The sequence below is a fragment of the Staurois parvus genome, unplaced genomic scaffold (assembly GCF_062004578.1).
Source record: "Staurois parvus isolate SC_StPar_1 unplaced genomic scaffold, SC_StPar_1.0 ptg001610l, whole genome shotgun sequence".
In the NCBI taxonomy this organism is placed as follows: Eukaryota; Metazoa; Chordata; class Amphibia; order Anura; family Ranidae; genus Staurois; species Staurois parvus.
Window position 1 is genome coordinate 277,937 of NW_028319406.1, and position 126,982 is coordinate 404,918.

Here is a 126,982-nt window from a genome sequence, read left to right on the forward strand (position 1 = left end):
TGACTCGGCCCCGGCTAGTATGGATGGGTATTGTCTGTAATAGTACATTAGAAAAAAAAAAAAAACAAAGAGGGCAATAAAACAAAAAATGAAAAAAAAAACAAAGAGGGCAATAAAACAAAAAATGAAAAAAAAAAACAAAGAGGGCAATAAAACAAAAATGAAAAAAAAAAACAGGGCAATAAAACAAAAAATGAAAAAAAAAAAAAACAAAGAGGGCAATAAAACAAAACATGAAAAAAAACCAAAAAAACAAAGAGGGCAATAAAACAAAAAATGAAAAAAAAAAACAGAGGGCACTAAAACAAAAAATTAAAAAAAAAAACAAAAACAAGGAGGGCAATAAAACAAAAAGAAAAAAACGAAAAGAAAAAAACGAAAAGAAAAAAAACAAAGAGGGCAATAAAACAAAAAATGAAAAAAAAACAGAGGGCAATAAAACAAAAAAAGAAAAAAAAAAACCAAAGAGGGCAATAAAACAAAAAATGAAAAAAACAAAAAAAAACAAATAGGGCAATAAAACAAAAAAATGAAGAAAAAAAAAACAAAGAGGGCAATAAAACAAAAAATGGAAAAAAAACCACAAAAAAACAAAGAGGGCAATAAAACAAAAAATGAAAAAAAAAACACAAAAAAACAAAGAGGGCAATAAAACAAAAAATGAAAAAAAAAACAGAGGGCACTAAAACAAAAAATAAAAAAAAAACAAAAAAAACAAGGAGGGCAATAAAACAAAAATGAAAAAAAAAAACAGGGCAATAAAACAAAAAATGAAAAAAAAAAAACAAAGAGGGCAATAAAACAAAACATGAAAAAAAACCAAAAAAAAAAGAGGGCAATAAAACAAAAAATGAAAAAAAAAAACAGAGGGCACTAAAACAAAAAATTAAAAAAAAAAACAAAAAACAAGGAGGGCAATAAAACAAAAAGAAAAAAACGAAAAGAAAAAAACGAAAAGAAAAAAAACAAAGAGGGCAATAAAACAAAAAATGAAAAAAAAACAGAGGGCAATAAAACAAAAAAAGAAAAAAAAAACCAAAGAGGGCAATAAAACAAAAAATGAAAAAAACAAAAAAAAACAAATAGGGCAATAAAACAAAAAAATGAAGAAAAAAAAAAACAAAGAGGGCAATAAAACAAAAAATGGAAAAAAAACCACAAAAAAACAAAGAGGGCAATAAAACAAAAAATGAAAAAAAAAACACAAAAAAACAAAGAGGGCAATAAAACAAAAAATGAAAAAAAAAACAGAGGGCACTAAAACAAAAAATAAAAAAAAAACAAAAAAAAACAAGGAGGGCAATAAAACAAAAAAAGAAAAAAAAAACAAAGAGAGCAATACAACAAAAATGGAAAAAAAACAAAGAGGGCAATAAAACACAACATGAAAAAAAACAAAGAGGGCAATAAAACAAAACATGAAAAAAAAGAGGTCCATAAAACAAAAAATGAAAAAAAAAACAAAAAGGGCAATAAAACAAAAAATGAAAAAAAAAACAAAAAGGGCAATAAAACAAAAAATGAAAAAAAAAACAAAAAGGGCAATAAAACAAAAAATGAAAACAAAAAAAGTTCCCTTCACTGGAACTAGGGGGCCAACCCAATCCCTGAAAAACAACCCCACACCATAATCCCCCCTCCATCAAACTTTACACTTGGCACAATGCAGTCAGGCAAGTACCGTTCTCCTGGCCACCACCAAACCCAGACATGTCCATCGGATTGCCAGACAGAGAAGCGTGATTGGTCACTCCAGAGAACACGTCTCCTCTGCTCTAGACTCCAGTGGCGGCGTGCTTTACACCACGGCATCCGACGCTTTGCATTGCACTTGGTGATGGAAGGCTTGGATGCAGCTGCTCGGCCATGGAAACCCATTCCATGAAGCTCTCTACGCACTGTTGTTGGGCTCATCTGAAGGCCACACCAAGTTTGGAGGTCTTTAGCTATTGACTCTGCAGACAGTTGGTGACGTCTGCGCACTGTGCGCTTCAGAATGCGCTGACCCCGCCCTGTCATGTGACGTGGCCTACCACTTGGTGGCTGAGTGGCTGTTGTTCCCAGTTGCTTCCACTTTGTTATAATCCCACTAACAGTTGAGCGTGGAATATTTAGTAGCCAGGAAATGTCACGGATGGACTTATTGCCCAGGTGGCCACCTATCACGGGACCACGCTTGGAGTCACTGAGCTCCTGAGAGCGACCCATTCTTTCACCAATGTTTGTAGAAGCAGAGAGAGCAGTATATGTGGAGATGACCCGTCTTTCCTGGTTGTAGTCACTATAGACCCCATCATGAGCATAATGCGGCACGTTCCACCATTTGTTTCTTCACGCGAAACCTGGAACTGACTGCGCTGGTGTACCGGGTCCATTTGAGCCTCTGGAAAACGCTTTGTGTGCATTTCTGATGATGAAAAAAGGCTCCTGACAGCATCTGGATAGGGAACAGGTAGCCTCCCTAGCGGTCTGATGATGTCACTATTTCTGTGCTCAAAGCGGTACATTTTTTTGCATGGAAATATGTCATTTTTTTATTGTAGGCCTGTAATTTGTAGGAATAACTCCCTGAAATCTGTCCGGACAAGAGTCTAGTACACATCCCGGGGAGGATAAAATTTGAAACACGAAATCGGAAATTATAATATAATAAATAATCATAAAAAATAATAATATAATAATAATAAATGTAATTCAATAATATAATTAACAAACCAAAAACACTGAAATGTGAAATAGAGCGCCAAGTTCGCACATCGCTGAGCTCAGTCGCAGAATCGTTTTCAGTGTCTGATGAGGAATTTCCCCCACCAATCATTATCACTCAATTCTGCAAGTGGTTCTGATTTACTATCGCTGTTCTCTAGCCGGTCTAAAACCGCGTCTGACCTAAAGGGACGCTTTTTGGACGCCATGGACGTTTCTCAGTTTCCAGGCAGAAAGGGCGGTAAAAAAAGGCGCCGGACAAAGCACTCGGGACAACATGTATGTGAAATGGTTTGATACAGGAATGTTATACTATCAGATTTTAGTGTATTTAGTGAATGTCACTTTTACAACTTTGAAATTTCCCAACAGTTCCATCCCCCGTACGTCCCGACGTCGCAGGAACCGGAACCCGGAAGACAGATGCCGGCATCGGCCGGAGGACATTACAGGGGACACTGCAGGGGGGACATCGCGGGAGTGCAGGACAAGGTAATCGCAGAAGAGATCCCGGAGCAACGCTGCAGTGTATTCCTGAGTGTAGCTCGGGGTAAAGTTTCAGCACCACAAGCGGTAACCCCCCCGAGCTACACTCAGGAATACACTGCAGCGTTGCTCCGGGATCCCTCGATCACTTACCTTGTCCTGCGCTCCTGCGATGTCCCCCCTGCAGTGTCCCCTGTAATGTCCTCCGGCCGATGCCGGCATCTGTCTTCCGGGTTCCGTTCCCTGCGACGTCGGGACGTACGGGGGCTGAACTGGCGGGAAATTTGAAAGTTCTAAAAGTGACATTCACTAAAATCACTAAAATCACATCGTATAACATTCCTGTATCCAACCATTTCACATACATTTTGTCCAGAGTGCTTTGTCCGGCGCCCTGCCTGCATTTTTACCGCCCTTTCTGCCTGGAAACTGAGAAACGTCCATGGCGTCCAAAAAGTGTCCAAAAAGCGTCCCTTTAGGTCAGACGCGGTTTTAGACCGGCTAGAGAACAGCGATAGTAAATCAGAACCACTTGCAGAATTGAGTGATAATGATTGGTGGGGGAAATTCCTCATCAGACACTGAAAACGATTCTGCGACTGAGCTCAGCGATGGGCCAACTTGGCGCTATATTTCACATTTCAGTGTTTTTGGTTTGATTATATTATTGAATTACATTTATTATTATTATATTATTATTTTTTATGATTATTTATTAAATTATAATTTATGATTTCGTGTTTCAAATTTTATCCTCCCCGGGATGTTCACTAGACTCTTGTTCACACAGATTTCAGGGAGTTATTCCTAAAAAAATACATATTTCCATGCAAAATAATGGTACCGCTTTGAGCACAGAAATACGGACATCATCAGACCGCAAGGGAGGTTAAAGATGCTTCTAAACGCAAACGCGCATAAATGCGGTTAGCTGCGTTTACACGCATTTGAAACGCTGATAAAATCTTCTCCTGAACGCAAGCTTGGTGCGTTCAGGGGTGGACTGACCATTTGGAAACTCGGGCACTGCCCGAGGGCCCGGGGTCAGTAGGGGGCCCCATGAGATGCCCCTGGTACCTTTTTCATAGGCTTTTTTGAGTTTGGGCAAGGACACAGGGGCCCCATGATCCCCTAATGCACAGTGACAGCTGCCCCCCAGCACGGCTCCCCATCCTTCCCCGCCTCCCCCTTCTCACTACAACTCCGCAACTGAGGCAGACTGACCATTTGGAAACTCGGGCACTGCCCGAGGGCCCGGGGTCAGTAGGGGGCCCCATGAGATGCCCCTGGTACCTTTTTCATAGGCTTTTTTGAGTTTGGGCAAGGACACAGGGGCCCCATGATCCCCTAATGCCCGGGGGCCCCATGAGTTGTCAGTCCGCCCCTGGGTGCGTTCAAAAATAACGACTGTAAACCCAACTGCCTGTAAAGGACGATGCGTACACGAACACATAGGACACCATTAGGGAGAGTTCAGGGACTGCTGAAGAAAAACCCAGAAAGGCTCCTGAACGTGCGTTTATCAGCTGCAGCGTACATGGGGCCAGGGGCGGACTGATCATTTGGGAACTCGGCCGCTGCCCGAGGGCCCGGGGTCGGTAGAGGGGCCCATGAGATGCCCCTGGTACATTTCATAGGCTTTTTTGGGTGTGGTTTAAGTGTGGGCGAGGACACAGGGGCCCCATGATCCCCTATTGCCCGGGGGGGCCCATGAGGTGTCAATCCGCCCCTGCATGGGGCCCTTACTGTCGTATTTTGGGACCGGTCCTCTTTAAGAATGAAGTAAACACTCGGCTCCTAGTCGGGAGATCACTAATGGGTAGGACGTCGCTGGCATAATGATGCGTTCTATCACCGAAACAAAAGTATCCAGAGATTTGATCAAATATCTTTTTTTTTTCCCCGGGAAGCCTATTATTACAGAACGGTGGCGGAGCAATAAAGAATGTCTTATTTGCAGATTACTTCCAATGGCTCACAAAGGGCACATTAAGGCTGCTGGTTTGTGGTTAAAAATACGAAACCCTAAGCCGCGGAGAGAGAGAGAGCGCGCTCACCCCGCGCACGCGCGCGCATTGTTAGGAAGCGCAAAGGATCATAAAGCAGAAAAAGCAGAGAGTGTGAAAGCGTTTGCACAATGCCGGTTGCCTGAGGCCAAGACTTAAAGGTATTCTCCAGTCAATCTCAAACATTTTGCATTTTCAATGACTCCGGGGGGAGGGGGAGGGGGGGCACAGAATAGCTGCTGAGTGGCTCTGATATTCATCCTAGGTGCGCATTAAACCGTCAAATTCCCATCACTCAGCCGGCGAAAGGGACCCAATTAAAACTTCAGTCTGACGTATGAAGAGAAGCAGAGGTCTCAGTTGCTTAGCTTAGCTAAAACCTACGTAGCGGCCGTACGCCATTGTCACGGAACGAACGTTGCGACAGAATCGGCTACATTGGTAACAAGCTTCCCTGCAGGCTTTATGGAAATGTCACTAAATACCGTCTGCCCGCGGCTTTACGCCCTTTCCTTTTTTTACTTTTCCATACCGTCCCGTCGGCAGCCCATGGAAGTGGATTCCGATGCAGAAATCGCGCAGATGTGGTTGCAGGTCAAAAAGTTGACATGTGGGCATCAGTGGTGCGTGGATCCAAAAAAAAAAAATGGCAGCCAATTCAACTCCTCTGGCCACCATGGCATCAGGATAGCTTCCCAAAAGAGATCCACCATGGATATTTAGAGGGTAGCCTTAAAACACACGTTTGTCATTTCCAACCCCTCTGGCCACCATTGCATCAGGATAGCTTCCCAAAAGAGATCCACCATGGATATTTAGAGGGTAGCATTAGAGACTACTGCCTGTACAAGTGACATCTTAAAAAGTTGACATGTGGGCATCAGTGGGTGCATGGATCCAAAAAAAAAAAATGGCAGCCAATTCAACCCCTCTGGCCACCATGGCATCAGGATAGCTTCCCAAAAGAGATCCACCATGGATATTTACAGGGTAGCATTAGAGAGTACTGCCTGTACAAGTGACATCTTAAAAAGTTGACATGTGGGCATCAGTGGGTGCATGGATCCAAAAAAAAAAAATGGCAGCCAATTCAACCCCTCTGGCCACCATGGCATCAGGATAGCTTCTTTAAAGAGATCCACCATGGATATTTAGAGGGTAGCGTTAGAGACTACTGCCTGTACAAGTGACATCTTAAAAAGTTGACATGTGGGCATCAGTGGGTGCGTAGATCCAAAAAAAAAAATGGCAGCCAATTCAACCCCTCTGGCCACCATGGCATCAGGATAGCTTCCCAAAAGAGATCCACCATGGATATTTACAGGGTAGCATTAGAGAGTACTGCCTGTACAAGTGACATCTTAAAAAGTTGACATGTGGGCATCAGTGGGTGCATGGATCCAAAAAAAAAAAATGGCAGCCAATTCAACCCCTCTGGCCACCATGGCATCAGGATAGCTTCTTTAAAGAGGTCCACCATGGATATTTAGAGGGTAGCGTTAGAGAGTACTGCCAGTACGACTTACATCTTAAAAAAGTTGACATGTGGGCATCAGTGGGTGCAAGGATCCAAAAAAAAAATGGCAGCCAATTCAACCCCTCTGGCCACCATTGCATCAGGATTGCTTCCCAAAAGAGATTCGCCATGGATATTTAGAGGGTAGCGTTAGAGAGTACTGCCTGTACAAGTGACATCTTAAAACGTTGACATGTGGGCATCAGTGGTGCGTGGATCCAAAAAAAAATGGCCACCAATTCAACCCCTCTGGCCACCATTGCATCAGGATCCTTCCCAAAAGAGATCCACCATGGCATCAGGACTGCTTCCCAAAAGAGGTCAACCATGGATATTTACAGGGTAGCATTAAAACACACGTTTCTCATTTCCAACCCCTCTGGCCACCATTGCATCAGGATAGCTTCCCAAAAGAGATCCACCATGGATAATTAGAGGGTAGCATTAGAGAGTACTGCCTGTAAAAGTGACATCTTAAAAAGTTGACATGTGGGCATCAGTGGGTGCGTGGATCCAAAAAAAAAAATGGTAGCCGATTCAACCCCTCTGGCCACCATGGCATCAGGATAGCTTCCCAAAAGAGATCCACCATGGATATTTACAGGGTAGCATTAAAACACACGTTTGTCATTTCCAACCCCTCTGGCCACCATTGCATCAGGATAGCTTCCCAAAAGAGATCCACCATGGATATTTAGAGGGCAGCATTAGAGAGTACTGCCCGTACGAATTACATCTTAAAAAAGTTGACATGTGGGCATCAGTGGGTGCGTGGATCCAAAAAAAAAAATGTCAGCCAATTCAACCCCTCTAGCTACCATGGCATCAGGATAGCTTCCCAAAAGAGATCCACCATGGATATTTAGAGGGTAGCGTTATAGAGTACTGCCCGTATGAATTACATCTTAAAAAAGTTGACATGTGGGCATCACTGGGTGCGTGGATCCAAAAAAGAAAAATGGCAGCTGATTCAACCCCTCTGGCCACCATGGCATCAGGATAGCTTCCCAAAAGAGATCCACCATGGATATTTAGAGGGTAGCGTTAAAACACACGTTTGTCATTTCCAACCCCTCTGGCCACCATGGCATCAGGATAGCTTCCCAAAAGAGATCCGCCATGGATATTTAGAGGGTAGCATTAGAGAGTACTGCCTGTACAAGTGACATCTTAAAAAGTTGACATGTGGGCATCAGTGGGTGCGTGGATCCAAAAAAAAAAATGGCAGCCAATTCAACCCCTCTGGCCACCATGGCATCAGGATAGCTTCCTTAAAGAGGTCCATCATGGATATTTAGAGGGTAGCGTTAGAGAGTTTTGCCCGTATGAATGATACCTTAATGATGTGTTTTGCATATAATTGTAGCTATATACTGTATATATATCTGGATCTGCGGGTCATTTCCCGTGTGTTTTAACGCTACCCTCTAAATATCCATGGTGGATCTCTTTTCAGAAACTATCCTGATGCAATGGTGGCCAGAGGGGTTGAAATGGAGACCATTTTTTTATTTGGATCCAGCTTCCATGTGGTTTCATGTCAAAAAGTTGACATGTGGGCATCAGTGGGTGCATGGATCCAAAAAAAAAATGGCAGTCAATTCAACCCCTCTGGCCACAATTGCATCAGCAAAGCTTCCCTAAAGAGATCCACCATGGATATGTAGAGGGTAGCATTAGAGAGTTCTGCCCATACGAATGATACCTTAACGATGTGTTTTGCATATAATTTGGTGGCCAGAGGTGTTGAAATGGGCGACCATTTTTTTTGGATCCATGCACCCATTGATGCCCACATGTCAACTTTTTGACATGAAATCACATGCAAGCTGGGCCCATGATGTTATCTTCAACGGGAAGTGACCCGCAGATCCAGATATATACAGTATATACCTACAATTATATGCAAAACACATCGTTAAGGTATCATTCATACGGAGGTGTTGAATTGGAGACCATTTTTTAATTTGGATCCAGCTTCCATGTGGTTTCATGTCAAAAAGCTGACACGTGGGCATCAGTGGGTACATGGATCCAAAAAAAATAAAAAAATGGCCGCCAATTCAACCGCTCTGGCCACCATGGCATCAGGATAGCTTCCCAAAAGAGATCCACCATGGATATTTAGAGGGTAGCATTAGAGAATACTGCCTGTACAAGTGACATCTTAAAAAGATGACATGTGGGCATCACTGGGTGCATGGATCCAGAAAAAAAAACGGCAGCCAATTCAACCCTTCTGGCCACCATGGCATCAGGATAGCTTCCTTAAAGAAGTCCACCATGGATATTTAGAGGGTAGCGTTAGAGAGTTTTGCCCGTACTAATGATACCTTAATGATGTGTTTTGCATATAATTGTAGCTATATACTGTATATATTTGGATCTGCGGGTCATTTCCCGTGTGTACCCTCTAAATATCCATGGTGGATCTCTTTTTTGAAGCTATACTGATGCAATAGTGGCCAGAGGGGTTGAATTGGAGACCATTTTTTATTTGGATCCAACTTCCATGTGGTTTCATGTCAAAAAGTTGACACGTGAGCAGCAGTGGGTGCATGGATCCAAAAAAGAAAATGGCAGCCAACTCAACTCCTCTGGCCACCATTGCATCAGGATAGCTTCCCTAAAGAGATCCACCATGGTGGCTCCTGCTCTTCCGTCTGTGCGCCACGTATATTAACCCCTTGGCGCCGGCGCTCCCAGCACATGTCCAATACTCACGGAAAGGTCCTGATCTCCTCTTTTGATCGGTACCTTTCCCAATCATGTGACCTCTGTGACGGCGAATCATGGCGGTCACATGACCTTAAAACCTCTCCCCGCCTCCTGGCCCTATAAGGGTTTCAGAAGCCGGGAGGCGGGGCGGGGTTTTAAAGTCATGTGACCGCCATGATTCGCCATCACAGCGGTCACATGATTGGGAAAGGTCCCGATCAAAAGAGGAGATCAGGACCTTTCCGTGAGTTCCAGACATGTGCTGGGAGCGCTCTCAGCACATATGTTTTTGTTAATCGCATGCAAATGTGCAGCCGCTTGCCGTCAAGGGCCAGACGCCGGGAGGCCGCACATTTGCGTGCGGCCGGCGTGAAGAGGTTAATAATGAGCAGGGGCGGACTGACAACTCATGGGCCCCCGGGCAATAAGGGATCATGGGGCCCCTGTTTCCTCGCCCACACTCAAACCACACCCAAAAAAGCCTATGAAAGGAACCGGGGGCTTCTCATGGGGCCCCCTACTGACCCCGGGACCTCGGGCAATGCCCGAGGTCCCGAATGGTCAGTCCGCCCCTGATAATGAGTTACAAAAGCCCCCCCCTTCCCCTCCCCCACACACAGCCTGCTGCTTTTTACATAAGTGTCAAACGAATGCGACTAAATACGAAAGAGCGGCATTTGAAATGGCGGCGTGAGCGCGGCGTCCGGGTAATATTTGGTATGTATCGCCGGGGCCCAGCGATGTTTCCGCATTAACTCCGAAGCGTGCCGGGCTTGTGATAACACGCTTGCTTCTTTTAATGTCGATATCGGTAACATCAGCAATTCCCCGGGAACATTTGTCTCTCCGAGTTCAGCGAGGAATACAAAGAGATTGGGGGACGGTGCCGCGATTATCTCCCTCTTGTTGGCGAACACCTGGGAGCAAACTTTTTTTTTTTTTAGTTCTTTTTTTTTACTAAAATCAGTTCTATTCCTGCTCTCGATTTGCTAAAGGCGTTCGGATCCGAGGGGGTGTGCGTGCTACCGGAAAGGGGCGGGCTCACCGAACTCTTGAGTGTCAGAACTAAGGGGGCGCTCCACACCAAGGATCGTGGCGCCGTTGTTCTCGCCGTAGGTTAGTGACCTGAAAAGAGAGTTCTAAAAGAAAGTCCCATCTAGAAGTCCCTGGACTGGAAATGTTCCATTGGAACTCTTCTCTATCCCATATCTGTATAATGGAGTCCAGGATAATCCCGGGGACACCAGTTATTAATGGTGTCCCATGAATGTGCTCAAAGGAGGGTAGGTGGTGGAGACAAGGACCAGTGCTCGGATGTGGGTAGGGGGCGGAGACAAGGAAAGGGGCTCGGAGGTGGGTAGGGGGCGGAGACAAGGACGGGTGCTTGGAGGTGGGTAGGGGGCAGAGACAAGGAAGGTTGCTTGGAGGAGGGTAGGGGGTGGAGACAAGGAAGGGTGCTTGGAGGTGGGTAGGGGGCGGAGACAAGGAACAGTGCTCGGAGGTGGATAGGAGGCAGAGACAAGGAAGGGTGCTCGGAGGTGGGTAGGAGGCGGAGACAAGGAAGGGTGCTCGGAGGTGGGTAGGGGGCAGAGACAAGGGGTGACTTGGAAAGGAAGAGTTCCTTCACCTAATGTCTGAGGAAAAAAAATCCCTGCTACAAAGGAATAAACAGTATTAAGCACAAGGCCTGGCGCCCCTCGGGACACGTTCAGGGCCCTCCTCGGGGGTGAACGTCCATTGGGACGCCACTTTTCTCTTTTTTACCATCAAGGTAATCTTTAACCACTTCCAGTCTGGACACTTTCACTCCCTTCCAGACCAGACACTTTCACCCCCTTCCAGACCAGACACTTTCACCCCCTTCCAGACCAGACACTTTCACCCCCTTCCACTCCGGACACTTTAACCCCCTTCCACTCCGGACACTTTAACCCCCTTCCAGTCCGGACACTTTAACCCCCTTCCAGTCCGGACACTTTCCCCCCCTTCCAGCCCGGACACTTTCACCCCCTTCCAGACCAGACGCTTTAACCCCCTTCCAGTCCGGACGCTTTCCCCCCTTTCCAGTCCGGACACTTCCCCCCCCCCTTCCAGTCTGGACACTTTCCCCCCCTTCCAGTCCAGACGCTTTCCTCCCCCCTTCCAGTCCGGACGCTTTCCTCCCCCCTTCCAGTCCGGACGCTTCCCCCCCCCCCTTCCAGTCCGGACGCTTTCCCCCCCTTCCAGTCCGGACACTTTCACCCCCTTCCAGTCCGGACACTTTCACCCCCTTCCAGTCCGGACGCATTCACCCCCTTTTAGCCCGGACACTTTAACCCCCTTCCAGTCCGGACACTTTCACCCCCTTCCAGTCCAGACGCTTTCACCCCCTTCCAGTCTGGACACTTTCCCCCCCTTTCCAGTCCGGACACTTCCCCCCCCCCTTCCAGTCTGGACACTTTCCCCCCCTTCAAGTCCAGACACTTTCCCCCGATTCCAGTCCGGACACTTTCACCCCCTTCCAGTCCAGACGCTTTCCTCCCCCCTTCCAGTCCAGACGCTTTCCTCCCCCCTTCCAGTCCAGACGCTTTCCCCCCCTTCCAGTTCGGACACTTTCCTCCCCCTTCCAGTCCGGACACTTTCACCCCCTTCCAGTCCGGACACTTTCCCCCCCTTCCAGTCCGGACACTTTCCCCCCCTTCCAGTCCAGATGCTTTCCCCCCCTTCCAATCCGGACGCTTCCCCCTTCTTCCAGTCCGGACACTTTCACCCCCTTCCAGTCTGGACAATTTCCCCCCCTTCCAGTCCGGACACTTTTCCCCCCCCTTCCAGTCCGGACACTTTCACCCCCTTCCAGTCTGGACACTTTCACCCTCTTCCAGTCCGGACACTTTCACCCCCTTCCAGTCCGGACACTTTCACCCCCCTTCCAATCCGGACACTTTCACCCCCCCCTTCCAGTCCGGACACTTTCACCCCCCCTTCCAGTCCGGACACTTTCACCCTCTTCCAGTCCGGACACTTTTCCCCCCTTCCATTCCGGACGCTTTCACTCCCCTTCCTGTCCGGACACTTTCCCCCCCTTCCAGTCCGGACACTTTTCCCCCCCCTTCCAGTCCGGACACTTTCACCCCCTTCCAGTCTGGACACTTTCACCCTCTTCCAGTCCGGACACTTTCACCCCCTTCCAGTCCGGACACTTTCACCCCCCTTCCAATCCGGACACTTTCACCCCCCCCTTCCAGTCCGGACACTTTCACCCCCCCTTCCAGTCCGGACACTTTCACCCCCCCTTCCAGTCCGGACACTTTCACCCTCTTCCAGTCCGGACACTTTTCCCCCCTTCCATTCCGGACGCTTTCACTCCCCTTCCTGTCCGGACACTTTCCCCCCCTTACAGTCCGGATACTTCCCCCTCTTCCTGTCCAGGCCAATTTTCAGCTTTCAGAGCTATCACACTTTGAATGACAATTGCGCGGTCATGCAACACTGTACCCATATGAATTTTGTGACATTTTTTCGAGACAGATAAAGCTTCATTCCTGCAGCCATTGAGAAATACTGTGTGAGCTGTGATTGGTCACAGCTTGTCACATGGTACAAGGCTGTTGTGAATAGCCCTGTACCAGGGGCGGACTGACAACTCATGGGGCCCCCGGGCAATAGGGGATCATGGGACCCCTGTGTCCTTGCCCACACTCAAAAAAGCCTATGAAAAAGGTACCAGGGGCATCTCATGGGGCCCCCTACTGACCCTGGGCCCTCAGACAGTGGCCGAGTTTCCACATGGTCAGTCCGCCCCTGCCTGTACCATGTGATCTCTGTGATTGTTCACACATTTCACACATAGTAAGCAATGATGTCTTGCTTACTACTCTTCATGTGATCTCTGATTGGCCAATCAGTGATCATATGATCGGGACCGAGCACAGAGGTCACGTATAGCGATCGGATTGCGGTGCTGCGTGTTCCCAGGGAGCGCGCACAGGCTAAAATGGCGTCCGCCGTTTATGAATGGCAACCCCCCCCTGCACTGTTTATATACATGGGCCGGACGGGAAGTGGTCAATAAAGAAAAACAAAGTCCATCCTTTTTTTTTTTTTTATTTCATACAAAAGACAAAAAAAATAAAAACAGAAAAACAGAAAAAACAAGTAAAGAGCAAATGGTGTGGATTACGGCGTGCGAGGAATAAAGGAAAGCGGCCTTCAATCCACTTGTTATAAAAGTAATTGCGATCGACTTCCGCCGCAACCTTGAGAGGCGGCCATGTATTGTACATTATTGTTACATTAAAGAGAAGCCAATGACAGTTCAGTTATACAAGAAACGTCCGTAGAATAAAGGATTGAGTCATAATGAAAGGTTAATGGCGGTCCGGGCGATCTTTATTGGATTAAACATTCACGGGGCGCATATCCGCCATCTATCCTAATGACCAGAAACTCCGGAGAGGGAGGGGGATGGGAAGGGGTGGGTGGGGGGGCCACTCAGCCACCCACCTCTCAAACTTCTGAGGGCTACATAAAGAGTAATGCAGGCCATAGATGGGTCGAAAATAGGCTGATTTTCACACCGTTAATGGGTTAATTTTTCTGGATTTTGGCACATTTTTTTAGTTGGTAAAGTTGGAAAAAAATCGGTTGATTTTGCCGATCGGCCAATTTTCGCGGCAATGATCGGCTGATCTTTTTACCGATAAAAAATCTGCGCATGAGCCGTGACCTGCAAGAAAAAGAAGAAAAGAAGAAAAAAAAAAAGAAGAAGAAAAAGAAAAAGAAGAAAAAGAAGAAGAAGAAGAAAAAGAAGAAGAAGAAGCAGAAGAATTCCAGTCCGCTATTATATTTGACATGAAAAAGTCTTGCGGTTGCAATATTGTATCTATTTGTATCCGAATAAAAACATCTGTATCCGAAATGGATACAAATAGATACATTGTTGCAACCGCTATACTTTTTCATGTCAAATATAATAGCGGAGCTCTCTGCAGGGACAGAAGTAATTAAATGCCGGCCGTAGACGAGCCGAAAATCGACCGATTTTTCTTTACCGTTGGTGGTAACGTCGGCCTATCGAACGACTGATTTTTCATTTTTTGTTTTAAAAAAAGGCCGGTTTTCGACCCATCTATGGCCTGCATAAAGCCAGCCATGCGCGGGTCAAATTCCAAAAGAATTTTCTTTCGAAAATCTTTTCTAAGAATTTTTCGTTCGAATTTTGCACAATTTGCGGGTCACAGAAGTGGACGATTTTCCTGCGACCATCAAATTTGAGTGTTTGGAAATTTTTCTTGAAAAACAAATGAATTTCGAATCGATGATGGGAGAATCGTGCCAGAAATATAAAGCTGTGACCTGGGAAGAAAAGAACATTCTTGGCCATGAAAAATTATTTTCTGTAGCAACAGGAGAAATTGAAGGCTCGGTTCAAAATCAATGGTGGCGCCATCAGGTTACCAAACGCATGGAATTTCCGATTTTCAAAAGAAAATTCAGTCAGAATTTGACCCGTGTAGGGCCTGCAAAACTCCACTTTTGTTGAGTAAAAAAAACACCCCTCCCCTCAGGGTGATCTACGCACATCGCAGGGATTCTAACAAACTTTGTAGCAGATTCCGACCTTTTGTGATTGTGTGATTGTGAAGAAATCGCTGTTTGTTTCTCTGTGTCCGTGTGCGGAGTGAATGTGAATGGGAGCGATTTTTTAATTATCAATCAGCTGGACTCTATTGAGGAAAGTGGCAGGGTCTGCATCCCTTTAGACGTGATTTCCCTTTGGGAGTAGCTCACCAAAAATGACAATATTGTTGCAGGCGATGCCCAAAATCTGACTTCTCTATTTTGATTTTTTTCTTTTTTTTTTAACCACCATTATGGTTCCCCATTAACCCCCATGTGCCATCAGCAGAGGCACGTCCCTTCCATACATACGATGACCAGTGGTGTCACTAGGGGGGTGCGGGCCGCACCGGGGGACACCAGGATGCCAGCAGAGCTTCTGGGCTCTGTGGAGGTTCTGGCCAGTTATTGGGGTGAACCCAGCACAGTGACAGCTGCCCCCTGGCACGGCTCCCCATCCCCGCCTCCCCCTCCTCACTACAACCCTGCAACAGGGGCGGACTGACCATTTGGAAACTCGGGCACTGCCCGAGGGCCCAGGGTCAGTAGGGGGCCCCATGAGATGCCCCTGGTACCTTTTTCATAGGCTTTTTTGAGTTTGGGCAAGGACACAGGGGCCCCATGATCCCCTATTGCCAGGGGGCCCCATGAGTTGTCAGTCCGCCCCTGCTCCGCAACTAACTTACATACTTCCAGCGCTGGGCGGACGGGGGGAGTGCTCAGCCAATCAGCGGCCGCGACGCAGCCAAGGCGCAGCCAATGGAAAGGCGTCTGTCTGTCTGAGTTGGAGCCACAGCAGTCCAGGCTGTAGAGCAGAGAGTGTGGGGGTCTGTATGGGGCTCCCAGCTCTGGACTACGGGCTACCGACACCCTTCCCTCCTTCCCGGCTACAGACTCAGCCCTCCCTCCGCCCGGGACTGTACAGACACCAACCTCCGGATCTCATCTCCTTCCAGGACCCCCTATACGGATCCCCTGGACCTCTGATCACCTCCTCGGGACCGGACCCTGGGAGGATCACACTTGAGGCTCCCAGCACCTCTCCTTCCTCTCTGGAGGGGTGATACCATGTGTTACTGCACCAGGTGACACCAACCCTAGTGACGCCTCTGACTTGGCGGACCATGGGAGGATCGCACTTGAGGCTCCCGGCACCGCTCCTTCCTCTCTGGAGGGGTGACACCACGTGTTACCGCACCGGGTGACACCAACCCTAGTGACGCCTCTGACCTGGCGGACCATGTATCTGGCACTTAGTTGCAGGTTAAGCCGGTGTCTCAGAAAGTGGATGGCCCACCCAGGACTGTACAGTCACCAACCTCCGGATCTCATCTCCTTCCTGGACCCCCTATACGGATCCCCTGGACCTCTGATAACCTCCCCGGGACCGGACCCTGGGAGGATCGTACTAGAGGCTCCCATCACCGCTCCTTCCTCTCTGGAGGGGTGACACCACGTGTTACCGCACCGGGTGACACCAACCCTTGTGACGCCTCTGACGATGACTTCATTGGAAGCACAGACATTAGTATGTGTGTCAGGTCTGAGGCCCGGGATGAAACTCCTCCGCTGAAGATGTTTTTGTGTCTTTCTTCATATCTGAATAAAAGGTCTTTCAATGAAATTAAACGCTGAACAACTCTAAAGGATCTGACCTTTTCTGGGAGCGCCGACGTCACCCCGTTTTGGTTTTATCGGTGACACTGATGTATCTGGCACTTAGTTGCAGGTCAAGCCGGTGTCTCAGGAAGCAGTTGGCCTGCCCGGGACTGTACAGACACCAGCCTCCGGTTCTCATCTCCTTCCAGGACCACCTATACGGATCCCCTGGACCTCTGATCTCCTTCTCTGGACTGGACCCTGGGAGGATCGTACTAGAGGCCCCCGGCATCGCTCCTTCCTCTCTGGAGGGGTGACACCACGTGTTACCGCACCGGGTGACACCAACCCTAGTGACGCCTCTGACCTGGCGGACCATGGGAGGATCGCACCAGAGGCTCCCGGCAGCGCTCCTTCCTCTCTGGAGAGGTGATACCACGTGTTACCGCACCGGGTGACACCAACCCTCGTGACACCTCTGACGATGACTTCATTGGAAGTGCTGACATGTGTGTCAGGTCTGAGGCCCGGGATGAAGCTCCTCCACTGAAGAAGATGTTTTTGTGTCTTTCTTCAAATCTGAACAAAAGGTCTTTCAATGCAATTAAATGCTGAACAACTCTAAAGGATCTGACCTTTCCGGGAGCGCCGACGTCACCCCGTTTTGGTTTTATCGGTGACACTGATTTATCTGGCACTTAGTTGCAGGTTAATCTGGTGTCTCAGGAAGCGGATGGCTCACCCGGGACTGTACAGACACCGACCTCCAGATCTCATCTCCTTCCAGGACCCCCTATATGGATCCCCTGGACCTCTGATCACCTTCTCGGGACTGGACCATGGGAGGATCGCACTAGAGGTTCCTGGCACCGCTCCTTGCTCTCTGGAGGAGTGACAACACTTGTTACCGCACCGGGTGACACCAACCCTAGTGACGCCCCTGACCTGGCGGACCATGGGAGGATTGCACTAGATGCTCCCGGCACCGCTTCTTCCTCTCTGGAGGGGTGACACTGCGTGTTACCGCATCGGGTGACACCAACCCTAGTGACGTCTCTGACCTGGCGGACCATGGGAGGATCACACTAGAGGCTCCCGGCACCGCTCCTTCCTCTCTGGAGGGGTGACACCACGTGCTACCGCATCGGGTGACACCAACTCTAGTGACGCCTCTGACTTGGCGGACCATGGGAGGATCATACTAGAGGCTCCCGGCACCGCTCCTTCCTCTCTGGAGGGGTGACACCATGTGTTACCACACCGGGTGACACCAACCCTAGTGATGCCTTTGACATGGCGGACCATGGGAGGATCGCACTAGAGGCTCCTGGCACCGCTCCTTCCTCTCTGGAGGGGTGACACCACGTGTTACCACACAGGGTGACACCAACCTTAGTGACGCCTCTGACCTGGCGGACCATGGGAGGATCACACTAGAGGCTCCCGGCACCGCTCCTTCCTCTCTGGAGGGGTGACACCATGTGTTACCACACCAAGTGACACCAACCCTAGTGACGCCTCTGACGATGACTTCATTGGAAGCGCAGACATGTGCGTCAGGTCCGAGGCCCGGGATGAAGCTCCTCCACTGAAGAAGATGTTTTTGTGTCTTTCTTCATATCTGAACAAAAGGTCTTTCAATGCAATTAAACGCTGAACAACTCTAAAGGATTTGACCTTTTCCGGGAGCGCCGACGTCACCCCGTTTTGGTTTTATCGGTGACACTGATGTATCTGGCACTTAGTTGCAGGTTAAGCCGGTGTCTCAGGAAGCGGATTGGCCGCCTTTTAGATGACATTTTGGCTGGTCCAATCTGAATTTCTCCACGTAAAGTGCATTTATAGAAGCAACGGCTAATTATCCTCCAGATCCGTGCGTGTTGATTATACAATCAGCTGTGGATTATTGCGGCCCGGTGCCAGAGGTTTGGCAACAGACGCTCCATCTGCTTCCTGTAACCCGCAGTCTATGTCTTCATTATGACACGGCAACGAGCGAACGCCGAGCACCACCAGAGACGACCTGTCGTTTGGCTTTAGTCACACAGGCAAATCACAATCTCTGCAGTTATTAAAAATGAATGTTGTGTAGATGCCACCAGCCGAAACTTCTGTTCACATGTGTCAGTGTACCGACGGGCGTCTTCCCAGCAAAGCCGCAAACAGCTGAAATCTGCCTGGTATGCACTGAACGCAGCTTAAAAATGAGACATGGCGGCCCACTTGGTCCACTATGAGCAATGCCAAGAGTACAACTGGCCCTAAGTGTGCAACATCAATGACTTCTCCTCAATGACTCTTGGACGTGTGCTAGAAGCACCTCGTACAGGGGCAGGGGCAGACTGACCATTTGGAAACTCGGGTACTGCCCGAGGGCCCGGGGTCAGTAGGGGGCCCCATGAGATGCCCCTGGTACCTTTTTCATAGGCTTTTTCGAGTTTGGGCAAGGACACAGGGGCCCCATGATCCCCTATTGCCCTGGGGCCCCAAGAGTTGTCAGTCTGCCTCCTGTACAGGGGTGTAAAACTGGCGGCCCTCCAGCTGTTGCCGAACTACAAATCCCGTCATGCCTCTACCTTTGGGAGTCATGCTTGCAACTGTTAATCTTGCAATGTCTCATGGGACTTGTAGTTTGGCAACAGCTGGAGGGCCACCAGTTTGACCGGCGACTGTTTCAAAAAGACCTCTAGGAGATATGATCGTTGTACCAGGTGTCAAACTGGTCAAACCGATGGGCGTCTTTCCGGCAAGGTTGCAAACAGCTGAAATGTTCCTGGCATGCACTGAACGCAGCTTAAAAATGAGACATGGCGGCCCACTTGGTGCCTACTAGTACATCACTATGAGCAATGCCAAGAGTACAACTGGCCCTAAGTGTGCAACATCAATGACTTCTCCTCAATGACTCTTGGACCTGTGCTAGGAGCACCTAGTACAGGGGTGTCAAACTGGCGGCCCTCCAGCTGTTGCCAAACTACAAGTTCCATCATGCCTCTACCTTTGGGAGTCATGCTTGTAGTTATCAATCTTGCCATGCCTCATGGGACTTGTAGTTTGGCAACAGCTGGAGGGCCGCCAGTTTGACATCCCTGTACTAGGTGCTCCTAGCACACGTCCAAGAGTCATTGAGGAGAAGTCATTGATGTTGCACGCTTAGGGCATTACATGTGGGGTCAGTGGGAAGAATGTCCCTTACATTGGGGGGTCAGTGGGAAGAATGTCCCTTACATTGGTGGTCAGTGGGAAGAATGTCCCTTACATTGGGGGTCAGTGGGAAGAATGTCCCTTACATTGGAGGTCAGTGGGAAGAATGTCCCTTACATTGGGGGTCAGTGGGAAGAATGTCCCTTACATTGGGGGTCAGTGGGAAGAATGTCCATTACATTTGGGGTCAGTAGGAACAATGCCCCTTACATTGGTGGTCAGTGGGAAGAATGCTCCTTACATTGGTGGTCAGTGAGAAGAATGTCCCTTACATTGGTGGTCAGTGGGAAGAATGTCCCTTACATTGGGGGTCAGTGGGAAGAATGTCCCTTACATTGGGGGTCAGTGGGAAGAATGCCCCTTACATTGGTGGTCAGTGGGAAGAATGTCCCTTACATTGGGGGTCAGTGGGAAGAATGTCCATTACATTTGGGGTCAGTAGGAACAATGCCCCTTACATTGGTGGTCAGTGGGAAGAATGCTCCTTACATTGGTGGTCAGTGAGAAGAATGTCCCTTACATTGGTGGTCAGTGGGAAGAATGTCCCTTACATTGGGGGTCAGTGGGAAGAATGTCCCTTACATTGGGGGTCAGTGGGAAGAATGCCCCTTACATTGGTGGTCAGTGAGAAGAATGCTCCTTACATTGGTGGTCAGAGGAAAGAATGTCCCTTACATTGGTGGTTATTGGGAAGAATGTCCCTTACATTGGTGGCCAGTGAGAAGAATGCTCCTTACATTGGTGGTCCGTGGGAAGAATGTCCCTTACATTGGGGGTCAGTGGGAAGATTGTCCTTTACATCGGGGGTCAGTGGGAAGAATGTCCCTTACATTGGTGGTCAGTGAGAAGAATGTCCCTTACATGGATGTCAGTGGGAAGAATGTCCCTTACATTGGGGGTCAGTGGGAAGAATGTCCCTTACATTGGTGATCAGTGGGAAGAATGTTCCTTAAATGGTGGTCAGTGGGAAGAATGTCCCTTACATTGGTGGTCAGTGGGAAGAATGTCCCTTACATTGGTGGCCATTGGGAAGAATGTCCCTTACATTGGTGGTCAGTGGGAAGAATGTCCCTTACATTGGTGATCAGTGGGAAGAATGTCCCTTACATTGGTGATCAGTGGGAAGAATGTCCCTTACATTGGTGGTCAGTGGGAAGAATGTCCCTTACATTGGTGGTCAGTGGGAAGAATGTCCCTTACATTGGTGGTCACTGGGAAGAATGCCCCTTACATTGGTGGTCACTGGGAAGAATGTCCCTTACATTGGTGGTCAGTGGGAAGAATGTCCCTTACATTGGTGGTCACTGGGAAGACTGCCCCCCTTTCAGTGGTTGCCAGAATGCCACTCCTGCAGTCAACTAAAAAGATGATGTCACTGGCTCTGCCAAGTAGCTTTGGACCTGGGACTATGCAGGCATCATCAGATGGGACCACCAATGTAAGGAGCATTATCCCAATATTCCCTGGACTAGAGAGAGAACCACGCTATAGAGATGGGCTTTGACCAGGTGGTGCAGTTTCCACATTTATTTGCAAATGTTGGACAACCAAAATCTCTGAAATTGTTAGATGATGTATTACTTTTTTTTTTTTTTTTGCTGGCGACTAGAGTTCTAGGAAAAATTTTGTTTTGTATGTTCAGTTGACCAGATCTTGCAAACTGCAAGAATGTACCTACTGGGGCCAAGTCATCAGAGTCATCGATGTCCTCAACATGATACATTGTACAGGAAGGCCCCAGGTTTATATTCCAGACTTCCAGGGTCCTCCTGACAATTTCGGGAGAGTTTTCCGCCTTTTTTGAACTGAGAGTTGCCAGCCGTTACACTTTGAGAATTTTCTACAGATGTTCCCGGGAGAGGCTCCATTCCCAACTGGGAAGAGCTACAGGATATCCTTGTGAGATTATCTCTTGGCTTGCCTGGTTATAGTCCAGTGGGAACATCCGAAACGTATTCCCAGTCAGAGGTAAGTCTGACGAATGTGCGCCGCCTGAATTCCCAACGACGAATATAGGAGAAGGCTGAGAAATATAGAAGTAGATGTTGGGAGACGCCGGAGTAGTCAAGGATTACCTCGCACAATGAGTGCCTAGACTGATCAATCAGTCTGGGTGGGGATCACCACCAGAGGTTTGCAAAGCTGAGATGCCTACAGACATTATGGACAGCAGCAAGCCCAGCATGCACTATGGCCCAGCGTGCACTACAGCCCAGCGTGCACTACGGCCCAGCGTGCACTACGGCCCAGCGTGCACTACGGCCCAGCGTGCACTACAGCCCAGCGTGCACTACAGCCCAGCGTGCACTACAGCCCAGCGTGCACTAAAGCCCAGCGTGCACTACAGCCCAGCAAGCACTACAGCCCAGCATGCACTACAGCCTAGAATGCACTACAGCCCAGCACGCACTACAGCCCGGCTTGCACTACAGCCCAGCGTGCACTACAGCCCAGCACGTACTACAGCCCAGCTTGCACTACAGCCCAGCGTGCACTACAGCCCAGCGTGCACTACAACCCAGCACGCACTACAGTCCAGCAAGCACTACAGCCCAGTGTGCACTACAGCCCAGTGTGCACTACAGCCCAGAGTGCACTACAACCCAGCGAGCACTACAGCCCAGCATGCACTACAGCACAGCATGCACTACACCCTAGAATGCACTACAGCCCGGCGTGCACTACAGCCAAGCACACACTACAGTCCAGCACACACTACAGCCCAGCGTGCACTACAGCTCAGCGTGCACTACAGCCCAGTACGCACTAGAGCGTGCACTACAGCCCAGCGTGGACTATAGCCCAGCGTGCACTACAGCCCAGTACGCACTACAGCCCAGCATGCACTATAGCCCAGCGTGCTAATAACAATTATAATAATAAAAAAAAATCCTAAATAATAATAATAATAAAAAAAAGAATCTTAAATAGTAATAATTCTAATAATAATGATAATAATAAATCTTAAATAATAATAATAATTCTACTACTAATAATAATAAATGATTATAATAATAAAATAAAAATAATACTAATAACAACAAAATAATAACAATAATAATAATAATAATAATACTAATATTAATAATATATACAATGATAATGACCTAAATTGTATTTCATCCTAACCATCTCCGACATTACCCTGGCTGTGTATAACATGGGCCGAGTAGTCGTCTTTCCACGGCGAGCAATCTATATCTGGAAATCTGTGCACAGGAGAGGCGAGAATAAGTACATTTAATGAAATATGGACATGGAAGCGAGTTATAGAAAGGCACAGCACACAGGTCAGCACCTTGATATACACAGGCCGGCCAGAGCCCGGTTTAACACATAAATGTCAATATTTACCCAGTGGACGTGTCGGAGATTTAACCACTGGCTGGGTTTTATGGCTCTGGGTGGTTAATTTCTGCTCAAAGTATAAAACGCTTGATGCTCCCACAGTTATTGCATCAAGAGCCGCTCATCAATTACCCCAGCGCCCCACATTTGTGCTCCTGCACTGCCATCTGCTGTCCAATTACCAGAACTGCCAGCAAATACACCAGCAGCACTGTAAACAACGTATTGTAGGTGTCGGTATATTCAGTCTACAGGGCCACTGTTAGATATCACAGGGCCCCGTACAGCCTACCTGGCAGGGACGTTTTTTGGCTCGAAAAAAAACCCAGACTAGCGGGTTTCTAGAGGAGTTTTTCAGCTGTAAAAGTGCTCTAACGCTGAAAAATGCTGTAAATCGCAGTGAACCAGCGTTTTTAGACTTTTTTTTACCAAAAATAAACTCCAAAAAATGCCAAAAAACACAAACACAAAAAAACGCGGCTAAACGCTTATTAACCCCTCCGCCAGTGTGCATGGAGACTAATGCTGGCCATACATGGGTCGAAATTTGACTGATTTTTCCATCCGAGGAATAATCAGCTGATTTTCTCTCTGTTAGTGGGGTCAATGGCACCGGACAATTTTCGTGGTTCCTCCCCTTTTTGGTGATCGGGCAAGTTGGAAAATTCGTTAAAAACAACCGATGGATGGAATCTGGTCCCAGACACATGCATGGGACACCATTAATAACCAGAGTCCCCGGGATTATCCTGGACTCCATTATACAGATATGGGATAGAGAAGAGTTCCAATGGATGGAATCCGGTCCCAGACACATGCATGGGACGCCATTAATAACTGGGATCCCTGGGATTGTCCTGGACTCCATTATACAGATATGGGATAGAGAAGAGTTCCAATGGATGGAATCTGGTCCCAGACACATGCATGGGACACCATTAATAACCAGAGTCCCCGGGATTATCCTGGACTCCATTATACAGATATGGGATAGAGAAGAGTTCCAATGGATGGAATCTGGTCCCAGACACATGCATGGGACGCCATTATTAACCAGAGTCCCCGGGATTATCCTGGACTCCATTATACAGATATGGGATAGAGAAGAGTTCCAATGGATGGAATCCAGTCCCAGACACATGCATGGGACACCATTAATAATCGGGGTCCCCGGGATTATCCTGGACTCCATTATACAGATATGGGATAGAGAAGAGTTCCAATGGATGGAATCCGGTCCCAGACACATGCATGGGACACCATTAATAACTGGGATCCCTGGGATTGTCCTGGACTCCATTATACAGATATGGGATAGAGAAGAGTTCCAATGGATGGAATCCGGTCCCAAGGTGCCCCAGTCAGCAATCAGTGACAGTCGGTAGCGCGCTCCTCTCCTCGGCCGGCCATTTATCAAGCCATGAATGTTATTTATGGAGAGAAGACATTGTGGCCCCTATGGGACATTTGGGGATACGTTGGAACTATTTCAGCCACAAAATGTTGTTTTGCAGAGAGGAAGAATTCCTCCGTCTATTACTCGGCACTCCGAAGGTTTGCTTTGAAGCGGCTGCCAGTAAAGCACAAAGAATAAGCCGAACACATAAATACTGGTGGACGTCAGCCGATGTCGGGGAGGGACGAGGGGAATAATGGATTGTCTTGGCACAGCTGGGATCTAGATGGGATGCGGGGATATGTGGACGCACATTTGGTGGCAGCAGGTGTCTCCGACTGGCTGGTTGCACCTGCGACTCTTGTACTGTACAGATGTGCGATGGAGCCGAGCTGCAAGAAAGGCCTCTTGCCATCCGAACGTATTCGCTGTTCCCGGGTCAAATGCTGGTTATCCTTCAAGATAAAGTACCGGACGTCACGGCACGACTATGAATAAATAACATTGATTATCTTGATATATTAGGCAGCAAGTGAACATGTTGTCCCTGAAGTTGAAGTGTTGAAAGCAATAAAAATGGTGTAAGAATCTGAGGCAACTCCAAACCTGCAGCTCTTTTGGGATGTTCTAGGACTACAGTGGTCAGGACCAACCAAATGTTCTCCATGGAAGGAAAACCGGCCAACCAGTGACAGGGTCATGGGCGGCCAAGGATCATTCATGGAGGTGGGGGTGGGAAAGACTCATTGATGGAGGTGGGGAGGGAACGCTCATTGATGGAGGTGGGGAGGGAACGCTCATTGATGGAGGTGGGGAGGAGGCTCATTGATGAAGGTGGGGAGGGAAGGCTCATTGATGGAGGTGGGGAGGGGAAGGTTCATTTATAGAGGTGGGGAGGGAAGACTCATTGATGAAGGTGGGGAAGAAAGGCTCATTGATGGAGGTGGGGAAGAAAGGCTCATTGATGGAGGTGGGGAGGGTAGGCTCATTTATGGAGGTGGGGAGGGAAGGCTCATCTATGGAGGTGGGGGGGGGGAAGGCTCATTGATGGAGGTGGGGGGAAGGCTCATTGATGGAGGTGGGGAGGAAAGGCTCATTGATGAAGGTGGAGAAGAAAGGCTCATTGATGGAGGTGGGGAGGGAAGGCTCATTGATGGAGGTGAGGAGAAAAAGGCTCATTGATGGAGGTGGAGAAAGGAAGGCTCATTGATGGAGGTGGGGAGGGAAGCTGGTCCAATAGAAGAGCTACTGGAGCTCAAATTGCTGAAAAGTGTTGTGTTATATATGGAGCTGCATAGGCCGGTCAGGGTGCTCTCGCTGACCCGTGTCCCTACAATGGGCATGTGAGCATCAGAACTGGACCACGGAGCGATGGAAGAAAGTGGTCTGGTCTGATGAATCACATGGCTGGGTGGATCACTTACCTGGGGAAGAGATGGCACCAGGATGCAGTATGGGAAGAAGCCGGTGGAGGCAGTGTGATGCTTTGGGCAATGTTCTGCTGGGAAACCATGGCTCCTCCCATTCATGTGGATGTTACATACCACCTATCTAAACATTGTTGGTGACCAAGTCCACCCCTTCATGGAAACGGTATTCCCTGATAGTAGTGGCCTCTTTCAGCAGGATAATGCACCCTGCTCCACTGCAAAAGGGGTTCAAAAATGGTTGGAGGAACACAGTGACCATGCTGCCCTGTGACCACAACCAGAAGTGACCACAGAGTCTAGTGGAGTCCATGCTTTGACGGGTCAGGATTGTTTTGGTGCCAGATACCACAGAGTCTAGTAGAGTCCATGCTTTGACGGGTCAGGATTGTATTGGTGCCAGATACCACAGAGTCTAGTGGAGTCCATGCCTTGACGGTTAAGGGTTGTTTTGGTGCCAGATACCACAGAGTCTAGTGGAGTCCATGCTTTGACGGGTCAGGGTTTTTTTGGTGCCAGATACCAGAGGGTCTAGTGGAGTCCATGCCTGGATGGGTCAGGGTTGTTTTGGTGCCAGATACCCCAGAGTCTAGTGGAGTCCATGCCTTAATGGGTCAGGGTTGTTTTGGTGCCAGATACCACAGAGTCTAGTGGAGTCCATGCCCTGGCGGGTCAGGGTTGTTTTGGTGCCAGATACCACAGAGTCTAGTGGAGTCCATGCCTTGATGGGTCAGGGTTGTTTTGGTGTCAGATACCACAGGGTCTAGTGGAGTCCATGCTTTGATGGGTCAGGGTTTTTTTGGTGCCAGATACCAGAGGGTCTAGTGGAGTCCATGCCTGGATGGGTCAGGGTTGTTTTGGTGCCAGATACCACAGAGTCTAGCGGAGTCCATGCATTCATGGGTCAGGGTTTTTTTGGTGCCAGATACCAGAGGGTCTAGTGGAGTCCATGCCTTGACGGGTCAGGGTTGTTTTGGTGTCAGATACCACAGGGTCTAGTGGAGTCCATGCTTTGATGGGTCAGGGTTTTTTTGGTGCCAGATACCAGAGGGTCTAGTGGAGTCCATGCCTGGATGGTTCAGGGTTGTTTTGGTGCCAAAAGGTGGACCCACTCAATATTAGGGTGGTCATAAAGGTATTTCTGGCTGGTTGCACCTGTGATCCTTGTACCGTACATGTGTACGATGGAACTGAGCCGCAGGAAAGGCCTCCTACCATCTGAATGTATTCGCTATTCCCAGGTCAGGCGCCAGTTCTCCTCCAAGATAAAGTTCCCGGAAGTCACGGCGCAATTCTACTTTTCGCACAGTCATCTGTGCTGGAGATGGAGGCATTTACGGAGCGAACAAAAACCAAATCAGAGGAGGAAATCAGAGAGCATCACACATAATGACATGATCCTCCAGGAGAATACATCATCCAATTCCACCACTTCACAGGAACACCGAGGGAGCCGATACTTATGTGATTTTCTCAGGAAATGGCCAAAGAACCATCATAGACAAATTCTTCTAAACAGCAACTTTGGGCGACAAGTAAACACTATAACAGGCCACTTATTGAATGCAGGAATGAAAACGACTTTACTGGAGGGTTCGGAGTGTAGGCTGTATTCCCATCTTAGCGATGTGTCAATGTACCTTTTTGTATGTGAAAGGGCAGCCCATTCGTTTCAATGGGCTGCCTTACGTGTGACACACACACCAAAGTAGCTCCTGCACCCTAGTTGGGCGTTGAGCCTCGCATGTTTTTTTAATACGTTTTGACACGTCCGCCGCTTGTTTTGCTGGGTCCGAAAAAAAGTGTGTGCTTGAAGTGCCATTAACATTGAATGGCGCTGTGGGTGCGACATGTGTTTTTCGCACATTGCGCACAACAGATCCTTGGGCTCAGAGGATGGTAATTGGACCTTCAAATACAAGGGTTGCAAATTTCCAGGGTGATCAGTAAGGCCCCATGCACAATAGCGTTTTATAGGCTCAAAGAATCTATTATGAGCATTTTTTTCTGCTTTTAGGGAGGGGGTCTACTAAAAGTGGTGCACCCAGAATCTGGTGCAGCTCTACATGGGAGCCAATCAGCTTCTAACTTCAGCTTGCTTAGTTAACCTCTTTCTACTACAAGGTGGCAGAAAAACACATTTTAGAGCTTCTAAAAACCGCTAATGTGCAAGGAGCCTAAAAGTTACTGGCAAGCAGAAGAATTTATTTGGCAGCACACCCGGTGAAGAAGATGGATTCTAGGTTTGAAATTCAAGAGGAACCTCAGGCCTATTAATCATGGCTCCATCCCCTCCACCAATGCAGCCATTTTTGATTGCCCAGCACATGAGTAGATGTGCTGCAGGGCTTTTCCCGGCCTTTTGGACCTGGCAGAGCCCTGTGCACAGTTTCTTGCATGTGCGCAGAAAATCTAAAGTACCAGGCCTCCTTGACAGTGCCTCCCTATCACATGCACAGATCTACTGAAGGTTCCGAAGCCAGGAGTTCAGCTTTAATTTGTTAGTCAACGTCGCTCTCAATTCTTCCGAGGTCCTGGTCCTAGGACCTCAGAACTTCAGGGAGAATATCCCTGTCTCTGCAGGATAGAGTTGGTCACTTTCAATGCCTTGGGGGTCCTAGTCCTAGGACCTCAGAACCTCAGGGAGAATATCCCTGTCTCTGCAGGATAGAGTTGGTTGCTTTCAATGCCTTGGGGGTCCTGGTCCTAGGACCTCAGAACTTCAGGGAGAATATCCTTGTCTCTACGCAGGATAGAGTTGGTCACTTTCAATGCCTTGGGGGTCCTAGTCCTAGGACCTCAGAACCTCAGGGAGAATATCCCTGTCTCTGCAGGATAGAGTTGGTTGCTTTCGATGCCTTGGGGATCCTGGTCCTAGGACCTCAGAACCTCAGAGAGAATATCCTTGTCTAAAGTTAGTCGCTCTTGATGCCTTGGGGATCCTGGTCCTAGGACCTCAGAAGGGACTCACCTGTGGTTCTAACTGCAGAGGTGCCTGTTGGAACTTGTATTTTGGTGTGGGCCACACAGACATCCTCTAGTGAAGTCTGTACATCCAAGAAGCGCAGAACATCTCTGTGTCAGCTTTAAACTGAGGAAATGACCAGTATGAGTGTCATAGCTGAAATAAAGTAACTTGATGTTCGTAAAATGCGATGAATTCGGTTCATCCTTGGACACACTTTAGTGCACATTCCAATGGGTGCCTCTGCTATTTGAACCTCAGATGAGTTTGTATACTTTTTGACACTCATTGAACCAGACACAGTTTTATTCTTTTTATCACTTCTGGGGCCTTTTGGCTCAGATGAAGTGTAGTATCTGTTTTTATCAGTGTCCAGTAGGGGCGCTCCGCTTTCATTCTGGCCTCATGGCTGGGATGTCTGCCTGTATAGTATCCTTACCGGTATTATGGGGATCCCGAGGAATCTTCCCCATGGGAAAGAAACCAAATTAAGTGCCCTCCACTTAAGGTGTAGGTCTGGGGTATTTCGCTGGTGTGGAGGGTTCCAAGGGGCCCAGTGCCTCCTATTATGAGCAATACTACATTATCTGGCCAGGAGTCATGGAGAAAGACAGCCTGTGGTGTTCATACCTCCTGGGAGTAGTATCATGATGGGTGTGGGAACCCCCTGCAAGAATGAGCACTTGGTCACAACACCTCTTTTTTTTCACATCTCCTTATGAATTAGGCCTTTTTTCCAAGGCCAGGGCAATTTTTGTTAAAGGGCTGCAAGGCCAACATTGCCACTTTCTCCTTTAATCATGGATAGTAGAGTGTGGACCTTCAGGCCTGCCCTGAAGTCTAGGGGGAGCATGGGTGGCCACAACACCTCTTGATTTTTTTTTTCTCACATCGCCTTATGAACTAGGCTTTTTTTACAAGGCCAGGGCAATTTTTGTCAAAGGGCTGCAAGGCCAGCATTGCCACTTTCTCCTTTAATCACGGATAGTAGAGTGTGGACCTTCAGGTCTGCACCAGGGGCGGACTGACAGCTCATGGGGCCCCCGGGCAATAGGAGTTCATGGGGCCCCTGTGTCCTTGCCCAAACTCAAAAAAGCCTATGAAAAAGGTACCAGGGGCATCTCATGGGGCCCCCTACTGACCCCGGGCCCTCGGGCAGTGCCCGAGTTTCCAAATGGTCAGTTCGTCCCTGGTCTGCACTGAACTCTAGGGGGAGCATGGGTGGCCACAACACCTCTTGATTTTTTTTCTCACACCGCCTTATGAACTAAACCTTTTTCACAAGGCCAGGGCAATTTTTGTCAAGGGGCTGCAAGGCCAACATTGCCGCTTTCTCCTTTAATCACGGATAGTAGAGTGTGGACCTTCAGGCCTGCCCTGAAGTCTAGGGGGAGCATGGGTGGCCATCAGGTTCCTTTCCCCTGCCTTGAAAGAGGTCTCTCTTCTGGACAATCCCCACCTGGTACTTGTTGGTTGCATCAGCTTCAGGAGCGGGGTCTGCTGGGCCTTTGGCCAGGCGGACCTAAGTATGCTTTGCCCACGTCAGGATTATTGCGCCCCAAGGGAGCAGAGAGGTCATTCCTCTGCGGGAGGGGACCATATCACACTTTTTTGGCTCACTTTATTGTTTTGTTTGGAAAAACAATAGTTTTATACTAGTTTGTCGAGTTTAAAAGAGATAACTGACCCAAGTGATCTGTGAACTCATTATTACAATGTAACTAAATATTGAGATTGTAAACCTGCATGTACAAATACATAAAAAATACTCGCTTATAACATATAATCGCTCCAAAATACGTTTGTTCCTAACCCCAGACACTACTAAACAACTCATTCACTCCCTTATTATCTCACGTCTGGACTACTGCAACTCCCTCCTCACCGGCCTCCCTCATCACATACTATCCCCGCTTCAGTCTATCCTGCACTCAGCGGCCAGACTCATCCACCTCACCAACCGCACCGTATCCGCCACCCCCCTCTGCCAATCCCTCCACTGGCCTCTACTCAGTGTCCTCCACCCCCCTCTGCCAATCCCTCCAGAAGCCTACACTCAGTGTCCTTCACCCCCCTTTGTCATTCCCTCTACTGGCCTCCACTCAGTGTCCTCCACCCCCCTCTGTCATTCCCTCCACTGGCCTCCACTCAGTGTCCTCCACCCCCCTCTGTCATTCCCTCCACTGGCCTCCACTCAGTGTCCTCCACCCCCCTCTGCCAATCCCTCCACTGACCTCCACTCAGTGTCCTCCATCCCTCTCTGCCAATCCCTCCACTGGCCTCCACTCAGTGTCCTCCACCCCCCTCTGTCATTCCCTCCACTGGCCTCCACTCAGTGTCCTCCACCCCCCTCTGCCAATCCCTCCACTGGCCTCCACTCAGTGTCCTCCACCCCCCTCTGTCATTCCCTCCACTGGCTCCCGATTGCCCAACGCATCAAATTCAAACTACTAACACTGATGTACAAAGCTATTCATAATGCTGCCCCAAACTACCTCACCGACCTGATATCCAAATACCACCCAACACGTACTCTTCGCTCCTCACAAGACCTCCTACTCTCTAACTCCCTGGTCTTCTCCTTCCATGGCCTACTCCAGGACTTCTCCAGGTCTTCCCCCATCCTCTGGAACTCACTACCCCAATCCTTCAGACTGTCACCTACCCTCCTCACCTTTAGGCGCACCCTGAAAACCCATCTCTTCAGGGAAGCCTACCCCGCCCTCACCTAACAGCTGATCTCCTCCACTCCTCCTACCACTCCATCCCCCACAGCCATTTCCTCCTGTACCACTATCCCCTCCCTCCTAGATTGTAAGCTCCAAGGAGCAGGGCCCTCAAACCCCTCGTGTATTGTTTTGTTACTGTATTGTCTCATGTTCTGTCCCCACTATAATGTACAGCGCTGTCAAACTTTTTGGCACTATATAAATACTGTATAATAATAATAAAAATAATAATAATAATAATAATAATAATAAAATCTATTGAATCAGTTCACCTCGTAATTAAATGAAAACTTAAATACAAAATAAAACCATTTGCTACATAGAAGCACTTGTTATTCATTGCTCTATATACTGTACATACAGTATATAGTCTTTGTGGTCAATGTTGAAGTGAAGGTGCACAGATTATCCGTAGCTGTGAGTCGTCAATTTCCCCTCTTAGAAGTCTTCGCTCTCCGCTCTGCATGAGATGGACCCCGCTGGGCGGTAATTGCGGGTTTGGATACGTCCACCCAAGATAGGTGACTTATAATGGAGGTTCTGCGTAGGAGCCCGAGCGCTCGATGACCCAATAAATAGCGGTCTGCCTTTCAACGTGCCGGGATTTCAGTGCCCTGACCCTGGAAATGTCAGGATACATTACAGACAGGTAGACGCGCTCAGCTGTGCCGAAACAGCAACCGAGCATTGGACTAAAATTAAAGATTTCGTGTCCTGCTGGAAGGAAGCCGTGAGAAGGTGAAATATTGAAGTTTTTATAGTTTACATCGACGTTTCTCAACCTTTTTTCTAGTTATGGCATCCTTTGAATGTCCAGGCCCCCCCCCAGTCTAAAATGCAGAAAATTTAAATGTTACTTATCAATGGGAAACCAGAGTCTGGGGCGATGGACACAACTATCTTAATAAAATGACTTTCAGATCGGAGCCCCCCATAACATCAGAGTCCCCCCTCTAATCAGAAGCCCTCCTTCACATGACTCCCCCCATCACACAAGAGTCTTAGAAAGGTTGAGCTGCAGGGTCTAAGCAGATGTCTGTTCTTCACCAGAGTTCCTGATGGTGGGGATCTAAGGTGGGACAAGTCTCTTGTAGCACAGGGGTCCTGGGAAGACAGGGCTCAAACAGGATGCATACATAAATGCACAGGTTTACTGGGACAGAGCATAAGCAGGAGCGCATGGTGTCACTGGGACAGATCACAGATAGGAGTGCACGGGGTCACTGGGACAGAGCACAGGTAGGAGTGCAAGGGGTCACTGGGACAGATCACAGACAGAAGTGCACGTGTCACTGGGATAGAGCACAGACAGGAGTGCATGGGTCACTGGGACAGAGCACAGACAGGAGTGCATGTGTCACTGGGATAGAGCCCAGGTAAGAGTGCATGTGTCACTGGGACAGAGCACAGACAGGAGTGCAAGGGGTCACTTGGACAGATCACAGCAGGAGCACATGGGGTCACTGGGGCAGATCACAGACAGGAGAGCACGGGTCACTGGGACAGAGCACAATAGGAGCACACAGGGTCACTGGGACAGAGCATAGACAGGAGCACACGGGGTCACTGGGACAGAGCATAGTCAGGAGTGCACAGGATCACTGGGACAGACCACAGATAGGAGAGCATGGGATCACTGGCACATAGCACAGACAGGAGTGCACGGGTCACTGGGACAGAGCACAGATAGGAGTGCACGGGCCACTGGGACAGAGCACAGGTAGGAGTGCATGTGTCGCTGGGACAGAGCACAGACAGGAAGGCAGGGGTCACTGGGACAGAGCACAGGCAGGAGTGCATGGGTCACTGAGACAGATCACAGACAGGAGTGAACAGGCCACTGGGACAGAGCACAGGTAGGAGTGCACGTGTCACTGGGATACAGCACAGACAGGAGTGCATGGGTCAGTTGGACAGATCACAGACAGGAGTGTATGGGCCATTGGGACAGAGCACAGACAGGAGTGCATGTGTCACTGGGATAGAGCCCAGGTAGGAGTGCATGTGTCACTGGGATAGAGTACAGACAGGAGTGCATGGGTCACTGGGACAGATCACATACAGGAGCTCACGGGTCACTGGGACAGAGCCCAGGCAGGAGTGCACGGGTCACTGGGACAGATCACAGACAGGAGTGCACGGGTCACTGGGACAGAGCCCAGGCAGGAGTGCACGGGTCACTGGGATAGAGCACAGACAGGAGTGCAAGGGTCACTGGGACAGAGCACAGACAGGAGTGCCGTGTCACCCTTTGTACCCAAGTGCACCGCAGAGCCGTGTGAATGATCTGTATTACCAATACTATGCCATATAAGTCAGTACACAGGCATATGATCCATTCACCTGGAGCAGTACATCTAAAGTCACCTGCTGTTTATAGGACCCCAGCACATACGGCATGCACATCATTTTCATTTGTTTCATTTTGTTCATTCAATGATAATCTTTATCTTCATTTGACGCGAGTCGCCTCGTCCACCGCTGTGTGTTTTAGCTCCTTCATAACATCACACGCAGACTATACATGGACAATCTATTTTAATCAGCTGAAAGGTTAATAGAAGAGTTCATGAACCCCGTCAGAAATACTTTCTTCTGGTTGCTGCGGTTCGATTGGTTAATGTGCCAGGCGCCGGGGTAATTTGTCACGGGTTGGGGGGGGAGGGGGGGTTGCATTAGTTACACACGTGCATTCCAGCAAACATGCCAAATTAAAATTAATGACATGATGAAAATTAAAATGTCCGTGCGTTCTGCGTAAAAGTGGAATAAGTGAGCGCACATAATGAGCCGGAGTAATAAATAAATGGCGGCTGCGCTGTCGGGCACTTACTCCGGGGTCATTTATAAAGCCGGATACTAATTGGCTTGAATCACTTAGAGAAGTGACGGCTTGAATATGTGAAGCATGCCAACAGCGTTACTGATAGAAGTCATGGGGCCCCAAGCAGCCTGTGTGACAAGAAGAGAGGTAAACCAGATCCAGGGGCCCCTCGTGTCACCTGGGGCCCTGCTATCCAGGAGGAGAAGAGAGGCTCCACCAGTGCTCAGACAGGAGAGGCCGACACACACATCGCAGGATTTTGTTGGTGGAAGTTGACTTTGTGCTTCCCGCCCCCAGTCTCCTCCTCCAATCGGTTACCAATGGGCAGGACGGGTCCCAGAGTTTCTTATTCTCCTCTCGAGTTTGGCAATGCCAATGGGTGGGACGGGTCCCAGAGTTTATGATTCTCCTCTAGAGTTTGGCAATGCCAATGGGGGGGACGGGTCCCAGAGTTTATGATTCTCCTCTAGAGTTTGGCAATGCCAATGGGTGGGACGGGTTCCAGAGTTTCTTATTCTCCTCTAGAGTTTGGCAATGCCAATGGGTGGGACGGGTGCCAGAGTTTATGATTCTCCTCTAGAGTTTGGCAATGCCAACGGGTGGGATGGATCACAGAGTTTCTTATTCTCCTCTAGAGTTTGGTGATGCCAATGTGTGGGACGGGTCCCAGAGTTTATGATTCTCCTCTAGAGTTTGGCAATGCCAATGGGGGGGACAGGTCCCAGAGTTTATGATTCTCCTCTAGAGTTTGGCAATGCCAATGGGTGGGACGGGTTCCAGAGTTTCTTATTCTCCTCTAGAGTTTGGCAATGCCAATGGGTGGGACGGGTGCCAGAGTTTATGATTCTCCTCTAGAGTTTGGCAATGCCAACGGGTGGGATGGATCACAGAGTTTCTTATTCTCCTCTAGAGTTTGGTGATGCCAATGGGTGGGATGGGTCCCAGAGTTTCTTATTCTCCTCTAGAGATTGGCAATGCCAATGGGTGGGGTGGGTCACAGAGTTTCTTATTCTCCTCTAGAGTTTGGCAATGCCAATGGGTGGGACGGGTCCCAGAGTTTATGATTCTCCTCTAGAGATTGGCAATGCCAATGGGTGGGACGGGTCCCAGAGTTTATGATTCTCCTCTAGAGTTTGGCAATGCCGATGGGTGGGATGGGTCACAGAGTTTCTTATTCTCCTCTAGAGTTTGGCATGCCGATGGGTGGGATGGGTCACAGAGTTTCTTATTCTCCTCTAGAGTTTGGCAATGCCAATGGGTGGGATGGGTCCCAGAGTTTCTTATTCTCCTCTAGAGTTTGGCAATGCAAATGGGTGGGATGGGTCCCAGAGTTTCTTATTCTCCTCTAGAGTTTGGCAATGCCGATGGGTGGGATGGGTCACAGAGTTTCTTATTCTCCTCTAGAGTTTGGCAATGCAAATGGGTGGGATGGGTCCCAGAGTTTCTTATTCTCCTCTAGAGTTTGGCAATGCCAATGGGTGGGGACGGGTCACAGAGTTTCTTATTCTCCTCTAGAGTTTGGCAATGCCAATGGGTGGGGACGGGTCACAGAGTTTCTTATTCTCCTCTAGAGTTTGGCAATGCAAATGGGTGGGATGGGTCCCAGAGTTTCTTATTCTCCTCTAGAATGTAGCAATGCCAATGGGTGGGATGGGTCACAGAGTTTCTTATTCTCCTCTAGAGTTTGGCAATGCCGATGGGTGGGACGGGTCACAGAGTTCCTTATTCTCTTCTAGAGTTTGGAAATGCCAATGGGTGGGGACGGGTCACAGAGTTTCTTATTCTCCTCTAGAGTTTGGCAATGCAAATGGGTGGGATGGGTCCCAGAGTTTCTTATTCTCCTCTAGAATGTAGCAATGCCAATGGGTGGGATGGGTCACAGAGTTTCTTATTCTCCTCTAGAGTTTGGGCCATTGTTAAAGATCATGGGCCATGTTTGAAGACCCCTGTTGACCCAATAGGGTCTGGGTCCAGTACGGGGGGACTACCTGTACATCAGCAGCCCTGCATGCCAATAGGTGCCAGTCGTACTAGTGAATCTTGTACAGAGATCTGGGTTCCACAGAAAAGTAATACGCTTTACTCATACATGCTGCTATGGCATATCTCTGCAATCTGCCGGAGTCTATTTTATGGTCCAGGATGGACAGTCCACGATCACCGTGGAAGAGTCATTTAGTCATTCTAAATTTTAACAGCCAGCTATGGTAATTATGCTTTATAACAAATCCCTTTCTTCACTCATGAAATGACTACTGCAGTCTGACTACCTGAAATGTATCATTACTGCTTACCAGCAAGATGAAGACCGTCCACACCTAGGCTGATGATAGATGACCCATCCATTGGAGCAAGCAACCATGCTCTGATCTTTACCTGACTCGACAAAGATTGGGTGGGATGAATAATAGAGACAATTACTGTTGAGTGGTTAGTCTCACTAGTCCTCACACCCATGTCTTCCTGACACTCTTGTGTTCCTGACACCCATACCCAATGCCGGGACAAGGTCATCTAGTGCCCAGGGCGAACATGCCAAACATTGCCCTCCCCCCAAGATGTATGAGCATTATGTGTCAGGAAAAATCCCCTCCTCCACCCAAAAAATTGAGCACTAATCTGCAAGCTTATCTCCAAAGCATAAATTTCCCCTCTTCCTAATACAGATAACCCCCTTGCTGAAATCCCCCCTCCAAGCCCACCCCATCCCCACTCCCATCAAATCGGAACTTTATAGGGTTTGCTTACCCCTCCCCCACATTCTTTGGTGGGAGAGGATCGGGGGCCAGTAACCAAGCCCTGCACACTCCTGATCTAACTGTCTGATCCAGGCGAAGTGCAGTAGCAGGAGGGAAGAGCTAAAGGGGAGATAGAGCACAGCCCGCACCTCCTCCCGGCTCCCTCCTCCTCTCCAGATTTAGCTTGTCTCTTCCAGCGCTAAGCTGACAGAAGTAGTGATTCGGCTGTCATTCCTTTCAGCTTGTAGTGGAAGGAACTCTCCTCACGCTGCCCCGCTCCCCCACCTCACATGACACCACAGTGCTCAGGGCAGCCACCCCTCCTGCTCCCTCTTGTCCCAGCCCTGCCCACACCTTCCTCCACCACCATACTTTTCGGACAGCTAAACCCTCGCCTTCTGGACACCCATGCCTTCGTGATCCATATTCCATCCTCACAGCCACACCTTCCTGCCACCAATGCCTTCCTGACCCCTATGCCTTCCCCACACCCACATCTGCTTTACATCCATGCCTTCCCCACACCAACGCCTTCCGCACACCCATGCCTTTGTGATCCATATGCCATCCTCACACCCATGCTTTCCTGCCCCCAACGCCTTCCTGACTCCTATGTTCTCCCCACACCTGTCTTACATCCACGCCCATGCCTTCCTGACCCCTATGCCTTCCTGACACCCATTCCTTCCTCATACCTACGCCATCCTGACACTCACGCAATCGCTACATCCATACCTTTGTCATCCATATGCCATCCTCACACCCACGCCTTCCTGACCCTATGCCTTCCCCACACCCACATCTGCCTTACATCCATGCCTTCCCCACACTCACAGCTTCTGGACACCCATGCCTTTGTGATCCATATGCCATCCTCACACCAATGCCTTCCTGACCCCTGTGCCCTCTATATACCTGCTTCACATCCACGCCTTCCTTACACCCATGCCTTCCTGACACCTATTCCTTTCTCAAACCTACACCATCCTGACACCCACACGTTCGCTACACCCATACCTTTGTGAGCCATATGCCATCCTCACACCCAGGCCTTCTTGTCACCAATGCCTTCCCGACCCCTGTGCCCTCTATACACCTGCTTCACATCCACGCCATCCTTACACCCATGCCTTCCTGACACCCATGCCTTCCTGACCTCTATGCCTTCATGACACCCATGCCTTCCTGACCTCTATGCCTTCCTGACACCCATTCCTTCCTCATACCTAAGCAATCCTGACATGCACACGTTCGCTATGCCATCCTCACACCCAAGCCTTCCTGCCACCAATGCCTTCCTGACCCCAATGCCTTCCCCACACCCATGCCTTCTGGACACCCATGTCTTCGTGATCCATATGCCATCCTCACACCCATACCTTCTTGCCACCAACAACTTACTGACACCCACACCTTCCAGACACCCATGACTTTGTGATCCATATGCCATCCTCACATCCATACCTTCCTCACACCCATGCCTTCCTGACCTCTATGTCTTCCTGACACCCATTCCTTCATCATACCTACGCCATCCTGACACCCACACGTTCGCTACACCCATATCTTTGAGAGCCATATGCCATCCTCACACCCAGGCCTTCCTGACCCCAATGCCTTCCCCACACCCATGCCTTTTGGACACCCATGTCTTCGTGGTCCATATACCATCCTCACACCCACACCTTCCTGCCACCAACACCTTACTGACCCCTATGCCTTCCTGACACTTACATCTTCACCACATCCACACCTTCCAGACACCCATGACTTTGTGATCCATATGCCATCCTCACATCCATATCTTCCTCACACCCATGCCTTCCTGACCCTTTTGCCTTCCTGACACCCGACACAGCTTGACTTCCACACAGCAGCCTTAGTACTTTAAAAAAAATGCAGATATATTGAAAACTGAAAGTTCAAAACTGATTAATACAAATAGCGACCAATCAGACACAAGCTTTTATCCCCTAATCTACGCAAGGATGAGCGAACAATATGGCAAGTCACTATGAACAAGAGTTCCGGTTGCGCTCCTGGGCTGCAGAGCATTAAACTACTTTTATTCTGAGTAATGCCTGGCAGCAGAACGGAGAAAAAGCTGTAGCCCGCTGTTGTCGGAGTGAAGCAGACTCCTCGTGGTGATTGAAAGGCTTAGTAAAATGTGAAATATTGCGGCTGCACAAGAACACAGAAACTAAAAGGCTTTGGAAATGACCACACAAGGGAGCCGTAATTGCCTGATGACATCCATCTATTTCACAGATTTGTACGGCCAGTAAAACAGCATCTGTCTGTCACCCAGAATTCTGCTGGAAACAAATGATTATCTGTTTATTGAAGGCTTTTATACATGCATATTGTAGAGTGCAGCCAAGGTCAGAACATACTGATTTATAGGCAGCGCTACCTATAGCCCCATATGTACGCCCCCTCCACATGGCCCCCAATATCAATCACATTCTCCCTTTTACTGGTAGTAATTATTCACCATAGAAGACAGGTCCGACACATAACACATCTAGAGACTTGGAACTTTTTTTATTTACAGCCCTTCATGTTCATATTAACTTTTGTATTTGGTAAAGTTTCAATCAATACATGGAAAACCGCAAGCTCAATGTTCCATAAGACTTCAGGAGTACACGAGATATCGATCCCACCATCTTCTCTCCATAACCAAAATATCTGTATTGGGTGGAAGCCAATCAGCAGGTAGCTTCTTTTTTAACTTTCTTTGTTACAACTGTTAACTCATCATTGGTTCAGCTGAACCAACTAACTGCTGACTGGCTGCCATTCCACCCAAGACTCCTATTTTAGGTATGGAGAGATGATGGTGGGTTCAATCACTCATGTACTTCTGAAGTCTGATGGAAAATTGAGATTGCGGTTTTAGAGACAACCAGGAAGGATATAGTAAAGGGCTATCACTATACAGCAGGAAATGCAGCCGTGCTAAAAAAAAAAAAAGTGTCTCAGAATGTTTATGCAACCTACTAGCACAGGCTTTCACAATCTTTTACCCCAAAGGAACCCTTGAAATAATTTTCAGGGGTTCAGGAACCCTTGCTAAGATTAGTCCATCAGGAGTCATAAGGAAAATGCCCCTTACATTGGTGAAAAGGAATGACCCCTTACGTACTGGTTAGAATACCCCCGTTAGCCACAGCCCTAGAAACCCAAAGCTGGAAAGATCATTGGTGTTAAATTACTAGCTCTACCAAGCGGTAATGGTCCTGGAACTATGAAAGCACCATCAGATGACCATCAGATGGTGCCACAGTTTAAGGAACCCCTAGCTGGAAAGATCTTTGCTGGAAAGATCATTGGTGTATTGCTACTGGTTTTGCCAATTGGCAATGGACCTGGATCTATGGAGGCACCATCAAATGGAAGGTCAACTATCCACAGCTAAAGGAACCCTTCCTAGCTGGACAGAGCACTGGAATCATGCTACAGGTTCTGCCAAGTGGCAATGGACCTTAAAGATGAAGGGTCAACTAGTCACAGCTTAAGGAACTCTTAGCTGAAAAGATCTTTGCTGGTAAGATCATTGGTGTCTTGCTACTGGTTTTGCCAAGTGGCAATGGACCTGGAACTATGAAGGCAGCATCAGATCGAAGGTCAAATATCCACTGCTCAAAGAAACCCTAGTAGTAAAGATTATTGGTGTCATGCTACTGGGTCTACCAAGTGGTTATGGACCTGAAACTATAAGGATACCATCAGATGAAAGATCCACAAGCTACAAATCGAGGAACTCCTAGCAGTAAAGATCATTGGTGTCATGCTACTGGGTCTACCAAGTGGTAATGGACTTGGATCTATATGGACACCATCAGATGGAAGGTCAACTAGCCACAGATCAAGAAACAACAATTATCCCAGATCTCCTAGCAAGCTGCAGGATCCCCCCATTTATCGAGATACTGTTTTCCCAGTGTCATTGGGTCTACAGAGGAATCACCTCCCATTAATCCTAAGTGACTGGACTGGACTTTGCAAGTGCACTTCAAGTGATTGTTGTGTGTGTGTTTTTTTAGCCACAGATCAAAGAACCCCTAGCAGTAAAGTTCACTGGTGTCATGCTACTGGGTCTACCAAGTGGTAATGAACCTGAAACTATGGAGGCAGCATCAGATGGAAGGTCGATTAGCCACAGCTCAGAGAACCCCTAGATGGAAAGATCATTGGTGTCATGCTTCTGGGTCTACCAAGTGGTAATGAACCTGGAACTATATGGACACCATCAGATGGATGGTCAACAATCCACAGATCAAGGAACCCCTGAGCAGAAAAATGATTGATGTCATGCTACTGGGTCTACCAAGTAGCAATGGACCTGAAACTATGGAGGCAGCATCAGATGGAAGGTCGACTAGCCACAGCTCAGAGAACCCCTAGATGGAAAGATCATTGGTGTCATGCTACTGGGTCTACCAAGTGGTAATGAACCTAGAACTATTGAGGTAGCATCAGATGGAAGGTCAACAATCCACAGATCAAGGAACCCCTAGGCAGATAAATAATTGATGTCATGCTACTGGGTCTACAAAGTAGCAATGGACCTGAAACTATGGAGGCAGCATCAGATGGAAGGTCGACTAGCCACAGCTCAGAGAACCCCTAGCTGGAAAGATCATTGGTGTCATGCTACTGGATCTACCAAGTGGTAATGAACCTGGAACTATGGAGGCAGCATCAGATGGAAGGTCGGCTAGCCACAGATCAAGGAACCCCTAGGCAGATAAATAATTTATGTCATGCTACTGGGTCTACCAAGTAGCAATGGACCTGAAACTATGGAGGCAGCATCAGATGGAAGGTCGACTAGCCACAGCTCAGAGAACCCCTAGCTGGAAAGATCATTGGTATCATGCTACTGGGTCTACCAAGTGGTAATGAACCTGGAACTATGGAGGCAGCATCAGATGGAAGGTCGGCTAGCCACAGATCAAGGAACCCCTAGGCAGATAAATAATTTATGTCATGCTACTGGGTCTACCAAGTAGCAATGGACCTGAAACTATGGAGGCAGCATCAGATGGAAGGTCGACTAGCCACAGCTCAGAGAACCCCTAGATGGAAAGATCATTGGTGTCATGCTACTGGGTCTACCAAGTGGTAATGAACCTAGAACTATTGAGGTAGCATCAGATGGAAGGTCAACAATCCACAGATCAAGGAACCCCTAGGCAGATAAATAATTGATGTCATGCTACTGGGTCTACAAAGTAGCAATGGACCTGAAACTATGGAGGCAGCATCAGATGGAAGGTCGACTAGCCACAGCTCAGAGAACCCCTAGCTGGAAAGATCATTGGTGTCATGCTACTGGATCTACCAAGTGGTAATGAACCTGGAACTATGGAGGCAGCATCAGATGGAAGGTCGGCTAGCCACAGATCAAGGAACCCCTAGGCAGATAAATAATTTATGTCATGCTACTGGGTCTACCAAGTAGCAATGGACCTGAAACTATGGAGGCAGCATCAGATGGAAGGTCGACTAGCCACAGCTCAGAGAACCCCTAGCTGGAAAGATCATTGGTATCATGCTACTGGGTCTACCAAGTGGTAATGAACCTGGAACTATGGAGGCAGCATCAGATGGAAGGTCGGCTAGCCACAGCTCAGAGAACCCCTAGTTGGAAAGATCATTGTTGTCATGCTACTGGCTTTGCCAAGTGTCAATGGACCTGAAGCTATGAGGGCATTATCCGATGGAAGGTCAACCAGTCACAGCTCAAGAAACCCCAAAGAAAACCTGGTTGAGAAAGCCTGCACTAGAGCCATGTTCTAGGAGCTGGTCACTTGAGTGGTGGGTGGATCTGCTTTCTGAATCCTGTACTTCTCCGCTTAATGGGTTGCAAATACCAGTCACACCTCCAATGCAGGTTTAAACAAGGTGGCATTACAATGGGGCCCCCACTCATTTGGCTTTGTTTGTATGGAGTTACCTTACGAAACCTTCCCAGTGTTGGATCATGTGACGTGGCAGCATTGAGCGGCCCCTTTATATTCTAGACTGGGTTGTCTTGAGATTTTGCATACTTTTAAAGCGTGCCACGACTGAAAAAAAGGTTGAGAAACGCTGCTCTCTACAATATTTTGATATCTAAAAATGTAAGTTTTTGGATTGATAATGGTTTATAGGCATAACGGTCACCCAAAACCGACTGCAAAGCCCATCAACATCATCATTGAGGAGACGTCTCTAAGTGACATTCCAGTGAGATTTTCTAAAGCAAAAGTCCAATTTGTAGCAGCGATTTTCTGACTATTTTGTGGCAGCACTTTGAGAGATTTTCACGTTCCCAGTAAAATGCCTGAAAGCGAGTCCATTTATAACCGTGCATCTAATGATCTGTGAAAGTGTTCAGATAAACGGCAATTCCGCATCTCAAAATTCCTTTTCTCCGAAGGATGACTGAGGAGCTTCCATCTATCTCCAGCTTACGTTTTCTACAGTAAAGTTTTACATGATCAGGTTGTAAAGATCTAAAAATCACTTTTTTTTTTTCCATAAAAACCAGAGAAAGAGCCCCCTACTGGAAATGTCACCTTACTGTAGGCATATAGGCAAAGCGCCAGTCTGTATGATGGCGTCATGGTGGCCTTACATCAAACGATTTCATATACGATCGCCAGGGCTTTTTTCCAGCAGGAACGTGGGAAACGCAGTTCCGGCACCTCCAGCACTGAAGGGGTGCTGGAGTGTGCTGGAGGGTCTGTTGATGCTGGCTGCTAGGGGATCTATTGTTGCTGGAGGGCATCTATTTTTGTGTGGCAGTATATTGTTGTTGGGGAGCTTTATTTTTGCTAGTGAGTGGGCGGGTTATTGTTGCTGGGGGGGATTGTGTTGTTGGGAGGTCAATTTTTGCTGAAAGGGATCTACCGTTGCATAAGGGGTCTATTGTTTCTGGCAGCTGGGAAATCTGTTGTTGCTGCCAGGGGATCTATTGTTGCTGGAGGGGATCTATTGTTGCATGGTGGTCTATTGTTGCCGGGAGTGCTGTTTCGTTGCTCGGGGGGTCAATTGTTGCTGATTGGGATCTCCTGTTGAGAGAGGTGAGATCTATTGCTGCTGGAGGGCATCTATTTTTGTGTGGCAGTCTATTGTTGCTGGGGAGCTTTATTGTTGCTAGTGTGTGGGGGGGTTATTGTTACTGGGGGGGATTGTGTTGTTGGGGGTCAATTGTTGCTGAAAGAGATCTACTGTTGAGTTAGGGGTCTATTGTTGCTGGCTGCTGGGAAATCTGTTGTTGCTGCCAGAGGATCTATTGTTGCTGACGGGGATCTATTATTGCATGGTGGTCTATTGTTGCCGGAAGGGCTGTTTTGTTGCTCGGGGGGTCAATTGTTGCTGATTGGGATCTCCTGTTGAGAGAGGTGAGATCTATTGCTGCTGGAGGGCATCTATTTTTGTGTGGCAGTCTATTGTTGCTGGGGAGCTTTATTGTTGCTAGTGTGTGGAGAGGGGTTATTGTTGCTGGGGGGATTGTGTTGTTGGGGGTCAATTGTTGCTGAAAGGGGTCTACCGTTGCATTAGGGGTCTATTTTTGCTGGCTGCTGGGAAATCTGTTGTTGCTGCCAGAGGATCTATTGTTGCTGGAGGGGATCTATTTTTGCATGTTGGTCTATTGTTGCCGGGAGGGCTGTTTTGTTGCTGGGGGGGTCAATTGTTGCTGATTGGGATCTCCTGTTGAGAGAGGGGTCTATTGTTGCTGACTGTTGTGAGATCTATTGTTGCTGGAGGGCATCTATTTTTGTGTGGCAGTCTATTGTTGCTGTGGAGATTTATTGTTACTAGTGTGTGGGGGGGCTTATTGTTGCTGGCGGGTATTGTTGCTGGGAGGTCAATTGTTGCTGAAAGGGATCTACTCTTGAGTTAGGGGTCTATTGTTGCTGGCTGCTGGAAAATATGTTGTCGCTGCCAGAGGATCTATTGTTGCTGATGGGGATCTATTGTTGCATGGTGGTCTATTGTTGCCAGGATGGCTGTTTTGTTGCTGGGGGGGGGTCAATTGTTGCTGATTGAGATCTCCTGTTGAGAGAGGGGTCTATTGTTGCTGGATGTTGTGAGATCTATTGCTGCTGGAGGGCATCTATTTTTGTGTGGCAGTCTATTGTTGCTATGGAGCTTTATTGTTGCTAGTGTGTGGGGGGGGTTATTTTTGCTGGGGGGATTGTGTTGTTGGGGGTCAATTGTTGCTGATGGGATCTCCTGTTGAGAGAGGGGTCTATTGTTGCTGGCTGCTGGGAAATCTGTTGTTGCTGCCAGAGGATGTATTGTTGCTGACGGGGATCTATTGTTGCTGGAGGGGATCTATTGTTGCATGGTGGTCTATTGTTGCCAGAAGGGCTGTTTTGTTGCTGGGGGGGGGTCAATCGTTGCTGATTGGGATCTCCTGTTGAGAGAGGGGTCTATTGTTGCTGACTGTTGTGAGATCTATTGCTGCTGGAGGGCATCTATTTTTGTGTGGCAGTATATTGTTGCTGGGGAGCATTATTGTTACTAGTGTGTGTGGGGGGGTATTGTTGCTGGGGGGGATTGTGTTGTTGGGAGGTCAATTGTTGCTGAAAGGGATCTACTGTTGAGTTAGGAGTCTACTGTTGCTGGCTGCTGGAAAATCTCTTGCTGCTGCCAGGTGATCTATTGTTGCTGGACGGGATCTATTTTTGCATGGTGGTCTATTGTTGCCGGGAGGGCTGTTTTGTTGCTGGGGGGGGTCAATCGTTGCTGATTGGGATCTCCTGTTGAGAGAGGGGTCTATTGTTGCTGACTGTTGTGAGATCTATTGCTGCTGGAGGGCATTTATATTTGTGTGGCAGTCTATTGTTGCTGTGGAGATTTATTGTTGCTAGTGTGTGTGGGGGGTTATTGTTGCTGGGGGGGATTGTGTTGTTGGGGGTCAATTGTTGCTGATGGGATCTCCTGTTGAGAGAGGGGTCTATTGTTGCTGGCTGCTGGGAAATCTGTTGTTGCTGCCATAGGATCTATTGTTGCTGGAGGGGATCTTTTTTTGCATGGTGGTCTATTGTTGCCGTGAGGGCTGTTTTGTTGCTGGGGGGGGTCAATTGTTGCTGATTGGGATCTCCTGTTGAGAGAGGGGTCTATTGTTGCTGGATGTTGTGAGATCTATTGCTGCTGGAGGGCATCTATTTTTGTGTGGCAGTCTATTGTTGCTGGGGAGCTTTATTGTTGCTAGTGAGTGGGGGGGGTTATTGTTGCTGGGGGGGATTGTGTTGTTGGGGGTCAATGGTTGCTGAAAGGGATCTACTGTTGAGTTAGGGGTCTGTTGTTGCTGGCTGCTGGGAAATCTGTTGTTGCTGCCAGAGGATCTATTGTTGCATGGTGGTCTATTGTTGCCGGGAGGGCTGTTTTGTTGCGGGGGGGGGGGTCAATTGTTGCCGATTGGGATCTCCTGTTGAGAGAGGGGTCTATTGTTGCTGGATGTTGTGAGATCTATTGCTGCTGGAGGGCATCTATTTTTGTGTGGCAGTCTATTGTTGCTGGGGAGCATTATTGTTGCTAGTGTGTGGGGGGGTTATTGTTGCTGGGGGGGATTGTATTGTTGGGGGTCAATTGTTACTGAAAGGGATCTACTGTTGCTGGCTGCTGGAAAATCTGTTACTGCTGCCAGGGGATCTATTGTTTGCTGGAGGGGATCTATTTTTGAATGGTGATCTATTGTTGCCGGGGGGGGCTGTTTTGTTGCTGGGGGGGGTCAATTGTTGCTGATGGGATCTCCTGTTGAGAGAGGGGTCTATTGTTGCTGGCTGCTGGGAAATCTGTTGTTGCTGCCAAGGATCTATTGTTGCTGGAGTCCGTTGTTGCTGGGGGGGTCTATTGTTGCTGGGGGGGTCTATTGTTGCTGGGGGAGGGGCTTTTGCTGCTGGCTAAGGGGAATCTAATGTACTGTTTTTCTTGTTATCATTAACAAATTCCATACAAATTACTTATCACCATAAAATGATACTTGGCTCTATATTCTCTGAAAGGGGTGGTGCTGGGAGGTGGGTAGGGGGTGGAACCAAGGGATGATGCTCGGGGGTGGGTAGGGGTGGATGGAACCAAGGGACGATGCTCGGGGGTGGGTAGGGGGGGTGGAACCAAGGGACGATGCTCAGAGGTGGAACCAAGGGATGATGCTCGGGGGTAGAACCAAGGGACGGTGTTCGGTGGTGGGTAGGGGGGTGGAACCAAGGGACGATGCTCGGGGGTGGGTAGGGGGGTGGAACCAAGGGACGATGCTCGGGGGTGGGTAGGGGGGGTGGAACCAAGGAACGATGCTCAGAGGTGGGACCAAGGGATGATGCTCGGGGGTGGAACCAAGGGACGGTGTTCGGGGGTGGGTAGGGGGTGGAACCAAGGGACGATGCTCGGGGTGGGTAGGGGGGTGGAACCAAGGGACGATGCTCGGGGGTGGGTAGGGGGGTGGAACCAAGGGACGATGCTCGGGGGTGGGTAGGAAGGGGGAACCAAGGGACGATGCTCGGGGGTGGGTAGGAAGGGGGAACCAAGGGACGATGCTCGGGGGTAGGTAGGGGGGGTGGAACCAAGGGACAATGCTCGGAGGTGGGTAGGGGGTGGAACCAAGGGACGATGCTCGGAGGTGGGTAGGGGGTGGAACCAAGGGACGATGCTCGGAGGTGGGTAGGGGGTGGAACCAAGGGACGATGCTTGGAGGTGGGTAGGGGGTGGAACCAAGGGACGATGCTCGGAGGTGGGTAGGGGGTGGAGACAAGAAGTGACTCAGAAGGGGGAGTTCCTGCACCTATTTTTGAGAAAACAAAAGCCCCAGTGATCGCACTGTCAATTGGTTACAGTCCAGAAGAAAACTACAATCAGAAGATCGAAAAGATAATTCGATGCGACGTGTACCTATGGCCGCCACAAGTGCATGGCGCATCGAATGATCGCTTCGATCTTCTGATTGTAATTTTCTACAATACATTCTACAGACAGACTGGCGATTTGCGATCAAAAAAAGATAGAATCAGCAAACGACCAAAAATTCACAACTTCCCCTACTGGCCCCCTTTAACACAAACAGAAAATCGGCACACAGGAGGAAGGGTCTCACTTCTAGCGCTGCGATTTACATTGAGATTTGAGTAAGAACTACATTGATCGCTTGAGCAGAGGCGACTGCATCCCAATGTAGACAGGATATTGAAAAAAAAACGCCCCAATCAACGGTGAAAAAGTCACACAACTCAACCCGAGGCGGAGGAAATTGTTCAGCATAAAAAAAAAGCCGAATCTTTGAAAATGGCCGAAGTTATCCGCCGCGCTGAATCTGCCGGGTCACCGCCACCTGGGTGCCAATATGAAGGAATGAGCGGAGTAATTGCCCGTCCGCCTACAACCGCCAGAAATGAGATTTCCCACAATTGTCGCCTTTATAAATGGCTCCCTAAATGTTGCGATCCTGAATCTTTATTTATAAAAGGACGGAAGGGGGGGGGGGGGGACGTGGCCCCTGGATATACATCAGAATGTCTGCGGAAGATCAATGCCACACCTGGTTGGACTATTAATTAATAAAAAAAGAAAACAATAAACAGCATATTGTTCTTTCTGCTCTACAGCTGGAATATGAAAACGATCGGGACGAATAAATAAATGATAATGAATTCGCTGCCCTGACTGCTAATGGAGTGACACCAGGAAGGGAAATGGTGAGACAGTGACACCTCATGGAGTTTTGTGGCACAGCACTTGCATGAGTTTTATCCACAAACACCATGTTTCCCCAAGTATTGGGCTGCCGGCCTTTCCACACACATGACCCTTAATGGCCCCCCAGTCTTAGTCCGTAGGGTTCAATTTCAAGTTGGGCTGGCCCTTTCCACACACGACCTTTAATGGCCCCCCCAGTCTTAGGCTGGCCATACATTATACAATTATCTGGAGATTTTTGGTTTAGATTTACCAAAAACTATATAATAGGAGAACAAACCTAAACAACACTTTCAGTTGTATCCAATTAGGCAGGCCCTTGCAGTACACAGTTGAAGGTAAATCTAAAGGAAATTGGGCAGAAAATTGGAAGATAATTGTATAATGTATGGCCAGCCTTAGTCCGTTGGGTTCAATATTGAGTTGGCCCCGCCCTTTCCACACACATGACCTTTAATGGCCCCCTAGTCTTAGTCCGTAGGGTCCAATATTGAGTTGGGCCGGCCTTTCCACGCACATGACCTTTAATGGCCCCCAGTCTTAGTCCGTAGGGTTCAATATTGAGTTGGCCCCGCCCTTTCCACACATATGACCTTTAATGGCCTCCCAGTCTTCGTCCGTAGGGTTCAATATTGAGTTGGCCCCGCCCTTTCCACACACACGACCTTTAATGGCCACCTAGTCTTAGTCCGTAGGGTTCAATTTCAAGTTGGGCCGGTCTTTCTACACACGACCTTTAACGGCCCCCCAGTCCTAGTTCATAGGGTCCAATATTGAGTTGGGCTGGCCCTTTCCACGCACATGACCTTTAATGGCCCCCCAGTCTTAGTCTGTAGGGTTCAATTTCGAGTTGGCCCCGCCCTTTCCACGCACATGACCTTTAATGGCCCCCCAGTCTTAGTCCGTAGGGTTCAATATTGAGTTGGGCCGGCCTTTCCATGCACATGACCCTTATTGGCCCCCCAGTCTTAGTCCGTAGGGTTCAATATTGAGTTGGGCCGGCCTTTCCATGCACATGACCTTTAATGGCCCCCCAGTCTCAGTCCGTAGGGTTCAATATTGAGTTGGCCCCGCCCTTCCCACACACATGACCTTTAATGGCCCCCCCAGTCTTCGTCCATAGGATTCAATATTGAGTTGGCCCCGCCCTTTGCAGCTATAACAGCTTCAACTCTTCTGGGAAGGCCGTCCACAAGGTTTAGGAGGGTGTCTATGGGAAGGTTGGACCATTCTTCCAGAAGCACATTTGTCAGGTCAGGCACTGATGTCGGGGGAGGGGGCCTGGCTCGCAGTCTCCGCTCTAATTCATCCCAAAGGTGTTCTATGGGGTTGAGGTCAGGACTCTGTGCAGGCCAGTCAAGTTCCTCCACCCCAAACTGGCTCCTCCATGTCTTTATGGACCTTGCTTTGTGCACTGGTGGGCAGTCATGTTGGAACAGGAAGGGGCCATCCCCAAACTCCTCCCACAAAGTTTGGGGCATGGAATCCAAAATGTCACCTTAAGATTTCCCTTCCCTGGAACTAGGGGGCTAAGCCCAACCCCAGAAAAACACCCCCACCCCATAATCCCCACTCCACCAATTTTTACACTTGGCACAATGCAGTCAGGCAAGTACCGTTCTCCTGGCCACCGCCAAACCCAGACACGTCCATCAGACTGCCAGAGAGAGAAGCGTGATTGGTCAATCCAGAGAATACGCCTCCTCTGCTCTAGAGTCCAGTGGCGGCGTGCTTTACACCACGGCATCCAACGCTTTGCATTGCACTTGGTGATGGAAGGCTTGGATGCAGCTGCTCGGCCATGGAAACCCATTCCATGAAGCAAGTGAGCGCCTCCGCCTATTACCTTTTGTATCACTCAACCCTTCCTCGTAGATTGTAAGCTCCCAGGATCAGGGCCCTCTGCTTCTTCTTGTACCAAAATGTATTGCAACTGTAATGTCCGCCTTCATTTTGTACAGCGCTGCGCACACTGTTGGCGCCATATAAATCCCGTATGATAATTACCGGGTAAGGGAGGCCATTGGCGGCCTTGGCTTTCGCTCACCGGATCCCAGCCAGTAATTCCCCGCCGGCACCCAAGTATGGCGGACGGGGGAGAGACCTGTATGTAAACAGAACAGATCTCTCCACCGTCAGCTCCTGCACACTGCTTCGTATGGCTCTGCATTGCAGCATGCGTACAGTGAAACACACACACAGCACAGTTACCCCTTTGATGGCCCCAAATGTTAACCCCTTCCTGCCCAGTGCCATTAGTACAGTGTCGGTGCTTTTTATTAGCACTGATTGTTGTATTAGTGTCACTGGGGATGTCAGTGACACCGAGTCTGTTCCCTCCCCAGTGTCAGAATGTCCGCCGCAGTCTCATTATAAGTCGCTGATCGCCGCCATTACTAATAAAAAAAAAAATCCCCGTATCTATCCCGCCATTTGTAGACGCTATAACTTTCACGTAAACCAATTAATTTACACGTATCGGGATTTTTTTTTTTTTTTTTTTAGCAGAGACAGAATACATTTTGGCTGAAATTTATGAAGAAATTTGATTTTTCAAAATTTTTTTAGGGCAAAAAGTAAAAAATATCTTTTTTCTGAAAATGGTCGGTCCTTTTTTTTTTTCCCGTTTCTAGCGCATGAAAAAAAAAAAAAAAAAAAAAAAAACCACACACACAGAAGTGACCAAATACCAGCGAAGGAAAGCTCTATTCGTGGGGGGAAAAAAGGACGTCATATTAATTTGGGTGCGGCGTTGCACGACCGTGCAATTGTCAAAGTAACGCAGCTCCGTAATGCAAAAAGAATGGCCTGGTCAGGAAAGGGGGGGGGGATCATCTGGAGGGCGAGGGGTTGAACTTTAGCAAGTCGTCTTCACGTCTAGATGTCCAAATGCATGGAGTTGCTGCTGTGTGATTGGCCGATTAGCATCATGTGTTTAGCAAGCAATTGAAGAGGCGGGCCTAATGAAGTGGCCTCGGAGTGTAGAGTTGTTGTTAGTGGTGGGGGTTATTAGTGGTGGGGGACTCCGCTGCCTGCTCTGATTGGTAGATACCGACTGTTCTTTGCACAGAAATAGGCTGGTTTGGATTACTGCAGGCTGGTCACACAGGGAACGAGGCCTTTTGCCTGGGCACGTGTCAGGGGGCCGCGATGGGCACGTGTTGGGGGGTGGCACGATGGGCACGTGTCGGGGGGCCGCGATGGGCACATGTCGGGGGGGGGGCCGCGATGGGCACTGCGAAGGGAATGTGGTGGGGACTGCGATGGGCACGTGGTGTGGTCTCCAATGGGTACTGCAATGGGGACATGGTGGGGTCTCCGATAGGCACTGCGATGGACAAGTGGTGGGGGCTGCAATGGGCACGTAGTGGGGTCTCCGATGGGCATGTGTCGGGGGGGCATGATGGGCACTGCGAATGGAATGTGGTGGGGACTGCGATGGGCACGTGGTGTAGTCTCTAATGGGCACTGCGATGGACAAGTGGTGGGGGCTGCAATGGGCACATAGTGGGGCCTCCAATGGGCACGTGTCGGGGGAGCCGCGATGGGCACGTGTCGGGGGAGCCGCGATGGGCACTGCGAAGGGAATGTGGTGGGGACTGCGATGGGCACGTGGTGTAGTCTCCAATGGGCACTGCAATGGGGACGTGGTGGGGTCTCCGATGGGCACTGCAATGGGGACGTGGTGGGGTCTCCGATGGGCACACAGTGGGGTCTCCAATGGGCACTGCAATGGGGACGTCGTGGGGTCTCCGATGGGCACTGCGATGGACAAGTGGTGGGGGCTGCAATGGGCACACAGTGAGGTCTCCAATGGGCACGTGTCGGGGGAGCCGCGATGGGCACGTGTCGGGGGAGCCGCGATGGGCACTGCGAAGGGAATGTGGTGGGGACTGCGATGGGCACGTGGTGTAGTCTCCGATGGGCACTGCAATGGGGACGTGGTGGGGTCTCCGATGGGCACTGCAATGGGGACGTGGTGGGGTCTCCGATGGGCACACAGTGGGGTCTCCAATGGGCACGTGTCGGGGGAGCCGCGATGGGCACAGCTATCCAGTTCACCTGCTGTGAAGCACTTTTAATTCTGGCTGTTATTTTTCACTCGCTTAGGCAGGTTAAACGCACAGAATTTGTATTTTATACTCCTTTATGGTAAGTTTAGCAGCACAGAAAGATCAGAGGACATCATACACATGGAAGACACCAAACACATGGAGGACACCAAACACATGGAGGACATCATACACATGGAGGACATCATACACATGGAAGACACCAAACACATGGAGGACACCAAACACATGGAGGACACCAAACACATGGAGGACACCAAACACATCATTCTCAGTATATTATCTGAACGCTAAAGCATTTGACATTAAAAAGAAAAAAAACCCAAGCGGGCCAAGCTGGATCTTCTGGTTCCGTTGAATGAATTCCGCCACCAATGAACCTCCAGCACCAGCTCTGAGAACCGATTGGCCCGAAGATAAAAACCAGGTAAAATCTATATAAAATAAAAAAAATAAAATAAATTTAAAAATAAAAAAATAAAATAAATTTAAAAATAAAAAAATAAAATAAATTTAAAAATAAAATAATAAAATAATGGCGATCCCCCCCAGACGTATTCAGGCAGTCTACACACAGACTGATCAGTTTAATCTGAGCATTGTAAAGAAGCGTACAATTCAATCAGCGACTTCTCTACGTCCATGAAGCAGAAACACAAATAAAAGGCGTTGGGAAGGCCCTGAACAGAGCGCCCGCAGGCGCAGTGGGCGGAGTTTGGCAGGGAGGTCTTAGTAACGAAGGGACTGTTGTGCGTTTTGATTGCATGGGATGAGGAACGTCGGCGATGCCGCCATGCCGCGGCAGCTTTTTCTATGTAGGTCGCCTCTACGTCCATGAAGCAGAAAACACAAATAAAAGGCGGTAGAAAGGCCCTGGCCAGAGCGCCCGGAGGCGCAGTGGGCGGAGTTTGGCAGGGAGGTCTTAGTAACGAAGGGATTGTTGTGCGTTAGATTGCATGGGATGAGGAACCTTGGCGATGTCGCTATGCCACAGCGGCTTTTTCCTTGTAGGTCGCCATCATCTTCTTGATTTCTGCAATTGCTTTGCCGGGGTTGAGGCCCTGCAATACAGGAAGTAAGATTAGTGAACCGACAGAGGCAGAACGCGATCCGAATTATCTGTCAACGTGCCACGGATCATTACCACGTACCTTGGGACACGTCCTGGTGCAGTTCATGATGGTGTGGCAGCGGTACAGTGAGAAGGGATCCTGCAGTTTTGCTAACCGTTCTTCTGTGAAGTCGTCTCTGGAATCGATCATCCAGCGGTAAGCCTGCGGGGGGGGGGGACAGATGGGACAGTTCTGGGGATGAAGCACTGAGCTCCCAGGAATTTATTAACCACTTCCAGTCTGGACACTTTCCCCCCCTCTTCCAGTCCCGACTCTTTCCCCCCCCTTCCAGTCCCGACGCTTTCCCCCCCCTTCCAGTCCCGACTCTTTCCCCCCCCTCTTCCAGTCCCGACTCTTTCCCCCCCTCTTCCAGTCCCGACTCTTTCCCCCCCTCTTCCAGTCCCGACTCTTTCCCCCCCTCTTCCAGTCCCGACTCTTTCCCCCCCTCTTCCAGTCCCGACTCTTTCCCCCCCTCTTCCAGTCCCGACTCTTTCCCCCCTCTTCCAGTCCCGACTCTTTCCCCCCTCTTCCAGTCCCGACTCTTTCCCCCCTCTTCCAGTCCCGACTCTTTCCCCCCCTTCCAGTCCCGACTTTTTCCCCCCCCTTCCAGTCCCGACTCTCCCCCCCCCCTTCCAGTCCCGACACTTTCCCCCCCTTCCTGCCCAGGCCAATTTTCAGCTTTCAGCGGTATCACACTTTGAATGACAATTGCGCAATCATGCAACTCTGTACCCATATGAATTTATTAGCATTTTTTTTTGAGACAGATAAAACTTTATTTTGGTGGTATTTATGCACCGCTGGGAATTTTAGTTTTTTTGCTATATAAATGAAAAATTCCAAACATTTTGGTGCCGTGCACTTCCAAGGAGTGCATTCCTGCAGCCATTGAGAACTACTGTGTGAGCTGTGATTGGTCACAGCTTGTCACATGATACAAGGCTGTTGTGAATGGCCCTGTACCATGTGACCTCTGTGATCATTCACAGATTTCACACGTAGTAAGCAATGATGTCAGAAATGACATCTTGCTTACTACTATTCATGTGATCACTGATTGGCCAATCAGGGATCACATGATCGGGACCTTGCAGAGAGGTCCCGTACGACATCGCTGTTCCACTGTGTTCGGAGGACACAGCCGGCACCGGATCGCGGTGCTGCGTGCTCCCAGGAAGCGCGCACAAGCAGGAAGCGGGGAGGCCATTTATAAACAGCCACCCGACCCTGCGCTGCCACCGTCTGGCCGTTTATATACATGGGCCGGATGGGAGGTGGTTAAGGACAAGGGCCATCATTGTACTAAATAGGAATGAAGCACCGGCACCCCGATATCGTCCTGCGATTTCCTGTGTCATAGGGGTTACCCCAGGAGAGAGCAGCCATGTCATCATTACCTGCATGAGGACGGCCGGCCCGAGGTACTTGTCCGCATTCCACCAGTAGCTGGGACAGCTGGTGCTGCAGCACGCACACAGGATGCACTCATACAATCCGTCCTAAAGAGAGACACACATTGACAGATCAGACAACGGAAATATTCCTCAAAATGTTGGATATTCTTCATGGTCAGAGGACACTGGGACAAATAACGAGGAGGATTCTCACAGACATTCCTGCAGCCCCCAGATCACCCCAATTCCTGCCCCTTCACCCCTCAGATCAGCCCAATTCCTGCCACTTCACCCCTCAGATCAGCCCAATTCCTGCCCCTTCACCCCTCAGATCACCCCATTTCCTGCCCCTTCACCCCTCAGATCACCCCATTTCCTGCCCCTTCACCCCTCAGATCACCCCAATTCCTGTCCCTTCACCCCTCAGATCTGCCCAATTCCTGCCCCTTCACCCCTCAGATCACCCCATTTCCTGCCCCTTCACCCCTCAGATCACCCCAATTCCTGCCCCTTCACCCCTCAGATCAGCCCCAATTCCTGCCCGTTCACCCCTCAGATCACCCCATTTCCTGCCCCTTCCCACCTCAGATCACCCCATTTCCTGCCCCTTCCCACCTCAGATCACCCCAATTCCTGCCTCTTCACCCCTCAGATCACCCCAATTTCTGCCCCTTCACCCCTCAGATCACCCCAATTCCTGCCTCTTCACCCCTCAGATCACCCCAATTTCTGCCCCTTCACCCCTCAGATCACCCCAATTTCTGCCCCTTCACCCCTCAGATCACCCCAATTCCTGCCTCTTCACCCCTCAGATCACCCCAATTTCTGCCCCTTCACCCCTCAGATCACCCCAATTTCTGCCCCTTCACCCCTCAGATCAACCCCAATTCCTGCCCCTTCACCCCTCAGATAACCCCAATTCCTGCCCCTTCACACCTCAGATCAGCTCCAATTCCTGCCCCTTCACACCTCAGATCAGCCCCAATTCCTGCCCCTTCACACCTCAGATCAGCCCCAATTCCTGCCCCTTCACACCTCAGATCAGCCCCAATTCCTGCCCCTTCACCCCTCAGATCACCCCAATTCCTGCCCCTTCACCCCTCAGATCACCCCAATTCCTGCCCCTTCACCCCTCAGATCATTCCAATTCCTGCCCCTTCCCATCTCAGATCACCCCAATTCCTGCCCCTTCACAGGTCATCCCAATTTCTGCACCTTGACTGGCCCGCAATGTAACCTGACAGATGCTCCACCCCCAGAGACAGGCAAACTACGGCACGGGTGTCAGGGTCAGCCACAATATGGTTTTAGGTCACGTGGCATGTGTGGGGCTCAGACTGGCCTGCTGGAGGATTCTCTGGGTGGGGGTTCTGTTCTTTACAAATAAAAGGGTTCTGCCATATTGGTTATCAATTATAAAGCCTGGCCTGCCCTCCTGCACCAACGGCCCACCCACCTCCATAGCATTTCAGAGGCCCTTCGGAGAGGTTCGGGGGTCAGCATTGGGTGAAGAGGCCGGCCCACCTATCCTTGTCCTCACCGAGGGGTGACCTGAGGCGCCAAGGGGCAGGAATTGGGATGACCTGTGAAGGGGCAGGAATTGGGGTGATCTGAGGTCTGATGGTGATGGAATTGGTGTGATCTGAGGTTTGATGGTGCAGGAATTGGGGTGATCTGAAGGGTGATGGTGATGGAATTGCGGTGATCTGATGTCTGATGGTGATGGAATTGGGGTGATCTGAGGGTGGGAAGGGGCAGGAATTGGGGTGATCTGAGGTCTGATGATGAAGAAATTGGGGTGATCTGAGGTCTGATGGTGAAGGAATTGGGGTGATCTGAGGTCTGATGGTGAAGGAATTGGGGTGATCTGAGGTCTGATGGTGAAGGAATTGGGGTGATCTGAGGTCTGATGGTGAAGGAATTGGGGTGATCTGAGGTCTGATGAGATTGGGGTGATCTGAGGGGTGGGAAGGGGCAGGAATTGGGGTGATCTGAGGTCTGACAGTGAAGGAATTGGGGCTGATCTGAGGTCGGATGGTGAAGGAATTGGGGGTGATCTGAGGTCTGATGGTGAAGGAATTGGGGTGATCTGAGGTCTGATGGTGAAGGAATTGGGGTGAACTGAGGTCTGATGAGATTGGGGTGATCTGAGGGGTGGGAAGGGGCAGGAATTGGGGTGATCTGAGGTCTGACAGTGAAGGAATTGGGGCTGATCTGAGGTCGGATGGTGAAGGAATTGGGGGTGATCTGAGGTCTGATGGTGAAGGAATTGGGGTGATCTGAGGTCTGATGAGATTGGGGTGATCTGAGGGGTGGGAAGGGGCAGGAATTGGGGTGATCTGAGGTCTGACAGTGAAGGAATTGGGGCTGATCTGAGGTCGGATGGTGAAGGAATTGGGGGTGATCTGAGGTCTGATGGTGAAGGAATTGGGGTGATCTGAGGTCTGATGGTGAAGGAATTGGGGTGAACTGATGCTCGTAAATGGCCACTATGTGGAACAGGTCGCTGACCCCATTCTAACCCCTCACCAATTCCATCCAAAAAACAAAAACTTTAATCACTTCATGACAAACGTCCTCGTTCAGAACAGAAGATCTATGTAAACTTGGGGCCGATTGTATCCTCTGCAATATAACCAGCCAATATAATTTGTTCTTTGTGCAGCAATGGGGCAGGGAAGTATCCGGTCCGGGTGACTCCGTCGTCTGTAGTGCAGCGGAGGTGTCACTGAACTCACCAGTTTGTCGCGGTCCTCCATGGACTGGTAGTATTGCTCCTTCCCCTGCTGGCTCTCGTCCTTCTTCTTCAGATACGGCTCAATGGACTTATACTGAGCGTAGAAGTTGCTGAGATCCTGAAGAACAGAAAAGAAGATGAGGGTCACCATCTACACAGGAGACTGTACCATGTAGGGTGCGGGTGTCAAACTCATGGCGGGCCGTATCAGATGGTGAAGAATTGGGGGCTGATCTAAGACGTGGGAAGGGGTAGGAATTGGGGTAATCTGAGGTCTGATGGTGAAGGAATTGGGGTGATCTGAGGCGTGGGAAGGGGCAGGAATTGGGGCTGATCTGAGGTCTGGTGGTGAAGGAATTGGGGCTGATCGGAGGTCTGGTGGTGAAGGAATTGGGGCTGATCTGAGGTCTGGTGGTGAAGGAATTGGGGTGATCTGAGGTCTGGTGGTGAAGGAATTGGGGTGATCTGAGGTCTGGTGGTGAAGGAATTGGGGTGATCTGAGGTCTGGTGGTGAAGGAATTGGGGTGATCTGAGGTCTGATGGTGAAGGAATTGGGGTGATCTGAGGTCTGGTGGTGAAGGAATTGGGGTGATCTGAGGTCTGGTGGTGAAGGAATTGGGGTGATCTGAGGTCTGGTGGTGAAGGAATTGGGGTGATCTGAGGTCTGGTGGTGAAGGAATTGGGGTGATCTGAGGTCTGGTGGTGAAGGAATTGGGGTGATCTGAGGTCTGGTGGTGAAGGAATTGGGGTGATCTGAGGTCTGGTGGTGAAGGAATTGGGGTAATCTGAGGTCTGATGGTGAAGGAATTGGGGTGATCTGAGGCGTGGGAAGGGGCAGGAATTGGGGCTGATCTGAGGTCTGGTGGTGAAGGAATTGGGGCTGATCGGAGGTCTGGTGGTGAAGGAATTGGGGTGATCTGAGGCGTGGGAAGGGGCAGGAATTGGGGTGATCTGAGGTCTGATGGTGAAGGAATTGGGGTGATCTGAGGTCTGATGGTGAAGGAATTGGGGTGATCTGAGGTCTGATGGTGAAGGAATTGGGGTGATCTGAGGTCTGATGGTGAAGGAATTGGGGTGATCTGAGGTCTGATGGTGAAGGAATTGGGGCTGATCTGAGGTCTGATGGTGAAGGAATTGGGGTGATCTGAGGTCTGATGGTGAAGGAATTGGGGTGATCTGAGGTCTGATGGTGAAGGAATTGGGGCTGATCTGAGGTCTGATGGTGAAGGAATTGGGGCTGATCTGAGGTCTGATGGTGAAGGAATTGGGGCTGATCTGAGGTCTGATGGTGAAGGAACAGAAAAGGAGAAGATGAGGGCCACCATCTACACAGAAGACTGTACCATGTAGGGCGCGGGTGTCAAACTCATGGCGGGCCGTATCAGCATTGTGGTGGCTCTCAAAGGGCCGGTTGTATCTGTAAAACTAGATTTCCGGAGCACCTCACCCCTCCCCCATTATATCAGATGTCAAGAATCCCACACCCTCCCTAACATCACTGTGCACCCCCTTTTGGGGGCAGAGCTGGAAAGCAAAAAGTGCCGGGTCTGGAGGAGGACCACCAGAGGAGGAGTGGAGTCTGCTGAATGCTGAGACCAGGGGAGGCAGGGATGAGGGGGTGCTGCAGCTGCACTGAGAGGTGCCGGATTTGGCAGAGAAGTCCTATTCTCATCTCTACTGCTGAGACAAGGTGGGGGCGGAGACAAGGGGGTACCTGCAGGAGAGGTGCAAGGGCCACATGAAATGTCCTGTAGGGCCGCGGGCCTTGTGTTGGACACCTGTGATGTTGAGGAAGTCATTGGCGGAAGCAGAGGAAGTGTTGCCACCCCTCCCAGTGGTATCACTTACAGGCACCAGGTCCTTCACCACGTACATGTGGGGGAGGGGGTAGATTTGGTGACTTTGCTCAGGTTGGTGTCAATCTTTATAGTACAGGCCAGAGTGTTGCCTCCATTAATATTCATGGCGCAGGAACCGCAGATACCTGGAACGGGGGTGACAAGATGGCAGTGGTCAGTTGGCCTGACGTTAAAAAAAAAAAAAAAGCCAACGTGAGATGTTGCGTCACGTTGCGGAACACTTACCTTCTCTGCAGGAACGGCGGAAGGTCAACGTGGGGTCCATCTCATTCTTGATCTTGATAAGGGCATCCAGGACCATAGGGCCACACCTGGGAGGAGCGAGGGACACCGTCAGACTCAGAACAGGAAGTTACCGAACTCATGTCAGCCCCACGCCACTTATGACACGGTTTGTTTACATTTTAACCCCTCGCCTACCGGGCGCTTCTACCCCCTCCCTGCCCGCCGGGCGCTTCTACCCCCTCCCTGCCCGCCGGGCGCTTCTACCCCCCCCCCCGCCAACTGGGCACTTCTACCCCTCCCTGCCCGCCAGGCGCTTCTACCCCCTCCCTGCCCGCCAGGCGCTTCTACCCCCCCCCCCCCCGCCAACTGGGCACTTCTACCCCCTCCCTGCCCGCCAGGCGCTTCTACCCCCCCCCCCCGCCAACTGGGCACTTCTACCCCCTCCCTGCCCGCCAGGCGCTTCTACCCCCTTCCTGCCAACTGGGCACTTCTACCCCCTTCCTGCCTACCGGGCGCTTCTACCCTCTTCCTGCCTACAGGACACTTCTACCCCCTTCCTGCCTACAGGGCACTTCTACCCCCTTCCTGCCTACAGGGCACTTCTACCCTCTTCCTGCCTACAGGACACTTCTACCCCCTTCCTGCCTACAGGGCACTTCTACCCCCTTCCTGCCTACAGGGCACTTCTACCCCCTTCCTGCCTACCGGGCACTTCTACCCCCTTCCTGCCTACAGGGCGCTTCTACCCCCTTCCTGCCTACCGGGCGCTTCTACCCTCTTCCTGCCTGCCGGGCACTTCTACCCCTTCCTGCCTGCCGGGCACTTCTACCCTCTTCCTGCCTACCGGGCACTTCTACCCCCTTCCTGCCTGCCGGGCGCTTCTACCCTCTTCCTGCCTACCGGGCACTTCTACCCCCTTCCTGCCTACCGGGCACTTCTACCCCCTTCCTGCCTGCCGGGCGCTTCTACCCTCTTCCTGCCTACCGGGCACTTCTACCCCCTTCCTGCCCACCGGGCACTTCTACCCCCTTCCTGCCTACAGGGCGCTTCTACCCCCTTCCTGCCTACAGGGCACTTCTACCCCTTCCTGCCTACAGGGCACTTCTACCCCCTTCCTGCCTACAGGGCGCTTCTACCCCTTCCTGCCTGCCGGGCACTTCTACCCCCTTCCTGCCCAGGCCAATTTTCAGCTTTCAGCTCTATCACACTTTGAATGACAATTGCGCGGTCATGCAACACTGTACCCATATGAAATTTTTATCATTTTTTTGAGACAGATAGAGCTTTATTTTGGTGGTATTTAATCACCTCGGGGGTTTGTATTTTTTGCTAAACAAACCAAAAACCACTGAAAATTTTGAAAAAAAGTTTTTTCTTAGTTTTTGATATAAAATTTTGTAAATAAGTGATTTTTCTCCTTCACTGATGTGCGCTAATGAGGCTGCAGTGATGGGCACTGATAGGATGCACTGATGAGGAGGCACTGGTAGGTGGCACTGATGGCCACTGACTGGCAGCACTGAAAGGCAGCTCAGATGGGCACTGACAGGTGGCACTGACTGGCATTGATAGGTGGCACTGAAAGGCAGCTCAGATGGACACTGGCAGGTGGCACTGCTGGGGCCACACTGATCATCAGGGCACATGTCCCCTCCGAGGAATGCCGATTCCCGGATCTCCACTCCTGTCAGCGTGACAGCTCGTGAGGAGAGAAATGCCGATAACCGGCATTTCCCTATTTACATGCCATCGATGTGATTGGACACAGCTGTTCACATGACCAAGCCGACATCTTCGGCTCTTTCCGTTGATCGGTGATCCGCTGTTTCCGAGGGACAAAGCGCACCACCGATCGCCGCGCGCCCCCGGAGCCGCACATGCGCGGTTAGAATGGGAGGACGTCATATGACTCCTCCCAGAACGAGAGAGCCGCCTTGCGCCCGTCATTACCTTGTATGGCGTGCGGGAGGCGGCTAAAATCAGTATTTTTTGCTAAAGAATGTCTTAGAACCCCCCAACATTATATATATTTATTTAAAGCAGAGGCCTTAGAGAATAAATTGGTGGTTTTTGCATTTTTTTATGTCGCGTGGTATTTGTGCAGAAATTTTCAAACAAAATTTTTGGGGGAAAAATACACTTTTGTGATTAAAAAAAAAAAACCCCACACAAGTCCGATCCATGGAGGCTCCGCCTCCCAACTTACAGGACTTCAAGGATCTGCTGAGGGTGTGGTGCCGGAGAGCACAGCGCACTTTCACAGATCTACTGGAGTCCATGCCTGGTCAGGGCAAGAGGAGGACCTACCCAAGATGAGGTAGGTGGTCCTAATGTTATGGCTGATGTATGTACAACAGTTCACATTCGGGTTAGGAAAGCCCTGTGATGGGCGACACCTACACATTCAGGTCCACCTCGTAGGTCTGCATCCACGGTTTGTCTCCTGGCTTGTCGGGATCCCATCTGTAGATTGCGAATTTCTTAATGCGGGCCGATGCTGCTGCTGCGGGCGCTGCGGCTGTCTGAGCACATCGGGTCACCTGAAAACATGAACAGAAATAGTCGCTTTATCCCAAAATGTCACTTCGATCCCCTATTCCCCTATTCCCTTGAAATACGGCACAACCAGCACACGGGGTCACGGCGGCATCTCCAGGCTGAACTGTGGTGACAACTTCGATCCAGACAACCAATAGAAAGTGCCAGAGTCGCCGAAAAATCGCAGCAAGGCTTTTCCATGAAAGCGGAGGCCTGCAACCCGGCACAGTCTGTCCTGACCCGTCACGGCCTGCCCCGACCCGGCCTGCCCCGACCCGGACCCGTCACGGCCTGCCCCGACCCGGACTGCCCCGACCCAGACCCGTCACAGCCTGCCCCGACCCGGACCCGTCACGGCCTGCCCCGACCCGGACCCGTCACGGCCTGCCCCGACCCGGACCCGTCACGGCCTGCCCCGACCCGGACTGCCCCGACCCGGACCCGTCACGGCCTGCCCCGACCCGGACTGCCCCGACCCGTCACGGCCTGCCCCGACCCGGACCCGTCACGGCCTGCCCCGACCCGGAACCGTCACGGCCTGCCCCGACCCGGACCCGTCACAGCCTGCCCCGACCCGGACTGCCCCGACCCGTCACGGCCTGCCCCGACCCGGACCCGTCACGGCCTGCCCCGACCCGGACCCGTCACGGCCTGCCCCGACCCGTCACGGCCTGCCCCGACCCGGACCCGTCACGGCCTGCCCCGACCCGGACCCGTCACGGCCTGCCCCGACCCGGACCCGTCACGGCCTGCCCCGACCCGGACCCGTCACGGCCTGCCCCGACCCGGACCCGTCACGGCCTGCCCCGACCCGGACCCGTCACGGTCTGTCCCGACTCGGACCAGTCATGGTCTGTCCCGACCCGGACCCGTCACGGCCTGCCCCGACTCGGACCCGTCACGGCCTGCCCCGACCCGGACTGCCCCGACCCGTCACAGCCTGCCCCGACCCGGACTGCCCCGACCCGTCACAGCCTGCCCCGACCCGGACCCGTCACGGCCTGCCCCGACCCGGACCCGTCACGGCCTGCCCCGACCCGTCACGGCCTGCCCCGACCCGGACCCGTCACGGCCTGCCCCGACCCGGACCCGTCACGGCCTGCCCCGACCCGGACCCGTCACGGCCTGCCCCGACCCGGACCCGTCACGGCCTGCCCCGACCCGGACCCGTCACAGTCTGTCCCGACCCGGCAACTGTCACTTCTGGATAGCTTGGCCCGCGGGCGAATGTGGGAAGAAAAAAAAAAAAGATAAGAACCGCTACAAAGAACCGGAACATATCTGTTGGGTCAGGTCTGCGATTTGCTCTCCCGGTGCGGCACAAACTTGGCGGCATTCTGTGTACAATGTTGCGTTCATGGACCCCCCCCTCATGGATGTGATCAGCGTTCATGAACCCCCCTCCCCCCACATGGATGTGATCAGCACTGCGTTCATGAACCCTACTCCCCCCCCCCCCCGCAGGATCCCTGATATCGGCGTCATTCTGCAAATGTTCAATAATCACTCAGCAAACCCCTCCCCCACAATGAGAGTATTCCGTGAATTATCATCCTGTGACTTTTGTCCCGTGGTCACCAGCAGAGGGGGCGGAGCCAGCACAGCAGATCAGAGTCTAGACTCTGATAGACGAACACCACGGAGTGTCCACTCAGGCCTAGTACACGCGATCAGAAAATCGCACGCAAAATACCGCTTCCGGAGCGATCGTTAGGACGCGGCTTTCATCCAAAATTAGGACCAGTGTGAAAATATCTGTCGCAGATTGTATGATTTCCGGTCAATCGGTCCTCCGAAAACACAAATACAACGCGATACCCCATTGTAGAAGTGGCGGTGAAGCCCAGTGACCCCTCCCCCGGAGAGAGATCCTCAGAGTGCCCCCCCCCTCCCGGGGAAGATCTTCAATCCTCCCCCCAGGATCAATCACAGATGGGGGGGGGGGTCACACGCAGAGCCCCCCTACCCCCAGGATCAATCACAGATGGGGGGGGTCACACGCAGAGCCCCCCTACCCCCAGGATCAATCACAGATGGGGGGGGGTCACACGCAGAGCCCCCCTCCCCCCAGGATTAATCACAGATGGGGGGGTCACACGTAGAGCCCCCTCCCCCCAGGATCAATCACAGATGGGGGGGGTCACACGCAGAGCCCCCCTCCCCCCAGGATCAATCACAGATGGGGGGGGTCACACGCAGAGCCCCCCTCCCCCCAGGATCAATCACAGATGGGGGGGTCACACGAAGAGCACCCCTCCTCCCAGGATCAATCACAGATGGGGGGGTCACATGAAGAGCACCCCTCCTCCCAGGATCAATCACAGATGGGGGGGTCACATGCAGAGCACCCCTCCCCCCAGGATCAATCACAGATGGGGGGGTCACATGCAGAGCACCCCTCCCCCCAGGATCAAGCACAGATGGGGGGGTCACATGCAGAGCTCCCCTCCCCCCAGGATCAATCACAGATGGGGGGGTCACATGCAGAGCACCACTCCCCCCAGGATCAATCACAGATGGGGGGGGGTCACATGCAGAGCACCACTCCCCCCAGGATCAATCACAGATGGGGGGGGGTCACATGCAGAGCACCACTCCCCCCAGGATCAATCACAGATGGGGGGGTCACATGCAGAGCACCACTCCCCCCAGGATCAATCACAGATGGGTGGGGGGGGTCACATGCAGAGCACCACTCCCCCCAGGATCAATCACAGATGGGGGGGGGTCACATGCAGAGCTCCCCTCCCCCCAGGATCAATCACAGATGGGGGGGTCACATGCAGAGCACCCCTCTCCCCAGGATCAATCACAGATGGGGGGGGGTCACATGCAGAGCACCACTCCCCCCAGGATCAATCACAGATGGGGGGGGGTCACATGCAGAGCACCACTCCCCCCAGGATCAATCACAGATGGGGGGGTCACATGCAGAGCACCACTCCCCCCAGGATCAATCACAGATGGGGGGGTCACATGCAGAGCACCCCTCCCCCCAGGATCAATCACAGATGGGGGGGTCACATGCAGAGCACCCCTCCCCCCAGGATCAATCACAGATGGGGGGGTCACATGCAGAGCTCCCCTCCCTCCAGGATCAATCACAGATGGGGGGGTCACATGCAGAGCCCCCCTCCCCCCAGGATCAATCACAGATGGTGGGGTCACATGCAGAGCCCCCCAGGATCAATCACAGATGGGGGGGTCACAGCTCCCCTCCCCCCAGGATCAATCACAGATGGGGGGGGGGTCACATGCAGAGCACCCCTCCCCCCAGGATCAATCACAGATGGGGGGGTCACATGCAGAGCACCCCTCTCCCCTGGATCAATCACAGATGGGGGGGTCACATGCAGAGCACCCCTCCCCCCAGGATCAATCACAGATGGGGGGGTCACAGCTCCCCTCCCCCCAGGATAAATCACAGATGGGGGGGGGTCACATGCAGAGCACCCCTCCCCCCAGGATCAATCACAGATGGGGGGGTCACATGCAGAGCACCCCTCCCCCCAGGATCAATCACAGATGGGGGGGTCACATGCAGAGCACCCCTCCCCCCAGGATCAATCACAGATGGGGGGGTCACATGCAGAGCACCCCTCCCCCCAGGATCAATCACAGATGGGGGGGGTCACAGCTCCCCTCCCCCCAGGATCAATCACAGATGGGGGGGTCACATGCAGAGCTCCCCTCCCCCCAGGATCAATCACAGATGGGGGGGTCACATGCAGAGCTCCCCTCCCCCAGGATCAATCACAGATGGGGGGGTCACAGCTCCCCTCCCCCAGGATCAATCACAGATGGGGGGGTCACAGCTCCCCTCCCCCGGGGTCTCTCATGGATAAGGGGGTCATACAGAGGATTATGGGGTGTTAATGACAGGTCCCCTCCCCCTCCCCGGCTCTGACCTGTACGGTGCCCGCTGTCCTCAGTACGGATCCGCTCCATCTCAAGGAGAATAGGACCGCCGCCATCTTCCCCTGGACACTCTGAGCTCCTCCCCGTTCCCGGCATGCCGCGCGGACCGCCCACCATAGAGACGTGTGAAAGTCTGCGGGAGAAGCGAGGATAGAGCGGCCGGCTCGGCTAGCCCCGCCTCGTCTCTCTGGTTTGTTAAGTAACCGGCCTGGTTGTCAAGGAGACGGAAAGTTATATGACGTGCGGCATGTAAAGTAAACCCAGGAAGTGACGTATATAGAGCCCCGCCCGCCGTGGTCCGGCATGCCTCAAACAAGGAGATGATTGTGTGGAGAGTCACCATGGTAACAGGAAGTGTCAGCAATACAGAGGCCTGACCTCTACTGGAGGGGTCATCATGGCAACCAGTAGCAGTGACGTACTAAGGGGGGGTGGAAGTCTGTCCTCTCCCCCCATATGACTCCCCAGAAGAGGACTTCCCTCTGATCTCACACTGCATTTGGGGAATGAGTGGGCTTAGGGGGTGTCTGTACTGGGGGGGTATTTATTCTGGGGGGTGTCTGGAGTTGGGAGGTATTTATTCTGGGGGGGTCTGTACTGGAGTTGGGGGGTATCCTGGGGGGAGGGGGTGTCTGTACTGGAGTTGGGAGGTATTTATTCTGGGGGGCAAGTACTGGAGTTGGGGGGTATCCTGGGGGGAGGGGGTGTCTGTACTGGAGTTGGGGGGTATCCTGGGGGGAGGGGGTGTCTGTACTGGAGTTGGGGGGTATCCTGGGGGGAGGGGGTGTCTGTACTGGAGTTGGGGGTATCTATTCTGGGGGGGTGTCTGTACTGGAAGGGAAGATATCTGCAGTGGAGGGGGATGTCTATACTAGTTTTGGGAGGGAGGGTATCTGTACTAGAAGGGGGGGGGGGTTGTGTCTGTACAGGAGGGGGTGTCTGTACTGGTGGGGGAGGGTGTCTTTACTGGTGTTGGGAAGGAGGGTATCTGTACTGGGGGGGAGGGTCTCTCTACTGGAGGGGGGTGTTTGTACTGGTGTTGAGGGGGAAGGGTATCTGTACTGGAAGGGGGATATCTGTACTGGGGGGGTATCTGTACTGAAGGGGGGTGTCTGTACTGGAAGGGGGTGTCTGTACTGGGGGGGGAGGTATCTGTAGTGAAGGGGGGTGTCTGTACTGGGGGGGGGGGTTACTGGGGGGGAGGTATCTGTAGTGAAGGGGGGTGTTTGTACTGGTGTTGGGAGGGAAGGGTATCTGTACTGGAGGGGGTGTCTATACTGGCACTGGGGGGGTAGGGTATCTGTACTGGAGGGGGTGTCAGTCTGTGCTGTTTGGGATCTTAGCTGGGGGGGGGTCCATCTGTACTGAGGGGTCCATGCTAGTTTGGGGGGAGCCTGTACTGAGGGGTCCATGCTAGTTGGGGGGGGAGCCTGCACTGAGGGGTCCATGCTAGTTTGGGGGGAGCCTGCACTGAGGGGTCCATGCTAGTTTGGGGGGAGCCTGTACTGAGGGGTCCATGCTAGTTGGGGGGGGAGCCTGTACTGAGGGGTCCATGCTAGTTGGGGGGGAGCCTGTACTGAGGGGTCCATGCTAGCTGGGGGGGGAGCCTGTACTGAGGGGTCCATGCTAGTTGGGGGGGAGCCTGTACTGAGGGGTCCATGCTAGTTGGGGGGGAGCCTGTACTGAGGGGTCATTACAGGGGCCCGACCTCTTCTAGACATGACAACATTGCAACAGGGAGTAGCTACAAGTAGCGGAGTCATTTCCAGGGGGGGCGGGGCACAGCCGGCAGGAGGAGGTCCTCCATCCTCATCACTGTAAGCCCACCTCCTCTCCCAGACGTCTGCACAGAGCTTCCAGCCCAATACCCGCCATCCCCTGTGATTGTCCCGTGAGGATCCTATGTGTTTTTTCATTTTGTCTTCACAGGAGGATGAAATGAAGGAGAAGATGGAGCCGGACTGATCGTCGTGTTCTAATAAAGATTTATACTGACACAAATCGCTGTCTGAAGAATACAGGGACTTGTCCTATGATTACAGAAAATTACAGGACCTCCCCTGCAGAGCACAGTTGCTAGTCATGTGACTAGAGAGGATTCAGGTTCTCCCACACAGAACACAGGCATTAGTCACATGACCAGGGAACATTCAGGACCTCCCACACAGAACACAGGCATTAGTCACATGACCAGGGAACATTCAGGACCTCCCTCACAGAACACAGGCATTAGTCACATGACCAGGGAACATTCAGGACCTCCCACACAGAACACAGGCATTAGTCACATGACTAGGGAACATTCAGGACCTCCCACACAGAACACAGGCATTAGTCACATGACCAGGGAACATTCAGGACCTCCCACACAGAACACAGGCATTAGTCACATGACCAGGGAACATTCAGGACCTCCTCTGCAGAACAAAGGGAATGGTCCTATGACTAGAGAAAATTCAGGACCTTCCCTGCAGGTCACCATTAGTATTTGAGACCAGAGTGAATTCAGGACCTCCTATGCAGAACGCAAGGACTAGTCATGCAAGCAGAGAAAATTCAGGATTTCCCACCCAGACCACAGCAACTAATGATGTGACGAGAGAATTCATAACCTACCACACAGAACACAGGGATCAGTCATACAACTAGAGAAAATTCAGGACCTCCCCTGCAGCCCATAGACTAATCATGTGACCTGAGAAAATTCAGGACCTCCCACACAGAACACTGGGACTAGTCATATGACTAGAGAGAATTCAGGACCTCCTATGCAGAACACTGGGACTAGTGATAGAACTGGAGAAAATTCAGGCCCTTCCTTGCAAACCATAGGGACTAGTCATGTTATCAGGAAGCATGAAGGACCTCCCACGCAGAACACAGGGACTAGTCATGTTACCAGGAAGCATTCAGAACCTCCCACGCAGAACACAGGGACTAGTCATGTTACCAGGAAGAATTCAGGACCTCCCACGCAGAACACAGGGACTAGTCATGTTACCAGGAAGAATTCAGGACCTCCCACGCAGAACACAGGGACTAGTCATGTTACCAGGAAGAATTCAGGACCTCCCATGCAGAACACAGGGACTAGTCATACGACCAGAGAAAATTCAGAACCTTCCCCGCAGCACTTATTTTGCAGAATTTAAGCAAGTGTAACCGCCGACAACGTTGATCTGGTCCGTGTGGAAAGTGCTGCGCGGGGATTTCAAATCCTCAGACTGCTGGATCAGCTTCAGGGGTGCTGGCAGCTTGGCAACCCCGGAGGTAAGTACAGCCGGGACCGGCAGGTCTGGAGGGTGTCCAGTGTTCATGTATGTCAGGTGGCTGAGTAGTTAAGAGGCTCTAAAGCTGACTCTTGTTTTATATGTTTTCTGAGTCACTTTTCAGCACTGGATTCCGATTGGTCGCTCTACAAAAATATTCCGAAGGGGATTTTCACTCTTGTAACTAGACGGGCGCAGAAGAAAAAAAAATATTTTCTCTTTATTTTTTTTATTTATTTTTTCTACTCCATTTTATTTTCTATTCTATTCCATTCTTTTATTTTCTATTCCCTTTTTTGTTCTATCTTATTCTGTTCTTTTTTTATTCTATTCCTTTATTTTCTGTTCTATTTTATTTTCTATTCTATTCTTTTATTTTCTATTCTATTTTACTTTATTCTGTTCTATTTTTTTTTTAAATTTCAGAAGACAGCTGTATTCATTCTTTTCTATTCTAGTCTTTTATTTTCTATTCTATTGCTTTGTTTTCTATTCCTTTTTTATTTTCTATTCTGCTTTATTCTGTTCTATTCTTTTTTAATTTCAGAAGACAATTGTATTCTATTTTATTCTACTCTTCTATTTTTTTTGTTCTTTTATTTTCTTTTGCTTTATTTTCTATTCTTTCTATCCTATTCTTTTTAATTCTATTCTGCTTTATTCTGTTCTATTTTTTTTGAATTTCAGAAGACAACTGTATTCTATTTTATTCTATTTCCTTAGTTTATTTTTTTTATTTTCTTTTATATTTTATGCTTATCCTTTATTTTCTATATTTTCTATTCTATTTCTTTATTTTCTATTCTATTTCTATATTTTCTATTCTATTTCTATATTTTCTATTCTTTTATTTTCTCTTCTGTTCCTTTATTTTTTCTTCTTTTCTTTTCCAATCTATTCTTTTATTTAAAATTCTAGTCTGTTTTATTCTATTCTGGTATTTTTGAATTTCGGAAGACAGCTATATTCTAATACCGCACAGTCTTTGAAGGAAATCAGCAACAGTCAGAAATAGGTTTACCATTCGAATTTGTTTTTAGATTCGATTTTGTTTTCAAATCCAATGTGTTACTATTGTAATTCGGAAATCCAGATCGATCCAAATCTCTGAATAAACGGAAATTTCATCCGAATTTCGATCCGGAATGAAACGAACTGCACGTGTCTACTTGGAACACTCTTTGCTACGTTCCACTCTGAGCCATGAAGAGACGACTCCGGTTTTAATCGAACATTCCAAAGACTTTATTAATCTGGGTTAGTAATCACATCTCACAAGGCGGGGCGATATTCGGGGAAGGAAAGTGAGGAAAACATTCTGTGACAACGAGGTTTAATTGCGGTGCTGGAAATGTCCTCTTAGGCCAGACTAAGACACTCCGGAACATACGGGAGAGATATGTATATATATATATATACACACACACAGTGAAGGAAATGCATATTTGCTCCCCCCTGATGCTGAATGTTCGCCCCTCACACAGAAACGATCGGTCTAACAATGGAATGTTCGGTGTAACACTGAGAGACAGAATACAACAACAAATTCAGCAGAAATGCGTCTAACAAATGATGACGGATCTGCATGTTCATGAGGGAAAGAAGGATTTGATCCCCTATCATTCAGCAGGATTTCTGGCTCCCAGGTGTCTCTCATACAGGTAACAAGCTGAGATTAGAAGCAGTCTCTTAAAGGGAGTGCTGCTAATCTCATTGTGTTACCTGTATAAAAGACACCTGTCCACAGGAGCCATCAAACCATCAGATTCCAAACTCTCCACCATGGCAAAGACCAAAGAGCTGTCCAAGGATGTCAGGGACAAGATGGTAGACCTACACAAGGCTGGACTGGGCTACCAAACTATGGCCAAGCAGCTTGGTGAGAAGGTGACAACAGTTGGTGCAATCATTCACAAATGGAAGAAACACAAAACAAGTGTCAGTCTCCCTAGGTCTGGTGCACCATGCAAGATCTCACCTCGTGGAGTGTCAATGATCATGAGAACAGTGAGGAATCATCCCAGAACTACACGTGAGGATCTTGTCAATGATCTCCAGGCAGCTGGGACCACAGTCACCAAGAAAACAATTGGTAACACACTACGCCGACAAGGACTGAAATCCTGCAGTGCCCGCAAGGTCCCTCTGCTCAAGAAAGCCCATGTCCAGGCCCGTCTGAAGTCTGCCACTGAACATCTGAATGATGCAGAGGAGGACTGGTGGGAAGTGTTGTGGTCAGAGGAGACCAAAATCCAGCTCTTTGGCATCAACTCAACTCGCTGTGTTTGGAGGAGGAGGAATGCTGTCTATGACCCCAAGAACACCATCCCAACTGTGAAACATGGTGGTGGAAACATTCTGCTTTGGGGGTGTTTTTCTGCTAAGGGGACAGGACAACTGCACCGCATCAAAAAGACGATGGATGGGGCAATGTACCCTCAAATCTTGGGTGAGAACCTTCTTCCCTCAGCCAGGGCATTGAAAATGGGTGGTGGATGGGGGTTCCAGCATGACAATGACCCAAAACACACGGCCAAGGCAACAAAGGAGCAGCTCAAGAAGAAGCACATTAAGGTCCTAGAGTGGCCTAGCCAGTCTCCAGACCTTCATCCGATTGAAAATCTGTGGAGGGAGCTGAAAGTTCGAGTTGCCGAACGTCAGCCACCAAACCTTAACGACTTAGAGAGGATCTACCAAGAGGAGTGGGCCAAAATCCCTCCTGAGATGTGTGCGAACCTGGGGGCCAACTCCAGGAAACGTCTGACCTCTGAGATTGCCAACAAGGAATTTACCACCAAGTACTAAGTCATGTTTTGTGAAGGGGATCAAATCCTTCTTTCCCTCATGAACATGCAGATCCGTCATCATTTGTTAGATGCATTTCTGCTGAATTTGTTGTTGTATTCTGTCTCTCAGTGTTACACCGAACATTCCATTGTTAGACCGATCATTTCTGTGTGAGGGGCGAACATTCCATTGTTAGACCGATCATTTCTGTGTGAGGGGCGAACATTCAACATCAGCCGGGGAGCAAATACGCATTTCCTTCACTGTACATACATAACATATTCAGATGACCGCCATCATTTTATCCCATCCCACCCGAATACCAGGAGAGCCCATCACAGATCTGAAAAAAGGAAGTGCGAAGGATTGACATGACAGATAAAAAACAAAAGTTATAAAATTTCAACAGAAGTTTATGGAATAACACAATATTAGTGTAAAAAAAAATAGATTAGAGTCAAATCCTTTTATAGGCAACAACATAAATCCCAAGACATAAATAAACAAGGAGAAGGAAAATGTAAAACGAACGAGGATGGTAATAAATGTAAAAAAAGCCGTAGGGTGGAAATAAAGAGGCTACAACTGAACCCCAACATCCACTCCTGTCATTATACTGAGGGGGGGGTGATCCCAATAATGTCCTCATGCCACCCTGAGCATTGACAATACAGATACAAACAAGAGTAACTTGTTCTGGAAAAGGCGTTTTACCTCGGTTGTGTCTGTATTGTACAGGGAGATCAGGTGGGATATACAGAAAATAACGGAGTTACAGGATTCTTAGGAGAAATCAACTACCATATATGGCCAAACGTTTGTGGACCCTCACACCGATCGGAGCATGTTGGCTATCCCGGTACAAACCATTGCCATTAATATGGAGTTGCCAGTCACCCTTCCTATGGCCATTGATATGATGCTCCCCCCCTCCCCTCCCACGGCTATACCATCCTCTACTCATCTGGGAAGGCTTTCCACAACACTTTGGCGGGTGTCTAGGAAATATGTGCCCATTTGTGAGGTCAATTACCAATGTTGGATGAGAAGACCTTGCTCACAATCTGTGTTCTAATTCATCCCAAAGGCGTTCAGTAGGGTTGAGGTCAGGATTCTCGAGTTCTTCTACACTATGGCGTTGCTCCCCACCCTATGGCCTTCCCAGAAGAGTAGAGGATGGCTATACCACAACACTTTGGAGGGTGTCTAGGAAATATGTGCCCATTTGTGAGGTCAATTACCGATGTTGGTTGAGAAGACCTGGCTCACAATCGGTGTTCTAATTCATCCCAAAGGCGTACCGATGTTGGATTTGTGCAGGATACTCACATTCCTCCACACCATGGAGTTGCCCCCCACCCTTCCTATGGCCATTAATATGATGTCCCCCACCCTTCCCATGGCTATACCATCCTCTACTCTTCTGGGAAGGCTTTCCACAACATTTTGGAGGGTGTCTGTGGGAATATGCCCATTTGTGAGGTCAGGTACCAATGTTGGATGAGAAGACCTTGCTCACAATCAGTGTTCTAATACATCCCAAAGGCGCCCAGCAGGGTTGAGGTCAAGATTCTTGAGTTCCACCACACTATGGCGTTGCTCCACATCCTTCCTATGGCCTTCCCAGAAGAGTAGAGGATGGCTATACCACAACACTTTGGAGGGTGTCTAGGAAATATGTGCCCATTTGTGAGGTCAATTACCGATGTTGGTTGAGAAGACCTGGCTCACAATCTGTGTTCTAATTCATCCCAAAGGCGTACCGATGTTGGCTTTGTGCAGGATACTCACATTCCTCCACACCATCGAGTTGCCCCCTACCCTTCCTATGGCCATTAATATGATGCTCCCCCCCCCATGGCTATACCATCCTTTACTCATCTGGGAAGGCTTTCCACATTATTTTGGAGGGTGTCTAGGAAATATGTGCCCATGTGTGAGGTCAGTTATCAATGTTGGTTGAGAAGACCTGGCTCACAATTGGTGTTCTAATTCATCCCAAAGGCGTTCAATAGGGTTGAGGTCATGGCTTTGTGTAGGATACTCGAGTTCCTCCACACTATGGCGTTGCTCCCCACCCTTCCCATGGCCTTCCCAGAGGAGTAGAGGATGGCAATACCACAACACTTTGGAGAGTGTCTAGGAAATATGTGCTCATGTGTGAGGTCAGTTACCAATGTTGGTTGAGAAGACCTGGCTCACAATTGGTGTTCTAATTCATCCCAAAGGCGTTCAGTACGGTTGAGGTCAGGGCTTTGTGCAGGATACTCGTATTCCTCCACACCATAGAGTTTCCCCCCACCCTTCCTATGGTCATTAGTATGATGCCCCTCACCCTTCCCATGGCTATACCATCCTCTACTCTCCTGGGAAGGCTTTCCACAACATTTTGGGGGGTGTCTAGGTATAGGAAATATGTGCTCATGTGTGAGGTCAGTTTCCGATGTTGGTTGAGAAGACCTGGCTCACAATCAGTGTTCTAATTCATCCCAAGTTGAGGTCAGGGCTTTGTACAGGATACTCATATTCCTCCACACCATGGAGTTGCCCCCACCCTTCCTATGGCCATTAGTATGATGCACCCCACCCTTCCCATGGCTATACCATCCTCTACTCTTCTGGGAAGGCTTTCCACAGCATTTTGGAGGGTGTCTGTGGGAATATGTGCCCATTTGTGAGATCAGGTACCAATGTTGGATAAGAAGACCTGGCTCACAATCAGTGTTCTAATTCATCCCAAAGGCGTTCAGTATGGGTGAGGTCAGGGCTTTGTGCAGGATACTCGAGTCCCTCCACACTATGAAGTTGCTCCCCCCCCCCCTCCTATGGCCATTGGAAAGGTTTTCCACAAGATTCTGGGGTGTGGTAATTTGTGAGGTCAAGTTTTTGGATGAGAGGACCTGGATCACCATTTACGTTCCAATTCATCCAAAAAGTGATCAGTAGGGTTGAGCTCAGGGCTCTGTTAAGGACACTCGAGTTCCTTCACACTATGGCGTTGCTCCCCACCCTTCCCATGGCCTTCCCAGAAGAGTAGAGGATGGATATACCACAACACTTTGGAGGGTGTCTAGGAAATATGTGCCCATTTGTGAGGTCAGTTACTAATGTTGGTTGAGAAGAACTGGCTCACAATCGGTGTTCTAATTCATCCCAAAGGCGTTCAGTAGGGTTGAGGTCAGGGCTTTGTGCAGGATATCCGAGTCCCTCCACACCCTTCCTATGGCCATTGGAAAGGATTTCCACAAGATTCTGGGGCGTGGTAATTTGTGCCTGTTTGTGAGGTCAAGTTGTTGGATGATAGAACCTGGATCCCCATTTTACGTTTCAATTCGTCCAAAAAGTGATCAGTAGGGTTGAGATCAGGGCTCTATTCAGGACACTTGAGTTCCTCCACACCAAACTAGTCGAACATGTCTCTGTGGAGCTGGCTTTGTACACAGGGGGACAGTCATGATGGAACGGAAAAGGGCCTTTACCACAATTGTCTACAGTGTATTTGTATGTTGTATTAACAGAATCCTTCACTAGGGACACCTGAACTCCATCATTGGAGGAGGGGTCCACATACGAATGGCCATATAGTGTACATTTTTATTCCCGAGAGCTCAAATTGCTTTAAAGGCCAGGAAATCTAAAACACAAACAAATTGGCACGGATCAGTTATTACTTTTTACGCAGACAGCAACATCCAATACCCAAAGTTCTTTCAATTTACATTTCAGATTTGTTGGTCCTTTAACAACAAGGGGACATGTGAACTTCAGGAAATCAGCAGGCCACAGAGGAATAAACTTCAGATTTACGTTCAGAGATGTGAATGTTATTATAAACCTTTATCAACAAATCCTTACTTCTATAACTCATGTATTTAATATTCGCTATACAGGCCGTCCTACAAAATTCATGATGCATGTTTTATGGTTTTGTGCTTATTCGTGTCTTAAAAAACGAAACGTTCTCGCCTTGGCTTCCACGCAGAAGTTGTCAGAGGAAGGCCATACCCCGTGCGAAGAAGGAAAGTGATCTCTGAAACATCTGGGCAACAATGAAGGTGGCACCCTCTCTCAATTTATTAATCTACAGTTTGGAGAATTCATCAGGGGAGGGTGACATCATCATTTGTCCATACAATAGCTGCAGAAGATGGGTGACATTGGGATTCTGGTATCTGCTTTGAGTAGTGGCCCCACAACACAAAGATTAGGATTAGCAGTAGTTTACAGTCCTGATACTATAGGGCTTCACTGCACACCGGATCGCAGGAGAGGAGAGATGGGGTCAGGTAGCTTCAATCTCACCGCCACGCTATGGCTCTTCCATCTGCCACCACTTGAAGGTGAACGGCTTCCGACGTACATTGGTGCCGCAGTGCACCTCACCAAGCTTCCTGTGGTAGGACACCACATCGTCAATGAAGGTGCAGGTCAGTTCCAGTGGCTTGAGCTTGTCGATGACATAGTCCTCCAGGCAGCAGGTCTCATTGATGACTGGACCGTATGGCTTAGGAATTCCCAGTATCTTTCCCAGGACGATCATATTAACCTGAAGGAAAAGCAAAACACGAGGCAATGGTGAAAGAGACATAAAGGCTGAAAAAATCTCACATGTCGTTATAATATATAGTCAAGTGTTTGTGGCTATCTGACGTGATGGACAGGTATCCACAAGCAATGGACAACCCATTCTGCAACCATAGCCACTAATATGGAGTTGTCCACCTTTGTGGCTTTAACAGCTTCCACTCTTCCAGGAAGACTTTATGAAATTTTGGAGGGTGTCTGTGGAAATTTGTGCCTAGTTTGTGAGTTCAGGCACTGATGTTGGGAAGACCTGGCTCACAATTGGTGTTCTAATTCATCACAAAGGTGCTCACAGTAGGGTTGAGGTCGGGGCTTTGTGAAGGACACTTGAGTTCCTCCACATCAAACTGGTCAAACCATGTCTTTGTGGAGCCAGTCCCACTCTTCTGGGAAGGCTGCCTACAAAATTCTGGAGTGTGTCGAAGGGAATTTGTGACCATTCAGCCTAAAGAGCGTTGGTGAGGTCGGGTATTAATGTTGGATGAGAAGAGCTGGCTCACAACCCATTTCATTTGAAAGGTGCTCAGTAGAGTTGAGGATATGGCTCTATACTGGACACTCAGGTTCCTCTACACCAAGCCGGTCAAACCTTGTCTTTGGGGAGCTAGCTTTGTACACAGTGCACAGTCATGGTGGAACAGAAAAGGGTCTTCACCAAAATGTTACCATAAAGTTGGAGGAGCACATTTGTCTACAACAGTGGTTCCCAACCTCAGTGCTCAAGTACCTCAACAGACTATTTTTTTGGGGAATTTCCCTTAGATGAAATATCTGTCATAAATACAAAGCCATTGACATTGATTGAAAACATGACCTGATGAGGGTATTTAAGGACTGACATTGGGTACTCAAGTTCCTCCACACCAAACTGGTCAAACCGTGTCTTTATGGAGCTGGCGTTGTACACAGGGGCACAATCATGGTGGAACAGAAAAGGGTCTTCACCAAACTGTTACCACAAGGATTGAAGAGCCCAATTGTCTACAATGACTTTGATGGAGTATTACCAGGACCCTTCACTGGGGACACCTCAACTCCATCACCTGATTTTAGGTCATTATAGTGGATCTTTGTCACCGATTCCCCTATGACAGTACCTGTCACCACCTTTAGTGGATGAAACCTACAATCAACCAGAGCGACATCTCAGGAGAAGATACAAGAAATGTTGATGAGCCAGGCAGAGATTTTACTAACCATATTGGGGAAAAACGCCGTAGCCTTTCCGTCCTGCAGTTTGAACAAGGCTGGAATATCGATAATGTCGTCTTCTGTCAGACCGAGCTCCTTCATCAGAATATCGCGATTCCAGTCGATGCAGTGCTGCAAAAAAGGGACAAACAATGAAGAACCACCCTACAGACAATCCACAAATATTAACGTGAACCAGTACTTTTGCCGATAGGTTCACTTTAAATGAGGGACCATAAGGAGTCCATATCTTCCCACCTTGTACTTCCCCTCCCACCCATCCACTGCCAGACCACACTACAAATATACAGTACTTCCAGGTATGAGGGAAACGTGTGATGCTTTTTCGGCCACACCACCATGCAGGGTTCACTGCTTAACCACTTCAAGTCCGGACGCTTTCCCCCCCTTCCGGTCCGGACGCTTTCCCCCCCATCCGGTCCGGACGCTTTCCCCCCCATCCGGTCCGGACGCTTTCCCCCTCTTCCGGTCCGGACGCTTTCCCCCCCCTTCCGGTCCGGACGCTTTCCCCCCCCTTCCGGTCCGGAACGCTTTCCCCCCCATCCGGTCCGGACGCTTTCCCCCCCTTCCGGTCCGGACGCTTTCCCCCCCTTCCGGTCCGGACGCTTTCCCCCCCTTCCGGTCCGGAATGCTTTCCCCCCCTTCCGGTCCGGACGCTTTCCCCCCCTTCCGGTCCGGAACGCTTTCCCCCCCTTCCGGTCCGGACGCTTTCCCCCTCTTCCGGTCCGGAACGCTTTCCCCCCCTTCCGGTCCGGACGCTTTCCCCCCCTTCCGGTCCGGACGCTTTCCCCCCCTTCCGGTACGGACGCTTTCCCCCCCTTTCGGTACGGACGCTTTCCCCCCCTTCCGGTCCGGACGCTTTCCCCCCCTTCCGGTCCGGACGCTTTCCCCCCCTTCCGGTCCGGACGCTTTCCCCCCCTTCCGGTCCGGACGCTTTCCCCCCCTTCCGGTCCGGACGCTTTCCCCCCCTTCCGGTCCGGACGCTTTCCCCCCCTTCCGGTCCGGACGCTTTCCCCCCCTTCCGGTCCGGACGCTTTCCTCCCCTTCCAGTCCGGACGCTTTCACCCCCTTCCAGTCCGGACGCTTTCCTCCCCTTCCAGTCCGGACGCTTTCACCCCCTTCCAGTCCGGACGCTTTCACCCCCTTCCAGTCCGGACGCTTTCACCCCCTTCCAGTCCGGACGCTTTCACCCCCTTCCAGTCCGGACGCTTTCACCCCCTTCCAGTCCGGACGCTTTCACCCCCTTCCAGTCCGGACGCTTTCACCCCCTTCCAGTCCGGACTCTTTCCCCCCCTTCCAGTCCCGACACTTTCCACCCCCTTCCAGTCCAGGCCAATTTTGAGCTTTCAGCGCTATCACACTTTGAATGACAATTGCGCGGTCATGCAACACTGTACCCATATGAATTTTTTAGCAATTTTTTTTAGACAGATAAAGCTTTATTTTGGCAGTATTTATTCACCGCTGGGTTTTTTGTTTTTTTTTGCTATATAAATGAAAAAGTCCAAAAATGTTTTAAAAAAGTGTTTTTCTTTTGCAAATAAATAATATTTCATTATAAATCTTGGCCAAAATGTATCCAGTTATCTTTTTAGTAAAAAAAAAAAAAAAAAAAAAACCCAAATTAGTTTATAACCAAAAATTATAATTTTTTTTAATTTTCGTTTTACATTTTTATTTTATTTCTTTTATATTATTATTGATGTTTTTTTTTGTTAACATACTGTCACCTTAGTAGTACAGTGTCACCATTGTGACAATGTACTACTTGTGGGGGTGATGAAGATTTTCTTTTTTTTTTACACTGATTGCTTTTATACCCATAAAGGCTGTAAGAGGAATCATTTCTCCTTCTCTCTGGCTGCATTCTTGCAGCCACTGAGAAATACTGTGAGAGCTGTGATTGGTCACAGCTTGTCACATGGTACAAGGCTGTTGTGAATAGCCTTGTACCATGTGATCTCTGTGATCATTCACAGATTTCACAGGTAGTAAGCAATGATATCAGAAGTGACATCTTGCTTACTACTCTGCATGTGATCACTGATTGGCCAATCAGTGATCACATGATCTGGACCTCGCACAGACATGCATTTCTGCTGAATTTGTTTGTTGCTGTTCTGTCTCTCAGTCTTACAATACACCGAACGTTCGATTTGTAGACCGATCATTTCTTTGTGAGGGGTGAACATTCAACATCAGCCGGGAGCAAATGCGCATTTCCTTCACTGTAAGTATGATGTGTTTATTATTTTAAGAACCACTTTAATCACATCCCCCTGGTTCCTCCCTCCCCCTTCATCAACATTCTATTATCATTTTTAAACAAAACCTTTCTGCTTTCATTCCATACCTTATTTTATTCCCAGTGATGTCATCACCGGGTCTCTGTGCTTCCCTATGCAATGTTGGTAGATCATGGCTGGTGGGAGGATGCTGTACATAGCTTACTGAAAACATCGCAGCGCCCCACCTCAGTACTCCTCTAAGAGTCCCCAGTCCTGATGCAAGCAGTGCGCAAATATCAAAAGGAAAGCCAAATGTGACAAAGTCCTGCCAAGTGCAAACACCATAAATGAAAGGCCTCTGTGTGCCCCTCTGATGCAGTTTCCCGTGAGGGCTTGGTCTTCCTGACTTTAGGGGATCAACCCCAGCCAGCCTTCCAATAGCCTGCTTCCCCAGGTAATGTACAGGAATTCCATCCATATTCCTCACCTGAGCGTATGCGTTCTCCTTCACTATGATATCCGTGGACAGGACCTTGGTGACCGTCCACCTCTTGGTTTCAAATCCTGCAAAGATATCCGGACAGTCCGGTGAATTGCGTCCATCTACGTTTACATCGACTTACAGCAAGGCATGACGACAAAATAACAACCCCTCCGGCCAATCGGCACAGACTCCGCCTCCACGCCTGCTCACCACAAGGGACATGGGGCTACTAGAAGCCGCAGCTCCCATTTTTTTTACTGCCAATTGTTTTATCCCCCATGGAAGAAAAATATATGTGAAATACATTTTTAAAATATTTTTCCCAAAAAGATTGCCATATATTTGAAATACTACAATTTTGGCCGTATTCAATATATATAGTATGTAAATATACTGATGTGAATGTACAATATATATGTAAATTGATGGCACTATATGTACCTGAAATACATTTCAAATATACTGTGTCTTTACAAATCTACATTTTTGAAACGCATTTACAAATATATGTTAAAATTACTTTTTTATATGTTTTTTATATACTCCCAACCCCATAGAACACCTTTGGGATGAATTAGAGCGGAGACTGTGAGCCAGGCCCCCTCCCCCGACATCAGTGCCTGACCTGACAAATGTGCTTCTGGAAGAATGGTCCAACCTTCCCATAGACACCCTCCTAAACCTTGTGGGGGGCCTTCCCAGAAGAGTTGAAGCTGTGGTGCAATAGGTGCAAAGGGCGGGGCCAACTCCATATTGAACCCTACGGACTAAGACTGGGGGGCCATTAAAGGTCATGTGCGTGGAAAGGACGGGGCCAACTCAATATTGAACCCTACGGACTGAGACTGGGGGGCCATTAAAGGTCATGTGTGTGGAAAGGGCGGGGACAACTCAATATTGAACCCTACGGACTAAGACTGGGGGGCAGTTAAAGGTCATGTGTGTGGAAAGGGCGGGGACAACTCAATATTCAACCCTACGGACTAAGACTGGGAGGCCAGTAAAGGTCATGTACGTGGAAAGGGTGGGGTCAACTCAATATTGAACCCTACGGACTAAGACTGGGGGGCCATTAAAGGTCGTGTGTGGAAAGGGCAGGGCCAACTCAATATTGAACCCTACGGACTAAGACTGGGGGGCCATTAAAGTTCATGTGCGTGGAAAGGGCAGGGCCAACTCAATATTGAACCCTACGGACTAAGACTGGGGGGCCATTAAAGGTCATGTGCGTGGAAAGGGCGGGGCCAACTCAATATTGAATCCTACGGACTAAGACTGGGAGGCCATTAAAGGTCATGTGTGTGGAAAGGGCGGGGCCAACTCAATATTGAACCCTACGGACTAAGACTGGGGGGCCATTAAAGGTCATGTGCGTGGAAAGGGCAGGGCCAACTCAATATTGAACCCTACGGACTAAGACTGGGGGGCCATTAAAGGTCATGTGCGTGGAAAGGGCGGGGCCAACTCAATATTGAATCCTACGGACTAAGACTGGGAGGCCATTAAAGGTCATGTGCGTGGAAAGGGCGGGGCCAACTCAATATTGAACCCTACGGACTAAGACTGGGAAGGCCATTAAAGGTCATGTGCGTGGAAAGGGCGGGGCCAACTCAATATTGAACCCTACGGTCTAAGACTGGAGGGCCATTAAAGGTCGTGTGTGGAAAGGGCGGGGCCAACTCAATATTGAACCCTACGGACTAAGACTGGGGGGCCATTAAAGGTCATGTGCATGGAAAGGCCGGCGGCCCAATACCTTTGGCAATGTAGTGTATGTCTACCTCATGTGAATGATCCATAGATGTCTCCCATGATAAACAGCACGGACGGGGAGTCTCCCTCTACCAGGGTTGACAGGATACCCAAACAATGCCTGCCTCTGATTGGTTGTTTGGACATCTCCACCCAACTCCTTAGACTTCCCAATGAAAGCTTGCCAAGCCCGGCTGTATTGGCAGCACCACCCCAAGGCTCAGATTTTGGCCAGTGGTAGAACGCTGTGTATGACCAGCCTAATAGAGAACTATGTAAGTGATGCCACCTACCCTGCAGTATGGCCACGTCTCCGTGTCCTTCCTGCTTCTTGTCCTGCAGGATTCGGAAACAGGTAGCCGGACTGGCCAGGAGGAGGCGGAAGCCCTGGAGAGAGAAGAGAGAAGTCAGGAGACCCCATCAGGTTTCCCAGAAACCCCCCCCTCACCCACCACCACCAACTGAGAAAATACAAACAGCCCCAACCAGGTTCAGACCTGCATGGGGAAAATGACAGTTGTGAATTGACAGGCTTATTCTGATTGGTTGCTATGGGACAATACAGACAGTTCTTACTGCATGCATTTAGACAAGTGTGATGGCTTCTATGAACTAATGAACAGTTCAGGTGATGCTCAAACCGTCCAGCTGGTGGCAGCATCGCCCAGCCGGGAGAATCATCCCCTTCCTTTAGAAGTCGCATCAATTCCAACTGCCGCCAAGTTCTGCCCGAGACGTATGTGTGAGGCGACTTTCACACCGATCCACCGCAATAACACGTAGGCGGTTGTTTCACCGCGCTTTCTGGGCGTTTTTAAAAGAAACGTGACTTCACAACTGCTCCAAAAACACTTCTCAGAGGCATTTTTTGAGGCTTTTTTAAGGCGCTTTCCATTGATTTCGATGGGAAGACTCGTTTTTTGGGGCTTTTTTTTTTTTTACTCCCCAAACATGTCCCAAAAATGCTGCAAGCGGGCGTTTTTACACCACACCGCAAGCGCAACGCCTCAGTGGGAACATATACAGAGACAGGCCTTCGCGCACAGAGACGGGCCTTCGCGCACAGAGACGGGCCTTCGCGCACAGAGACGGGCCTTCGCGCACAGAGACGGGCCTTCGCGCACAGAGACGGACATTCACGCACAAAGACGGACCTTCGCGCACAAAGACGGACCTTCGCGCACAAAGACGGACATTCACGCACAGAGACGGACATTCACATACACAGGGAAGCAGTTTTCTTTTAGCTTTTCAAGCGCTTTTCTTAACACAAAAACGCTTCAAAAACTCCTCAGTGTGAAAGCAGCCTAACATGATGTGCAATGCTCTGCAGTGTTCTGTATGGATGATGTGCAATGCTCTGCAGTGTTCTGTATGAATGATGTGCAATGCTCTGCAGTGCTCTGTATGAATGACGTGCAATGCTCTGCAGTGTTCTGTATGGATGACGTGCAATGCTCTGCAGTGTTCTGTATGGATGACGTGCAATGCTCTGCAGTGTTCTGTATGGATGACGTGCAATGCTCTGCAGTGTTCTGTATGGATGACGTGCAATGCTCTGCAGTGTTCTGTATGGATGACGTGCAATGCTCTGCAGTGTTCTGTATGGATGACGTGCAATGCTCTGCAGTGTTCTGTATGGATGACGTGCAATGCTCTGCAGTGTTCTGTATGGATGACGTGCAATGCTCTGCAGTGTTCTGTATGAATGACGTGCAATGCTCTGCAGTGTTCTGTATGAATGATGTGCAATGCTCTGCACTGTTCTGTATGGATGATGTGCAATGCTCTGCAGTGTTCTGTATGAATGATGTGCAATGCTCTGCAGTGTTCTGTATGAATGACGTGCAATGCTCTGCAGTGTTCTGTATGAATGATGTGCAATGCTCTGCACTGTTCTGTATGAATGATGTGCAATGCTCTGCACTGTTCTGTATGGATGATGTGCAATGCTCTGCAGTGTTCTGTATGAATGATGTGCAATGCTCTGTAGTGTTCTGTATGATGATGTGCAATGCTCTGCAGTGTTCTGTATGAATGATGTGCAATGCTCTGCAGTGTTCTGTATGAATGATGTGCAATGCTCTGCAGTGTTCTGTATGAATGATGTGCAATGCTCTGCAGTGTTCTGTATGAATGATGTGCAATGCTCTGCAGTGTTCTGTATGAATGATGTGCAATGCTCTGCAGTGTTCTGTATGAATGATGTGCAATGCTCTGCAGTGTTCTGTATGAATGATGTGCAATGCTCTGCAGTGTCGCCCCGATATCCATGCATTCAGTTCTGTTACACGTTATGATGACATCCCTCCACCGTCAGGACACGTCTGGTTCGGCGGACATACCTTCTGATTTGGCGCTGGCACAAAAGTCAAGAACTCGTCCACGTGACCCACCAACAGCCAATCACTGAAGAGCTCGATGGGTGGCTGAACCCGCTGGGCTTGCAGGAAATCTCTCACCACCTTGGTCATCCGTCTCCCGGAGGTGCTGAGTGGCACAACAACAACAAAGATTCACCAGAAACCAACAGCAAACACCTTCTTGGCACTGTGCCCCATCGGTCAGTCCAAGCCCCGCCTCCTTCATCGGAAATTAACCACCTGCCTACTGCAATTTGTTTACATTTTTTGCACACGGCAACATTTCTCTGATAAAAATTACTCTAAACTCCGCCCAAAAACATATACACTATATTGCCAAAAGTATTGGCCCCGCCCTCCCAATGATGTGATTCAGGTGTTCCAATCCCCTCCATATCATGTGATTCATGTGTTCCAATCCCCTCCCAGTCATGTGATTCAGGTGTTCCATTCCCCTCCATATCATGTGATTCAGGTGTTCCAATCCCCTCCCAATCATGTGATTCAGGTGTTCCAATCCCCTCCCTATCATGTGATTCAGGTGTTCCAATCCCCTCCCTCTCATGTGATTCAGGTGTTCCAATCCCCTCCCTCTCATGTGATTCAGGTGTTCCAATCCCCTCCATATCACATGATTCAGGTGTTCCAATCCCCTCCAAATCATGAGATTCAGGTGTTCCAATCCCCTCAATATCATGTGATTCAGGTGTTCCAATCCCCTCCATATCATGTGATTCAGGTGTTCCAATCCCCTCCATATCATGTGATTCAGGTGTTCCAATCCCCTCCATATCATGTGATTCAGGTGTTCCAATCCCCTCCATATCATGTGATTCAGGTGTTCCAATCCCCTCCAAATCATGAGATTCAGGTGTTCCAATCCCCTCAATATCATGTGATTCAGGTGTTCCAATCCCCTCCCAATCATGTGATTCAGGTGCTCCAATCCCCTCCATGGACACAGGTGTATACAATCAAGCCCCTAGGCATGCAGACTGCTTCTACAAACATTGGTGAAAGAATGGGTCGCTCTCAGGAGCTCAGTGACTCCAAGCGTGGTCCCGTGATAGGTGGTCACCTGGGCAATAAGTCCATCCTTGACATTTCCTGGCTACTAAATATTCCACGCTCAACTGTTAGTGGGATTATAACAAAGTGGAAGCAACTGGGAACAACAGCCACTCAGCCTCCAAGTGGTAGGCCACGTCACATGACAGGGCGGGGTCAGCGCATGCTGAAGCGCACAGTGCGCAGAAGTCACCAACTGTCTGCAGAGTCAATAGCTAAAGACCTCCAAACTTGGTGTGGCCTTCAGATGAGCCCAACAACAGTGCGTAGAGAGCTTCATGGAATGGGTTTCCATGGCCGAGCAGCTGCATCCAAGCCTTCCATCACCAAGTGCAATGCAAAGCGTCGGATGCCGTGGTGTAAAGCATGCCGCCACTGGACTCTAGAGCAGGGGAGGCGTGTTCTCTGGAGGTACCAATCACGCTTCTCTGGCAATCTGATGGACATGTCTGGATTTGGCGGTGGCCAGGAGAATGGTACTTGCCTGACTGCATTGTGCCAAGTGTAAAGTTTGGTGGAGGGGGGATTATGGTGTGGGGTTGTTTTTCAGGAGTATGGCTTGGCCCCCTAGTTCCAGTGAAGACGACATTTTGGACAATTTCATGCTCCCAACTTTGTGGGAAGAGTTTGGGGATGGCCCCTTCCTGTTCCAACATGACTGCCCACCAGTGCACAAAGCAAGGTCCATAAAGACATGGAGGAGCCAGTTTGGGGTGGAGGAACTTGACTATCCTGCACAGAGTCCTGACCTCAACCCCATAGAACACCTTTGGGATGTAAAGGAGGAGAGGGGGACTCTGCGACATGTAAAGAGTGTCATTTCTTCCTCCTTCCTCTGCTATCAGCATGACTCACTTCTAACAAGTTTTCCTGACACCAATAAAAAGGTGACAGGGGAGGGACCTCCAGCACACAGCCAGTGATTGACATCCTCAGCTCTGTTCCTGTGTGCTGTGTGAAAGGGGGGTGTGTTCCTTCCCTCCAATTTAGCTCCACGCCCCCTGCTTTCTCCACACTCAGACAAGCCATATAAATTCTGCACTTCGAACGGCTGTAGAGAAGAGATGATGCAGATAAACAGGTACAACTTATTGATTTGTTTCATCTCTGTGTATCACCCGAGGCCAGTCACTGGGGATATGGAGGGTTTGCAACCACTTTTTTTTCTTCTGGCCGATAGTATTTCGATAATTGTGCAGAATCACGCCCGGCTTACATTTGCACGCAGAGGCCAACGTAACTTTTTACCTAAAAATTCGACCTGCAAGATTTTTGGAGGGGCGGGGATGGACAAAATTTTCTTTTTATGCTGGACACTGGAGGTGGCTCGGGGTGGGAGTGACGTTCCCAGTGTGCGGTTATGTCGTATGCGGTCCATACCGGTGTCCTTTGGTCACATGACACCGCGGGGGCACTCTAGCGTTCCCGAGGGGATGAGCTCATCGCAGAGACCCTCACAAATAACTCTGCCCGCTCAGCAATGTGCCTCCATCGGCCCACAGGGTTCACTGCCATTCATGTGACAGCTGATGAGCTAGAATTACTCAGAGCCCGTCCACCCCGCCGAGACCAGAGAGGGGACACAGAGGACACGGGTGCCGGAGGACTGGTGCAGTCAGAAAGAGGTGCGCCGCCAGAAAATGTTGACGTGAGAAGCAAAGCGGTGAAAACTTACGTGGGAAAGCTGCTTCCGATCAGAATTCGCCCCAGTGGATACTTCTTGCCACGGACGGTCACCGGCGGGCTCACTTCCAGATTCCCGAAGGAGTCCAGGCTGGTCACCTCGTCAGCATCCGCCACCTTCGTCACATAGCCGAAATCTGGTCCCTGAAAAAAGGAAGAGACAGCGGGGATCGGGATCCTTATTGAAGCCCACAGACTGTCGTGTTCAAATCTAGTCATAGTAACAATATAATACATCCTATTAGACTGGAGGAAATACAAAAACTACATTCAAAAAGTAGCATAGTAACAAAAATAAAATGCATCAATGAGCCCCCTCTCCACCGCATTGGCCGCGATTTGGCACAATGAGCCCCCTCTCCACCGCATTGGCCGCGATTTGGCACAATGAGCCCCCTCTCCACCGCATTGGCCGCGATTTGGCACAATGAGCCCCCTCTCCACCGCATTGGCCGCGATTTGGCACAATGAGCCCCCTCTTCACTGCATTGGCCACAATTTGGCACAATGAGCCCCTCTTCACTGAATTGGCCGCAATTTGGCACAATGAGCCCCCTCTTCACCGCATTGGCCGCGATTTGGCACAATGAGCCCCCTCTCCACCGCATTGGCCGTGATTTGGCACAATGAGCCCCTTGCTCTTCACTGCATTGGCCGCGATTTGGCACAATGAGCCCCCTCTTCACTGCATTGGCCGCAATTTGGCACAATGAGCCCCCTCTTCACTGCATTGGCCATGAATTGGCACAATGAGCCCCCTCTTCACTGCATTGGCCATGAATTGGCACAATGAGCCCCCTCTTCACTGCATTGGCCATGAATTGGCACAATGAGCCCCCTCTTCACTGCATTGGCCATGAATTGGCACAATGAGCCCCCTCTTCACTGCATTGGCCATGAATTGGCACAATGAGCCCCCTCTTCACTGCATTGGCCATGAATTGGCACAATGAGCCCCCTCTTCACTGCATTGGCTGTGATTTGGCACAATGAGCCCCCTCTCCACTGCATTGGCCATGATTTGGCACAGTGAGTCCCCTCTTCACTGCATTGGCCGTGATTTGGCACAATGAGCCCCCTCTTCACTGCATTGGCCATGATTTGGCACAATGAGCCCCCTCTTCACTGCATTGGACATGAATTGGCACAATGAGGCCCCTCTACACTGCATTGGCCGTGATTTGGCACAATGAGCCCCCTCTACACTGCATTGGCTGTGATTTGGCACAATGAGCCCCCTCTTCACTGCATTGGCCATGATTTGGCACAATGAGCCCCCTCTTTACTGCATTGGCCACAATCTGGCACAGTGAGCCCCCTCTTTACTGCATTGGCCACAATCTGGCACAGTGAGCCCCCCTGCCTGCTAGAGTGCCTGTGATCTGGCACAACATATTCTAGCACACTCAGCACTTCACTGTCAGGATTCAGAGGAACCGTTAGAAACATTTTAGAGTTTTTTCTTTTTTTTATGTTGCAGCTCCAGAGCCCCCCCTCCAATCCCCCCCCCCCCCCCCCCGTTCTCTCCTGTCTCTACAAACCGCATATCAACACAAAGCTTTCGAAACACTAGAATGCATCGATGCGTTATCTCCATTCCTGGGATCACATTCATGACACAGCGCCCCCCAGACCAGAGTGGTAACACCGGGAGAGAGCAGCTCAGAATTTCTGCACTTTTTTCACCAGTCCAGGATCACAGGATCGGGACAGGAGGCGGCAAAACGAGAGGCAGAAAGATCCATCATGCGCTGATTACTGCGACCAGCGTGGCAGCTGCTAAGCCCCGCTGTACTTGGCGTGCCGGAATGTGTTGTTGGCTGCGCACCCGAGCTGACTTTCTATAACAGATTGTGATTAATCGACTGGCCTCCTCCATTAAATCGTAAGACAACCTGCAAAATGCCCGGGAAACCTGCCCGGAAAATTCACAGCTACTGAAGTCGGCACATTATTACCGCGCGACACATGGCGGGCGCGCACCTGACACACCCGCCACTTAAAGGGACACACCGCTAGTCCGAGACCTTGCGATGAAGTGACATACGCATGGCACCTAGTTCAATCCGCCGCACTGACACGCCCACTTTAACCCTGCCGTTGCCACAGCCATTCTTCACGCGTGATTAAAAAAATATATTTTAGGCTTGAAGATCGCATAAAACCCCCAAATATTATATACTGAAAGCAGACACCCTAGAGAATAAAATGGTGGTAGTTCCAATTTTTTTCTACGTCGCATGATATTAGCGCAAAGGTTTAGGAAACGCAACATTTCAGTTAAAAAAAATACACTAAAGTTAAACGCAATAAATTACAACCATTTTTTGGTAAAATATAAAAGATGAGGACCCACCGAGTAAATAGATACCAAACATGTCAAACCTTTGCGTATCCCCGGGAAACAGCAGCTAACTTCAGCCCCCTGTACTTTCCGTCGGTGACACCCTACGGGTCAGCAGTTTCAAGATGACCACAAATAATGGGCCTAGAAGTATTGATCTCACTCTGGCAACATCTAATGTTTGTGTAGTATTATGTTCAGCAGACTGTGTTCTTCTATTGTTGTGACTTAGATGGCGTTCAGAGCACATTTTATGCCCAATTCATGCAAAACTCCACGTAATCCCAAGGGGTTCACATACTTTTTGTTGCAACTGTACATTAAAGTTACTTCCCTGCCTGCCCGCCCGCCCCTGTGCAGTGAGCCGCGCATGCGCAGCTCACTACGAATTCAGCAATGCTGGATCTGACTGAACACCTGCACAGGAGTGACTTCTTCCCCGCCCGGCCAGTTACAGCGGCTGGAGATCGAAATCCGGAAGTCAGTCGCCTGAAGATGTCAGCAAAAGGGATAGGAACATCGGGACGCTGCATCCCTGGAGCCGAGGTGCGTATACTGTAGGTCCTGCTTTAGTATTTTACGCCTTTTTTTTTTTACTTTTTTTTCTAACTAAACATTTTTTTTTCCCTAAGAGTCCCCTATGTGATGGTTTTTGGGCGACAGGTTCTCTTTAATGAGACATCAGGGGTCCAAACGACCCCTGATGTCTCAGCCGTCCTCCAATGACTATAATGGAGCGCAGATTGCACCAATGACACCAGCACCTGGAATGTGGTACACATTGCTTCTGGGGCAACAGGAAGAGGAGATCTCCCCTCCTCTACCTGGTGGCACCTGCCATGCTGGTATTGGGTCCAGAAAACATGGTGGCGACATGAGAAGGATAGGACCGATATTTAAAGAAAAAAAAAAGTAAAATAAATAAATATATATATTATTTTTTTTTTTATAGATTAAATATATATTTATTTAAAAAAATCTATCTAATATATTTAATAAAAAAAAAAATAATTTTATATATATATATATATATATATATATATATATATATATATATATATATATTTTTTTTTTTTTTTTTTTTTTTTTAAATAAATCTATATTTAATCTATAAAAATAAATAAATATATATTTGTTTTCTTTTAATTAAATATTTATAATATATATATATATATATATATATATAAATTTTAGTTTTTTTTGTTTTTTAAATAAATCTATATTTAATCTATAAAAAAAAAATACATAAATAAATATATATATATATATATATTTTTTTTTTTTTTTTTTTCCCAAAGTAGTATTTCAAATATATGTCAATATATTTGGGATGAATATTTTTGCAATATATTTAAAATATATTTTTCTTCCATGCGGGAAGCCATGCCTCCGTCACCCTGCTCTCTCCTCCCATCAGCATACTCCTTGTTAGCACGTAAGCACTGCATCACCACGGATTGGCTCCTTGCTGCTGCCTCTCCCTCCCCCAGTCTAAGCTCTGCTGTACAGGGGTGGATGCCAAGTCACACAGATACATTGAATGTAATTTTAGATACAAAGTTGCGTTCATTCGTGTCTTCTAGACCTGACTGGTGTTCAGCTGTAATGTAAATCTTTACCTATTTCTGTGTTTATTGTAGAAATCTAAATGTATGATTGCACATATAACCCGCCTAGCCCCTCCCCCTCCCCGCGGAGCACAATCTTACGTCGGGGGGGTTAATGAAATCCATGGAAATGGCCTTCTGTCAGAATATCGGCTGCGTTCACACATGCTCCTATTTAAACGTGCGGATCAGCGAGTCTTAATTCAATTTGCACCTCGTTCAATCGGCACAGCTGCCCGTCACAGAGATTATCTGACAGATACACAGGGCCGGTGACCCCCAGACACGACGGGCCGGCGCGGGAATGGCGGCAAAGTGACGATAAGAGAGCGCGGAGTCATTCCACCGAGTGACGAGGGATACAGTAACAACGGAGGTGGAAACAGATTATCTCCATCCAGCCAGGGACATAGTGATGATGAGTGTGAGCCGGGAACACCATGTACTGGCAGCATCAGGAGGGTTCTCACTTCCAGGACAGAACCACTTTATCTTCAGTGAATGGATGGGCTGCGTTCTCAGTGATGTCACCGCTTTCCAGCGAATGGATAGGCTGCATTCTCAGTGAGGTCACCGCTCTCCAGCGAATGGATAGGCTGCATTCTCAGTGAGGTCACCGCTCTCTAGTGAATGGATAGGCTGCATTCTCAGTGAGGTCACCGCTCTCTAGTGAATGGATAGGCTGCATTCTCGGTGATGTCACCGCTCTCTAGTGAATGGATAGGCTGCATTCTCAGTCATGTCACCGCTCTCTAGTGAATGGATAGGCTGCGTTCTCATTCATGTCACCGCTCTCTAGTGAATGGATAGGCTGCGTTCTCAGTGAGGTCACCGCTCTCTAGCAAATGGATAGGCTGCATTCTCGGTGATGTCACCGCTCTCTAGTGAATGGATAGGCTGCGTTCTCAGTGATGTCACCGCTCTCTAGCAAATGGATAGGCTGCATTCTCGGTGATGTCACCGCTCTCTAGTGAATGGATAGGCTGCGTTCTCAGTGACGTCACCGCTCTCTAGTGAATGGATAGGCTGCATTCTCAGTGATGTCACCGCTCTCTAGCAAATGGATAGGCTTCATTCTCAGTGATGTCACCGCTCTCTGGCTGCATTCTCAGTGATGTCACCGCCCTCTAGTGAATGGATAGGCTGCATTCTCAGTGATGTCATCGCTCTCTAGTGAATGGATAGGCTGCATTCTCTGTGATGTCACTTCTCTCCAGTGAACGGATAGGCTGCATTCTCAATGATGTCACCGCTCTCTAGTGATTGGATAGGCTGCATTCTCAGTGATGTCATCGGTCTCTAGTGAATGGATAGGCTGCATTCTCAGTGATGTCACCAGTTTCTAGTTGTGACCTAATGGATAGGCTTCAATATTGGCAGACTTACCAGCAGTTGCCGTATGGGAAAATCTTTCAGTCCTCGGTCTCTCGGTGAATCCAACACGACTGGAAAACTTTGATGCGGAGCGTGAATGTATCCGAATTCCATCTCATCCTGCATATAAAACACAGAGAGATGATGGAATCTGATAGAACAATTCTTTACCCCTCCATGCAGTACCGGGACAGGTTCATCCAGTGCCCAGGGCAAGGATTGCACCCCCCTCCCCTGCTGCTTATGAGTGCCATAGAATGGGTGTATCCTCCTGCGCCCTTTCTCTACCCCTAGCTAAGGCTGCCCATGGTTGGCATGGAGTATGCTCTGCACATGCACAACCAATTTCTTGCTTTATAGTTGCTAGCCTACTGAGCCTGGGATGGCTGTCCCTCCTGCCCACCCCGTGTCCCAGCCCGGCCTCCATGATTCCAACCGGTACTTAGATGGGCTCACAGAAGAATTAGAGCTCAGAGTGGCATCAATGTGGTAGTGTGTGGTTAATAGTTCAAAAACGAACAGGAAATGGGGCAGTGACACTGAACTGTAGACTCTGGAAGGTGTTGTCACCCTACTTATGGTATGCAATGATAGAGCTTAGCCGTGGTGGGGGATGCAACAAGATCTGCCAATCTAAATCTACGTCTGGAAGTATACTTATCGCACCAACCTGCATCCAGCGATCGCCGCGGTTGACATACTCGAAGCAGATCTGGACCTTGACTTTGGCATCGCTCACTAGATTGTTGATTGCCTTCAGGAAGAGGTAATTTTCTTTAACACTGTTGAAGGACAACACATTAAATATGAAGGCCTCTTTCGATCCAGATTGTGCCAACCATCAGAGAGCGGACACATTTCAGCTGATTCCCCCAAACAGGTTTGCTATTTTTGTCATTTATAAATTTTGATATAAGCTGGAAGCATCTGGTGTATCAACAAAGCTGGAGGGTCCCCCAGGGCCATGATGCTATGGGTCCCCCCAGGGTCATGATAGTATGGGTCCCCCCAGGGTCATGATAGTATGGGTTCCCAAGGACCATGATGGTAGGGGTCCTCTAGGACCATAATGGTATGGGTTGACCAGGGCCATGATGGTATGGGTTCCCCCCCAGGGTATTGATACTATGGGTCCCGAAGGATCATAACAGTAGGAGTCCTCCAGGAGCAAGATGGTATGGGACCCTAAGGACCACGACGTTAGGGGTCCTCCAGGACCATGATGGTATAGGTTCCCCAGGGTCATGATAGCGTGGGTCTCCCCAGGGTCATGATAGTGTGGGTCCCCAAGGACCATGACAGTATAGGTTTTCCAGGGCCAAGATGGTATGGGTCCTGGAGGACAATAAGAGTAGGAGTCCTCCAGGACCATGATGGTATGGGTCCCCCCAAGGCCACGATGGTATGGGGCCCCCCCAAGGCCACGATGGTATGGGGCCCCCCCAAGGCCACGATGGTATGGGGCCCCCCCAAGGCCACGATGGTATGGGGCCCTCCAGGACCACGAGGGTATGGGGCCCTCCAGGACCACGAGGGTATGGGGCCCTCCAGGACCACGAGGGTATGGGGCCCTCCAGGACCACGAGGGTATGGGGCCCTCCAGGACCACGACGGTTTGGGCCCTCCAGGACCACGACGGTTTGGGCCCTCCAGGACCACGACGGTTTGGGCCCTCCAGGACCACGACGGTTTGGGCCCTCCAGGACCACGACGGTTTGGGCCCTCCAGGACCACGACGGTTTGGGCCCTCCAGGACCACGACGGTTTGGGCCCTCCAGGACCACGACGGTTTGGGCCCTCCAGGACTACGACGGTTTGGGTCCTCCTGAACGATATGAGTCCTCTAGGGCCATGAAGTTTGGAAAAAGTGGGGTCTGGATTTTTTTTAGTCATTCCTCAAGCACCCACCCAATGTTGAAGGCCATAGGGACCTGTTTCAATATGACATCCTTCATAAAACCATCTTCTTGGGTACCATTCAGAGCAGGGGCATGCTCTGAATAGATAGTTGACATGTCTGATCTCCACTATGAGGATTTTGGTGTATTTTAGGATTGTCAGTGGTACAGATTTCTCATTATAGGGTTATCTCTAGACCAGGGGCAGACTGACCATTTGGAAACTCAGGCACTGCCCGAGGGCCCGGGGTCAGTAGGGGGCCCCATGAGATGCCCCTGGTACATTTTTCATAGGCTTTTTTGAGTTTGAGCAAGGACACAGGGGCCCCATGATCCCCTATTGCCCGGGGGCCCCATGAGTTGTCAGTCCGCCCCTGCTCTAGACATAACCTTCTTATATTCCAGGCAAACACTACCCAAGTTATAGGTGCTCTGTGATACAGAGAACCTACAGGTGACAGATACCTCCCTACAGCCACCAGATTCACAAAGTCACAAGTTCCTCTGCCACCACATTACCTGCAGACGTAAACCTCAATGGGATCCAAGGTGTTGGGAGTGATTATGAGGGGAGAGATCCGGAACGTCACAGAGTCTGTGAATATTGGGGTTTCTGGAATGTCCTGGCAGACAATGGAATCACAGAGTGAGATATTTTCATTTAGATAATACATAGTCAACTACTTTTATGCAAAAACCAGGAGATTGACCAACAAAACTGAAATCGTGACCTTTGAACAAAAGTCTCAGCACATCAAATCTAAACTGAACTCTGTCTGGTGGACATATTCATACGAACTACATACGATACTAATTTTTAGTAACGGTGTCCTTAACCAACGTGTAGCACTAGTGGTACCCCAATACCCCAAGAACCCACCCCTAGGCTCTGACCATTGACTGCAATGTGTGACAACGCACCACAACAGAGCATATAGGTCATCACCAACCCTAGAATAGAAATATCACACAGGCTCCAAAGGAGACAAAATGTCCCTTGTGTGTTCGGGGTGATGGTGGCGTCTTATTTTTCTACGCATTTCAGATTATATTTAATCAGGAAGATATGTTGGGAAGATCTGTAATATTAAATGAGAAATTCCATCATTCTGGCATCAACTGGTATTAATACCAAAATTTGATGTCTCACTTTTGTAATATTACAGACCTTCCCAGCAGGGACTGGGCACTCGTGGTCAACCCAGCCAAAACCAGGTGGGCCTCAATCTTCGGGAGATCTGCCAAGGCAAGGCCCACCCAAGTTCTAGGTTGGGTTCCACCAAAGGGAGACTCCATGGGAGGGGGAGAACCTGACCATAAGTCCATGTGACCTCTCTTCCAAGACTTTCAGGGAAAGTCCTACATCCTACTAATTGTGAGGGGTTTATTATATCCACAGCTGGTGGTCAGTGAGAATTATGCTTCTTCCAATGGTGGTTATTGGGCAGAATCTCTCCCTTACAGATTGCTAAAAAAAAAAAAAAAAAGGCTGCTTTAGATATTAACTACCAAATCAACATTGGCCAATTCAACCCAACTCAGTGTGGAGCTCTCCTTTAAAAACCCCTCCAAAGTCTCCTGTCCTCTGTGTAAGCAAGGGAGTCTGCGAAGTGCCAGCACCGACCTACATAGCTGGCACTCAGCAAGGCACGCTGATTATACTGTTAGCACGGACAGTCATCTTTAAACAGACATGAAATCAAAGCCGGGACAGCCTTGAAGAGCGAGATCCGTTTACCAGACTTGACCCGCTGCTGAGAGAGCTCTAAATTGGGAACGGGGACAGGAAAGGGCACAGCACAAAATCAGAACTGGAAAAGGCCGATAAGAATATAAAAACGTATCTCAGCTAAAGATTTTCTCTCATTTCTCTATCGATCTGCAGCTATAAGCAGAACAATTTCAACAAAAGAGACGTATATGTCTGCTTATTATATCTGCAAGATTGGCTTCCACTCTAGTAATATTATTATTATACAGTATTTATAAAGTGCCAATAGTTGGCTCAGCGCTGTACATTACAAAGGGGGGCAGAACATGTGACAGAACAATACCAATACAATACAAAACATGAGGGGATCGAGGGCCCTGCTCTTTCGAGCTTACAATCTAGGAGGGAGGGGATGGTGGCACAGGAGGAGAAAGCTGTGGGGGATGGAGTGGTAGGAAGAGTGGAGGAGGTCGGCAGGTTAGCAGGGGGTGGGGTAGGCTTCCCTGAAGAGATGGGTTTTCAGGGTGCGCCTAAAGGAGAGGAGAGTAGGTGATAATCTGATGGGTTGGGGCAGGGAGTTCCAGAGGATGGGTGACACCCTGGAGAAGTCCTGGAGGCGGGCATGGGAGGAGGAGACCAGGGAACTAGAGAGAAGGAGGTCTTGTGAGGAGCGGAGTGTGCGTGCTGGGCAGTACTTGGATATTAGGTCAGTGATGTAGTTCGGGGCAGTATGGTGGACGGCTTTGTACGTCAGTGTTAGGATTTTGAATTTGATCCGTTGCGCAATCGGAAGCCAGTGGAGGGATTGGCAGAGGGGGGTGGCGGAGACAGAGCGGTTGGAAAGGTGAATGAGTCTGGCAGCCGTATTCAGGATCGACTGAAGCGGGGATAGCCTGTGGCGAGGCAGGCCAGTGAGGAGGGAGTTGCAGTAGTCGAGTCGTGATATGATGAGGGAGTGGATGAGCTGTTTAGTGGTTTCTGGGGTTAGGAACGTGTGGATTTTGGCGATGTTGCGGAGGTGGAGTCTGCACGAGTTTGTTAAAGATTTGACTTGGGGTTGGACTTTTCATTTGCAGCACTGAGGTCCTTGGTTCGAATCTCAGCCAGGCCACGATCTGCATGGAGTTTGCATGTTCTCCCCATGCCTGTGTGGGCTTCTTCTGGGTTCTCCAGTTTCCTCCCACACTCCAAACACAAGATGTCAGGTTAATTGGTGCCTAGTATGTGCGTACAGATTGGCTATGTATGTGTGTCATCACATTCTCCATGCTGGCCCCAAGCCTGTACAATTTGGGAAGGCCTGAAAAAAGACCTGGTGACCTACTTCATAAATAATAAAAAAATAACTGGCATGCAAATTCTATGGAAAAGGCTCTCAATCATATCAGACATGGTGTCCAGAGAGCCGGCCATAGAATCCCAGAGAATAGATATACCAGGTCCTGATCAGTCAAGGGACTGTTGTCCTACTTGTCAAGCACACAGAGGATTTACAACCTGATGGACAATCATGTGACAAATAAAAGACTTTCACGTGTAGGGACTCCTGTTCCTACCTCCACTTGAGTCTCCAGCAGGCTGGCCTTTATGGACACCAGACCATTGAAGCCGTCGTCTGGGAAGCGGAGACCTTCCACAAAGAACTCCAGCTCTCGAGTCCCCGTGTAGCGGGTCTTGTAGAATAACGTCTGCCTGCCCAGGACATGCATGTACACCTTACCTGTAGAAGGAGCGAGTGATAGGCATCAGGGTGGAGCACACATATAATGGCACTGATGGTAAACCTCAACACTAGACCTCATCCTGCCACTGCTTTGCCTTCTCATATTTTATCATGATTATGTTTACAAAGTTTAAAGCTCTCCCCTAAAAGCAGTGGTGATCAACCACCCGGGCATGACCTCCTTCCTTTTGGGTTTCCAGCTAGCTGCTGACCTTCCACATTGCCTCCCAGGCCCTATATTGCCATCCAACTTCCCATAGTGGCCTGCAGTAACCCCCCAACTTCTAACAGTACTCCCACACCCCCTGAGAGCCCTCAGTCCAGTCAGTGCCTCCCAACTTCCTCCTGTGTCCCTCCAGCTCCCTAGCTTGCTGCAGAGCCCCCACAGTGCCCTCCAGTATCCAACATTGCCCCTGCAGAACCTTAATCCCCCTACAGTGACATCCAGCTCCATCAGAGACCCCATCCCGCACAGTTGCCCCCAGGTTCCTCCAGAAACTTCATCTCCACTAAGTCTACTGCAGAGTCCCCAAACCCCCTCTAGAACCTTCATACCCCCATCAGTGACATATAGCCCCATCCAGAGACCCCATTCCCCACAGTTGCCCCTCTCCAGAAACCTCATTTCCAACAAAGCCACCAAGTCTGCTGCAGAGTTCTCAAACCCACCCCAGAACCTTCATCTCCCTACAGTGACATCCATCCCCATGCAGGGAACCCATCCTCCACAGTTGTCCCCAGCTCCCTCATCCCCTAGAGAGCCACCAAGTTTGCGGTAGAGCCCCCTAACCCCCTCCAGAACCTTCATCCCCCTACAGTGACATCCAGCTGCATCAGAAACCCCATCCTGCAGTTTCCCCCAGCTTCCTCCAGAAACTTCATCTCCAATAGGGCCACCAAGTCTACTGCAGAGTCCTCAAACCTTCAAACCCCCATCAGTGACATATAGCCCCATCCAGAGACCCCATTCCCCACTTTTTCCCCTTGCTCTCTCCAGAAACCTCATTTCCAACAAAGCCATCAAGTCTGCTGCAGAGTCCTCAAAGCTTCATACCCCCATCAGTGACATATAGCCCCATCCAGAGACCCCATTCCCCACATTTTCCCCTTGCTCTCTCCAGAAACCTAATTTCCAACAAAACCACCAAGTCTGCTGCAGAGTTCTCAAACCCACTCCAGAACCTTCATCTCCCTACATTGACATCCATCCCCATGCAGGGAACCCATCCCCCACAGTTGTCCCCAGCTCCCTCATCCCCTAGAGAGCCACCAAGTTTGCGGTAGAGCCCCCTAACCCAACTCCAGAACCTTCATCTCCCCACAGTGAGATCCATCCCCATGCAGGGAACCCATCCTCCACAGTTGTCCCCAGTTCCCTAATAGAGAGCCACCAAGTTTGCGGTAGAGCCCCCTAACCCAACTCCAGAACCTTCATCTCCCCACAGTGAGATCCAGGCCCATCAAAAGCCTTCAAGACTTTCAATACATATTTTGCATTTCTATATATTGTGTGAGTACAAACTTTATTTTTACTGTTGGGTCATTGAAGGTTTTGGAAGAACGTACCGGTCCCTGGTCTCAACAAGGTTGAGAACCACTGCTCAAAAAGGTACACCAGAAATATTAAAAATGCCAAAAAAAGATAAAAATGTAGCTGTGGACAATGAGGAAATTTCCTGTTTGTTGGTCACATTTTGTGACCATGGGACAGATCCATGAAAGGGTCAGTCCACCCATAACAGATACTTCGGTTAAACCACCTGTGACGGGAGTGACTTTTGGGGGTGGGGGGACCTCTGTATCATCTCCCCAAATCATTATGTTTAACCCACCCTGTGCCTGTTAAGGGTTACAGGGTGTGTATGTGAATGTCTGAGTCTTGTGTGTTGTCCTTTGTCTAGGGCACATGGCTGTCCATTGTCTGTTTACCATGTGCTACCCCCCATTGTGCTGTGTCTCTCTGTCTAGTGAACTATTATGGGATGTACTGTTTGTGTATTGGTGTGGGGGTTGGTCAGTGTCCTTGGCCACATGGTTGCATCCCATTGTTCTGTGTCTGGTTGGATGGGGAGGGGTGATGAGGTGTTTCCTGCCTATACTGTAGCCCTTCCCACTGAGGGTGGGCTGATGATGTATGTCCTGTCCCTGATTGTCTTTCCCCGCCCTCTGTATAAAACATGTTTTGTGTACAATAAAGTTAGTTGGCTTCCTGTTTTAGTAGGAGCTGGGTGTCTGTCTATTTTCCTGAGGGATTCCAAGGGTGTGGTCCGTGGATGGTGTTCGGACAGGGGAAGTTGTGCTATAACGGAAAAACTCAGTGCGGTCTGGGTTCCGGTTCCGTTACATTGGTGGCAAGCGGTGGGATTGTGCTTCCAGCTGTAAACACATCCAAACCACCACCGGGATTCAAGAGCAGGAAAAGACGTCAGTCACCCCAGTGGAGCTATGGACCTGGCATCAGAGTTCCCAGGGCTGCTGCAGATCATCCTTGCAACATACCCCAGGACTGTGTCTACGGATCAGTACCTGGAGCTCAGGCAGCGGATTTGGGAGGTGCTTTGGAGAGGAGCGGTCCAGGCTGCTGGTATGGACAAAGGCAAGTGCTATCCAACCCCAGGGGAACGGGTCAGGGACCATTGGAAGTTACGGATGCCATTTCTGGGAGAGCAACCTCAGGAGCATTTGTTGGACCAGAAAGTTTCTTACGCCTCTCAGAGCCTCTACAATATATACTGTCCAGAAGACGAATAGTTAACACAAGCAGGCAGGGATTAGAGATTTGATACCTCCTGTTTAGTCTAATGTAGTTTCCCTAAGCCAAAGCTTTCGCGGGTGATACATGATGTACTAATAGTTCATTACTGTGGATTCTGCTACAGGCATGATCTCATTAATGGACCAGCTAATATACATTCCTGGTCAGGGGCTCGTTACACGCCAGGCAGCCTTCAGTTGTAACGATATCGGGTGCTCACTGTCGTTCTAATGAAACGTCCGCATGCTCTTGAGGCGGATCAGGTTTAGAGGGTTCGGCATTTGAGGAGAAGCCGATTCAAGAGGCTGAAAATTTGTCATTGTCAGCGGGGCACTTTGCGTGTCAGACGGAGAGGACAGCTGAGTCCAGACCACTCAGACACAGCTTCTGATTTTGGATCTTGTATGTACTACGACCACGTGGGCGGGGAGGCCATTGGAGAGGTGAATAGGTTACGTTTCTGCTGACAATGATATGTTCAAGAAAACTGAGCCAAGTTGATCTGTATATTTTGTAAGGTCATCATAAACCTTGTTTGGCATCTTTTTCGATCAATAAATAATATATATTAATTCTTAGTTCTACACAGTATATACACCGATAAGCCATAGCATTACGACCACCCACCATAACCTATCGAGGCATGGACTCCATTAGACCTCTCAAGGTATGCTGTGGTGGCACCAAGTCATCAGTAGTAGATCCTTTAAGTCCTGCAAGTTGGGAAGCGGGGCCTCCATAGATCAGACTTCTTTTTCCAGCACGACAGATCGAGATCTGAAGGCCAAGTCAACACCTCCAACTCATTGTTGTGTTCCTCAAACCATTCTTGAATTCATCCGACCAGGCCACATTCTTCCATTGCTCCGTGGTTCAGTTCTGATACTCACATGCCCATTGTAGGCATTTTTGGTTGTGGAAACGGTTCAGCATGTGCAACCTGACTGATCTGCAGCTACAGAGCCCCATATACAACAAACTGTGGCTCTCTGTGTGTTCTGACACCTATCAGAACCAGCATTCATTACATTTTTTAGCAATTTGAACTCCAGTAGCTCTTTTATTGGATCAGACTACATAGGCGAACCCTCGCTCCCCACCTGCATCAATGAGCAACCCCCCCTCCCTGCCATCAATGAGCCTTCCCTCCCCACCTCCATCAAAGAGCCTTTCCTCCCCACCTCCATCAATGAGCCTTCCCTCCCCACCTCCATCAATGAGCCTTCCCTCCCCACCTCCATCAATGAGTCCCCCCTCCTCCCACCTCCATCAATGAGTCCCCCCTCCTCCCACCCATCAATGAGCCTTTCCTCCCCACCTCCATCAATGAGGCCCCTCCCCACAGCCATCAATGAGCCTTCCCTCCCCACCTCCATCAATGAGTCTTCCCTCCCCCCCACCTCCATCATTGAGCCTTCCCCCACACCTCCATCATTGAGCCTTCCCCCCCACCTCCATCATTGAGCCTTCCCCCCCCACCTCCATCATTGAGCCTTCCCCCCCCACCTCCATCATTGAGCCTTCCCCCCCCACCTCCATCATTGAGCCTTCCCCCCCCACCTCCATCATTGAGCCTTCCCCCCCCCACCTCCATCATTGAGCCTTCCCCCTCACCTCCATCATTGAGCCTTCCCCCTCACCTCCATCATTGAGCCTTCCCCCTCACCTCCATCATTGAGCCTTCCCCCTCACCTCCATCATTGAGCCTTCCCTCCCCCCCCCACCTCCATCATTGAGCCTTCCCTCCCCCCCCACCTCCATCATTGAGCCTTCCCTCCACCTCCATCATTGAACCTTCCCTCCCCCCCACCTCCATCATTGAGCCTTCCCTCACCCCCCCAACTCCATCATTGAGCCTTCCCTCCCCCCCCCCACCTCCATCATTGAGCTTTCCCTCCTCCCCCACCTCCATCATTGAGCTTTCTCTCCCCCCCACCTCCATCATTGAGCTTTCCCTCCCCCCCACCTCCATCATTGAGCCTTCCCTCCCCCCCACCTCCATCATTGAGCCTTCCCTCCCCCCCACCTCCATCATTGAGCCTTCCCTCCCCCCCACCTCCATCATTGAGCCTTCCCTCCCCCCCACCTCCATCATTGAGCCTTCGCTCCCCCCCCACCTCCATCATTGAGCCTTCGCTCCCCCCCACCTCCATCAGTGAGCCTCAGCAACCCATGACCCTGTCACCAAGTGGCCAGTTTTCCTTCCTTGGACTACTTTTGGTCGGTTATGACCATTGCAGAATGGGAACATCCTACAAGAGCTTCAGTTGTGGAGTTGCTCTGACCCAATTGTCTAGACATTACAATTGGTCCTTGTCAATGTCCCTCAAATCCTTACACTTGTCCATTTTTTCTTCAACACATCAACTTCAGGTTCAACATATTCACTTGCTGCCCAATACATCCCACCCACTTTCAGATGCCATTGTAACAATTGGTCTCATTTGAAGAATGCTACTTGCCTGGCTATTTCTATTTTCAGCTCTGATAAATAAGGCCTGGAACAGGCATGAAGACCATGAAGTCAGAGAGGCCCCAGTCTACATAGCTGTTCCAGTTTGTGGGTCAGACAACTATTGAGGAGGTAAGCAAAGCATAAAAAAGGAATTTTTGGAATAGCTTGATGAAACGTACTGTGCAGAAAGAAGACTCCCAGGCTCTGTGCATCCGTGGCGGAAATGTGAAGCATCAGATGATACCCCGTGGGCAGTTTCTCAGGCCCTTGGATCCTGAGGACCATCTTGGACATGTCCAGGAGATCTGTGGACATAAAAAGGTTAGAACTTGCTCCTGGATAAAGCAGGAAATGGGAGAGAGGAGATCTGCCAATTACCTGTCTTGGAGAGCACGATATTATCACCGCTGTCCACTGTGCGGGAGAACAGGCTGTCCTTGTCGCAGTTCACCAGCAGGATGGCCCCCTGACCCTCTGAGCCCCATGTCCACGAGGCCTAACCGGTGAGAAGATCAGAGAACTTTATTAAACCAACAGGATATTATCTGACTACATCACAGGGTCCATCTATATAAATACACCACCCCTGACCTATCTATGTTCTGTACATTGCTTATGGCCCCCTTTATTCTCCAACATGGAGGACATAAGCCTGAAAACTATACTCACACGTCAATGATGTCACTGAGGAGATCACTAAAAACTTTCTGTGCCTTCTTGGATAGAGGGATTTGGTAAAACATAACTGTAACCTACATGAAAGACCAGCATTTTTGGTAAACCAAGAGCAGAATTTATAGAATGATGGTGTTACCACATCTACTCCAGTGCGTGCCACACAGGGTTCCTCAAGAGGATGCTAGGAGCAGTGAGTAATGGATTAATCTCCCACCTACTCCAACTACCAACGTAAGGAAGTAATTTTCCTCTAAATGTCAATGTAAGCGGTCATTTCTACCCTGATCACCAATAGAAAGAGGTCACTTTCCACCAATGCAAGAGGTCACTTATTCCCTGATTACTCATGCAAGGAGGTAATTTTCTTCTAAACATCACAATAAGGGGTCACTTCTATCCTCACCAATAATACAAGGAGGTCATTTTCCTCTAAATGCCAATTCAAGTGTTCACTTCTGCCCTGACCACCAATACGAGGAGGAAATTTTCCTCTAAATGCCAATCCAAATCGGTCACTTCCAGGGGCGGACTGACCATTCGAGCACTCGGGCACTGCCTGAGGGCCCGTGGTCATTAGGGGGCCCCATGAAATGCCCCCGGTACCTTTTTTATAGGCTTTTTTGAGTGTGGGCAAGGACACAGGGGCCCCATGATCCCCTAATGCCCGGGGGCCCCATGAGTTGTCAGTCCACCCCTGGTCACTTCTACTCTGAACACCAATAGGAGGAGGTCATTTTACTCTAAATGCCAATCCAATCAGTCATTTCTACCTTGACCACCAATGCAAGGAGGTCCTTTTCATCTAAACACCAATATAAACTGTCTCTTCCAAGTCAACCACCAACACAAAGAGGAAATTTACCCTGATTTCCAATGCAAAAAGATTTTCTTCTAAAAGTCACTATAAGAGGTAAATTTTACACCGAATGCCAATACAAGGAGGTAATTTTCCTCTAAATGTCAATTCAGTTGGTCACTTCTGCCTTGACCACCAATCCGAGGAGGTAATTTTCCTCTAAATGTCAATCCAAGTGGTCACTTCTACCCTGACCACCAATACCAGGAGGTAATTTTCCTCTCAAGGCCAATCCAATCAGTCACTTCTGCCTTGACCACCAATACAAGGAGGTAATTTTCCTCTCAAGGCCAATCCAATCGGTCACTTCTGCCTTGACCACCAACACAAGGAAGTAATGTTCCTCCAAATGCCAATCCAAGTGGTCAACTCTACCCTGACCACCAATGCAAGGATGTAATTTTCCTCTAAATACCAATGTAAACTGTCTCTTCCAAACCAACCACCAACACAAGGAGGAAATTTACCCTGATCGCCAATGCAGAAAGAATAATTTTCTTCTAAGTCAATATAAGAGATCAATTTTACACCGAATGCCAATGCAATGGGGTAGTTTTCCTCTAAATGCCAATGTAAGCGGTCACTTTTACCATGACCACCAATACAAGAAGGTCATTTTCCTCTAAATGCCAATCCAAGTGGTCACTTCTACCCTGGCCACCAATGCAAGGAGGCAATTTTCATCTAAATACCAATGTAAACTGTCTCTTCCAAACCAACCACCAACACAAGGAGATTTACCCTGATCGCCAATGCAAAAAGATGAATTTTCTTCTAAAAGTCACTACAAGAGGTCAATTTTACACCGAATGCCAATGCAATTGGGTAGTTTTCCCCTAAATTCCAATGTAAGCGGTCACTTTTACCGTGACCACCAATACAAGGAGGTCATTTTCCTCTAAGTGGTCACTTCTACCCTGGACACCAATGCAAGGGGGTCATTTTCCTCTAAGTGGTCACTTCTACCCTGGACACCAATGCAAGGGGGTCATTTTCCTCTAAGTGGTCACTTCTACCCTGGACACCAATGCAAGGGGGTCATTTTCCTCTAGACGCCAATGTAAGCACTCATTCTCACACTGACCACCAACGTAAAGAGGGAAATTTTCCTCTGGACACCAATGTGAGAGGTAATTTCTACCGACCACCAATGCAAGGAGGTATTATTCATCTAAACACCAATGGAAGCAGTCGCTTCCAAACCAACCATCAATACAAGGTGGAAATTTACGCCAATGCAAATAGGTAATTTTCTTCTAAACGTCACTATGAGGGGTCAATGCTACACTGAATGCCAATGCATTGAGGTAATTTACCCCTAAATGCCAAAGTGAGCAGTCACTTCTACCATGACCACCAATGCAAGGAGTTAATTTTCCTTTAGACATCAAAGAAAAAAGTCACTTCCACACCAACCATCAATGCAAGGAGGAATTTTATCTCTAGACACGAATATAAGCAGTCACCACCAATGCAAGGAGATAATTTTCCACCAACTGCCAATATAAAGAGTCACCTCTACCCTGACCACTAATGTTAGAGGACACCACCATTTTTACTGTCTGCATTTAATCATTTCAAGAATATTACGAAAAATAATACGCTAGGTATACCAAATTGCAGAGATCAGGGGTCTCCAAACTTTCTAAGCAAAGGGCCAGTTTACTGTCCCACAGACTTTAGGAGGACCTGACTGGAAAAAGTCCCAGCATCAGTGGGAGTAAACAATGCCCCATCTTTGGTGTTAGTGGGAGGAATTGTGCTCCATTGATGGTGTCATTGAAAGAAATTGTGTCCCATCATTGGTGTCATTGGGCCCCATTCTTGGCATCATTGGGACAAACTGTGCCACATTGTTGGTGTCATTGGTGGGAATTGTGCCTCATCGTTGGTATCATTGGGAGGAATTCATTGGTGTCAGTGGATTAAATAGTGCCATAAAGGCCAGATAAAAGCAAGCAAAGGGCCGCAGTTTGGAGACCACTGGCATTGATTATTGATCACTCTAACGTTCCATGAACTGTAGGTGGAATCTAACAAGGGGTTCTCCAAGACCCAAAAAATATTCCCATGGTTCCTTAGGTGTAAAAAGGTTGAGAAATGCTGACCTAAACAATAAATGGATCTAAAATAAATCTAATGGATACAATGTATCATCATAGTGGGCGCAATAAGACAATGTGTTATGCAATTAGCCAGGAAAATGTGAAAAGTAAGAAAAAAAAAAAGTAGTTGGTGACCCCATATTGGACCTAGAAACCACTTTTTTTGTGTGTGTCAGTCTTGACAGTTCTCAGAAGTGCAGATAATTCTACGCCGTACAATGCAGCCATTCTGTGCAAACCTCATCATTATGTCACGAATGGAGCGAGGACCCCATAATCATGTCATGAATGGAGCGAGGACCTCATCATCATGTCACGAATGGAGCGAGGACCTCATCGTTATGTCACGAATGGAGCGAGGACCTCATCATCATGTCACGAATGGAGCGAGGACCTCATCGTCATGTCACGAATGGAGCGAGGACCTCATCATTATGTCACGAATGGAGCGAGGACCTCATCATCATGTCACGAATGGAGCGAGGACCTCATCATCATGTCACGAATGGAGCGAGGACCTCATCATCATGTCATTAATGGAGCGAGGACCTCATCATCATGTCATGAATGGAGCGAGGACCTAATCATTATGTCATGAATGCAGCGAGGACCTAATCATTATGTCATGAATGGAGCGAGGACCTAATCATTATGTCACGAATGGAGCGAGGACCTCATCATCATGTCACGAATGGAGCGAGGACCTCATCATCATGTCATGAATGGAGCGAGGACCTCATCATTATGTCATGAATGGAGCAAGGACCTCAACATCATGTCATGAATGGAGCGAGGACCCCATCATCATGTCATGAATGGAGCCAGGACCCCATCATCATGTCATGAATGGAGCGAGGACCCCATCATCATGTCATGAATGGAGCGAGGACCCCATCATCATGTCATGAATGGAGCAAAGACCTCATCATCATGTCACGAATGGAGGGAGGACCTCATCATCAGGTCATGAATGGAGCGAGGACCTCATCGTCATGAATGGAGCGAGGACCTCATCATCATGTCATGAATGGAGTGTAGACCTCAACATCATGTCATGAATGGAGCGAGGACCCCATCATCATGTCATGAATGGAGCGAGGACCCCATCATCATGTCATGAATGGAGCGAGGACCCCATCATCATGTCATGAATGGAGCGAGGACCCCATCATCATGTCATGAATGGAGCAAAGACCTCATCATCATGTCACGAATGGAGGGAGGACCTCATCATCATGTCATAAATGGAGCGAGGACCTCATCGTCATGAATGGAGCGAGGACCTCATCATCATGTCATGAATGGAGTGAGGACCTCATCATCATGTCATGAATGGAGCGAGGACCTCATAGTCATGTCACGAATGGAGCGAGGACCTCATCATCATGTCACGAATGGAGCGAGGACCTCATCATCATGTCACGAATGGAGCGAGGACCTCATCATCATGTCATGAATGGAGCGAGGACCTCATCATCATGTCATGAATGCAGCGAGGACCTAATCATTATGTCATGAATGGAGGGAGGACCTCATCGTCATGTCACGAATGGAGGGAGGACCTCATCATCATGTCATGAATGGAGCGAGGACCTAATCATTATGTCATGAATGGAGGGAGGACCTCATCGTCATGTCACGAATGGAGCGAGGACCTCATCGTCATGTCACGAATGGAGCGAGGACCTCATCATCATGTCATGAATGGAGCGAGGACCCGTCACGGCACATTTTACCTTATGTGGATTATTCTTCTCTACGACTCCATCGCGGTCAGCGTCAACATCCAGCGACATCCCTGCCAGGGAAAAACAGCACAAAAACGTCAGAAGGATGACAACGGAATGAGAGCTCATGGGGGCGACACACAGCAGACCGACAACCGGAGACCTGTATAATATAGAATAAGTCCTAATAGAAGTGTGTACTCCGGGTACTCCGGTTTGGTAAGGAGGTGAATTGGCTTCTGTTTAAATTGGCCCTAGTATGTGTATGTATGAATGTGAGCTAGGGACCTTAGATTGTACGCTCCTCAGGGACGGGGACTGATGTGAAAGTAATATATATATAGAGAGATAGAGAGAGATTGATTTATAGATTTATAGAGAGAGATTGATTTATAGAGAGATAGATTTATAGAGAGAGAGAGAGAGATGAGGGGGAAAGAGATAGATAGATAGATAGATAGATAGATAGATAGATAGATAGATAGATAGATAGATAATAAATAGATAGATGATAGATAGATAGATAGATAATAGATAGATAGATAGATAGATAGATAGATAGATAGATAGATAATAGATAGATAGATAGATAGATAGATAGATAGATAGATAGATAGATAGATAGATAAATAGATAGATAGATAATAGATAGATAGATAATAGATAGATAGATAATAGATAGATAATAGATAGATAGATGATAGATAGATAGATGATAGATAGATAGATGATAGATAGATAGATGATAGATAGATAGATGATAGATAGATAGATGATAGATAGATAGATGATAGATAGATAGATAGATAGATAGATAGATAGATAGATAGATAGATAGATAATAGATAGATAGATAGATAGATAATAGATAGATAGATAATAGATAGATAGATAATAGATAGATAGATAGATAATAGATAGATAGATAATAGATAGATAGATGATAGATAGATAGATAGATGATAGATAGATAGATAGATAGATAGATAGATAGATAGATAGATAGATAGATGATTGATAGATAGATGATTGATAGATAGATAATAAATAGATAGATAGATAGATAGATAGATAGATAGATAGATAGATGATAGATAGATAGATAGATAGATAGATAGATAGATAGATGATAGATAGATGATAGATAGATAGATAGATAGATAGATAGATAGAAGATAGATAATAGATAGATAATAGATAGATAATAGATAGATAATAGATAGATAGATAGATAGATAGATAGATAGATAGATAGATAGATAGATAGATAATAGATAGATAGATAGATAGATAGATAGATAGATAGATAGATAGATAGATAGATAGATAATAGATAGATAATAGATAGATAATAGATAGATAATAGATAGATAGATAATAGATAGATAATAGATAGATAATAGATAGATAGATAGATAGATAGATAGATAGATAATAGATAGATAGATAGATAGATAGATAGATAGATAGATAGATAGATAATAGATAGATAGATAGATAGATAATAGATAGATAATAGATAGATAGATAGATAGATAGATAGATAGATAGATAGATAGATAGATAGATAATAGATAGATAGATAGATAGATAGATAATAGATAGATAGATAGATAGATAGATAGATGATAGATAATAGATAGATAATAGATAGATAGATAGATAGATAGATAGATAGATAGATAGATAGATAGATATAGATATAGAGAGAGAGAGATCTATATATATATATGTAAATCTCTGCGTGAATTGATGGCGCTATATAAGTACCTGAAATGAATAAATAAATAACGGACTGGCGCATTAACGTTCTTTATTCTATGAGCCCACCAAAGTACATGCGGCGCACAAAAATTGTAACAATCATGTGACATATCGCAAAGAGAGATTTCCTCATTTCTGACGCACACGTTGCGTTCCACCGGAGCATGCAGTGCAAACGGTTGATTATCTGGTGAACTACTAACCTGCACTATTTTAACGGCGTACCCTCAAGAGTTTATTGGACCAAATTTTATAAAATATTAGAATGTGTATCATAAAACATTCATTAAAAAATATGGAGCTGTACGGTAATTGGGGGGAAAAAGTAACCCTTTAAAAGTAAAAAGACAAAAGTTTGGCATTTGAATCCATGTTAAGATCTTTCACGACGATTCTAATATTTCCTAATGAAGATCGAAGATGTTTTCTTCGTTCATACTATGTTTATATTCCATTTATGTTTTTTTTTTGTTTTTTTAATGGGAAAAAGAGCGGTATATAGGAAATATTTTTTATTTAATCCCTAAATAGTTTTTACAAGACTAATAAACCTAACAATAACTTCATTGGTAACCCTAGTCTGGATTATAGACTACAATAAAAACAGAAAAAAAAATTGTCGTGAATCCAGAAGCCATCTTGATTGGCTATTGTATGGCCCTGTGACCGGAGCTGTGGCCCCCACAGACATAGGAACATACCAGAGTCTGGATTGGAAGTTTCTACTTTATGTTGCTGCAGAAACATAAGGGGTCCCAGCAGCACCCAGAGAACAGAGCAGATGAAAGGTAGCAGCGTCTCTCAAGGCGAGCGCGAAGATTCCAAATGTCATTTTGAGACTCGTGCTAGAAAAGCAACAGCTGCAATGCGATCTTCAGAGCGCGCTCCGGAAGGATGACATCTTTAACAGGACAATAGGCGTTAGATTGCAGCCATGTGGTAATGCAGACTACGGCCTCCAAGAGCTCAATAATCGCCAAAAATAGCATCTAATTTCTGTCATTTTTGTCGTTTCTCCGCCGTGACACTCTGCGCAGGGATCCATGACACGCACATGTCCCAGGAGCCGGGGTTTAGGAGGACATAACGGGTGTCAGGTTATCCAAGACAATCCCAAGCCTCCAAGGCTAAGGCTCTTCTCAGGTGACAGCGGCTGGGAAAGGGGGTGGAGAGGGATTTATCATCTATCCCTCCAAAGAGGAAAACCCCAACAACCCAGCACACAGAAACGTAAAGGTGAAGCCTGGAGATTTATGGCTCTCGTGTGAAGTCAAAGCATATAGAGATCTTTATATCACTAGAGGGGTCACTGGCAGGAGGAAGGAGGTCCTGATTCCTCTATATAGATCTATCACTAGAGGGGTCACTGGCAGGAGGAAGGAGGTCCTGATTCCTCTATATAGATCTATCACTAGAGGGGTCACTGGCAGGAGGAAGGAGGTCCCGATTCCTCTATATAGATCTATATATCACTAGAGGGGTCACCGGCAGGAGGAAGGAGGTCCCGATTCCTCTATATAGATCTTTATATCACTAGAGGAGTCACCAGTGGGAGGAAGGAGGTCCTGATTCCTCTATAAAAGTCTTTATCTCTAGAGGGATCACCAAGAGGAAGGAGGCCACCAGAGGGATCACCAGGAGGAAGGAGGCCTCGATTCCTCTATATAGATCTTTATATCTCTAGAGGGGTCACCAGCAAGAGGAAGGAGGTCCTGCTTCTTCTATACAGATCTATATATCACAAGAGGGATCACCAGCAGGAGGAAGGAGGTCCTGATTCTTCTATATAGTTTTTTATATCACTAGAGGGGTCACCAGCTGGAGGAAGGAGGTCCTGATTCCTCTATACAGATCTTTATATCACTAGAGGGGTCACCAGCTGGAGGAAGGAGGTCCTGATTCCTCTGTATAGATCTTTATATCACTAGAGGGGTCACCAGCAGGAGGAAGGAGGTCCCGATTCCTCTATATAGACCTTTATATCACTAGAGGGGTCACCGGCAGGAGGAAGGAGGTCCTGATTCCTCTATATAGATCCTATCACTAGAGGGGTCACCGGCGGAGGAAGGAGGTCCCGATTCCTCTATATAGATCTATATATCACTAGAGGGGTCACCGGCAGGAGGTCCCGATTCCTCTATATAGATCTTTATATCACTAGAGGGGTCACCAGTGGGAGGAAGGAGGTCCTGATTCCTCTATAAAAGTCTTTATCTCTAGAGGGATCACCAAGAGGAAGGAGGCCACCAGAGGGATCACCAGGAGGAAGGAGGCCTCGATTCCTCTATATAGATCTTTATATCTCTAGAGGGGTCACCAGCAAGAGGAAGGAGGTCCTGCTTCTTCTATACAGATCTATATATCACAAGAGGGATCACCAGCAGGAGGAAGGAGGTCCTGATTCTTCTATATAGTTTTTTATATCACTAGAGGGGTCACCAGCTGGAGGAAGGAGGTCCTGATTCCTCTATACAGATCTTTATATCACTAGAGGGGTCACCAGCTGGAGGAAGGAGGTCCTGATTCCTCTATATAGATCTTTATATCACTAGAGGGGTCACCAGCTGGAGGAAGGAGGTCCTGATTCCTCTGTATAGATCTTTATATCACTAGAGGGGTCACCAGCAGGAGGAAGGAGGTCCCGATTCCTCTATATAGACCTTTATATCACTAGAGGGGTCACCGGCAGGAGGAAGGAGGTCCTGATTCCTCTATATAGATCTATATATCACTAGAGGGGTCACCGGCAGGAGGAAGGAGGTCCTGATTCCTCTATATAGATCCTATCACTAGAGGGGTCACCGGCGGAGGAAGGAGGTCCCGATTCCTCTATATAGATCTTTATATCACTAGAGGGGTCACCGGCAGGAGGAAGGAGGCCCCGATTCCTCTATATAGATCTTTATATCACTAGAGGGGTCACCAGTGGGAGGAAGGAGGTCCTGATTCCTCTATAAAAGTCTTTATCTCTAGAGGGATCACCAAGAGGAAGGAGGCCACCAGAGGGATCACCGGCAGGAGGAAGGAGGCCTCGATTCCTCTATATAGATCTTTATATCTCTAGAGGGGTCACCAGCAAGAGGAAGGAGGTCCTGCTTCTTCTATATAGATCTTTATATCACTAGACGGGTCACCAGCTGGAGGAAGGAGGTCCTGATTCCTCTATACAGATCTTTATATCACTAGAGGGGTCACCAGCTGGAGGAAGGAGGTCCTGATTCCTCAATATAGATCTTTATATCACTAGAGGGGTCACCAGCTGGAGGAAGGAGGTCCTGATTCCTCTATATAGATCTTTATATCACTAGAGGGGTCACCAGCTGGAGGAAGGAGGTCCTGATTCCTCTATATAGATCTTTATATCACTAGAGGGGTCACCAGCTGGAGGAAGGAGGTCCTGATTCCTCTATATAGATCTTTATATCACTAGAGGGGTCACTGACAGGAGGAAGGAGGTCCTGATTCCTATATATAGATCTTTATATCATTAGAGGGGTCACCAGCAGGAGAAGGGAGGCCCCGATTCCTCTATATAGATCTTAAGTTAGACGTCATTTAGATTACTGTATTCAGTTCTGGAGACCTCATTACATCCATAAAGATATTAATAAGATAGAACAAGTCCAAAAACGGGCAACAAAAATGATGAAGGGTCTGAGGTACAAAACATATCACTTCAGGAACTTCATATGTGCAGTCTGGAGGAAAAAAGGGAGAGGATGGACATGACTGAAGCCTTGAAATCCATGAAGGGTGTGAATAAGGTTCAGGAGGGAAGACTTTTCAGTATGAAGGTAGGATCAAGGGCATGACTTCAAACTAGCAGGAGGAAAGCTCAAATCTAACCTTAAAGAGTATTATTTTGTGGAAAGAATAGTTGATTCCTGGAACAGACCACCAGCAGAAGTAGACAGCAGTAAGTGAATTTTAACATACTTGGAATGCAGAAAGTTTGGCGTGAAGAGATCCCCTTTAATTTTGATCTAAAGTCATTAAAGATGAAAAAAAAAAAATGTACAAAGCCTGAAGAAGGGACCCAAGTTATCCCCGAAAGCTTGTATCTATAAAAACTCAAGTGAGCCAATAAAGGGGATGACATCAACTCCAAACCTGATGCATTAATCAATGGCCAACATGGTACAATACTCTACTACCAGCATTCTTGGGACATACATAGATCTATAGCCAGTAAAAAGGCAGGTGACCTTGTTCCTGGCTCGCTTTAAACACCCCGCAGGAACGTTTCCACTACGGTGCCTTTCACTGAACTATCAATCAGCCAGAACTGCACTGTCACAGCTGACCAGGAATATCCCAGGATTCTCTGTCACCCTAGAATGTAGAGGACGGTGTGCACTCTATGACATGAGATATACATTTGAGAAGGTACCTCAAGGACACTGGCCCAGGGGGAGCCTGGAATATAGAATACGTACAGCGTCTCCGCCTGATTTTTATTTTGAATAAATCACCTCATTTACACCTCAGGAGAGAAAAATTAACCAGTTGGCCTCAAAGGATTTATTTTGCCTCCAAACCTGCTAGAGTACGTGAGAGTACCTTGCTACCTTGCTGTTTATCTGATTTCTAAAAAATGATATCTACTCGATATCTAATAATCTATATTTTTCTATCTGCTATCTAATAATCCATCCATCTACCAGCCTATCCCCTAATCCAACCATCAACCCATCCACCAACCCATCCATCTACCAACCCATCAGCGATCCCATCCATCTATCCATCTACCAGCCTATCCACCAATCCATCCATCTACCAGTCTATCCACCAATCCATCCATCTACCAGCCTATCCACCAATCCATCCAGCCAATCTATCCACCAACTTATCCATCTATCCATCCATCAGCCAACCCATCCATCTATCCATCTACCAGCCTAGCCCCCAATCCAACCATCAACCCATGCACCAACCCATCCATCTATCAGCCTATCCCCCAATCCAACCATCAACCCATGCACCAACCCATCCATCTATCCATCCGCCAACCCATCCATCTATCTATCCATCCGCCAACCCATCCATCCATCTATCTATCCATCCGCCAACCCATCCATCCATCTATCTATCCATCCGCCAACCCATCCATCCATCTATCCATCCGCCAACCCATCCATCCATCTAGCTATCCATCCGCCAACCCATCCATCCATCTATCTATCCATCCGCCAACCCATCCATCCATCTATCCATCCATCCGCCAACCCATCCATCTATCTATCCATCCGCCAACCCATCCATCTATCTATCCATCCGCCAACCCATCCATCTATCTATCCATCCACCAACCCATCCATCTATCCATCCGCCAACCTATCCACCAATCCATCCAGCCAATCCAACCATCAACCCATCCATCTATCCATCCACCAACCCATCAGCCAATCCATCCACCGATATATCCACCAATCTATCCACCAACCCATCCATCCATCCAAGCATCCATCAACTAATTTGTCAGTCCATCCATCTACCTATTCATCCACCCATCTATCCATCCATGAACTCATCTACACATCCATCTACCCATCCATATGTCTATGTATCCATCAGCCCCTCCACCAGCCCCTCCATCAGCCCCTCCACCAGTTCATCTATGATGGAAGTACGTCTTGTTCAGTTTGAGGTCATTACTCACCAATTCCTGTAAGGTACACTCCTGATTTATCCACGGGAGCGTCCGCTCCCTTTCCATAGTAGGCAAAGGTTATCTGGAAAAGACAAGCAGAAGGAAATCATTGCAGCCTCGTCCCCTCTGTGTAACCATCAGAGGAGGAGAGATCGGAGTGCAGACCGACTCCATCATCTCTTCTCATTCTGTTGCCTAGCACATTTGTTGTACAGTTTATACACTCCGGATATATGGATGTATTTCCCGAATGTAGACGTTCCGTACTTGAGGAATACATCTATATACAGGTTTGTACCAGTGTATACACTCATGCAGCTATTCATGTCTATGGGCAGCTGTATGCAGCTTCCCGGACCTGCAAATACGTCTTATTTCATGCTGTATGCTTTATAAATAACTTGATGGTGACCCCCGAAGATCCACCTACCTGCCCTTCCGAAAGTTGATCTATTTTCCTGCAACCATATCCTGGTAAAGGGTCAGCAGTAATAGCCCTGCACCCGATTTCCAGCTCCACCCGAATTCCGAGGCTTTCACAAGTCTAACTATTATCAATTTTAATTTATTTATCATTGCAGGTAATGCAACAGGAGAAGGGAGACTCCACAGCAAGCATCCCCCCAGAAGCCAGTGGGTGAACTAGTCAACCAGATGCCACCCATAACTAGACTTTTGGGTAACTCAGGAAGTGGCATTTAAAAATCAACCAATCAGCTTCCAGCACATCCCACCTTGCCGTCGTTGAGCTCCGCACTGGGCTGTGTCATGTGGAACTCCACCATGGTCTTCCTGGACAGAGGCCACAGCTTCTCTCCATTGATGACCTTCTGATTGGAGGCATCACTGTTGAGAATGTCGGATTCGATGTTCTGGCTGTGCCGCATACTGAACCACTTGCAATCCGCTGGAGAGCCCCTGGAGGGAGGAGAGAGGACAGTCAGACAACCAATATCCACAAGCAGATCTCTGGCTGTCAGGGAAATGCTTGGAAACAGCCCACATGGAAGAAAAATATACTTGAAATATATTATAAAAATATTCTTCCAAAATATATTGCCATATATTTGAAATACTGCAATTTTGGCCATACTCAAATTAAAAAAAAAAAAAATTATATATTATAATATATATATATATATATATATATATATATATATATATATATATATATATATATATACATACATACATACATACATACATACATATACACACACACACACACACACACACATGTATATATATTTATATACACACACACATATATATATATATATATGTGTGTGTATATATATATATAAATATATATACATGTGTGTGTATGTATATATATATATATATATATATATATAAATATGTGTGTGTGTATATATATATATATATATATATATATATATATATATATATATATATATATATATTTATTATACACACATACACTGTATGTTGAAATGTGTTTATTACAAAATATATGACTAATATTTTTAAAAATACATTTCAAATATACTGTATGTCTTTAAAAATACAAACCTACATTTTTGGAACGCATTTACAAATCTATGTAAAAATATATGTTAAAATGACTTTTTTATATGTTAAAAAAAAATCTGAAGACTATATTTTTAAAAATATATATTTTTTAAATATATTCTTCAGATTTTTTTAACATATAAAAATGTAATTTTTACATAGATTTGTAAATGCGTTCTATAAACGTTTTTGTACGTTGTATGACCTCCTCATGTCATAGAAAACAGCTGCACAAGGATGTGATAATTCCATCGCAGAATGATCCCGTGTGGAACATTTTCCTCCACTACACAGCAGCTGCCCACAGAGGGATTTCAGAGAAAGCGTCACACCTCGCCCTCTTATACCCAAAACCGCCAGATTAACAATCAACAAGAAGAGATTGACACGTGTCCTTCTCCGTGCACCACGTACAGCCCGGCTAAAAATGGCGACTTTTCCCGTCTGTCAGTCACAGGATGGGCACCTGATGACATCACCCCCAGGGATTGCATTGTCCTTTTATTCAAATTTTTATTTTTGAATTATATTTTTAAATTCATTTGTAGTTGCACAATTTGATATACTTTAGGTATTTCATTATAATCCTTACACAAATTTCCATTACATCCACCTACAATCTATTGTCCAAGAGGAGTTAACAGACCTTCTGCGCATTTGTATCCTATACATTGATATGGTACTAGATCCATTTGTATCCTTCTATACACTGATGCTAATTTACTAGATCCATTTGTATCCTTCTATACATTGATATGGTACTAGATCCATTTGTATCCTTCTATACACTGATGCTAATTTACTAGATCCATTTGTATCCTTCTATAAATTGATGATATTGTACTGGATCCATTTGTATCCTTCTATACATTGATGATAATTTACTGGATTTATTTGTATCCTTCTATACATTGATGATATTGTACTGGATCCATTTGTATCCTTCTATACATTGATGATAATTTACTGGATTTATTTGTATCCTTCTATACATTGATGATATTGTACTGGATCCATTTGTATCCTTCTATACATTGATGATATTGTACTGGATCCATTTGTATCCTTCTATACATTGATGATATTGTACTGGATCTATTTGTATCCTTCTATACATTGATGATATTGTACTGGATCTATTTGTATCCTTCTATACATTGATCATAATTTACTGGATCCATTTGTATCCTTCTATACATTGATCATAATTTACTGGATCCATTTGTATCCTTCTATACATTGATCATAATTTACTGGATCCATTTATATCCTTCTATACATTGATGATATTTTACTGGATCCATTTGTATCCTTCTATACATTGATGCTATTTTACTGGATCTATTTGTATAATTCTATACATTGATGCTATTTTACTGGATCTATTTGTATCCTTCTATACATTGATATGGTACTGGATCCATTTATATCCTTCTACACATTGATGATATTGTACTGGATCCATTTGTATCCTTCTATACATTGATGATATTGTACTGGATCCATTTGTATCCTTCTACACATTGATGATATTGTACTGGATCCATTTGTATCCTTCTATACATTGATGATATTGTACAGGATCCATTTGTATCCTTCTATAAATTGACAATAATTTACTGGATCCATTTGTATTCTTCTATACATTGATGCTATTTTTCAGGGTCGATCTATCCCACCAATTTTTCATATGAGCGATCCATATCAATGAATACGTTCTTTAATATTGTACACTGTAGTCTTGAGATACCTATCAGTTGCTTTTATGTTTCCCTGTATACTAACCCTGATGAAGGGGAGGCATTTCCCCCGAAACGCGTTGGATATACCTATTACCTATGAACGAACATCTTCAATAACCTCTAAAATATAACAGCAAGTATGACCGACCTTTATACTGAGCACGCCTCCATCCGAGATGACCCCGGGAATTGCAGGGAAGATCCTTAATGGTTCCCGTGGGAAATGTGAAGCCAAGGAAGTATATAGCGTATACTATACTAAGGCTTGATGTATAGCCAACCATTGAATATAAAGATCAAACGAGACAGCAAAAGAAAGAGGGCCATGACTATCCTGCAAGGGGATAAAGCCAAAAAATATCATGGCTGACACCTTGTTCCCACAATCCCCTGCTTCAGGAAAGAATAACGCAGTACGTGGCTCAACAGGCCGTCGCCAATCACACCCAGAAGACGAACGTATGAATGACGGGGAGCCGCACGTGACGCCCAAACCTCAGCTTAATCTGCCAGTCGGCAGGAGTGACCCATCAGAGGTTCTAGAATGTCCCAGAGAGACCTGGAGGAATGCACCGCGACAGCAGCAACGCCCCAGAGAGACCTGGAGGAATGCACCGCGACAGCAGCAACGCCCCAGAGAGACCTGGAGGAATGCACCGCGACAGCAGCAACGCCGCAGAGAGACCTGGAGGAATGCACCGCGACAGCAGCAACGCCGCACAGCGGCCCATCTCATGTATCCGAGAGAACCAGAATTCATAAATCACCCGAAATCCCCCTTCAAGGGAAGAGAAACCATCCACTCCAGTGACCGCCCCCCTCAAATACCTTTATATAGATCTGACATATACCGTACTGTACAGAGATCACTAAGCCAGAGGAGCTTACACTCTAATGTCCCCTCCCCCACAGTCCTATCAGTATCTGTACCAGAGGAGCTTACGCTCTAATGTCCCCTCCCCCCACAGTCTCATCATTCTCTGTACAGAGGAGCTTACACTCTAATGTCCCCTCCCCCACAGTCCCATCAGTCTCTGTACAGAGGAGCTTGCACTCTATTGTCCCCTCCCCCACAGTCCCATCAGTCTCTGTACAGAGGAGCTTACACTCTATTTTCCCCTCCCCCCACAGTCCCATCAGTCTCTGTACAGAGGAGCTTACACTCTATTGTCCCCTCCCCCCACAGTCCCATCAGTCTCTGTACCAGAGGAGCTTACACTCTAATGCCCCCTCCCCCACAGTCACATCAGTCTCTGTACCAGAGGAGCTTACACTCTATTGTCCCCTCCCCCACAGTCACATCAGTCTCTGTACAGAGGAGCTTACACTCTATTGTCCCCTCCCCCCACAGTCCCATCAGTCTCTGTACAGAGGAGCTTACACTCTATTGTCCCCTCCCCCCACAGTCCCATCAGTCTCTGTACAGAGGAGCTTACACTCTATTGTCCCCTCCCCCACAGTCACATCGGTCTCTGTACAGAGGAGCTTACACTCTAATGTCCCCTCCCCCACAGTCACATCGGTCTCTGTACAGAGGAGCTTACACTCTAATGTCCCCTCTGACCCATATGTGCCCACAGGGAGTACGAGGCGATGAAAGCGTCAATGGCGATCGATCGATTACAGAGGACGCCCCCAAAAGCTTTACAAATACATGGAAGGTGAATCCAATCTATTCCCTCTGGATTTGGCTGGCACCCCTCCCCTCCCCCCCCCCCCCCCCCTCCACTTGCTGATAGATGTCACTCACAGGGATTACCGGGTCACAGCTGCGCAGCGCCTCATGCCAGGCAGACCCACCTCTGCTGATCCCGGGCACAGCGAGGACGATCGCTCTGAACCTCCAAATGAAGACGAACTTTTATTATTGTGATAAACTTTAAATAAAGTTTCTCTGGATGGAACGGAGTCATGAAAACTTCAGTTCTAAAAATCCCAAAAACAGAAGTTACATGAATTGTATAATGAGCACAGCGGGTGTACAGACCCGGGAACTCAGCGCAGGGATGGTGGGAACCCCTCATAATGGGCACAGCGGGTGTACAGACCCGGGAACTCAGCGCAGGGATGGTGGGAACCCCTCATAATGGGCACAGCGGGTGTACAGACCCGGGAACTCAGCGCAGGGATGGTGGGAACCCCTCATAATGGGCACAGCGGGTGTACAGATCTGGGAACTCGGCACAGGGATGGTGGGAACCTCTCATAATGGGCACAGCGGGTGTACAGACCCGGGAACTCGGCACAGGGATGGTGGGAACCCCTCATAATGGGCACAGCGGGTGTACAGATCCGGGAACTCGGCACAGGGATGGTGGGAACCCCTCATAATGGGCACAGCAGGTGTACAGACCCGGGAACTCAGCACAGGGACAGCGGGAACCCCTCATAATGGGCACAGCGGGTGTACAGACCTGGGAACTCGGCACAGGGACGGTGGGAACCCCTCATAATGGGCACAGCGGGTGTACAGATCTGGGAACTCGGCACAGGGACGGGGGGAACCCCTCATAATGGGCACAGCGGGGGTACAGACCCGGGAACTCGGCACAGGGATGATGGAAACCCCTCATAATGGGCACAGCGGGGGTACAGACCCGGGAACTCGGCACAGTGATGATGGGAACCCCTCATAATGGGCACAGCGGGGGTACAGACCCGGGAACTTGGCACAGGGATGGTGGGAACCCCTCATAATGGGCACAGCAGGTGTACAGACCCGGGAACTTGGCACAGGGACGGTGGGAACCCCTCATAATGGGCACAGCGGGTGTACAGATCCGGGAACTCGGCACAGGGACGGCGGGAACCCCTCATAACGGGCACAGCGGGGGTCCACACCCGGGAACTCGGCACAGGGACGGCGGGAACCCCTCATAATGGGCACAGCGGGGGTACAGGACCGGGAACTCGGCACAGGGATGATGGAAACCCCTCATAATGGGCACAGCGGGGGTACAGACCCGGGAACTCGGCACAGGGATGGCGGGAACCCCTCATAATGGGCACAGCGGGTGTACAGACCCGGGAACTCGGCACAGGGATGGCGGGAACCCCTCATAATGGCCACATTTTCAGAATGAAGAGTCTATTTGCCTTCAGTAAATGAAGCCCAGAAAGCTGTCCCGCACTTCACATGGAGCGCTGGTCTGTTCATGACTTCTAGGTGGAGCTTTGCTTTAATTGATCATCAACACCCGCACTAGAACGCATGAACGTGATGTGATGGCAATGCAGTGCGGGAAAAGTACACAATTCGCAACGTTTCCCGCACATCACTGAACCAGGTCTGAAAGGTCCCGAGAAAACGATCAGAGAAATTCCATCACAAAAAACAACACGAGGCTCGGTTCACACCGATGCAGTTTGCGTTTGATCCGTTTCTGCGGTTCCATTTGCATTTTTGACACGTTTTGCATTGGGGTTCCAACATGTTGCTGGGCAGATTAAAACCAAAAAAGCAAAACGCATCAAAAATGCATCAAAAGTGTCAAAAACGTGTAAAAAAATGCACATGCATTTCTGCAGAGTCTCCATTGAAGTCTATGGAACCGAAAACGCGATGTTTTGCGTTTAAAAAATTCCCCGACCCTTTCCGAAAAACCGGGTGACAGCGCAGAGATCCGTAAACGGATGATCATCTTTTTTACATCCGTTAATGTCCACATCCATTAACATCCATTTTTTTGTAACAGAAGAAAACCCAATTTACTTCCACAAAAAAACCCTGAACGAACGAAAAATGGATGTCATCGGATGAAAATGGATATAAAGTGACCAAAAACAGATATAAACGGATCAAAACAGATGTCAATGAATGTAGACGGATGTAAACTGAACAAAAACGGATGTAAACTGAACAAAAACGGATGTAAACTGAACAAAAACAGATGTAAGCAGATGAAAACGGATCAAAACAAATGTCAACAAATGTAGACGGATGTAAACTGACCAAAGACGGATGTAAACAGATCAAAACGGATGTAAACTAATGTAAACTGAACAAAAACGGATGTAAGCGGATGTCAACTAATGTAAATGGATGTAAACTGACCAAAAACGGATCAAAATGGATGAAAACTGACCAAAAACAGATGAAAACGGATAAAAATTGATGTAAACGGATGTCAATGAATGTAAATGGATGTAAACTGACCAAAAACGGATCAAAATGGATGTAAACTGACAAATAATGGATGTAAACGGCTCAAAACGGATGTAAACGGATGACAACAGATCAAAACAGATGTAAACGAACCAAAATTGGATGAAAAATCGGATGTCAACTCATCTTTTTTCTTTGAAAAAACGTGACGGAACTGAAGAAAAACCGTAATGCCCGTGTGGGAGGACAGTGCTGCCGTTTGCGAGGTGGAAACAATGCGGCACGCCGTACATTTCTGCGCTGCAATGGTGACACGTGTGCCCGTAGGACGGCCTGGATTGTGGACTGTCTATGCAGTTGGAGTCTGAAATGCAGCCCACTGCGTTGGGTGTGAAAGGGTCCCTACCGGCCGGATCATCGGGTGAAACTGAAAGAAGGAAAGCCTAGAAAAGAAAAGGAAAGCAGCCGTCACATCTAAGATCGCTGGGCTGCCATGTAATAAATGTTTACTTTTGGGACTAATATCGCGTTACATCCGGATGCAGCCGGATCCCCGAGATGTGCAAACATTCCCTCTACCACAATCATACATGTTCTTCATCTTATGTAATACACACGGGGCACACATACCGTACACACGGGGCACACATACCGTACACACGGGGCACACATACCGTACACACGGGACACACATACCGTACACACGGGACACACATACCATACACACGGGACACAGATATGACACACGCATACGGGACACAGATATGACACACGCACACGGGACACAGATATGACACACGCACACGGGACACAGATATGACACACGCACACGGGACACAGATATGACACACTCACAGACATGACACACACACACAGACATGACACACGCGGGACACACAGACATGACACACACGCGGGACACACAGACATGACACACGCGGGACACACAGACATGACACACACACACACAGGGACACAGATATGACACACACACAGGACACAGATATGACACACTCACAGACATGACACACACACACAGACATGACACACGCGGGACACACAGACATGACACACGCGGGACACACAGACATGACACACACACACAGGGACACAGATATGACACACTCACAGACATGACACACACACAGACATGACTCACACGCGGGACACACAGACATGACACACACGCGGGACACACAGACATGACACACACGCGGGACACACACAGAAAACAGATATGACACACACGGGGGGGACACACACACACACATGGAGGGGGACACATATGACACACACAGGTTGCACAAGACTTGCAGAGAAGTGAAGGCGTGTCTCCCGCTGGATGTGATGTCGCCGCATTCAGACCGTTACTAACAATGTTCCCACATCCTTCACCAAATTCTGCTTGCAAAATAGAATCCCAACCGACATGACAATGTTACACCCCCCCCCCCCCCCCCCGACAGGACAATGTTACACCCCTGACATGACAATGTTACACCCCCCCCCCCCCCCAACAGGACGATCCGTCTGAAGAGGCAGGAAAGCATGATTGTTATACTCACTGTGGGACCTAAGAGGTTAATCCTCCTCATTGTGTAAATGGCTGTTTGATCCTGTCTTCTCTGATCCTCCCCTTCTTCTACTGTCCCCAATCCATCTGCTGATAGTACAGAGCTCTGGGAGGCACTCTGCACATGCTCAGTTTGGTGTGTATTGCTAGAGAGTTTTCCTTTTTCTTTGGGAGAGTGCATGTGACCTGCACAGGGCCAATCAGCACTGTCCAGACAGAAGTCAGGGGTTATGCAGCCTCATAGGACAGTCAGAGGAGAATGAAAACTCCTCCTACAAGATTAACCAGTGCTCTGCTGGACACTGACAGAAGTCACAAGACTACTATATACTGCTGATGAGAAAAAGTATGTAGCAGTTTATATTTACTAAAATAATTGCGTTTCCATGTTCGGTGTACTGTGGGAGACCAGATATAGTGAATGCGGGGTCCGGGGAGAGCGGATGTAGTGAATGCGGGGTCCGGGGAGTGCGGATGTAGTGAATGCGGGGTCCGGGGAGAGGGGATATAGCGAACGCGGGGTCCGGGGAGACCGCATGTAGCGAACGCGGGGTCCGGGGAGACCGCATGTAGCGAACGCGGGGTCCGGGGAGACCGCATGTAGCGAACGCGGGGTCCTGGGAGACCGCATGTAGCGAACGCGGGGTCCGGGGAGACCGCATGTAGCGAACGCGGGGTCCGGGGAGACCGCATGTAGCGAACGCGGGGTCCGGGGAGACCGCATGTAGCGAACGCGGGGTCCGGGGAGACCGCATGTAGCGAACGCGGGGTCCGAGGAGAGCGGAAGTAGCGAACGCGGGGTCCGGGGAGAGCGGATGTAGTGAGTGCGGGGTCCGGGGAGAGCGGATGTAGCGAACGCGGGGTCCGGGGAAAGCGGATGTAGTGAGTGCGGGGTCCGGGGAGAGCGGATGTAGTGAATGCAGGGTCCGGGGAGAGCGGATGTAGTGAGTGCGGGGTCCGGGGAGAGCGGATGTGAGTGCGGGGTCCGGGGAGAGCGATTATAGTGAATACGGGGTCCGGGGAGAGCGGATATAGTGAATGCGGGGTCCGGGGAGAGCGGATATAGTGAATGCGGGGTCCGGGGAGAGCGGATATAGTGAATGCGGGGTCCGGGGAGAGCGGATATAGTGAATGCGGGGTCC

At 48.7% G+C, this 126,982-nt stretch overlaps 2 protein-coding genes across 2 annotated transcripts; both read right to left on the reverse strand.

The window, feature by feature from the left end:
* Window positions 1–53,595: 53,595 nt before the first annotated feature.
* LOC149435109 (succinate dehydrogenase [ubiquinone] iron-sulfur subunit, mitochondrial-like) lies at window positions 53,596–66,954 on the reverse strand. Its single transcript, XM_089663002.1, is given in 9 exon segments — window positions 53,596–54,088; window positions 54,179–54,301; window positions 55,537–55,638; window positions 58,272–58,388; window positions 60,119–60,162; window positions 60,165–60,254; window positions 60,355–60,440; window positions 62,755–62,894; window positions 66,801–66,954. Coding segments are annotated over 9 exon segments (846 nt in total). The 5' UTR covers window positions 66,867–66,954; the 3' UTR covers window positions 53,596–54,010.
* A 4,346-nt stretch (window positions 66,955–71,300) lies between these two features.
* LOC149435110 (protein-arginine deiminase type-2-like) lies at window positions 71,301–117,800 on the reverse strand. Its single transcript, XM_089663003.1, has 15 exons — window positions 117,622–117,800; window positions 116,897–116,969; window positions 109,483–109,544; window positions 104,486–104,603; window positions 104,287–104,412; window positions 98,731–98,894; window positions 95,983–96,086; window positions 94,236–94,347; window positions 93,578–93,685; window positions 88,233–88,384; window positions 85,472–85,616; window positions 83,420–83,513; window positions 81,378–81,454; window positions 78,648–78,773; window positions 71,301–77,412 (listed from the first exon to the last, which is right to left on the reverse strand). The coding sequence occupies exons 1-15, from the start codon at window positions 117,772–117,774 to the stop codon at window positions 77,176–77,178; spliced, it is 1,851 nt and encodes a 616-aa protein (XP_089519129.1). The 5' UTR covers window positions 117,775–117,800; the 3' UTR covers window positions 71,301–77,175.
* Between the last annotated feature and the right edge of the window lie 9,182 nt (window positions 117,801–126,982).

What these genes read in the sequence shown, in the direction of transcription:
- LOC149435110 (XM_089663003.1), bottom strand. Translation starts at nt 117,774, where the DNA reads ATGCGGCACAGCCAGAACATCGAATCCGACATTCTCAACAGTGATGCC. An exon ending in TTCCCATACGGCAACTGCTG is followed by an intron (nt 88,385 to 93,577) that starts GTAAGTCTGCCA and finishes TCCTTTTTTCAG; the next exon opens with GGACCAGATTTCGGCTATGT. An exon ending in CGGCGTTTTTCCCCAATATG is followed by an intron (nt 77,413 to 78,647) that starts GTTAGTAAAATC and finishes CTTTTCCTTCAG; the next exon opens with GTTAATATGATCGTCCTGGG.